Source organism: Manihot esculenta, chromosome 11 (genome assembly GCF_001659605.2).
Source record: "Manihot esculenta cultivar AM560-2 chromosome 11, M.esculenta_v8, whole genome shotgun sequence".
Taxonomy (NCBI): domain Eukaryota; kingdom Viridiplantae; phylum Streptophyta; class Magnoliopsida; order Malpighiales; family Euphorbiaceae; genus Manihot; species Manihot esculenta.
The window spans coordinates 1517137-1639032 of NC_035171.2; the positions used below are offsets into that span (position 1 = coordinate 1517137).

Genomic DNA, 121896 nt, shown 5'->3' on the forward strand with positions numbered 1-121896 from the left:
AAAATCTCACAACTTAATTAAATCTCAACTTGATTAACCTTCAACTGAAAAAAATATATTTAGCATCTAAGGTCCATAATAAAAATTGCAGAAAATAAAAGAAGAAGGGGAAGGAGTGTTCGCCGAAGAGAAACTGAAAGGTGAGTGTGGAGAAGAAGAGAGGAGACGAGAGGTGATTTCCTACTTCTGAGGCAGTATTTATATAGGCATTTCCTAAATAAAAAGATAATTATTCACATATTAAAAGAATAAATAAAATAAATCTACTACTCCGACTCTTATCCTAATCCTGATTTGATTGTATTTGCATTTATATCAAACAATTTTAAACTCTGTATCGCTGGCAAAACAAAAATTTTGCAATCTGTCAATCGAGCTTGAATCACAGCCTTAGATAAGGTTATACCTTCCAGTTAGAAAAAACTTTAAAACAGTCTCTTTCAGTTTCTTTTCTCATGTTTAGCTCAAAACCTGTCCAAAATAAAAACCAATTGTTTATATCAAAATTATGAAATTTAATGTGAAAAAAGTGATAAGTTTTGCAACTCATCACTTGAGCATTGAAGTGACTGCTTATAGGTGCCAACCACCTTACAATTTCTTTTTTTTTTTTTATAGATCGACCAATTGCAATTTTTTTTCTAATTAAGTTATTAATCTTTTTATATAAATTTAACATTATTAATCTTTTTATACTTCAATTTTTTTATAATTAAGTTTATCTTTTATTATATTTTAATTAAAATAAAAAAATAACTTTCACCTTATAAAACTGAAAAATTAAAATAAATGATTTTAATATGTAATGTATCTTTAAGTATTTTTTTTTAAACAAACAAATTTCCTTTTAAATTGATTTGGTGCAAAAATTGACTAATAAAATTAAGAAAATAAAGCTAATAACATTTTCGTCGCTAAAAATATTTTATTTCATCATAAAAACTTTGATAATAAATTTGCGATGAGTTTAATTTAATATTTGATATTCATCACAAAATTTCTGCAACTAAAATTTACATCACTAAATTAGAGCGATGGATTTTATGATAGTAAATATCAATCGTTAAATCAACAACGGAATTTTTTTAATCGCTAAATAACTTGCATAAATATTTTAACACAATATTATTTTTAAGTATCTCTTTGGCTTCCATTAAACTTGAAAGTCTATCAATATTAGTGCTTGATTAAGACTTTCTTTAAAAATAATAAAAAAAGAGAAAAAAGAAAAGCTAGTAATTATTTTATTGACAAAATGACGATGTTTACACATATCCATAAAATAATCCTTTGTATCTAACAACTAGCGGTAAGCAATAATTACTTTTTGCTTTTATATTTTTCTTACTTAGACTCTACTTCAATTTAATATCACATGTTATTATGGATTATCTCATGCAAGTTAAATCAAGTTTATCTTTTATTATATTTTAATTAAAATATAATAAAAAAGTTATCTTTTATTATATTTTAATTAAAATAAAAAAAAGTAACTAATCAAGTTTATCTTTTATTATATTTTAATTAAAAAATAATAAAAAAGTTATCTTTTATTATATTTTAATTAAAATAAAAAAAAAGTAACTTTCACCTTATAAAACTGAAAAATTAAAATAAATGATTTTTATATGTAATGTAACTTTAAGTATTTTTTGAAATAAACAAATTTCCTTTTAAATTGATTTGGTACAAAAATTGATTAAAAAATTAAGAAAATAAAGCTAATAAAATTTTAACTCTATTTAATTTATTGAGAATTATAATATATTAAATTTAAAAAAAATAAAATATATTTCTATAATCTCTTCACAATTTTGAAATATATAGTTTTTTATAAATTTATAATTCACGTAGTTCAACATTATAATAAATTATAATTATAATTGAAAAATAATAACTATATACAATCAAAGCTAACACTAAAAATAAAGCTTATAAGTTCTTCGACTCATGAAAATGATTAAATGAAATAAAAGTTTAATATCATGACCTACCGACTATAACAAAATTATAGAAAAATAAGAGACGAAAAGGAAGAGAATTGAAAGAAGAGAGATGAAACCCTACTTCTAAAACAACTTTTATATATACATTTTCTAAAAAATATATATATTTAAAATTCAAAAGAAGTAAAATAAATTGACTAATACTTCTATCGTTGTTATCCTAATTAATTTTTAATATGATTGTATTTGAAACTATTTGAAATAATTTGAATTCTATATAGCTGTCCAAATAAAAATCTTACGATCTGTATGTCGAGTTTGAGTTATAGCATTGGTTAAGGCAGTACCTTCTCGTCTAAAACAATTCTAAAACTGTCTCTACTGTTTTTTTTATACTTTCAACTTCAAATATGTCCAAAATCAAAATCTAAGTAAAAAATTTAATTATTTACCATCAAATTCATATGTCAATAAAGTTATTTATTAGCAACTTTAAATTTTTATATTAAATTTTAAATTTTTTATTTTCTACAAAGATATTTAATTTTTTATTTATTAAACCTAATTCACTTAATAATTACTTAGTTTTTTTTTCAATTTCATCCTACCCAATATCTTATATATAATAATAATTTTCATTTAATTAAAATCAATGACTTTTTGATGATATAAAAATTTAATGTTTATCTTGGAAAATAATAATAAATTTTAATTTTTGAAAAGATTTTGTATAAATAAAATTTCAGTGAGAAAAAAAGTTAAATGAAACATTTTCCTTGCTAAGGGTTTGTTCGCAAAAGTTTTCACAATAAATTTGCACCAGTCTGTGTATTTGGACTTTTGGGACGGAAAATTTTCATCGCTAAAAAATTGTGATCGGTCGCAAAAGGGTTTTACGACAAATTTGTATTTTTATCATATTTTTTAGAAATTTGGGTTCTATGAAAATTTTTCAACGCTAGAGAATTTTATTTCGCAAGAAGTTTTCACTTTGTATTTATTTAACAATTTAATAGAAATATAGGCTTCTACAACAAAAAATTTTCGTGACTAAAACATTTTATTTCATCGTAAAAGCTTTGATAATAAATTTACGATGAGTTTAATCCAATATTTGATATCCGTCACAAATTTTTTGTGAATAAAATTTACATCGCTAAATTAGAGTGACAAACTTTATGATAGTAAATATCAGTAGCTAAATCAACAACGAAATTTTTCGATCACTAAATAACTTACATAAATATTTTAACGCAATATTATTTTTAAGTATCTCTTTGGCTCCCATTAAGTATGAAAATCTATCAATATTAGTGTTTGATAAAGACTTTTTTAAAAATAATAAAAAAAGAGAAAAAAAAGAAAAACTACTAATTATTTTATTGCCAAAATGGCGATGTTTACACATATCAATAAAATAATTCTATATGTCCAACATCCAGCAGTAAGCAATAATTACTTTTTTCTTTTATATTTGTCTTACTTAGACTCTACATCAACTTAATATTACGTGTTATTATGGGTCATCACATGCAAGTTATATTTTTATAATGTTATATCATAATTCCTAATAAGTACTAAGAAATTTCACAAAAATATTTTGCATGAGAATTAACTTTACATATGAGCTTTAAAAAGTTATGTCACCTATAAAAGAGGACCAACTCTATAGTGATAATACATTTCCCGAAACAAAAGTTTTATGCTCACTCTCAAATGGATTTCAAAATCAAAGCAACTTATTGCCAGAATCTTACAAGCCGACAAGTTCATCAAGAAAAAAAGAATCTCACAAGGTAACAAATTTGACAAGAGAAAAAGAATCCCACGATGCGATAAGTTCTTCAAGAGAAGACAAGTTCGTCAAGAGAAAAGAATCTCACAAAACGACAAGTTCATCCAGAAAAGAAGAATACCACAAAATGACAAGTTCGTCAAGGAAAAAAGAAACCCACAATGCAACAATTTTTTCAAGAGAAGAAGAATCTCACAAGGCAACAAATTTGTCAAGGGAAAAAGAATTGCACAAGGCCAAATGTTTATCAATGGAAAAAGAATCTCACAAGGCGACAAGTTTGTCAAGGAAAAAACCAATGCACATTATTGCCAAAATCCCACAAGACGATAGATTCGTTAAGGAAAAAATCAAGGCAACTCATTACTAAAATCCCACAAGGTGATAGGTTCGTCAAAGAAAAAATCAAGGCAACTCATTGCCAAAATCTCACAATACGACAAGTTCATCAAAAGAAAAATTAAGACAAATTATTGTCAGAATCCCATAAGACGATAAATTCGTTAAGAAAACAATCAAGGTACGCGACAAATCCGTCAAAGAGAACCATAAAAAAGATCCTGCAAGGTGATAAATTCATCAAAAAGAACCACCAAAGCAATTCATCGCTAAAATTTCACAACACAATAAGTTTGTTAAAGGAAACCATTGAGGCATTTCATTGCCAGAATTCAGCGAAATGACCAGTTCATCAAAGTGAACCATTGAGGTATTTCATCGCTAGAATCCTACAAGACAACAAGTTCGTCAAAGGGAACCATCCAATATCTAACCTAAAGATTCAAAAACTAGAGGGGGACTACTGATGTAATCAATATTAAAATAATATTAAAATCGGATCTCAATAATCCAAATCACATCAAACTTCTAATAAAGTGGTAGAATCCTAATTACAATAGGATATTATTCATATCAGAATATTATTCTTATCTGATAGAATTCTATATCCTATTTCATATAGAATTTCTTATTCTATCTTATATAGGATTCTGTATTTTATACTAAATATAACTCTATCATCTTATACACTTTTAACAATATCCAAACTCTATCCAATACGAGCTCACAACCTCTATAATCTGATATGTTATTATCTCAATAGTCAATTCAATTATTCAATACCCATACTGAAGTAAATATCATAAAGGTTGTCAAGCCAATCCACCCACTGTCCTCTCTTATTTTTGAGGTTCATACCCAAAGAAATATGATGCGTACAACATCAATAAGACATTACACGCCCGTGTGTCGAAGTTTATGTCATCTGCTGACCTGAAGTTCTGTTGAGGCATGATGCAATATAAGCTATGACTTAAACCCGTGTTGCTCCTCATATCGCGCGAAATTCCTACTATTCTCAACTTGGTAATTTTTCAGCTGGGATTTGATAATCTAGGCAAAAATTCAATTTGTATCCTACTATATTTTAAAACTTTTTTAGTTCCATTGTTTAGATGGTAATTAAATAAGTTTTTTTTTGTTTTGTAATTAATTAATTAGTGAAAATTAAAATACTAAGATAAAAAATTTATATAAAATTACATTAAAAAAAAATTAATTTATATAAAATGATTTCAATATTATTAAATTAAAACTTATTAATATAATTAAATATTTAATTAACATTATAAGACATATATGATATGTTTTGTTAAATAAATAAATAAATAAAAATATTATTAAATTTTAATTTATTGAAATTAATTTTTTTTTATAATTAAGAGATCTCAAATTTAAACTGTATATAAAAAAAAATTTACATATATACAACCTAAACAACTAAACATTATCATTTGATTGCAATTTCCTCCTTTAGTTTCTGACAATACAACCTCAGGGCTGTCTTCTCTTGTCTCCTTTAGAACAGGGTGTTTTAACAGTTTGTGTCCCTTAACGTCTACTTGAAATTAAGCTAGCTTCCTTACTTAGATCAATCTTGAAGTTGTTCAGCAAAATGCTACTTTTGCGTATTATGTTTCGACAAAAAAAGAAACTGTGCATCTTTATCTTCATTCTCAGATATTGGTAGCCCTATTGAACTTATTAAAATTAATTTGTAAAAATTTTCCAAAGATGTTAGAAAAATAATTAAAGACGTATATGTGCAGGTGACTTTCTTTGATGTAGAAGCTGTCTGCTTACTTTTAGTTGTATTAATTTATAATTCTAGTAAAAGCTGTAAATATATATATTTAAAGTTAATTTAAATGGTATATTTAAATAAATTTAATAAGTAGATCCAAATAAATCTGATTAATTTAATATTCTAAATTTTTTATTTTCATTTAAAAAAGTAAAGAAAGTTTATTTGTACTCCCATGCCTGAAAAAATAAGTGCGGACAGTAGCTCGTCACTACGTGGAACGTGTGTAATATGTGAATAAAACTTATATAAAATTAATAATTTTATTAAAATTATTATGATTTTAATAATAATTTTATTTTATTTCTGAGTTTAGCGTGTATTTATTTTGAATAAAAACATATATAATATGATAACTTTCAGATCTTTTTTAGCCCAGGAATAAGGTTGGGTCCAAAAGAAGGCCACAGGTCCAAAGCCCATCAGATCATACGCTCAAGAGGCGGCTCGACTTCACGAGCCTGGGCCGGCAACCCAGGGTGATCTGGATCAGATATGAGCACAAGCCCCATAAGAGAGTAGGCCCAATCACTCACCAGCCCTACCCGCATGCGCTCTGGAGAGCATTAAATGGTCGTTACGCATGGAGCAGGTGCCTGATACAACCGTACGTACGGGCCTTAGTGAAAAGGACAGGAAGCACTATATACTGGAGGGTCTTCTCCTTCAAGGGGAACGCTCTCTCTCCTGCTCCTTCTTCCTTAACTCCATTTTTCTTATTCTCTCTTTGCAACTCTTGCTTATCCACACTACTCTAGCTCGTAAATCTGACTTAAACGTCGGAGGGTCTCCGCCGGGGCATCCCCGGTGGACCCCTGACCCCCTTTTCCCTTATTTTGCAGGTCCTTTCCTCAAAGAGAATATGGAGAGACCCATTTGACAGACCCATCAGAGAGCCCAAAAAGGAATCAGATCCATATAATAGGGGACGAGGGAGAACCAGATCTATCGGATATGGAGCCCAGGGAGATTGAGAGTTATCAAATGGCGCCGTCTGTGGGAAAACGAAAGAGATTTTACTATCTCAAAGTTTTCAGATCCACCCATTGAGATCCACATAAGGTATAAAAGTTTGAGCGGATAACTCAGCTGAAAAGAAAGGTTTATTGTGCTAAAGAATATTTTGATGGTTTTTCAGATAATTTATTTTAATATTTATTAGATTTTATTACGGCTGATTTTTTCTTTGAAGCCTGATGAATATTTTCTGTAAAAGGAAAAAAGGACGAGTAATATATGTATTTGTTGAAATTCTGAGGTCGGCTATATATATATATATATATATATATATATATATATATAAAGACGAGAGAAAGAGAAGAGGAGTCTGTGAGAAAAAAGGAGGTCGGAGCCATGTTTAGCAAGATAGAAAGGAACTCGACAAATCCGACGACCACAGCGATAGATTGCTCGTTGAGGTCGGATCCATGTTCGAAATTAGATTCGTGGTCAAGGTCGAAGCCGTGTTGGAGGTTGGACTCACATTTCAGGACGGATGGAAAGCATCGGGATGACAAGGAGACAATACAAAATTATCAGAGGCCCAAACTAATCGAAGAAGAGATTCGGGTTATACGTGTTGGCCAGCTTGAAGACGGAAAAATGCATGAGGTCAGCGCGACGCAGAAATGGACCGGATAGACAGACGTGATGGTGCCACAGACACGTCGATCTGAGGAGGAAGTCGCTGGTCTGGTCGAGCTCCAACAAGTGAGGTCGGCGCAACGAGTCCTCCCAGATCTACTCTTCGTCTCCGTCAAAAGCTTCCACAGAGAAGGAAGGAAACAAAGCTCAGTTATATACAGAGGAAGGAAGTAGGCAGGATTTCGCTCTGCTTCATGGAGGAGAAGCTAATTGAAAGGCTCGAATCGGCGGTGGTGCGGCTAGAGGCGCTGTCTACGTCGGCGTTCAGGGACCACAGAGTTTCGAACTTTAGTGGAGCTGATGTGACCATCGATCCATCAATTGTGGCATTTGACGATCTATTGGGACAATTCTTTGGTAGGGTTTTGGCTGCGGATGAGAAGATTGGTGGACAAGTGTTGGAGGTTACAAAGATTGCGCAAGAAGCTTTTAGTGTTCAGAAGGAGCTTCTCATTAAGGCTAAGCAAACTTAGAAACTTGATTTTGCGGGATTGGCTGAATTTCTCAAGCCATTTGAAGTCTGCTGCGGACGGTCTAACAGCTTTAGCATGGATTGCTTGTATAGGGAAAGATTTGGTATGAGCATGCCTAGCGCACATGTTGAAGAAAGTTGACAAATGGCTGGATTTTACAACAATAAGGGTACTCTTGAATTCCAATAATGCACGCTTTCCAAGGATGAAGAAATCAAGCACATCACTTTCTTCCGCATTTTCTTTGCTCTATCCGCAAAATTGTTGTGAATTCCAATAAGAATCATGATTTAACATTTCGTCCGTATGTAAATGTGGAGGTCAATCGGCCAGTCGGAGTAGCAAGACCGAAAGGAGCTCGGACTGCAGCAGGTCGGCCAAATCTCGAAATTATTAATTTTTCAAGATTGAGTTTGAGGGAATTGCAGTAAAGTGACACGTCAACGCAACTCATACAAAAGTGGTCGACATGGCTCTTAATTACTGGGAGGTAAGTATCTAAATCCTTTATAAATATTACAACAATGCCATTATAAATGATTTTCTAAAATTAGCTTACCCATAATTCACTCCTATTACAAGCAATTAATTACTATCAATCATTACAGCTGGACCAACCTCAAAATCAATAGTCTTTTATGCTACTTTCATTTATCGTTTTGCAGTTATTATTGATCACAGAATTATAAAGTGCAAATAATACTTACACTGTTCACAATATTTTACATGATCGAGCATAGTATTTTATAAATTGAAAACGGAAATATAAAGTTAAAGTGTCTTGGGCGACATACTATTTATTGATGAATATTATTGAATTAACAATGAGTCTTCTCGTTATATACGCTCTGTGCAAACTTTTATTTTGCAGAAAAATTCAGAAAAAAGAGTAAGGCCAATGAGCCTGAATCTTGCGCAAGACCTCAGTGAGGTAGGTGGCCGGGCTCCAAAAAGGCCCCCGGCACCACAAAACCGGCCGAGATGACGAAGCGACAGTAAGGCCCAAGAGCCTGAATCCCATGCAAGGCTAAAGAGCCTGGAAGCGACAGTAAGGCCAAAGAGCCTGAATCCCATGCAAGGCTAAAGAGCCTGGAAGCGACAGTAAGGCCTAAGAGCCTGAATCCCATGCAAGGCTAAAGAGCCTGGAAGTGACAGTAAGGCCAAGAGCTTGAATCCCATGCAAGGCTAAAGAGCCTGGAAGCGACAGTAAGGCCAATGAGCCTGAATCCCATGCAAGGCTAAAGAGCCTGGAAGCGACAGTAAGGCCAAAGAGCCTGAATCCCATGCAAGGCTAAAGAGCCTGGAAGCGACAGTAAGGCCAAAGAGCCTGAATCCCATGCAAGGCTAAAGAGCCTGGAAGCGACAGTAAGGCCAAAGAGCCTGAATCTTGTGCAGGACCTCAAAGAGAAAAACGGCCGATGAGGATCTCAAAAAGACCTCCCGGAACAAAAACGGCCGGTGAGGATCTTAAAGACCTCTCGGAGCACGAAGACCGGGATCCCCTAGAACTCCCGGGAAAACAAAACAAAAACGGCCGGTGAGGATCTTAAAGACCTCCCGGAGCACGAAGACCGGGATCCCCTAGAACTCCCGGGTAAACAAAGAAAACCGGGATCCCCAGAATTCCCAGAAAAACAAAGAAGACCGGGATCCCCAGAACTCCAGGAAAAACAAAACAAAGTTCACAGCGGATTCAATAGAAGACCTCAATGAGGTCCTGGCAAAAGAAGACCTCAATGAGAAGACCTCAATGAGGTCCTGGCAAAAGAAGACCTCAATGAGGTCCAGGCAAAAGAAGACCTCACTGAGAAGACCTCAATGAGGTCCTGGCAAAGAAGACCTCAATGAGGTCCTGGCAAAAGAAGACCTCACTGAGGTCCTGGCATGAGAAGACCTCAATGAGGTCCTGGCAAAAGAAGACTTCACTGAGACATAAAGACCTCAGTGAGGTAGAAGACCAGGATCCCCAAGATCTCCTGGAGTGAGAAGACCTCTCTGAGATATAGAGATCTCAGGGAGGTAAAAGACCAGGATCCCCAAGATCTCCCGGAGCAAAAACGGCCGGGATCCCCAAGATCGTCCAGTGCCACAAGCAAAAACAACTCATAAGAACATAGTTCCGATCTCACATAAAAGATTGGGGCACGGGACCATAAATGAAAAGCTAAACTCCGACCTTCCAAAGGACCTCGAGTCATCAGGTAGAGAGACTTTGATCTCACACAACAGCCAAAAGTACCAAAGCATCATGCCGATCTCAAGAAAACGAGCGCAGTACTGGTAAACCCAATAAGACAGACCGAATTAAGGCAAGGCGATTCCTAAGCAAAATGTATACCAAAATACAAAGCCAAACAGAGAATCAGGGGCAATCATAAGAGGCACCGAACTCGAGAATTGACCGCTCACACTAAACCAACTCAGCTGACCTAGAGAGAGGTCCAGGCAACAAAGAGCCCGCAAAACGCTCGAGAGCAGACAACCCATAAATACTCGGGGGCAAAAAACATACACGAGAGTCCAACGCTCAGATAAAGAATCAAGAAGGCAAGACGGTCAAATCCAAAACAGATAGTCCGACCTCTGCAATCCAAGGTCGACCTTCCCAGAAGCTTGGAGGGGCCTCACATCTGGATCGGCAAGGCTATAAGCCTATAAAAGAAAAGTTAAAACCGAACAAATGAACAGTCAGACTGAAACACAGCCCGAATAAGGCTCGACAAGAAAGCAAGAAATTAAGTCCGACTTCACAAAAGAGCTCGGGGCACCAAAGTGAAGAAAGTGAAATTCTGAACTTCGGAGCTCGCGATATAGGCAGCATCACAGGCTATAGGCACAAAAGCCTAAGCAAAAAGCAAAGAACCGAGCTCCCAGCTCGGATGAACTCGCAACAGGAAAACACTCAAGTAGAATAAAGCTAAATACAGAAGAAATAACAGAGAATCAAGCTCCCTCTATGAAAAGGCCCACAAATGCAGGAACGCATAAAAGGATAAACGAAGGCGAAGGACTATGCTCACAGCTCGGATTAATTCACAATAAACAAACATTCAGCAAGAATAACCCAGGAAGAGGAAAACAACAAAAGAACGAGTACTCTATCCTAGTGGAGCTCACAGCTCAAACCGCACCGACTACCAGAAGGTTATCTCAAGAGGAACAAGATATTATATTCCTAAGCTCGCAACAATGACGAGATTGTGAGTCAAAAACAGAAAGACCCTCATGAGAATAAGAAAAACTCGCAATTCAGAAGCTTAACCAGACTCCGAGCTCTTAGCCCGGGTCAGTTCAACCAGCAGAGTCCCAGTAGAGCTGGCCTGGTCCATCAAATAAGTAAAGTTGACAAAACTAGAAGACAGCGTGAGTAGAAAATAATGATGAGGCACAGGCCGAGGTGAAATATCATTCATCATCAAATACACATCTCCAGATCGCCATACATTTAAACACGAAGGTAAAGGGATAAAGAAATAAGGCAAGTAAAGGACGTTTTGACAAGAGCCGTTCTCGAGCTGCACGGTCATTAGTGGAGCCTAAGTATTTACCCCCTCACCAGTCATGGAATAACTGCTGAGGAGGTAAAGGGGCAATTGATAACCTCCAGATCTTTCCTAGCCCAGGAATAAGGTTGGGTCCAAAAGAAGGCCACAGGTCCAAAGCCCATCAGATCATACGCTCGAGAGGCGGCTCTACTTCACGAGCCTGGGCCGGCAACCCAGGGTGATCTGGATCAGATATGAGCACAAGCCCCATAAGGGAGTAGGCCCAATCACTCACCAGCCCTACCCGCATGCGCTCTGGAGAGCATTAAATGGTCGTTATGCATGGAGCAGGTGCCTGACACAACCGTACGTACGGGCTTGAGTGAAAAGGACAGGAAGCACTATATACTGGAGGGTCTTCTCCTTCAAGGGGGACGCTCTCTCTCCTGCTCCTTCTTCCTTAACTCCATTTTTCTTATTCTCTCTCTGCAACTCTTGCTTATCCACACTACTCTAGCTCGTAAATCTGACTTGAGCGTCGGAGGGTCTCCGCCGGGGCATCCCCGGTGGACCCCTGACCCCCTTTTCCCTTATTTTGCAGGTCCTTTCCTCAAAGAGAACATGGAGAGACCCATTTGACAGACCCATCAAAGAGCCCAAAAAGGAATCAGATCCATATAATAGGGGGCGAGGGAGAACCAGATCTATCGGATATGGAGCCCAGAGAGATTGAGAGTTATCATAATAAATAATCATCTAATTAATTATAAATTAAAATATTATATTAATTTGTAGATTTAATATATTTTAAATATTTTTTTAATTTTGTATAATGTGTCAATTTTAAGGTAAATGAGTTTATGTGTATTATTATTATCTTTATAAATGATTAGTATTATTGTTGTATGCGAATATATCTTCTAAATTCTGTTGTATTATTGTTTAAAAAAAAAAAAATCCTGTTGTATTAATTCACAAAGCAATTTTATACCAATTTTGTTTTTGTTTTTGTTTTGTAACGCTTATAAGAATCATGATGAGCTGTCTTTGATGATGAATTATTCTCATTTTCTAAAAATAAAAAAAGATATATAAATTAAATTTGTTAAGAATAAAAAAGATAAATATGAAGGGGGTGTTCTAAAAATGAAATAATTATATTAATTAATTGGTAAATTAAGAAAATGATTCATCAATTTAAGAACACTAATTAACCATTATCCACCAATAGAAGACATTACATCTATAATGGCTTGTCTGTGTTCTTAGACAAGGGAAAAATGCTTACTTGGACTTAGATTGTCATTATTTGTATTTAGCTAAACTTTTATTTAAATAACAATTTACTTTAATCTACCTAATTACAATGTTTATAAAAAAAGACAAAATTAATCCACTCAAATTATTAACTTTCAATCCAGAGTTTTTTTTTTTTTTTTAAAAAAAATCATACTAACATAACAAACTATGATGAACATGTTAAGAAAATTATTAATAATATATTTTTTTTAAATAAACTAAATATATATATATATGCTTTAAATGTGAAATATATACTTGCTCTCTCTTCATTGGTATCGATCTCAGTAAAAAGTGTAACTTACAATAACTACTTCATATACCCTTAGCCAATCACATTGCAGCCGCCACAACAGCTTGCCAACAACTTAACAACAGCTCTCCCTCCCCCTCTCTCCTTTCTTAAGCTACTGAATAAATATATTTTTACTTTATAGTGTAAAATGTGGAGAGAGTTAAATTAGATCACCTGTATTTCATTTTAGAAAATTATTAAAAATTTTAGTTTATTAATACTTTCTAAAATTGAGAGATGATATTCAAATAAATTAAATAAAATCATGAAATTTATTTTTGTTCATAAAATATTATTTTTAATAATAAATATTATTTTCTTAATGTTAAATATTGAAATTATTTACTATTTTTATGCTTATATTCTTCTAGAGTTTTTAAGTGATGTCATATATAATAAAATCTCAAGTATTCCAAAAGCATGACGTATTGAAGTAATCCCTTCCCTTGTGTCGTATATGCACAAGGAACCCATTATAATAACTGCAAGTAAGTAAATAGAAACAAGAGCATTCTACGTATAATGCCATGGCTAATTTAACTTCAAGGTCCTATTTTCAATTGTGGGTTATCGCTGCATTTCTTCTCTTCCAAAATACCAGCACAAGTCATCTACCCTCTCCAGAGAATCATGCTCCTTTATTCATTTTTGGAGACTCTCTATTTGATACTGGAAATAATAACAATCCCACAAGTTCAGCTTGCTACTGGCCCTACGGTGAAACATTCTTCAAGCATCCTACTGGGAGAGCTTCTGATGGTCGATTGATTCCAGATTTTATCGGTATGGAACTTATATTTTTCTCTAATTGTAGGTTTATATATACATTGTATATGATTCCCGACCAAAAAAAATATTATATATTGCAGCTGAATATGCCAAGTTACCGTTCCCTCTACCATATCGTCAGACCAGAAATCGTCAACTGAGGTATGGAGTGAACTTTGCATCAGGAGGAGCTGAAGTTCTGGGTGTAAATCCTGATAAAATTGTATGTGATCTTCCTCTTGTCATTCATACTTTGCATCTTTTTGTGGTTTGGTCGTCGGAGAGGATTGAGTTGATTTAATATCTTTACTTTCAAAAATAGATAATACACCTTAAAGGTCAGCTTAGTAATTTCAAGAATGTGAAGAAACGGCTAAGGCATAAATTAGGTGATTCAGAGACCGAGGCATTGTTGTCCAAAGCCATTTACTTATTCAGCTTTGGAACCAATGACTATGCGAAAGTCACCGACGATTTCAGTGTACTGCATTACTACTCTAGCGAAGAGTACGTAGGGATGGTCGTCGGCAACTTCACGACTGGGCTCAAAGTACGTACACATATGATCACTTGCTAGTATATATATATCCCATGTTCATCTACAGTGTGGTGTTTCAGGAAATATATAAGAATGGAGGAAGGAAATTCGCATTTGTAAGCTTGGGGGCTGTGGGTTGTCTACCCAACATGAGAGCAAAGAATTCATCAGGTGGCTGCATGGAACAGGTTACTGTTCTGGTGAAACTGCACAATAAGGAATTTTCCTATGTGCTTATGAAGCTACAGAAACAGCTACAAGGATTTAAATATTCAAACTTTGATTTTTACAACTCTTTAAGTAGAAGGATAAAGCACCCTTCAAAATATGGTATATATTATCAGAATGCAGTTTTTTATTTTTTCTTTTTCTCTCTTTATCTGAGGCCAGAATTGTGAGATCTCTTCTCTGATTTGCATTGTGAAGGTTTCAAGGAAGCGAAAACAGCATGTTGTGGCACAGGGCCGTTCAGAGGAATCACAAGCTGTGGAGGTGTAGGAACGCCGATCAAAGAGTTTGAAGTGTGTGATGATCCGAGTGAATATTTGTTCTTTGATTCCCATCCATCGGAGAAGGCCAATCATCAGTTTTCGAAGCTCATGTGGAGAGGAAGTGTTGATGTGACAAGGCCTTACAATCTTAAACAACTCTTTCAACTCTAGCCCAAGTATCAATCCTTAAGAGCCAAGTGTTTTCATAAGTATAAATTATAATAAAAGAGGATGAAAAATGCAAGGGAAAAATAGATGCCGTTGCTTAATTCCTCAATTTCAATATCTATTTGGTGTTACAATGTGAAATAGATATCCAATGCTTCTGTTTTATTAATGATATTATTTGTGAAAAATTTAGTATAAAGACCTCCAACTAAGACCAAGCCAATAGGCCTCTCTCATTCACCTGACTAAGAGGTCTTGTGCTTAGAGAAAAAACCTAGATCAGTCCAAAACAGATAAGAAGCAGCAGCAAGAATGGCAGAGCTGAAAACAGAACAACCAACTAATAAACATAACATATTAGCAAAGATGGATTACAGGTGTTTTTTAATAAAATTTAAGATATTTCAAAAAATTTATATCTCATACAAATTAGATAAATGAGTTCTAATTATTGAACTTATAAAAAAAATGGAGAAAATGCGCGCTTACGCCCATAAATTAGATCAAAAATTTAATTTCAGTTTAAAATCATTGGTTTGTCAAGGTGAAAATAATTTAACTAATTTATATGATTTTCTAAAATATATAGTTGTTGCAACTATTATTTTCATTAAATTTTTCTCAATACTTTCAATAACTCTATTTTGTAATTATAAATAGGTCTTATTTTCACAAATTTATACACATTCATCTTTTTTATTGCTCTTTGCTCCTCTTTCTCTACTCTTTCTATTGGGTTACACTTATTACCCTGCTGTTCTACTCCTAAAAATTATATTCTATAAGAACTTGTTCAATCTTGAAAGTTATCAAATATAAAGGTGTTTCATCAGAAATGTGTTAACTTTTATTTATCTAAAGAGTCTAATATGATGAAATGTTAAAGTGCTTTGTCAGAGAGGTATTGACTTTTATTTATTTGAAGAGTTTAATCGGATGAAAATTAAAAAGGAGATTAATTAATTATAAATACATTCAAAGGAACCAACTAATTTCTGTAGGAAAATTGACTGCCTAGCCAATGAGTTTCATAAGTATCAAAAGCACTTGCTCCTTTAAAGCAAAATTTGACGCCGTAAGTGGATTCTGCACTCTCGTTGAGGGCTGGCTTCACCTCTTCAGCTGTGCTGTCTTCTTCTTCATTTTTATTTATTTATATTAATTTTATGATGTGATAACAATTAAACTACCCAATTTTTTTTTATTAGCTTATTAACTAATTTGACTTCTTTTGGTAGAAAACAAAGAACCTTAATTAACACTACTATAATTGCTGAGGAAAATATTGTATTTAATTAATAAAACTAATTATACAGACTAATTTAGCCCTTCATAATACAGTACAAGCAAATCTAGTATGATGAAGGCAATTTTAAATTTACAAAAATAAAATAAAATAGAAGTTTTTGCTTTTTTTGAAAATCCAGGCAGTTTTACAGTTGCAAAAAAAAAAAAAAAAAAAAAAACATTTTGATAAATTGGAGAGTATGCATCCATGAAAATGGCAGAAAATGAGGGAAGTCTGAAGAAAAACAAAACAGGACAAATACCCAGCTCTCTCCAAACAGGCCCAAGGTTTCTTATAGGATTCTTGTTGTTAATTGGAAAAAAAGATCTTTACTTTATTGGGCCTATATATTTTTTAATTATTTTTTAAAAAAGAAAATATTAAAGGAAAATATGATTTTGAGTTCTAATTAAACTTTATGAGGCCGGCCCATGCAAGAACCACTGATTGTGCAGTATTTGTTTGCATATATACTAGCAAATAAACAGAGAAAAATCTTAAAAATATAAAAACAACCCTCGAGTGTTTGGATTTGAAATATGAACCTCTGTGCTCAAGTGTTTACAACATGTCTTCCTTAACTGTGGCTTTGGAGCCTACTGAGGACGGCATTGGAGGAATACTTTGTAGATTACTAAAAACATTATCTGGATCAATAATTGTCTTAGCTCTTACCAGCCTATCAAAATTTTTCAAGAAGTATTTTTCACCCCAAACCCTAGCTGCCTCCACAGCATCCCGAGATGGGACCCTCATTTTAAGCATCTTCATTACTCCAAGGTCAAAGTCCATGTAGTTGATGTAAGCAGCCCTTGGACCCCATGACGCAAATGGTGTCATTGAATTATAAAATTCTCTTACCCAATCTATGTACTCTTTGCTTTTGTTGTTATCCTTCTCTTTCCATTCAACCATGTACTGAATTGCGAAGAGGTTACCTTTTCTGTGAGGAAAGGCTATGGCTTCACCGCTTATTTTGTCCATCATCCCACCATATGGGTCTAATATAACATACCCTTTTGGCTCCTTTTCAAGAATATCAAGGGCACCATTTATACCAGCTAGAGAAATTTCCCTCTTCACATAATCTGATTTTGCCTTGAAGTATTGCTTCCCCTGCAAATATCGGTTTTTCAAGTCGGAGACTGAGCTTCCTTTGCTTAGGCCTGAGAAGAATAGAATGGATTCAATCCAGCTCATTTCTTTGCAATCTTCCTCCAGGATACCCAGTTCAGGGAAGATCTTGTTCAGGATAGCCATGGCTTCATTTCTTGGACCTAAGAAGAATCCTTTAAATGTAGCTGATATTCCTGGAGTTTTAGTTTCTGGCAAACCGGCACCCACAAAACATGACACGTAAAAGTCACCATCCAATCTCGGCGCAACGTATTGCCATTTGTTTATTAACTTAGCAACATGAGTTTTAGTGCCAGGTCTAGAGACTGTAAAACAAGTCACTACTTGCGGCACCTTCAGCAACTTTATTTTCCAAGCGTAAACGATCCCCCAGACGCCTCCTCCACCACCTCTTATGGCCCAAAACACGTCCTCTCCCATGGCTTTTCGGTCCAACAACCGCCCTCTGGCATCAACAAGAAGTGCGTCAACCACGTTATCAGCTGCAAGTCCATATTTTCTTGACAATAATCCAAACCCACCTCCCCCAATGTGACCGCCAACTCCAACGGTTGGGCATGAACCTGCTGAGAACCCATGAACGCTGCTTGCCTCAGCAATCGCTGAATATGTCTCACCAAGCGTTGCACCACCTTCCACAAATGCTACTTCACCTTCCAATTCCACTGAAACCTTGTTCAAATTCATCATGTCTATAATTATAAAAGGAGCTCCATCGCTGGCTACAGATGAAGTCCCTTCGTAGCTGTGGCCACCACATCTTACCCTAATTTCCAACAACCCTTCCCTACAACACGTCACAGTCTTCACTAGCTGGTCCACACTTTCTGGCTGGACGATGGCCAATGGCTTAGGAATCGTGGGTTCTGCAAAGCGAAGATTTTGAATTGAAAATTCAAGGAGATTAAAGTAAGCTGTGGAGTCATTTTCTGTACTAGGAAAGAAGGTGAAGTTGGTTATGTGATTATAAGATAAGCAAGAAGTTAACTGGTCATGAAGAGCACATAGAGGAGGGGCAAGAAGAAAAAAAATGAAGATGAATAGAAAAGAAGGAATTGCAGGAAGGAAGTTAACCATGGTTGAAGACGAAGGCTTTGAGAAGATTGGAGAGGAGAACAAAAGGGTTATATTGAAGAAAGGGGAATCGTGTGAATCGTAGAAGACAAAAAGATGGAGAAATCAAGGTTGGAGGAGAGAACATAAAAATTGGCCGGCCATTTTTAATATTTGCTAGCTTAGGTAAGTGGAACTTCTCTTTCCTGTTTCCAAAAAAGACGTTGTCCAAAAACTAAACTACACAACAAGTGACTAGTAAACCTTAGTGTTATGAAAACGCCATGTGAGAACACCAATTGAAAGAACCTGCAAGACGTAACTATATATACAAAGATAACATGATTGCCGATGCCAAATTCGTGAGAAATTATATAATTCCTCACAGTACCATGTAGATTTTTTAGTTGGCACGACAATTCATTTGTTTTTTTTTTATTTTTTAAATCTTTTTATTTTTTATTTTTTTATTTTTATGATATTCAACAATTAATTGGAATCTAAAATCAGCCCCAAATTGATGGGGCTGTGAAGGGATTGGTGGCGACCATTGGCCCCTAAAATTTCTCATATTCAATTCCTTTCCTTTTATGTACTTATTAAGTAATTATAGAAATATTCGGATAAGTTTATTTAGTTGCTTCCAATATCCATAATTTCCTTATAATTTTTATTTCATAGCTTTAATATTAGTTTCCTATTATTATAATTTTTCCTATTAAATCAAAATATTACTATAACTACTTCTAATAAATCTAGAATCATCTAGTGTAGCTCTATCAAAATAATTATTCAATTATTTAAATTAATACTAATTATTTACTAAACATGCTTATTTTAAATTTCTACTTATCTCCACTGTCATGAAAACTATTTTGTTTTTCAGGGAAGAAAATCTTGCTATTGGTTTCTAAAATATTTTTCAAATACTTGTCATCATCCTATTGGAAAATCTAAATATTTATTAAATTATTTTTTAAATCATTATCTTGATTCTAATATTTAAACTATCATATTATATTATTTTTAGCAAAATACACTTGTTTATATTTCTGTTTATAATTGTCCCAAATATTATCGACTTTCTTTTCTATTTTAATTGTACTAAAAATTATTATATATTGAATTATATAATTGATATATTTATAAATTATATATTGTAATATTATAGATGAATTATAGAATATATTTTATTATTTTTATTTTAAATGTGATAGATTATAATTTTCTAAAAATTAAATAGAACATAAAATTTATTAGTAGTAATTATTTTATTTTTAATCAATTTTTATAAAAAAATCATTTAAAATGAAAAAGAATTTTATTTTATTTTTAAAAAATATGTAATGTTACATAACATATTAAAATTATTATTTTAATGTTCAGTTTTATAAGGTGAAAGGAATTTTTTTTAATTAAGTTAACATAAATCAATCGAAAAGGAAAAAACATTTTTTTTGTTTATTTTGAAAAATATGTTTAATATTACTTCTCATATTAAAATTATTATTTTAATTTTTCAGTTTTATAAAGTGAAAAGAATTTTTTATAATTTACTTGATTTTTAAATTAATTTGAATACATATCAATTTAAAATGAAAAAAACATTTTTTTAGTTTATTTTGAAAAATATATTTAATATTACATCACATATTAAAAATTATTATTTTAATTTTTCTATTTTATAAGGTGAAACTACCTCTTTTTTATTTTAATTGAATTATAATGAACTAAAAAATTAATTTTAAGAATTTAAGTACAAAAAGGTTAAAAGATTTTAGATTTATATAAATTTTATAAATAATTTAAATAATAAATATTTAAAATCAATTAATTAAATTTAGTTTTTATTTTAATAATATAAAAATATAATGGGTATTTTAAATAGCACCTTATTGCCTTTCATATGCAAATTATAAACTATAAAAAATAGGTCAAATCAAAGGTTAAAAAATATAATTGAAAATATATTAAGTTTGATTATTATTTTTTTAGAATTTTATCATTTTTTTATTGAAAAAATAAGAATTTGTCACTATTAATTAATTTAATTTCAAAATGAATTGATCAATTCTTGTATAGACGTCAACTTTTTAATAAATTTCACAATCTTTTAATTTTTGTATAGAAGTCAATTTTTTTAATAAATCTTTTGTATGGAAGTTTAATTTAAATATCACTAAAAAATTTTAATTTATATAATCACTAAAATTAAAAATTTTAAAGTTATATATTTTAAAATTAATATAATAAAAATTATAATTATAAATGACTTAAATAATTAAAGACACCTTTTAGCAGTCCCATCATTTCTTTCCTTTTATAATATATTAATTATAAATGATAATTATTTTTATAAATTGTAAAATAACATTGCAAATCAAGCAATGAAATAATTATATTAATTAAAAATATAAATTTATAGTTAATTTATTAATTTTATAAATAAAAAATAGAATTATATTGTTCAATTTATCCAATAACTATGACAAATGACTTTAAAAATATTTTTTTTTATTTTTTTTAGTTAAATTTCTCAGAAAAATATATCAAAACTTTTAAATATATGGTGTCTTGTTTTCAATATTTTTTTATATTTTTATTAATAAAATAAAATAACAAATTTTAAAAAATAATTTATAATTTTAAAATTTTTTTATAGAATTACATTTTGTTATTGTAATAATGCTAAATTATCAAAGATTTATATCAAAATAAATCATAAGTTAATGAGTAATTAAATCATAAGTTATCATTAAGTTAAAGATGTAATAAGTTAATATGCAGTTCTACTCATAAAAAGAAAAATTTAAATAGTATAACGCTTGATTTTTTATTAAAATTCGTCATCTTTTAAATAGATCGAGTATTTATGAAAAATTACTATTAATGGATATAATCTAATCAATCTCCACTATACTTATAAATATGAGATTTTCTATTTATTAACCAATACTAATAGAATTTATAAATATTTAATAATTAATTTTATTTTTTTATAATATAAAAATAAATGTGCACCAATATCAAAATACACATTCTTATATATATTTTTAAATTTAAAATAATATATTATATTCGTATATTTTACTAATTTATTGATTTAAATGATGGAGTGATTGTTTATAAATATCGACCACCTCATATGTTTTTAATTGATTCAGCATAGTATAAAAAGTTTTAATATTTTCTCTCTCCTTTTCACTTTTTTAAATATTATAGATATAAAATTAAAATTATAAATAGATAGATCATTTATTTCTTTAATACTTTTATAAATGTGTTATTAATCTTACAAAAATTTATAACTCTACACAATTTATTAAAAACTCAAGTAAACAATTTTTTATTTTGCATAACATTATACTAAATATAAATTTTTTGAAGATAAAAAATCAATACTAACTAAATGTGAAATAATTTAAATATTATTGCGTAATTTTATATTCAACTTAACACAGGAATCAGCTTCTTAGGATTTCAACTTGATCCATTACAAATTAGCTCTCCAACGTCTGTCCAAAATGCTATTCAACGACCCACAATTAATATTGACACTGAAAGGTGACATGACAACACTCTATCACAGCTTACATTTATGATATCAAAATCATTAACGCCACAGATAGAATAGAAAAATCTTGTCTGAATGTGAAAGACAAATTAATAACAACTCGAGAATCACTGCTTCTGTTTTTATTATCAAGTATAAGGTAATCATTTGTTTTTTTATAATAATTTTATTAAAATATATTATTATATATAATAAAAAATAAATTTTAAATTAATTTAATAATTTTATAACTACTATTAAAATATTATCCCTCAAACTTTAAAATATATCCGACGGTTGGATCAGCATGCAAAGAGCTTCATGAGGAAGATGTACAGTAGAGATATATAGAACCGGCTGAACACTAAAATCCAAGGCCTGCCTATGAACATTTATTAATTGCTTTGTTTTTTTTGTCTTCATGCCAATACAAGACTTTTACTATTTCTTATAGTATATATATATTTTATGGGAAAGTCTAATTTAAATTCGGCAATATTGGAATTAAAAGAACGATACATTTAATAGAAAAATTAAATAATTTAATTTTATAAAATGTAGATATCGAAACTAGAGATGACTAATTTGAAATTGTTCCCTGTTTTTTTTTTTTTTTTCTTTTGTAGGAATTTAGAGCTTAGAAGCAAGAAAATTGCATTTCAAAATGCTGCAGGGGCTTTGGGTTGCCGACCAGTAATGGAAGCAATGAATCCTGAACTGGGCAGTGCTGCGTTAAAGGATCATTGGCTTAGAAAGGTTTCAGCCTCATACTACTGAACAGGCCCACAGCCAATTAGCTGAGCTCAGCCTTTCAATATGAACCAGCTATTTGAACATTATAACAAACAGCCTTTCAAAGGACCATTAGATATACCATCTACCCCTTTTTCTTAAATTAATTATTTACTTGAAATAATAAAAGCAATTTAAAATAGTAGTTTTCCTATTTAATTATATCGTTTACATAATTAAATGATCAAATTTTAAATTAAATATTTCTTTTTTTGTATCAATCTTAAAATCTCATAATAAATCTAAAGATCAATTGGTGTTATTAATTTCGTAACCTCCTAAAACAGAAACAGCAAAAGAATCCCTAATTGTATGAATATCCAATATCTATTTGATGATAAAGACAAGAAGGAAGGTAGTTGAAATTTTTCCATTAACATTTTATGTAGAAAAAATAAAAAATAAAAAATAAAGTTCACATGCATATATATTTAGAGTTAATTAATTATATTTAATATAATTTGTAGTCCGGAGCATAATTTAATTTTAATATAGTGGACTAAAAGTACTTGGGATTAAAATTAAAATTATATATTTTATATACATATATAAATTTAATTATAACTTATAGTTTCAACTTATAATCTAATTCCATCACTAACCCATATGAGCATGTGAGCTTGAATTGCAAAAAGAAAAACAAAACTCTTAACTATAATCTAAATTTGAGAGTTCCCGTTGATAGTATAAATTTTTTATTATTATTTAAATAAAAAAAAAAAGGATAAAGTCATGAGATAGGAAGAGTGAAAACAACTAGATAACTGAAAGTAGCTTTTGGGCAAACAAATATTGAAATTGGTTGGCAAGTATTGAAAGCAAAATGTAAACCACAAAAAAAAGAAGAAAAAGGTTGAAAGTAGATAAACAATGAAGTGAAGGTGTTATTGATAAGGGCTATAATTTGAAGTGATGCAAAATTCCAGAATTGAAAGATGAAGTTAGTTTGGCATGTGTGCACATGAAACATCAAAATGATATGGAAAGGGTATAAATAATAAGATCTCTAGAAGAGAAAGAAGAATAAATAAGATCTTAATATATTCTTTCTTCAATAAAGTTTAAAAAGAAGCAAAAGAATCTCATTAAATAGAAGAGAAAATGGCAGTGAAGAATCCAAGATTTTGGTCCTTTTTCTTAAGAAAAAAAAAAGTGGCTTTCAAAAAACTTGAATTATTAAAACAATATTTGAAAATTTTTTATGATTTAATTTCTAAATTTATTTTATAAATTAAATGTCATTATTCTAATTACTATGTTTAAAAATATTTGACCACAATATTGGAATTTAGAATTGAATCCAAACTATTTATTCTAGTTTGAAATTAAAACTATGTTGAGAAGAGGATACGGAAAATGATAATTTAATAATTTTATATTATTTAAGTTAATCATATCTTCAATCCATTAATTTTAGAGTGTTAAAAACATAAAGATTATAATATTTTAAATAAAAATAATTTAAAAACCGTAACTTTATTAAAATATTTTAAATGATTTATCCGAATAAGATTCATTTATTCAATATTTGAACTTTAAAAATTTATTAATTCATCTTTATTTTAAAATTATTCAATTAAAATATTTATTATTTTATAAAATTAAATTATTTTATTATTTTATTAAAATAAAATATAAATTTATTTATTTTGTATTATTTAGAAATTAAATAGTATAAATATTTAAATTATATAAATTAAATAATATATAATTAAAATAATATTAATTAAATAATATAAATATTTATAATAATTAACAATTTATTTAACATAAAATTTAAAAAATTAATTTTATAAAATATAGAGATATTTTAATTAAATATTTTTAAAATAAAAATAAATTAGTTAATTTCTTAAAAATTTAAAATCCTTATAATAATTTCTTAAAAAAAAACATGTTTTTCTTAAACAAAGTATAAATTCTAAAATAAAAGCTATATTTCGAAATCAATTTAACTGATCATATTCACCCATAAATTTACATATAGCTAGAAAGGATTATTACAATTAGACCTTTATATATAGAAAAATATATATAAAATATATAAGCCACTACAATTTTTTTTATTCAAACAAAACTTTATAAGCCATCAAAATGATTTTATTAATAATTTAACTATGATTTAATTTTATTTAATTTTAATTATTTCATGAGTAGAGACTAATAGGCAATATAAACACGGGAAATGATACTAATCATATAGAGACGGGCTAAAATACTAAAAAAAATTTTAAATTTAAAGATAATAGATTATTTGAATTTATAAAAAATAAATACATATAATAAGTTTAAGGGAGGTTTACTTTATGAGTTTTATATTATTAATAATTTAGTTGTTTTAATTTTAAAATATTTATTAAAATATTTTTATATTTTCTCTATATTAACGAAATAATCATTCAATTAGATTCTGTAATTAAAAATATAATAAAAAAATTAAATTACTTTTCTTCTATTTAATTTTTTTAATTTTTTTTATTAAAGAGAAAATAAAAAATAAAGGATATAAATATTTTAATAAAATTTAAAAATATAAAGACTGATTTATTAATAATAATAATATTTATAGACTAAATTAATAAGAGAATTTATTGTGAATAAAATTATATTTTAAAATTTTTACTTTTGTTTTTTTATTTATTTTAAAAAAAAGTTAAAATAATTATTTTCTTAATAAAAAAAATAATATTTTAATAAATTTTAAAATATTGTAGTAGCTGATTTATAAATTACATAATAAATCGCCCTTATTTTAAAAGCCCCTTTTCATGACTTCTTTACAATCCCACGTTCTTGCTTCTCTCACCCAATTCAACGTTTTCAATTTATTATTTTTAATTTTTAAAATATCACGAGACATTATAGGAATAATATAACACTTATAATCAAAATTAAAATATTTATTATTTTATTATTAATATATATTAAAAATAAAAATAATTATCAATTTACTTATTATTTTTATTCACATATTGTAATATAATTAATATAAAATATCACTTCACTATGCTATTAAATATTCTGATTGTATCATATAATTTTTCTCTAATCTTCATGCATTTTTTTTGAAATTAATACTTGTGAGCAAAATAAATAAAAAAATTGTTATAAAAGAAAAATTACTTATAAAGAAGTACAGCCCAACTATCTGTTGAAAGAAGAAAATCAACATATTATGTTTATAATTAAAACTTGCTTAACTGAAGTAATTTTTAAAAATGTATGTTTTATTTTAAATTTTGATCAAAATGAAATAATAATTTCAGAATTACAATAACTAATATTCAGATTTATTGTTTTTTTAAATAAAACCCTCAGTTCGCAAGATTGGCAAAAGTAAAAAGTTTTTGCTGAATCAATATTCATAATATCTTTTAAATTGAAATTGAAATTTAAATAATATAAATTAAATATATTTTAAAAAGTATGGGAAACTCGTGATGTCTTATTCGAAAAAATGGACAACCCGTAGTCCTCTCCCCCTTGTTACCCCTCTCCCCCTTGTTTTGGTAACGAGACAAAAAGTTTTAAGATAAGAAAACGACACATCGTTGGAAGGCGAGAGGCAGCCCACCCTATAGAAACAGGGAGCAGAAGTGCCGCATACACAAACATGAGTAAGAAATTATTTATTCGGTTTGATTTAAAATTAAATTAAATTAATAAATAAAAAATTAAAATTTTAATATTTATAAAAATTAAATTAATTTTAATTAAAAATTAAATTAAATTTATTTAATTTAGTTGATTTAATTCTATTTAATTAGTTTAAATTTTTAATAATTTTTTTATATTTTATTTTTAATATTTTAAAAATTTAATTAAAATATTTTAATTTTAATATAATTTAATTTCTTTATAATATATTATTTTTATTAATCAGTTCAATTTAATTTTTTTATTAAAATTAAATTAAATTAAATTAATTAAAATTTTTAAAATTAAATAATTAAATTAAATTAAAATAAATAAAAATTTAAATTAATTTAATTCTTTCAATTTTTTTTATCGAGTAAAATACTCATAGCTCCTAAACGTAAGTACAGTAATGGTGGCCCCCACATAGCTCCTTGGATAACCTCATGCGGTCCTTTTTGTTCTTTTGACCTATTGGAGTTGAGGAAGGAAGTGCTCCTTTTTCACGTTACACGTGGTTGTGGTTCTGGAGATGATATGTCTATATTGCCACGTCGTAGAGCTTAGCTTGCTCCAGCTAACCGGAGATGATATGTCTATATAAGACGATTTGTTGTATGCATGTTCTATTGAAAGCAAATCAATATTTGTCCTTGAAAAATAATTTCCATTTTAATGATATGTGGCATTAATTGGCCACATAATTTAAATTATATTATATATTATAATTATAATTTTTAAATATTTAATTTTTTTAATTTTTATTTTATAATCCGCCATTATTAAATTTTAATACACTAACTCATAATAAATTAATAGTAAAACAATCTATTGTATATAGATTATCAATATTATTAATGTTTTAAAATATTTGAATTCTAAAATATTTGTCACATTATAAAATAAATATTTAATTAATATAAAATTTTTATCATGCATTCTTATTTGAAGGGAAATAACATTGGTGGGGAAATTATTTTTCTTCAAAGTAACATTTAATAAATATTTGAGCAAACATTTTTCTTTGGTTCAGAAACAAAAAAATAACATAAGGACACATGATATATATATATATATATATAATAGAAGGCACCTAGCTAGCTGGCTTGCATGCCTTTCACAATCAAGCTAGCATTTGTTTGTTTAATTATTTACAGAAGTTGTTTAATCCTATGTGGATTTGGGATGGGATGCCTTTTAGAACCAAATTTAATATAGTATTGAATTTTTTTTTATCAAAATTCTTTTTCAGGTAAATATGTCATATTCCAATATAATTTTTAATATAGAAGTGTATTAAATTTAATATCAATTTTAAATATAAATGGTATGTTTTTATAAAAATTTTAAACATTTATATTCTTAAATTAGTTTTTGAATAAATTATACCCGACTTAAATTTAATATAAATTTTTTTCATATAATTTTAAACCTTTATATATATCCACCAATTAAAGATTTACATTGCATTAATTTAATTTTAATAAATGTCCACACATCATGAATATTTTGTTCCATCGGCATATATAGTTTAGGAGTCTGACTTCTAATTTTATATATATTAATCCATTTGAATAAAGTTATTCATGTTGAATTTCTAGAATTATACTAGAAAATACTTTTTTATATAAATTTAAATTTAATTACAACTTAGTAAAAGAGTAAAAACTATATAATATATTGATAATTCACATTGTCATTTTCGTTTTATAGTCTTTGTTCATACAGAGGCATGAAAATTATAAATCAAAGGAGAGTAATATGTACAAGTGTGATTATGGTATATGTTGGGCTGAATACATAGAGATGTGTAGTGATGTGTACATTTATTAATTTTGCCTCTTGATTTTTGATTAGCCACAAATACAATTGTTTTTATAATAATCATGATGATCATGAGATGTATGAACCACAACTTGTCTAATATATATTTGCAAGAAATAGCTACCACAACAAATATTTTTTTATTTTAACTTTTTAATAATAAATTAACAAGAGGGTAGATATAATTGAAAGTGAAATTGATGCTTTTATATCTTTTAGCTGAAATTATTAACAAATTGTCAACCAACACCCATTACAACAATTTTAATTTAATTTAATTTAATTTGGATATAAAACCTCTCTTTACACATAATCATTGGCTGAATTATTTTACATATGAATATTCACACAAATTCATTATAACAAAAAATATTAATTCATTTTTTTAATACTATAGAGGCCAAATGATATAAAACCCACCCATTCCTTTACAATTTAATGTATTAGGGGAGTAAAATTGTGTGAATAATTTGGAAAATACTAAATAATCACCAAATATATATATATATATATATTAAAAAAAAAAGAGATGTTAACGTTAAATATATATTTGGGGATTAGAATTCCAACGTGGATATAAGCTGTAATTCCACCATTGAATGGTATATTTTGTATATGATATTATTACGTGCTCATATGCTAGTTGAGAAAGAGAAAGGCATATTAGCATATTCTTATTCACCATGACATCTCCAATTATGGGAGATGCTTTTCCATTTGAAAATTACTTAAAAAAAAAGAAGAAAACGGTAAAGAATCTTGGAAATAAAAAATTGAAAAAATTTAATATTTAAAAAATCATTAAATTTTAAAAATATAATAATGAGTTATTTCATTAATTTTAATCATTCAATATTATAAAAAGGTGTAAATTTTATTCAATATAGTCAATTAATTAATAGATATTTTATCTTAATAATTAATAAATTTTAAAATATCATAAAAATTAAATAATAAATTATTTAATAGTTAAAATTAATAAATTAATTAATTAATAAAAAATTTAAAATATTAAAAATATTTAAATATTTTTTTAAATTAAAGAATGAATTAATAAATTTATTATTTTAAATAAATATTTTATGTTTTGAAACTCCATCTCCATTATTCGAAATATACCATTCAAATAATAAATAAATAAATTATTGGTAAAATGTATTTTCAAATCACGAGCCGTTAAATTATTTTTAAATTTGTTAATAAATACCAACATGGCTACAATAAACGTGATTAATGTATGATTTTAGATAAAATTTAAATCAATGTAACTCAAAATTAAAATTGATTTGAATTTTTTAAAATTTGAATTGACAAAAATTATCTTTAACTAAATCAAATTAAAATCAGAAGCGATTTTGTTGAATCTATTATTTCCGTTTCAATCTTTTCAGCTTCAAAATGGAAATGAGATCTTAATCTCAAATTAAAATATTTTTAAAAATTTAATTGATTTTTTATTAAAATATTTTTTTTTATTTAAAAGGAAAGAATTTAATTTTTTTAATGCAAAAAATTTTCATTTTGAAAAAATGAAAAATCTTGTATAAGGGAAAAAATAATTCCAAGCAATAATTTAGAAACAAAACAAAAATATGAAATAATCCATTGTTACATCAAATATTCTATTTATAAATGAATTTATAGAAAACATAATTAAGCGAAAGTACATAATACTATTTTTATTGAAATTGAAAAGTGTATTCTAAATAATAAACCTTAAATTTTTGAAAAATAGAAAATATTTTAAATGGGTGATCAATGACCGTGAAAAGAGATAGATAATTTAAACCATAAAATTTCACTTTAATTAATAGTTAGATTTATTTTTAATTAGTCTAACAAAATGAATTTTATGCCTGTAAAAGCTAATTCGGAAGTTATATAATGAAAGAGGAAGTGTACTTTTAAAATATCATTCAACCTGAAATTAGAATCATAACTTTAATTTAATTATTTTTTTATAATTAACTTTTTATTTAAAATAAAAAAATTAATTTTTTTAACTTAAAAAAAATTCATTTTAAAAAAATTTAAAATTTTCAGAATTTAGTTGAATTTTTTATTTAATAATATGCTAAACAAAGAAAATGAGATTATAAATAAAATTAAATGGATTAATTTATAAAAAATTATAGGCGTTAATCATTACATTTTAAATTATAAACAAAAACAATAAAAAACTTTTATTCTGATAATATTTATTCTAAAATAATTATGTAAGAAAAGAAAAGAAAAAAATTTTTTTTTTTAAGGATATAAAATAAAGTCAGAATTTTATTTTTCTCTTTTTATAGAATAATTTAGGAACTTGCAAAACGAAGACTTAACCAACTAAAGTCGTTATTTACAGCAAATTTCTCTTCTCAATTTTTTTTCCTGCGCTTGCAGTTGCTCTATCTACTGGCTACAGCGCCTCTCTCTCTCTCTCTTCCCCTCTGGCCGCTGCTCCTCTCGTCGTCTATCTGAACGCGCCGTTTCTGTTCGTAGTGGTTTGCTGCGCTCTCCACGAACCTCTTCCTTCTCCAAGATCACAACTCTCAGTTTTTCTGTAGTTTTTCTCTTCTTTTAAGCTCTTTCTGTGTATTTATCATTTTGTGTTTATTTTTGTCTATGTACTTGAATATGAAATCTAGAGAGTTGTATAGAGATATGCGTGTGTTGTGGCGTGTGTATAGATTTGAGAAGTAGAGGTTTTGTTACAGCGGAGTTGACCCGAGCCAACGACTGCTCGGGGAGGAAGGTTCTTAGATCAGTATGGACATGGAAACTAATTGGACTTTCGGGAAATCCGACCCTAATTCAAGCTACTTGCAGAAATTCCGACTATATGAGACTCGCTCGGTACAATCCTATTGTTTCAGTGTTTTTAATTTTGGATTTTGCATTTGCTAGTTATGATTGCTGGGCCAAGTCGTTTTGGAAAATTCATTTTTCTTTTTGAGCTTGTGTAAATTTTCTTTTGAATTGTGTGCGAGTTTGCTTGCATAAGGTACGCAACTTGTGGTTTTAGCTATGATAGAGTGATAATTTGGATTGGCTGCATTTTGACGTGGTTTATATTATTGCAGACTTATCTTTTTAACTTGATCAGGTAAAAAAATGGACCTGATAAGAAATCTGGAATGAAGGTTTTTTTTTTTATTCAAGTACTCTCTGTTTATTTGCGTGTAATTGATAGTAGTGGACTCATTAGAGTTTGAGTTCTTGTTTGATTTTTGTCTTTCTTAATTCATTTGCTAAATCTACTCTGTAAAATTTATGATAGGAGATGAATTTTCAGATGGTGGTTTTGGAATCTCCACTATTGGTTTGCCTTTCCACGGAACTTTTTTTTTTTAAATTGATTAAGTAATGAAGAACAGTAAGATCCTTCCTCTGTTGCCACCGTTCATTTATTTCTAGGTGGTTCAGTGAGTTGTTTACGTGTTCAACTTCTTGAAAATATTTCTTTTTTCTCCTCAATTAAATTTTTGTTAGAAAGTAGTTAACAAATTTGACCTACGTTGTTTGTGTTTCTCTTTTATTGTATTAATTTCATTTTACTTGCTCTTTTGCCTACACCGATGTTGCTGTCTTGATCATATGTTGAGATTTATTACCAATTATTGCAAATTTTTTTTAGGACACCTTCCACGTGTTTATTGTCTACTTTTGCTCCTCTCAAATAGTGAGATGTAAAAAGCCTTTGTCTTTGCATTTGATTCACCAAATACTATGTATTTTCTGTTTTTATCAATATAAAATGACTAATTTATGTTGATTATGAAATCAGAATCATATATTGTGACACAATTTGTCCACTACTCATTTCATTTCATTTCCTTTGCTACAGAATTTTTATATAATAGGAAGAGATAAGAACAGAACTTTTTGGAGGATTTTAAAGATTGACCGGTTAGAACCATCTGAACTATTTATTCTTGAAGATTCTACAACCTACTCAGAAAGTGAATGCTGTGACTTGCTAAGGCGAATACATGAAGGGAATAAATCAACTGGTGGACTTAAATTTGTAACTACTTGCTATGGAATAGTTGGTATGTATGCTATATTGCTCTGTCTAATCTTTGCATCCATTTTATTATAGAGCTCATGATTCTTTTTTTTTTGTTGTTGTTGAAACTAGGTTTCATTAAGTTTTTGGGACCTTATTACATGTTGCTGATAACCAAAAGAAGGAAAATTGGTGCAATATGTGGCCATACAATATATGCCATCAGCAAAAGCGAGATGATTCCTATTCCAAATTCTTCTATGCGGTCCAATATGACTAATTCTAAGAATGAGAACAGGTCTTTTGTCCATTCTGCATGTAAATGTAATATGTACTTGGTACTTCTAAGGGGACCTATGAGATTAGTTATCAAAATTGCGCACTATTCATTTGTAATTATTAGGATTTTGTCATGGTTATTATTTTATTTTCTTTCATTAATTTTTGGGACAAATAGTCTGAGTTGGGAATCGTCTATTAGAAGTAGACAAGTTCAACCCTGTGGAGGTAATATCTGTACTATTTTTGTTAATACACCCTTCGGTGTTAATATACGGTGTGGACTTCTCTTACTCAAACTTATTTTGAGTTATTCTGGTGGTATAGCTTTATTCTTTTTTCTTTCCTTCCTTTTTTAGACGAAACTAGTACATTATATAATTTTGAATTATGCAATGTTAAACATTACTGTCGCATCCTCTTAGTTGATAATGTTCTGTAGTGGCTATTGCCAGTTGGTTTCTTGCATGTGTACAGGGGCAATCTTCATTGCTGTTGTGATGATGTTAATATAACATATTGAATGAGGCAAGGTATCATCGGGTTTCAGGGGGAGAAGTCACTTCCTTTCCTTTTTTCCCCTTTTATTTTCTCTTTCTTTTCTTTTTCCGTCCTTTAGCTTTGGTTTTTTTCCCTCAGCATTCAATATTATTCTTTCTCCTTAAACATGCACTAAATTTGCTTGCCTTTTTTTTATGTGGCGTAGATACAAGAAGCTCCTATGCACAATGGATCTTACAAGGGACTTCTTTTTCAGCTATTCATATCATGTCATGCATTGTCTTCAAAAGAATTTATGTAGCAATGAGACAGGGCAAGCTCACTATGAAACAATGTTTGTTTGGAATGAATTTTTAACACGAGGAATCCGGAATAACCTCAAGAATACTCTATGGACAGTGGCATTAGTATATGGCTTCTTTAAACAGGTGCATTTTATTTTCTAACCTTGCCTGTATATGCTCATAATTATTTTACTCACATAAAAAGAGCAGTGCCTTTGTATCTTTTTCTTTTTTGGTCGGAATTGGAAAGAGTAATTATTATCAATATCTATTGCATATGGTGGCAAATATGATGTTTTTCTTTTGCATCTTCTATGTTCCATCTTTTCACTTCCCATGTTTTTTACATTTTGAGTTGGGAGCCAGCCAGTGGAATTTAGCAAGGATAACTAAATTAAGTACATGGTCATTTGTAAGCCAAGTCAGTGTACAAGGCTGTTAACTGCATCTTCACAATAATTTATCTGGCCATTCTCTTGTTCCTCATTCTGGGTAAAATTTAAGCAAAATTTTGTGCAAGCTTTGAATATTTTGGTTTCCTGATTTGGTATCCAGGTCAAACTTTCAGTAGCTGGTAGGGAATTTAAGTTGACTCTAATTGCTAGGCGATCACGACATTATGCCGGCACAAGGTACTTTTGACCTTCTGAGCAACTTGCCCACTAGATTACTTCAAGAGTTTAAACTGCATTTTTTGCCATCTCAGCTTTTATTTTACGCCCCTGAACTTGATAAATTTCCAAAATATTGTGTGATTAATATTTTATCTTCTTTTCTTTTCCCAAGCATTTTCTGCTGCTCTTAAAAAGAAATTTATTCTTGCTTCCTATATTTTTTTGTGTAGATATTTAAAACGCGGTGTGAATGAGAAGGGTAGGGTGGCTAATGATGTTGAGACAGAACAAATTGTGTTTGAAGATGTTCCTGAGGGACATCCAGTGCAAATAAGTTCTATTGTGCAAGATCGGGGTTCAATTCCACTTTTCTGGTCCCAGGAAACTTCACGATTGAATATTAAACCTGATATTATATGTATGATTTCGGCAGACTTAAATTGTGATAATCTCAGTGGTAATTTTTCATAAAATATGCTGATTTCCTGTTCTGTTCACAGTATTGAAGAAAGACCAAAATTATGAGGCTACGAAGCTTCATTTTGAAAATCTTGTAAAGAGATATGGAAATCCAATAATCATTTTGAATTTAATAAAGGTAGGCCCCAGCAATGTTTAAGAGAAAAATTGTTACGTATGTGCATGACCATGCATGTAAATGGATCATAATCTTTTGGCAACTGTGTTCATGACTGACAGACACATGAAAAGAAGCCTCGAGAAAGTATACTCCGCACCGAGTTTGCTAATGCTATCAGATACATAAATAAAGGCTTATCAGAGGATAAGCGCCTTAGGTTCCTCCACTGGGATTTGCATAGACATTCCAGAAAGTATTAAGCTCACATTAGTCCTCCTTTTTTTCCCTTCTCCAATTACTTTTGGTGTTATTGATGTGAATATTATTTGATTGTTTTTGAACAGAGCTACCAATGTATTGTCACTTCTAGGGAAAGTGGCAGCATATGCATTGAACTTGACTGGCATCTTTTATTGTCAAGTCACACCAAGTTTAAGGCCCATTGGGTTTTTGTATTCATCTGAGTAAGTAATGCTGCTGACTTCTTTACAGCATTTTTCATCTCTTATGACAAGGTTTTCTGTGCATTGATTGTCCATTTAAACAATCTTTTGGCATTGCTTTTGAACCTATTTATAATTCACAGCATTTGATTTATGATTTGTTGAATTGTAACGGCAAAGATTCATAATGCTCATTTATTATTCGAGGTTGGTGCTTGACCAGCTTGGGGAATGCTTTTAGACATTTATATTTGGTGGCTTATGCCGTGTGGAATATTGTACTCCATTAGCAACTTCTCATTTTAGCCAAATTACTATCATTTCTGCTCAATTATTGCTAGCTATTTATGCTGTTGGCAATGTAAATATTCTCCAGGAAAAATGATGATGAATGCTCTCTCAAAATTACTTCCAATGAAAATGACTTGAGAAGGAATTTGGACTCAGGAATTACCAATGCTTGTTCTGAAGATGACATAAATCAGAGTATCAAGACCCCTATGTTTCAAAATGGGGTGCTAAGGACCAATTGCATAGACTGTTTAGATCGCACAAATGTTGCCCAATATGCCTGTGGTCTGGTGGCTCTTGGTCATCAACTGCGTGCTCTTGGATTTGTAGAATCAGAAAATATTGATTTAGATAATCCGTTAGCAGAGGATTTAATGGGGATCTATGAGACAATGGGTGACACACTTGCATTACAGTATGGTGGCTCTGCTGCACACAACAAGGTAATTCTTTCTGAATAAGGTTGAATTTAAAATTTTTAGATATTACACAATGCAACTGGGATTAGAGATATTTGCTTGTAGTATGTTTGCCAGTAGGTCTATTGCCTTTGTTCTGTTTGATGAATTTGATGTATTTGATTTCTCCAAGATTATAAACTTGTGGCTGTGGCTGTTGCTCTTTAGTGAATAACATAGAAGTGTAGAATTTTAGAAACAGCAAAGAAATTGTGCGTGGTAGTTTTTAATAAGTATATTTTAAAGTGATGCAAAAGCTCAATTAGGCGTAAAGATGTATATTAACAAGCGATTGTTGTAGGGTTATTCAAGTCTTCAGCATGTTCATACTGTGTGAAACAAATGAGTATGATCTATCAACCATGCCAACTGGTGGTGTTATTAGGTTTGAAATTTAATTTAACAAAAGTAACTTCGCATGCAGTCATCTATTTGGTTGTGCCGAGGAAAGAACAAAGAGTTTAATTTTGATGTCTGAACCTGTCCATCAGTGATGAAGTAAGCAAGCTGAGTGAGTTAAGACAAATTATTTAGTATAGGAAACAATTTAGATACTAATATTATTAGTTAATCATTTTAAAAGTAGAAAAATTATATGCTTTTCCTATCTTTATTCTTAAAATAATTTATTTACCACTCCTTGGGACAGCTGTAGTTTGGAACTTTACTTCTAACATTTGAACCCCTTCTTATAGGCTTAAATAAACTACTTTTTCATTAGAGTGAAATCCAGTTGATATTGGGTTACAATTTGCCCTTTGGCATATCGGAGGAGACTCATTTGTTCTTTTCCCGTCTAGATGCTTTGATTTCTCTAGACTAGAATTCGTTGGTTCCCGTTTGTCACTGTTTTGAAGTGATGTTAACAGATATTTTCAGAAAGGAGAGGCCAGTGGAAAGCTGCAACTCAGTCCCAAGAGTTTTTTAGAACTTTACAGCGTTATTACAGTAATGCATACATGGATGCTGAAAAACAAGACGCTATTAACGTGTAAGTTAAATCTGCTTTCTTTTCAAAAGCATCAGAGTTTTTCCTGGAATAGAAGCTACAAGGCATTCTCAAATTTTGATATGAGGTGCACTGGCATGGGAAAGTTACTTGTTTAACATGACAGTAATTTTTAAGCAGATTCTTGGGTCACTTCCAACCACAACAGGGAAAGCCAGCATTATGGGAATTGGATTCAGATCAGCATCACAATGTTAGAGGACATGGTCCTGATTTGGTTGATGAGGGTGCTAGGTACTATATTCCTCATGATTGCAAATATTCTCCGCATGAAAATTTTGTTCAACAGCAAACAATTCGTTAGTGCAATACTGTGGTTTCCTTAGAAACTACAAAACATTTCAGAAAATCATGTCAGAAATTTGCACATTTTGCTTTTATCAGATAATAGAAATAAGTAATCAGACAAAAAGAGGATGGAGCTTTTGAATGCAGGAGAGACTTTCGTCACAATCAAGTCTTGATTTTCATTCAAAAGTTGATTCTCTCTTTGATATTTTATTAAACAAAGTGTAGTTAAGAGGAATGCATATAGACCCATGTTAGTAAATTTGCACATATTGTTTTTATCAGTTAACGGAAAAAAAATAATCAGACAACAAAAAGAGATGTCTGGGCTTTTTCTAAAAGTTTTGTTCAACGAAGTGTAGTTAAGAGGGAAGCATATAAAGCTCCATCTAGGAATAATAGAACCCATTTAACACATAGATCACAGACCTCTTCAGTTGAAAATCTCTCTCAATTGTATGGATCCTGTTCTACTGTTATTGTACAGATAAATTTCTCAGCTTAAAGCTAATTGTTTTTTTTTTTTTTTTTTTCATGATTCTCTCTCTTTTTTTTTATAAAGTTATTGTTCTCGCATCTTATGAAATCATTCAGTATTTTTATCTTGAAAATTGCAGATGACCATTTCATATTCATGTCTCAGTAGAATTTGTGTGCTTTTGGGCCAGGATATACAATGCAAACTGATCCAGGACCAAGAGTTCCTTTTTTGAATTTCTAACATTGATTTCGGCTATCTTCAGGTCATTCATTAAAAGGTCACTATCAGATGGCAATCTTCTTTGTGAAAGTGACTCGCTTGTAACAGCTACCAAGGTTGTACATAATAAGGCTTTTTCCGAGGAGCAAGGAGTTTGCAAGGGTCTTTCAGATTCAACTCCAGAGATCTCCACCTGTGAAAGTGATATGTCATACTCTAGGTCTGTATTAAATCACATCTCCATACTTGTTACTTCACCACATCACTTTTTGGTACAATACACCCATGTTAAAACATATTGTAAAGTAGCATATGTAAATGCTAATGCCCAAGAAAGCCAGGCTTGTAAGTGTTAACCAGCTTTTCAAATTTAGCATGTAATAATTACATTCAACAGTCGGTAAATTTAATGTTCATGAACTCTGATGAGAGAGCATTCAACTGCATTGCTGCTGATAGAATGTTGGTTGTCAATTTAGGTATACTCCCTCAATGCCTCGCATGCAACTTTTTAAAGATATAGGGGAAGAATACTATGAAAGTGATCCTATTTGCTATGATGAACATGGGGATGCATGTAGTTGCTCAAATTTTCTTGACTTGGACTGGCTTTCTTCATCAGGGAATTCTTGTGAAGGAGATCCTTTTGATAGGTAAGTTTATGGTTCCACCGAGTTCTTGAACGCAGTGGCTTACAAATAATAGTTAACGCCCATTGATGTTTTAATGGTTGCAGGTCAATTGCTGGCCTATCACATGATTGTCTTGTGAATGAACTGAAACGCGAAATATCTGCCAGTGAGTCTGGATCTAGCTCGAAGGTTAGTGTTGAATATCTGACACTTATGACATAGGGGTTCACACGGGAGGATGTCTATAGATGATAAATTAATTTCAATACATGCTTCTAGGCAGATAATAATCATTTTACGTTTCGTTGAGAAAATTTTCTTAATTATATTAGAAATATTCAATATTAAATTAAAAAAATTACTATTTAGTCCATACTATATTTAGTATGGAGAAACTCATTAGTTGGTTTTTCGATTTTAAAAAATGTATTAAAATGTCCCTAACATTTTAAAAAGTTTATTAATTAGTCATTCTGTTAATTTTAACCGTTAAGTATTATAAAAATTTTAAAATACTTAAAGGGATTAATTAGTAAACTTTTTAAAAATTTGAGAGACCAACTAATAAGTTATAAGAACTAAATAGTAAAATATTTAATAGCAAAATTAACGTTGGGATTAAGTTTTAAACTTTTTAAAACATTAAAAACGTTTTAATATATTTTTCAAAATCGAAAAAATAATTAATGAGTTTTATCATATTATAAGAATAAGTCTTCCATAAGAATATTAATATAATAAAATAACATTTTCCCTACAGTATCTAAAATGATGTTTTTCAAAAAAACTATTCTGTAATGCATCAACCTCAATGTAAAATGGAAACGTTCGCTGGTTTTGCACATCATGTTATAATCTTATAATTTGCGGGGCTGCATTAGTTTCAAATATTATTTCACCATATTCCTTTTACCTTCAGGGAAAATATCAAACAGGGGCTGACATCTCTTCTGAAGACGCGACGGGTGGATTTTCAGAGCGGTTTCTGCAGTGGGTAACACATGGGGAGGCACTTTTCCAAATAAGTTAGTTACCTTGGATTTGAGATGATAGTAATTTATCCGATCTCTTGATCCCATCCGAAGGATGTGGATTACATAATAGAGAATAAAGAGCAGGACACCTCCCTAAAGATAAGAAAGGCACTGGCATCTCCTGAAGCTATGTACTGAATTACTGTAATGTTAGCGGCATTTTGTCTGATTTTTGTTCAGAAGAGTGTGATCGAGACAACACAACACGAATATGCTAATTCATTTGGAGCTCCCAGCTCAGGGTTCTCCAATTCCTCTAGGATCAGGATCAGAAATAATCTTATATGTAAATTTCAAATCTAGATCTCTAGTTTGCAAGGTTAAATTTGTAGTCAGTCTTTAACTCTTTGTTTATAAAATGAACTCATTATTGACAGCTGCCTCAATAGTAGATCTCGTTAATAAGGCAATACTCGGAGTGATAACTTTGCAATCGATTAATTCATAGACATTTTGTTTCATATATTCATCGCATCTTCCACTCCGGGAAAGCAAGCTGATTTCTGGAAACCCATGCCCACGTTGCATCATCAGGGTGAAGCAATTTTTCAGGTATTCTTTTTTCTAATGAATAGGCAAAGCAGCGGAAAATTTAATAGTTTCAAAGACTGATTTTGGTGAGTTTGAAAACATTCACCGGAGTAACGCCTTGAACTTGTCATGTATAACAGGTTAAACTGATAGTTCAAGTTTTTCCATAATCAGTCAAAATTTCAATCGGTACGGTTTTTTTTTATTCAAAAGACCCATCTTATATATCGGCCACTGCATTAACTTTTTCTTTTTTGAACTTTTCAACATTAAAAAAGCAAGAAAACTTGACTGTTGAAAAATAAGAAAACAACATCACTAGGTCAATGAAGATCAACTTTCAAAAACTTTGATGTTCATAATCCCTTGAAAAAAAAAAAACTAATAAAATTTTAATATGCATAGAAACTCCTCATGCTTTACTCATCCCAGCCAGTAGGAGCAAGCGCAGGGGTGGGGGCTGCTGCACCTGCAAATTGCGGGGTGGCGGCTGCGGCTGCGGCTGCACCGGCAAATTGCGGTGGTGGAGCTGCAGCATCCCATTCTGTGGTGAATCCACCTAAAGTTGAACCCAAAAAGAAGTGTTATCAGAAAGAAAAGAAATTGAGAAAGAAAAAAAAAAAAGGGAGTTGGATCAAAAGCAGCATCTGACAACTTCATGAAATGTAAATTTAAAATGATTAAGGGAGCTAAACTGGTGTTGGAATAACTCAATACCTTGTTCTGGATAGAAATTGGCAGCAGGAACAGCAGCAATAGGTGGTGGAGCTGCTTCAGCAGTCCATTGGCCATCAGCAATTTGGGCACCCCAATCAGCTGCAGGAAGCCCATAATCAGCAGGAGGTAGTGCATAATCAGCAACGGGCACTGCTTCCTCCTCTTCCTGTTCCTTGGTTTCCTCAGGTTCTCTATAGAAAAACAAGTCCACCTGCTCATGGAAAGATAAATGGATATATAATAAACTAAAGTAGAAAAAACACTGATGGCCACTTATACAAGCATTTTGACACAAACTGTCTGTAACAAATGTTTAAACTTTTGTGCACCTTTCAACGAGACAGGAATATAATATGCCTTATTCATATAAATAGCTGTTATAAATGCCTACATTTTCTACAGGTGACTACATGAGTCAGAGGATGTGTGTTCAAGCAATGAAATTGTATATACTGGGAATTGAAAGAGCAAACAATAGATTGGAACCATTGAATGCAAAAAGCCATCAGCTACTATGAGTGTACCATAACATCCCACTTGTGCCCTTGAGGAATAGTGCCACGCATCTGTAGAACCATTCTTGCCAAGAGCCAAAATAGGCACCCAATACTGTGCTTTCCTTTGTTATTTGCAGGGATGCCAATATCCACATATCGCATAGGAGAATCAGTATCACAGAAAGCGATGGTGGGAATGTTTCCTAGAGAAGATTCCTTAATAGGCTGCATGTGTAAGAAAAGTTAGAATTCGGTCAAGGTTCATATAGGAAATAAAACATTCATAAAAAAGGCATCCACACTAAGCTTAAGGCCATGAATAGGGGAGGATTCACCTGGTGATCAGTTCTTGGATCAGTGAGGATCAAGAGACGAGGCTCACTGAAAGATGTTTGGAGCTGGTTAGTGAATGTACCGGGAGTGTGCCTTCCAGCAATAGCATGAGCACCGGTGTATTGAGCAAACTTGAGGACTGCTCTTTGACCATAAGGCCTTGCAGACTGAACAATAATGTCCTGAGGGTTCTCAATGCCAACAATAACCCTAGCAGCCAGTTGAAGTTTTTCCCAAGTCTTACCAAGATTGATAATATAAATTCCTGGGAAGGAACAAGGAGTAATTCATACCAACATCATTAACATCTTGACAGCACATCAAACTTCAGGATTTAGATAAGCAACAGTAAAGACAAGCAAGACTAGGAAATAGATTCTGGAATGCAAAATCATGATGCATACAACTAATACATGTATATGAATCTCTAGAACTGCTAAAATACAACTTGTATATGCACAAGTGTCTCCAAGAAAAAAGCAGTATTTCCGTAAAGATCAATTCGAATTAAAAAGTAACTACTTCAAACAAGACAGATTCTTAAGCAATTCAAGTAATCCAATTCCATAATATATCTTCCTTCTACTCTGATTCATTCACAAGGCAGCTTAAGAGGCTAAGACTATTGAATCAGTGATTCGCTTTATTCCTAATTCTACACAAAATTCACATCATCAAAATAAAAAGAAAAAAAAGGGGATTATATCAGAACTAGTCCCGGATGATCGAGTGGAAACATAATCATCTGCAGCCATTGAATATACCGCTTATCGGAGATCTTCCTAATAAGATAATCAAACTTACATATGTATCCAAGAGAGAGTAAATACCATCATTTCGGCGCTTGAACACGTAGCGTTCCATCTGGAAATCGCAGTTCTTAGTGCCGAGGTGAACTTCGGCAGCCAACATCATCTGTATATCCAACTCCTTCTGGGACAAAGTCCGGGTGGGAGCTGCTGCCATCGCCATGGCTTCTATGAAACAGCTTGAGAGGAAGAGAACTGTAACCGTCTGTGTCAGATAGAGAGCGAGGGATGAGCTAGGTTTTTCCGAGGGAGACTGAGAGAGTATATGATTTTAATTTATATTAAAATAATATATAATATTGTAATTATCAATTAAAAAAATATAAAAAATATTTTATAAATTTATTTATTTTTATTTTAGAGTAGAAATTAATTTATATTAAATTATTTTTTATATTAATATTTTTAATGTTATTTAAAAATTATCTCCATTTGTTAATCGTCCAATATTATAAATATTCGATTTGAATTAAAAAATTAATAAAATTATGAATTTTTTTTCTTTTCCCTAAAATTTATTTCAATAAAAAATATTGAAATTAAAAGTATCTTAAGATCTCATTTCTAACTCTTTAATTTTTTCAAGAAACAAAATGAAATCCGCTAGAATAGATGTCTTTTTTATTTCTTTCTTTGGTTTTTTTTTTTTTTTTTCTGTATACTATTTTTAATTTTTTATTAGTTTTTTTAATTCTTCTTTATTAATAGTCTTTTAAATAATTGTTAATAACTTATAATTTAAACAATGCAAATTAAATTAAGGCATCAAATTTTTTTTTTTTGAAATAGGAATTAAGAGAGTAGAACATGGGATCTTTTAGATTTACTCAAATATATTTACTATGAGACTATATCTGTGAGTGCAAAGTATTAAAATTATTTGATGATTATAAAATTATGATTTACATATTTTTTTTAAAAATACATGTCAGAATGTATATATATATACTTAATAATAAAGTTTTGATGCATTTTAGGATATTATTAAAATTAATTGTCCGTCTAAGATCATTGATAGAACTTATTTTTTGTTTAAAAATACTATTGAGAACACCAATTTATTGCAACTCTCTTACTGACTTTCAATTATAACACTAAATTTTAAAATCTTTATTAACAAACAACTTTTTAACAAGTTTTTTAACACGTCTTTAAATTGGTTTAGCAGTATTCAAATTAACAGCATATTTTGATGCACATCTTAACCCCAAAAAAAAAAATTCCTTAAATGTACCAACCAAGACGTTCTAGCATATGTTGCCTATTTAGCCTAATCCTTGCAAGCTTTTCAAAACGGGATTGAACTAAGCAAACTTACCATTAATACATTCTAACTTCCAATTTCTATCTATTCACTTCTTCAACATGGCAAATTAAGAAGTGATCTCAACGGTTGCAAATAAAAAAATATAGCATCAATACATCAAGGTTCATGAAACAAATAAAATTACTGAGCGAGTAATTCAAAAAATGCAGTTAGCAACTGTCAACTCCATTTCACTCCATATCTTATGGATACCAGTAGTAACTGAAATCGATTGAACCATTAAGAGCATGACTTATGGCACTTATATTTCGCACTGAAAGCAAGACTTACAACAACTATCAAAAAGTTGAAGCCATAACCTATAAATTCACGTAATATCACGTATATAGACAATGGTCAAAATTTGTATTCGCATTACAGTGGAAGGTGATTTGAGTGGAAACACCATGACCTATAGACATTACAGATACCATAGATTTAAGATCTCCGACTAAGCTATTCCAACATCATTCATATGAAACATTGTAACGACCCGGAAATCGGACCGCTACCGGAGCTAGGATCCAGATCGGCTTAAGGCCGCCGGGACCCGTAGCAAGCCCATCCTGAACTCTGTGTACCTGATAAATCCCATACATGATCAAACATAAACATAAAAAAACTGAAAACTTTCCTCCCACTTACCAAGCTTGACCTGCATGCACTATGTCTGGAAACATAGAACCCACTCTCATAGGGTCAGCATATCATAAGTCAGCCTTGGTTCCACACATTTCTCAACAAGAAACATAAAACAGGATCATGCATAACAAGGGATTAACCATACACTAGGGCCAAGCACAATACTCTATCCATTACATTACATATTAATCCTTTAAATTACATCATGTCCGCTACTCTATTACATAGCCAAAACCTTTACCCTTGACGCCTTCCTGGACTACCTCTGACCTGCAAAACTAGGGTGAGGGGAGAGGGATGAGCTAAAAAGCCCAGTGAGGAGAAACAATGAAAACTGTTCATTAATTACATGCTTTCATGGAATGCGTCACAGCACAAACATTTCACATCTCGGATTGGACATGACCTCAAAACTCCCTCTGTCAGCGCCCGGCCCCCCCTAGGGAGCTCACACAGGTCTTTCCTTACTTAACAGATCGTGGGCTATTGAGGTCGCCTTGGTCCATCCACATCAACAATAAAGAATGCAATGCATCATAGTCGTGACTACTAATGCAATCATCCTATTACATATACTCATGATGCATGATACATGCTCAAAACATTCAATTTCTCATATTGAAAACATTAAGTTTAGTTCTACTCACCTCTGGCAGACGCTGGACTGACTCTGCAACAGCTAACACTGATGGCCTTCTCGGTCCCTCGGGTCCGATCCTACACAGGTGGACTCGAATAAGGTGCCAAACACACTCTAAGCAACTTATAAACAACTCCCTAAAAACCCCCCTAAAACATCCTCAAGCAAGCCTGGAAAACAAGCAAAAAAAAGCTGGACAGGGCATCTTTGGCGGCACCTTCGGCGGCCGAACCCCCTCTTCAGAGACGAAACTCGGGCACTTTCGGCGGCACCTTCGGCAACCGAAAGTCCCTTCCAGATTCGAAAGTCTAAACTTTCGGGGGCAAGGTTCGGGGGCTGAAAGACCTTCCAGAGCCGAAAGTCATCCACCTTCGGCGGCATGTTCGGCGGCCGAACCTTCCCTCCAGAGACGAAAGTCTCAACCTTCGGGGGCAAGGTTAGGCGGCCAAAACAGCCATCCTAAGGGGTTCGGCGGCCGAACCTTGCTTCGGCAGCCGAACCTGAGTTCATCCAGAACTCAGCTTCATGCACAAACAAGCCTCCCAAACCTTCCAAACACCCAAAACATGCAAACCACAATTTCACAACCTGCATATACTCAAGTATAGGCACAAAGGGGTTCAAAACTAACTTAAAACCCCAACAAACAACACAACCAAACACATATACATGCTTTGACCACAAATCAACCAAAACCTCAACTTACCCTAAACATGCATCTCTACTCAAAAACTCCATAAACCCTTCATAAAACATGAAAAGAAGTTCAGGATCTACACTTACCTCTTACAAACAAGAAGATAAACGATCCTAACGTGGAGATATGGAGAAACTCTCCCTCAAAGTCTCCAACTTCAAAACTTTTGGGTGATTTGCTCAAAAGCTTCAAAACAACATAAAACCCATCAAAACTTTGCAAGATTTGAAGAAAACATGAAGATCACCCAAGGAAGAACATGATCTCACCTCTGTCTGTGAATGGAAAGAAAAATCTTATCCATTCATCGACCTAGGGCCTTTTATAGGTGGCTGGTCAGACCACCTTCGGCGGCCAAACGTGAAACCAAAACCATGCAACGTTCGGCGGCCGAACCTCACTTTCAGCGGCCGAACCTTGCATTTCTTCTTTGGCTCTTTTCTTTCAAAAAACTCATTTCCTTTTGTACTCAAAACCTTAAACCACTTAAAAACATTTGAGAAAACCTTTCTTTTACCCTTCTAGGAACCTTCGACACCCTCGGATTCCATATTCCAACGGAGCTCCCGCCGAAAAATAAGAATTCTGATACCGGCGTCTAGCCGGGTATTACAAACATCAAATCAAAAATTGAAATTCCTAAAAAATTATAATGAAACAGAATAAAAGCACTTCAAGTAAGAAAATTTGCACAAAAACGTATGCAAATGCAAATGAAGGAAGGAGATAGTATATACCATCATTGCGGCGCTTGAAAACATAATGTTCCATCTAGAAGTCGCAGTTCTTTGTGCAGAGGTGGACTTCAGCAGCCAACATCATCTGTATATCCAACTCTTTCTGGGACAGAGCCCGTGCTGGTTCTGGTGTTGTGCCGGTGGCCATGGCTGCGCAAAGCAAAAGCTCGATTGCTTGAGGGAGACGGAGCGAGAGTATGACCAACAGATGAGGTAAGAGTTCTTTAACCTAGAGGGAAGAAACTAGGGTTTTAAGGGCCCGTTGAAATATTAGCGCGTCTTAGGCAGACAATTTTTAGGAAATCCTAGACTCCATTGAAGTTTAAATATTAAAGCCCCTTCAAAATCCATGTTGATTTTTTTTAAATGTCATTCAAATATTTAATTATTTTATAAATTTATAATTGAATTATACTAAATTCGATATCAAATTAGTTTTCAAACATTTTATATTTAATGTATTAATATTATGTTATCTAATATGTATGAATATATTTTCATGAAATTAGACAATGTCCTAAAGTGTGAGGTATGGTTTCTTTTAAAATAATTATTTTATAAGAAATTTACAATTTAATTCTTGAGTATTACCATTATTAACAAGTTAGTCCCTATATTTTCAGAAACATATTAAAATGTTCCTATCTTTTATCTTCGTCAACAAAATGATCATTCCGTCTACTTCTGCCGTTAAAAATATAGCAAAAGACCAAATTACCCCCTTTTTCCCTCCTCCTCCTCCTCCTCCTCCTTCTTCTTTTTTATCAATTCTTCCTCCTCTTCTTATTATTCTTCTTTGATTTTTCTTCGAATTTTCTTTTTATTCTTCTTCCTTAAGGAGGAGAAGGAGGAGGGGACTATTCTTCTTTTTCTTCTTCTTTTTCTTCATCATCATCTTCTTCTTCTCCTCCTTCTTCTTCTTTTTCTTCTTCTTTTTTTTTTTTTCCTTTTTGAAATAGGGATTGGGGAGTAGAACTGAGACCTCTCAGATTTACTCATATGCACTTACCACTAGACTATGCCTGTGAGTGCAAGGTATCAAAATTATTTGATGATTATAAAATTATGATTTACATATTTTTTTTAAAGATACATGTCAGAATATATATATATATATATACATTTAATAATAAAGTTTAGATGCCTTTTAGGATACTATTAAAACTAATTGCCCGTCTAAGATCATTGATAGAACTTATTTTTTGTTTGATAATGCCATTGAGAACACCAATTTAACACAACTCTCTTACTGACTTTAAATTGTAACACTAAATTTTAAAATCTTGATTAACAAACAACTTTCTAACAAGTTTTTTAACACGTCTTTAAATTGGTTTAGCACTATTTAAATTAACAGCATATTTTGATGCATGCCTTAACCAAAAAAAAAAATTCCGTAAATATACTAACCAAAACGTCCTAGCAAATGTTTCCTATTTAGCCTAATCCTTGCAAGCTTTTCAAAACGGGATTAAACTAAGCAAACTTACCATAAATACATTCTAACTTCCAATTTCTATGTATTCACTTCTTCAACATGGCAAATTAAGAAGTGATCTCAACGATTGCGAATAAGAAAATATAGCATTACTATATCAAGGTTTATGTTAAAATTTTAAAATCCAAACGTCTACAACTTAGCTATACTCTAGGTAAATATAAAATAAAAAAAAGGGAAATTTGATGTTGCTTAATCCCTCAAGCAAGTAATAATCACGAATAATAACAATAAACATGGTATTGACGTTATCTTGTTTCACTCATCCTAGCCAGTAACAGAAGGTGCAGGTGCTACTGCAGTAGCAAATTGGGGTGGAGCTGGTGCAACATCCCATTCACCTGAAGTAGGAACACATAAAGATATTGTGTTAGGGGCCAAAAACACTACCACCAGCATGGTGAAACGCATGTAACATTGCAATGGTACAACAAAAAATTGTAAATATATAAACAGGATCACAAGGTAGATTAAATGAAGTTTACTAGTGTTTGAAAAACTTATACCTTGATCTGGATATACGGCAGCAGGAACAGTTGAAATAGGTGGTGGAACTGCTTCAGCATTCTACTGGCCATAAGTAATTTGGGCACCCCAATCAGCAGAAGCAAGTCCAAAATTAGCAGCAGGGAGTGCATAATCAGCAACTGCTACCGCTTCCTCCTCTTCCTGTTTCTTAGTCTCCTCAGGTTCTCTGTAGAAGAATAAGTCCACCTGCACATGGAAAACAAATAAATGAAAATGTAATAAACCTAAAAGCTTGAAATTGTAGCCAATTATGCAAACAAAGTGAAAAAAATATAACCAAAGAATATACTTTCATGAGAAAGAAGCATCATATAACTTGTCCATATGCACACATAGCTATGAAATGTCGACATAGATTACAGGCCAATAAACACATAAGGTAACAGGATGAGTGTTCACATTATCAATTTGTAAATATCACAAATCAGCAGAGATGTTTGTAAAACGAGCAGCCATTGCCAAAAAAACAGTTATATGATAATGTGCATGTACCATAACATCTCACTTGTGCCCTTAAGGAATAGTGCCACGCATCTACAGAACCATTCTTGCCAAGAGCCAATATAGGCATTCAATACTCTGCCTCCCTTTCATATTTCGCACTGAAAGCAAGACTTACGACAGCTATCAAACGGTTGAAGCCACAACCTACAAATTCACGTAGTATCACATATTTAGACAATGGTCAAAATTTGTATCTGAGTTAGAGTCGAAGGTGATTTGAGTGGAAACACAATGACCTACAGACATTACGGATACCACAGATCTGAGATCTCCTACTAAGCTATTCCAACATCATTCATATGATAAAAAAAACATCAAATAAAAAATTGAAGTTCCTAAAAAATTACAATGAAACAGAATAAAAGCACTTCAAGTAAGAAAATTTGCACAAAAACATATGTAAATGCAAATGAAGGAGGGAGATAGTATATACCATCATTGCGGCGCTTGAAAACATAATGTTCCATCTGGAAGTCACAGTTCTTTGTACAGAGGTGGACTTCGGCAGCCAACATCATCGGTATATCCAACTCTTTCTAGGACAGAGGCCGTGCTGGTGCTACTGTTGTTCAGGTCGCCATGGCTGTGCAAAGCCAGAGCTCGATTGCTTGAGGGAGACGAAGCGAGAGTAAAACCAAAATGAGGTAAGGGTTCTTTAACATAGTGAGGTGAGGGAAGAAACTAGGGTTTTAAGGGCCTGTTGCAATATTAGCACATCTTGGGCTGGTAATTTTTAAAAAAGCCTAAACTCCATGGAAGTTTAAAGATTAAAGCCCCTTCAAAATCCACGTTGAATGTTTTTTCCAAATGTCATTCAAATATTTAATTATTTTATAAATTTATAATTGAATATACTAAATTTGATATCAAATTAGTTTTCAAACATTTTATACTTTATGTATTTAATATAATATTATGGTATCTATGAATATATTTTCATGAAATTAGACAATGTCCTAAAGTCAGGTATGGTTTCTTTTAAAATAATTATTTTATTTGAGGAAGATTAATCAATAAAATTAAGATTTTCACGAGTTTCCTGTAGTGATATTTCTATGAAGGTTTAAAATCCCCTACTTTCTAACTTAGTTAATGGATTGGAAATATTTTAGAATCTTACTTCTCATTATATTTATCTTAATTTTATAAAATCTTACTTTTCTCTATTAAAACATAATGCAAGGTTAACAAGCATTTTAATCATGTAAAAAAATATTATACATAAAGTAAAATAATCTCATATCGTATGCAATTCTACTTTTATTTGAACTCTTAAAGATTCAACAAAAAAAAGAAAATTTAAAGTATTTTTTTAAAATAATCAAATCACGATAACAAATGTAAAATTTTAACAGCATAATTTATATATTTTTAAGAACTTGAAATTTCAGAAAAGGAAAAAGAGAACATTATACATTACTTGATATGCATACATATAAATATAAATTACTTCAAGTTGAAACCTTAATTTCTCAAGACTCCCACTCATGAAGGCCTTCTTACATGCCATTAAATATTTATTAGTGTTGTAAAGCTCATATACTTCTGAAGGTGTAGAGTTTGAGGCTCAAAACCTATTAGATATGGAAGTAGGAAAACGTAGTTTGAGTCATACGTTGTAGCGAATCAACGTATTTGAACTGAAATTGATTTTTTGGTTCAAGTCCGTGAGCGCGAGCTTTACTCCTCTTACTTGCCATTTACAAACCCAATAACAAAAAGTCATTTATAAACCAAGAGAAAAGTTTGTGGCTTTCCGATGTGGGATAAAAGTTTTTTAAATATAGAATTTTATAACAATTCCCCACAAATTTCAAAAAATTTTCTTTGCTGGGTTTAAGTTTTGAGTGAAAATGTTTGGAATCTAGTATATTCTAGACTATGAATCAGTCTTAGACTGATAAGATATAACATACAGAGTAATTGGTGAAGTTTTTGCTTCTATGAATTAAGTACTCTTTTTGTAGGCTGAAATCTCATCAATCACATTATACTCCACAATTCTTGCTATTAACATTGTATTGCGTTAAATAGGTCGTGCGCGCGCCTAGTAACTCATAAGTGCTCTAAAGATTATGTCACAATCTCATAGGAGCGGCCCCACTCCACACTTACATAGGTGATACTATCAAGTATATACTGCAATTTATACACCACCCATAAAGGATATGAATATCATTAAGAGATTCCATCTCATCCTCTTAATTATTAATGCAGTCTAGCATTTCTCACACCATAGGAAGGGACAACGACAAATAGTGCTAGCAGAACTAACAAGTGACTTGTTATTATCCATATGAACCTTTTTCATGGGATCTCTAATCACAAAGGTTGGGTTCCTATTACTGTTAATTTCAAATTGGCTCAAGTTTCATTCCACTTGATGGTTTATCTATTAGTTTTCTCCCTAAAGGTTTAGTTCGCAGATCGGCCAAATTCACTTCTGACTTCACATAATCAATGAAAATAGTTTCATCTTTCAGCAGCTGCTTAATAACATTATGTTTTAAACAAATATGTTTATTCTTAACATTGAAAGTTTTAGTCTTTGTAATGGCTATTGCTCATTGGCAATCACAACGTATTGATATAAATGGTGTTGCTTTTATTCCTAACGGAATATTTGCTAAGAAGTTTCTTAGCCAATCAGCTTTAGTTCCAGCTAATTTCAGAGTAATAAACTACGACTCTATAGTGAATTTAGCAATAATATTTTGTTTTGTTGATTTCCATGCAATTGTACCACCTCCTAGAGTTAGTGGATTTTATTTCATCTGAATCTAAAATCCAATTAGTATCACTATATCATTCTAATACAGCGAAAAATCCACTATATAAGATTTCATAGTTCATGGTACCTCTCAAATCTTTCATTAGTCTAACTAATGCAGCCCAATGATCGTCATTGGGATTATGTGTAAACCTACTCAATCTACATACAATATAAGCTATATCAGATCGTGAAAAATTCATTAAATGCAACAGATTTCCAATGATTTGTACATATTTAAATTGAGCATCAGAGTCACCTCTATTTTTCTTTAATTGAGAGTTAGGATCATAAGGGGTGCTCACTGATTTGACATCGAAATGTCCAAACTTTCTTAGAAGCTTCTCAATATAATGCTCTTATGATAGCATTATACTAGCATAATTCTTTACGATTTTAACTCCCAAAATCACATTTGCCTCTCCCATATCTTTCATATCAAATTTAGAGGTAAGAAAAATTTTTATTTTACAAACTATACCATAACTCGTACAAAAAATAAGTATATTATCCACATATAAATAAATAATCACAGATTCACCATTTATACGTTTTGTATATGCGCACTTATAAACTTCAACAGAGAAAAAACCATCATTTAATAAAACTTGATCAAATTTCTCATGCCACTATTCGGGTGCTTGTTTTAAACCACATAAGGATTTGAGAAGTTTATAAACTTTATTTTCTTGACCAAAAATAATATAACCATCAGGATATACAATATAAATTTCTTCTTCCAACTCTCCATTTAAAAAAATTATTTTAACATCCATTTGATGAATAACAAATTTATGTATAGAAACTAAAACAATTAATACTCTAATAAAAGAAATTCATGCTATAGGGACAAAGGTGTCAAGATAATCTATACTGAGATGCATGATGACCCGACTTACCACATACAAAACAATGTCCTTTCTTTTTAAATGTGTGATTATTAAACTTAGTCTTGTAATCAGGTTTTTTATTTTCGTATTTGTTATTTGACTTGTTCACTTTCCTTGTACAATATTTATTCTTGTAGTTAGCTCTTTGCCTTTTGTAGTTTTGAGTTTCCTCCCGTCTATATCTTCAATGATTATATGGGTGATGAGATCTGACGGTATCAACTACTTATGCTTGTGTTTCAATTGTTACTAACAAATTTATGTATAGAAACTAAAACAATTAATACTCTAATAAAAGAAATTCATGCTACAGGGACAAAGGTGTCAAGATAATCTATACTGAGATGCATGATGACCCGACTTACCACATACAAAACAATGTCCTTTCTTTTTAAATGTGTGATTATTAAATTTAGCCTTGTAATCAGGTTTTTTATTTTCGTATTTGTTATTTGACTTGTTCACTTTCCTTGTACAATATTTATTCTTGTAGTTAACTCTTTACCTTTTGTAGTTTTTAGTTTCCTCCTGTCTATATCTTCAATGATTATATGGGTGATGAGATCTGACGGTATCAACTACTTATGCTTGTGTTTCAATTGTTACTTGTAGTCACTCCAAGAATTTGGTAATTTTTCTATCAGGAATTCAGCTACAAATTCATCTTGTAGAGTGATGTTTTCAACTTTAAGATCTTTTAGAAGTTTATGGTACTCATTGATTTGCATTTTGATATCTTTTCTTCAATTATTTTCCATTTATAAAAATTACCAATTACAAATTTTTATTTTTCAGCATCCTTGGCAGTATATTTTAGGTTCATCAAATCCTATATTTCTTTTGCTTACTTGTAGGAATAGTAGACATCAAAGAGATCGTTAGAAAGAATACTAACTATTATATGCCTATACACCTTATTAGAATATATCTAGATTTTACACAATTTTGGATCAATAAAAGGTGCAGATCTTGATTCTGTGAGTGTTGAAGCTACGCTATGCATGTCAAGCATTGAAAAAATTATCTCTTGCCATCTCTTGAAATTCTAACTCGAAAAGACTTCAATTTTCGTTTGACATATGGAACCGTAGGTAGAAGAGACCCACTATTTGCAGCAGTAGAAAACGTGGCGGCAGGAAGCACAGCAGAAGCAGAGGCAGTGACAATGTTATTGGAAGCAGGTAGTGCAGAAACAAAAAAAGTAACAACATTTGGTTCTATTTGTTTAAAGTTTTAAATAATCCTTAAGATTGTTAGATATGGAAATAGAAAAACGTAGTCTGAGTCATGTGTTGCACTCTCTTTAATATAACCCAACAGGTAAAGCAAGATAGAAAAGTAAAGAGTGCATAGAAAAACAATTATCTATGAACTGTAAAAGTAAAATCTATTTATAATCGTAGAAAAAGAAATATGAAAATTGTTTAGAAAAATAAGAAAAGACATTAAAATTATTAGAAAAATCTACTCAAAGATTAAATTTGTTTAAAAAAATCAGCAAAAACGTTCAAATAAAAATCTCACAAGAGTTATAAACGATTTGAATTTAATAAAAATAATTATTTATCGATAAAATTCAAAAAAACAAATAAATAAAAAATAAAAATTTTATAATTTTATTTATCTGCATATAAAAAAAAATAAATTGACAAATTCAAATTAAAATTAACTTTTTAATCCAAATTCATGCGCGTGAATTTTACTTCTCCTATTTTTTTTTTACCATTCTAATAATAAAAAAACCATTTATGAAAAAAAAAAAATTATCTTTTCAATGTGGAAAAAAAAAGCTTATGAAATATAAAATTTTACAATAAAACCTTAAATTCCCACAAATTAATCTAGGAAAGTTAATTTCTTGCTTTTTGCAGTCCTATATAAGCCCAAAAGAAAAGCCTGAATTCTTGAACAATGACCGTTCGCTAAATACAGAACAGGTAGCAAAATTAAAACGCGCATGCACAGAACAGAAGTACATTTCAAATACCAACATCCACATATTGCAAACAAATTTTGACATTAACATCGGTCCTTCAATTTCAAGCACATTAAACTCCACTTAACAACAAAGAGCTACAGGCCCTAAGATCCTAAACCCATCTACCGAACAAAATGCACAAACAGAGCCCTCTGTCTCTCCATTTAAGACACAGTAACCTCAACTTTTTTGGCCTTGGGTGGTGGAGGATGCTTCTCAACAACAACTGTTAGAACCCCATTTTCGCATTTGGCAGTAATGGCAGATACATAGGCATTTTAATGGGAGAGAATGCGGTACCAAATATAATGGGAGACGAAGGAAAGTTCGAGAGGAGATATAGGAAGAGTCGGGAAGAATCGCAAGCATTATGGAGTGATCCCGTGTGTGCACGTGTACTTGTTAGGGACATTGTGGAATCTTGTTGAGTAGATATTTAAAACGTGGTGTGAATGAGAAGGGTAGGGTGGCTAATGATGTTGAGACAGAACAAATTGTTTTTGAAGATGTTCCTGAGGGACATCCAGTGCAAATAAGTTCTATTGTACAAGATCGGGGTTCAATTCCACTTTTCTGGTCCCAGGAAACTTCACGATTGCATATTAAACCTGATATTATATGTGTGATTTCGGCAGACTTAAATTGTGATAATCTCAGTGGTAATTTTTCATAAAATATGCTGATTTCTTGTTCTGTTCACAGTATTGAAGAAAGACCAAAATTATGAGGCTACGAAGCTTCATTTTGAAAATCTTGTAAAGAGATATTGAAATCCGATAATCATTTTGAATTTAATAAAGGTAGGCCCCAGCAATGTTTAAGAGAAAAATTGTTACGTATGTGCATGACCATGCATGTAAATGGATCATAATCTTTTGGCAACTGTGTTCATGACTGACAGACACATGAAAAGAAGCCTCGAGAAAGTATACTCCGCACTGAGTTTGCTAATGCTATCAGATACATAAATAAAGGCTTATCGGAGGATAAGCGCCTTAGGTTCCTCCACTGGGATTTGCATAGACATTCCAGAAAGTATTAAGCTCGCATTAGTCCTCCTTGTTTTTCCCTTCTCCAATTACTTTTGGTGTTATTGATGTGAATATTATTTGGTTGTTTTTGAACAGAGCTACCAATGTATTGTCACTTCTAGGGAAAGTGGCAGCATATGCGTTGAACTTGACTGGCATCTTTTATTGTCAAGTCACACCAAGTTTAAGGCCCATTGGGTTTTTGTATTCATCTGAGTAAGTAATGCTGCTGACTTCTTTACAGCATTTTTCATCTCTTATGACAAGGTTTTCTGTGCTTTGATTGTCCATTTAAACAATCTTTTGGCATTGCTTTTGAACCTATTTATAATTCACAGCATTTGATTTATGATTTGTTGAATTGTAACGGCAAAGATTCATAATGCTCATTTATTATTCGAGGTTGGTGCTTGACCAGCTTGGGGAATGCTTTTAGACATTTATATTTGCTGGCTTATGCCTTGAGGAATATTGTACTCCATTAGCAACTTCTCATTTTAGCCAAATTACTATCATTTCTGCTTAATTATTGCTAGCTATTTATGCTGTTGGCAATGTAAATATTCTCCAGAAAAAATGATGATGAATGCTCTCTCAAAATTACTTCCAATGAAAATGACTTGAGAAGGAATTTGGACTCAGGAATTACCAATGCTTGTTCTGAAGATGACATAAATCAGAGTATCAAGACCCCTATGTTTCAAAATGGGGTGCTAAGGACCAATTGCATAGACTGTTTAGATCGCACAAATGTTGCCCAACATGCCTGTGGTCTGGTGGCTCTTGGTCATCAACTGCGTGCTCTTGGATTAATAGAATCAGAAAATATTGATTTAGATAATCCGTTAGCAGAGGATTTATTGGGGATCTTTGAGACAATGGGTGACACACTTGCATTACAGTATGGTGGCTCTGCTGCACACAACAAGGTAATTCTTTCTGAATAAGGTTGAATTTAAAATTTTTAGATATTACACAATGCAACTGGGATTAGAGATATTTGCTTGTAATATGTTTGCCAGTAGGTCTATTGCCTTTGTTCTGTTTGATGAATTTGATGTATTTGATTTCTCCAAGATTATAAACTTGTGGCTGTGGCTGTTGCTCTTTAGTGAATAACATAGAAGTGTAGAATTTTAGAAACAGCAAAGAAATTGTGCGTGGTAGTTTTTAATAAGTATATTTTAAAGTGTGAAACAAATGAGTATGATCTATCAACCATGCCAACTGGTGGTGTTATTAGGTTTGAAATTTAATTTAACTTAAGTAACTTCGCATGCAGTCATCTATTTGGTTGTGCCGAGGAAAGAACAAAGAGTTTAATTTTGATGTCTGAACCTGTCCATCAGTGATGAAGTAAGCAAGCTGAGTGAGTTAAGACAAATTATTTAGTATAGGAAGCAATTTAGATACTAATATTATTAGTTAATCATTTTAAAAGTAGAAGAATTATATGCTTTTCCTATCTTTATTCTTAAAATAATTTATTTACCACTCCTTGGGACAGCTGTAGTTTGGAACTTTACTTCTAACATTTGAACCCCTTCTTGTAGGCTCAAATAAACTACTTTTTCATTAGAGTGAAATCCAGTTGATATTGGGTTACAATTTGCCCTTTGGCATATCGGATGAGACTCATTTGTTCTTTTCCCGTCTAGATGCTTTGATTTCTCTAGACTAGAATTCGTTGGTTCCCGTTTGTCACTGTTTTGAAATGATGTTAACAGATATTTTAAGAAAGGAGAGGCCAGAGGAAAGCTGCAACTCAGTCCCAAGAGTTTTTTAGAACTTTACAGCGTTATTACAGCAATGCATACATGGATGCTGAAAAACAAGACGCTATTAACGTGTAAGTTAAATCTGCTTTCTTTTCAAAAGCATCAGAGTTTTTCCTGGAATAGAAGCTACAAGGCATTCTCAAATTTTGATATGAGGTGCACTGGCATGGGAAAGTTACTTGTTTAACATGACAGTAATTTTTAAGCAGATTCTTGGGTCACTTCCAGCCACAACAGGGAAAGCCAGCATTATGGGAATTGGATTCAGATCAGCAGCACAATGTTAGAGGACATGGTCCTGATTTGGTTGATGAGCGTGCTAGGTACTATATTCCTCATGATTGCAAATATTCTCCGCATGAAAATTTTGTTCATCAGCAAACAATGCGTTAGTGCTACTGTGGTTTCCTTAGAAACTACAAAACATTTCAGAAAATCATGTCAGAAATTCGCACATTTTGCTTTTATCAGATAATAGAAATAAGTAATCATACAAAAAGAGGATGGAGCTTCTGAATGCAGGAGAACCCATTTAACACATAGATCACAGACCTCTTCAGTTGAAAATCTCTCTCAATTGTATGGATCCTGTTCTACTGTTATTGTACAGATAAATTTCTCAGCTTAAAGCTAATTTTTTTTTTTTTTCATGATTCTCTTTTTTTTTTTTTATAAAATTATTGTTCTCGCATCTTATGAAATCATTCAGTATTTTTATCTTGAAAATTGCAGATGACCATTTCATATTTGTGTCTCAGTAGAATTTGTGTGCTTTTGGGCCAGGATATACAATGCAAACTGATCCAGGACCAAGAGTTCCTTTTTTGAATTTCTAACATTGATTTCTGCTATCTTCAGGTCATTCATTAAAAGGTCACTATCAGATTGGGAGCTTTTTTTCAATTCATGTATAATAAAAAAAATATTTATTAAACCACGCAGAATCCGAAAATATTTTCGAATTCTTTGTGTCAAACAAATATGTTCGACACTATGATTGTCGAACACGCTTGTTCGACACTCATAGTGTCAAACAAAGTACGGAAGCATGTTGTTCGACACTATTAGTGTCGAACAACATGCACAGCTCATTCACGTCCAAGCCGTCAAGCCGTCAAGGTGTCCATCAAATTGCTGGACATGTTCGGGTCCTTCCTCTAACAGTTTTATATAAAAATAATATTTTATTAATTTTTTAATTTTTTATAAATTTAAAAATTAATTAATAAATTTTTTAAAATTATAAAATTTAAATTAAAAAAATTTAAAAATATTTTTTAATTTCAAATGCTTTTCATTTTTATTTATTAAAATTTAGCCTTTAAATAATTAAATTCTTTTAAAAATATAAAAAATAAATTAAAAATATTTTAAAAATATTTTTTGACGGCTTAAATTTTCTGCAATCCATTGCTTCATAAAAATATTTTTTGACGGCTTAATAAAAATATTAACTTTTAAATTTTTTATAAATTTAAAAATTAAATTAAAAAAATTAAATTTTTTTTTTGGAAATGCCTTTCATTTTTATTTATTAAAATTTAGCCTTTAAACAATTAAATTTTAGAATAAAAAATATTATGCTTAAATTTTCAATATATATAATACTAAAAATTATAAACACATGCAAAATTAAAATTTATAATTTTATTTTTATATATTAATTTAAAAATATATAATATATAATTTATAATTTTATTTTTATATGCCAATTTATAATTTTTATTATTATATATATTGAAAATTTAAGCAGATTAAAAAATATATTTAAAATTTTTTTAATTTAATTTTATAATTTTAAAAAATTTATTAATTAATTTTTAAATTTATAAAAAATTAAAAAAAATAATATTTTTATTAGAAAATATGAAGCAGTGGATTGCAGAAAATTTAAGCAGATCAAAAAATATTTTTAAAATATTTTTAATTTATTTTTTATATTTTTAAAAAAATTTAATTGTTTAAAGGCTAAATTTTAATAAATAAAAATAAAAGCATTTGAAATTAAAAAATATTTTTAAATTTTTTTAATTTAATTTTTATAATTTTAAAAAATTTATTAATTAATTTTTAAATTTATAAAAAATTAAAAAATTAATAAAATATTATTTTTATATAAAACTGTTAGAGGAAGAACATATTAGTGCCGAACATGTCCAGCAATTTGACGGACAGCTTGACGGCTTGGACGTGAATGGGCTGTGCATGGCTTGTGCATGTCGTTCAACATTAATAGTGTCGAACAACATGATTCCGTACCTTGTTTGACACTATGAGTGTCGAATAAGCGTGTTCGACAGTCATAGTGTCGAACATGCTCGTTTGACACACAGAATCCGAAAATATTTTCGGATTCTGCGTGATTTAATAAATATTTTTTTTATTATACATGAATTGAAAAAAAGCTCATCAGATGGCAATCTTCTTTGTGAAAGTGACTCGCTTGTAACAGCTACCAAGGTTGCACATAATAAGGCTTTTTCCGAGGAGCAAGGAGTTTGCAAGGGTCTTTCAGATTCAACTCCAGAGATCTCCACCTGTGAAAGTGATATGTCATACTCTAGGTCTGTATTAAATCACATCTCCATACTTGTTACTTCACCACATCACTTTTTGATACAATACACCCATGTTAAAACACATTGTAAAGTAGCATATGTAAATGCTAATGCCCAAGAAAGCCAGGCTTGTAAGTGTTAACCAGCTTTTCAAATTTAGCATGTAATAATTACATTCAACAGTCGGTAAATTTAATGTTCATGAACTCTGATGAGAGAGCATTCAACTGCATTGCTGCTGACAGAATGTTGGTTGTCAATTTAGGTATACTCCCTCAATGCCTCGCATGCAACTTTTTAAAGATATAGGGGAAGAATACTATGAAAGTGATCCTATTTGCTATGATGAACATGGGGATGCATGTAGTTGCTCAAATTTTCTTGACTTGGACTGGCTTTCTTCATCAGGGAATTCTTGTGAAGGAGATCCTTTCGATAGGTAAGTTTATGGTTCCACCGAGTTCTTGAACGCAGTGGCTTACAAATAATAGTTAACGCCCATTGATGTTTTAATGGTTGCAGGTCAATTGCTGGCCTATCACATGATTGTCTTGTGAATGAACTGAAACGCGAAATATCTGCCAGTGAGTCTGGATCTAGCTCGAAGGTTAGTGTTGAATATCTGACACTTACGACATAGCGGTTCCACGGGAGGATGTCTATAGATGATAAATTAATTTCAATACATGCTTCTAGGCAGATAATAATCATTTTACGTTTCGTTGAGAAAATTTTCTTAATTATATTAGAAATATTAAATATTAAATTGAAAAAATTACTATTTAGTCCATACTATATTTAGTATGGAAAAACTCATTAGTTAGACTTTTGATTTTAAAAAATGCATTAAAATGTCCCTAACATTTTAAAAAGTTTATTAGGTATTTCTTCCATTAATTTTAATCGTTAAGAATTATAAAAAAATTAAAATATTTAAGGAATTAATTAGTAAACTTTTTAAAAATTTGAGAGATCAACTAATAAGTTTTTCAAAATTATAAGAACTAAATAGTAAAATATTTAATAGCAAAATTAACATTTGAAAAATTATAAGAACTAAATAGTAAAATATTTAATAGCAAACCTAGCATTTGAACTAAGTAGTAGACTTTTTAAAATATTAAAAACGGTTTAATATATTTTTTAAAATTAAAAAAATAATTAATGAATTTTATCATATTATAGGAATAAATTTTCCGTAAGAATATCAATATAATAAAACAACATTTTCCCTATGGTATCTAAAATGATGTTTTTCTAAAAAACAATTCTGGTTTTGCACATCAGTTATAATCTTATAATTTGCGTGGCTGCGTTAGTTTCAAATATTAATTTAGCATATTCCTTTTACCTCTAGGGAAGAAATCAAACCGGGACTGACATCTCTTCCGAAGACGAGACAGTCAGAGAGGTGGATTTTCAGAGCGGTTTCTATGGTGGGTAACACATGGGGAGACACTTTTTCAAATAAGTTAGTTATTTTGGATTTGAGATGATAGTAATTTATCCGATTTCTTTGGTCCCATCCGAAAGATGTGAATTACATAATAGAGAATAAAGAGTAGGAGACCTTCCTAAAGATAAGAAAGGCACCGGCATCTCCTGAAACTATGTACTGAATTACTGTAATGGTAGTGTCTGATTTTTGTTCAGAAGGGTGTGATCGAGGCAACACAACACGAACATGCTAATTCATTTGGAGCTCTCAGCTCAGGTTCTCCAACTCCTCTAAGATAAAAAATAATCTTACATTTAAATTTCAAATCTAGATTCCTAGTTTGCAATTTAGGTTAAATTTGTAGTCAGTCTTTAACTCTTGTTTATAAAATGAACTCATTATTGACAGCTGCTTCAATAGTAGATCTCGTTAATAAGGCAATACTCGAGTGATAACTTTGCGATCGATTAATTCATATAGACATTTTGTTTTATATATTCATCGCATCATCCACTCCGAGGGCAAGCTAATTTCTGGAAACCCATGCCCACGCTGCATCATCAGGGTGAAGCAATTTTTCAGGTATTCTTTTTTCTAATGAACAGGCAAAGCAGCGGAAAATTTAATAGTTTCAAAGACTGATTTTGGGGAGGTTGAAAACATTCACCGAAGTAACGGCTTGAATTTTAACGGCTTGAATTTGTTACGTATAACAGGTTAAACTGATAGTTCAAGTTTTTCCATAATCAGTCAAAATTTCAATCGGTATGGTTTTTTTTTTTCAAAAGACCCATCTTATATATCGGCCACTCCATTAACTTTTTCTTTTTTGAACTTTTCAACATTAAAAAAGCAAGAAAACTTGTCTGTTGAAAAATAAGAAAACAACATCACTAGGTCAATGAAGATCAACTTTCAAAAACTTTGATGTTCGTAATCCCTTAAAAAAAAAAAACTAATAAAATTTTAATATGTATAGAAAATCCTCATGCTTTACTCATCCCAGCCAGTAGGAGCAAGCGCAGGGGTGGGGGCTGCTGCACCTGCAAATTGCGGGGTGGGGGCTGCCGCTGCACCTGCAATATGCGGGGTGGGGGCTGCCGCTGCACCAGCAAATTGCGGTGGTGGAGCTGCAGCATCCCATTCTGTGGTGAATCCACCTAAAGTTGAACCCAAAAAGAAGTGTTGTCAGAAAGAAAAGAAATCGGAAAAAAAAAAAGGGAGTTGGATCAAAAGCAGCATCTGACAACTTCATGAAATGTAAATTTAAAATGATTAAGGGAGCTAAACTGGTGTTGGAGTAACTCAATACCTTGTTCTGGATAGAAATTGGCAGCAGGAACAGCAGCAATAGGTGGTGGAGCTGCTTCAGCAGTCCATTGGCCATCAGCAATTTGGGCACCCCAATCAGCTGCAGGAAGCCCATAATCAGCAGGAGGTAGTGCATAATCAGCAACGGGCACTGCTTCCTCCTCTTCCTGTTCCTTGGTTTCCTCAGGTTCTCTATAGAAAAACAAGTCCACCTGCTCATGGAAAGATAAAAGGATATGTAATAAACTAAAGTAGAAAAAACACTGATGGCCACTTATGCAAGCATCAATGAGACAGGAATATAATATGCCTTATTCATATAAATAGCAGTTATAAATGCCTACATTTTCTACAGGTGACTACATGAGTCGGAGGATGTGTGTTCAAGCAATGAAATTGTATATACTAGGAATTGAAAGAGCAAACAATAGATTGGAACCATTGAATGCAAAAAGCCATCAGCTACTATGAGTGTACCATAACATCCCACTTGTGCCCTTGAGGAATAGTGCCACGCATCTGTAGAACCATTCTTGCCAAGAGCCAAAATAGGCACCCAATACTGTGCTTTCCTTTGTTATTTGCAGGGATGCCAATATCCACATAACGCATAGGAGAATCAGTATCACAGAAAGCGATGGTGGGAATGTTTCCTAGAGAAGATTCCTTAATAGGCTGCATCCGTAAGAAAAGTTAGAATTCAGTCAAGGTTCATATAGGAAATAAAGCATTCATAAAAAAGGCATCCACACTAAGCTTAAGGCCATGAATAGGGGAGGATTCACCTGGTGATCAGTTCTTGGATCAGTGAGTATCAAGAGACGAGGCTCACTGAAAGATGTTTGGAGCTGGTTAGTGAATGTACCGGGAGTGTGCCTTCCAGCAATAGCATGAGCACCGGTGTATTGAGCAAACTTGAGGACTGCTCTTTGACCATAAGGCCTTGCAGACTGGACAATAATGTCCTGAGGGTTCTCAATGCCAACAATAACCCTAGCAGCCAGTTGAAGTTTTTCCCAAGTCTTACCAAGATTGATAATATAAATTCCTGGGAAGGAACAAGGAGAAATTCATACCAACAGCATTAACATCTTGACAGCACATCAAACTTCAGGATTTAGATAAGCAACATTAAAGACAAGCAAGACTAGGAAATAGATTCTGGAATGCAAAATCACGATGCATACAACTAATACATGTATATGAATCTCTAGAACTGCTAAAATACAACTTGTATATGCACCAGTGTCTCCAAGAAAAAAGCAGTATTTCCGTAAAGATCAATTCGAATTAAAAAGTAACTACTTCAAACAAGACAGATTCTTAAGCAATTCAAGTAATCCAATTCCATAATATATCTTCCTTGTACTCTGATTCATTCACAAAGCAGCTTAAGAGGCTAAGACTATTGAATCAGTGATTCGCTTTCTTCCTAATTCTACACAAAATTCACATCATCAAAATAAAAAGAAAAAAAAAGGGGATTATATCAGAACTAGTCCCGGATGATCGAGTGGAAACATAATCATCTGCAGCCATTGAATATACCGCTTAACGGAGATCTTCCTAATAAGATAATCAAACTTACATATGTATCCAAGAGAGAGTAAAATACCATCATTTCGGCGCTTGAACACGTAGCGTTCCATCTGGAAGTCGCAGTTCTTAGTGCCGAGGTGAACTTCGGCAGCCAACATCATCTGTATATCCAACTCCTTCTGGGACAAAGTCCGGGTGGGAGCTGCTGCCGTCGCCATGGCTTCTATGAAACAGCTTGAGAGGAAGAGAACTGTAACCGTCTGTGTCAGATAGAGAGCGAGGGATGTGCTAGGTTTTTCCGAGGGAGACTGAGAGAGTATAACTAGGGTTTTTAAGGACCGTCGAAATTATGCGCCTTTTAGGGCTCGCTCACATCTGAAATTGCCTAAATTTAGAAATCAACACGTTTCATATTAGAAATTTCGTAAATTTAGATTAATTTTTTATTTTTAAAATAAAATAAAATAAGTATGTCTATTGAAAAATAAATTATATTAAAATTTTAAAAAAAATATAACAAAATACTATATGATTTTAATTTATATTAAAATAATATATATAATATTGTAATTATCAATTAAAAAAATATAAAAAATATTTTATAAATTTATTTATTTTTATTTTAGAGTAGAAATTAATTTATATTAAATTAATTTTTATATTAATATTTTTAATGTTATTTAAAAATTATCTCCACTTATTAATGGTACAATATTATGAGTATTTGATTTGAATTAAAAAATTAATAAAATTATAAATTTTTTTTCTTTTCCCTAAAATTTATTTCAATAAAAAATATTGAAATTAAAAGTGTATTAAGATCTCATTTCAAACTCTTAGATTTTTCAAGAAGCAAAATGAAATCCACTAGAATAGACATCCTTTTTATTTCTTATTTTGGTTTTTTTCAGTATACTATTTTTAATTAATTTATTTTTTTAAATGGGGATTGAAAGAGTAGAACATGAGATCTCTTAGATTTACTTAAATGCATTTACAACCAGACCATGTCTGTGAGTGTAAGGCATCAAAATTATTTAATGATTATAAAATTATAATTTACATACATTTTTTTAAAGATACATGTGAGAAGATATATATATATATACTTAATAATAAAATTTTGATGCATTTTAGGATATTATTAAAACTAATTGTCCGTCTAAGATCATTGATAGAACTTATTTTTTATTTAAAAATACTATTGAGAACACCAATTTAACACAACTCTCTTATTGACTTTCAATTATAACACTAAATTTTAAATTCTTTATTAACAAACAACTTTCTAACAAGTTTTTTAACACGTCTTTAAATTGGTTTAGCACTATTCAAATTAATAGCATATTTTGATGCATGCCTTAACCCAAAAAAAAAAAATTCCGTAAATATACCAACCAAGAAGTCCTATCAAATGTTTCCTATTTAGCCTAATCCTTGCAAGCTTTTCAAAATGGGATTGAACTAAGCAAACTTACCATTAATACATTCTAACTTCCAATTTCTATGTATTCACTTCTTTAACATGGCAAATTAAGAAGTGATCTCAACGGTTGCAAATAAGAAAATATAGCATCACTACATCAAGGTTTATGTCAAAATTTTAAACTCCAAATGTCTACAACTTAGCTATGCTCTAGGTAATTATAAAATAAAAGAAAAGGGAAATTTGATGTTGCTTAATCCCTCAAGCAAGTAATAATCACGAATAATAACAATAAATATGGTATTGATGTTATCTTGTTTCACTCATCCCAGCGAGTAGCAGAAGGTGCAGGTGCTACTGCAGCAACAAATTGGAGTGGAGCTGGAGCTGGAGCTGGCGCAGCATCCCATTCACTTGAAGTAGGAACACATAAAGATATTATGTCAGGGGCCAAAATCACCACCACTAGCATGGTGAAACGCATGTAACATTGCAATGGTATAGCAAAAAATTGTAAATATATAAACAGGATCACAAGGTAGATTAAATGAAGTTTACTAGTGTTTGAATAACTTATACCTTGATCTGGATATACGGCAGCGGGAACAGTTGAAATAGGTGGTGGAACTGCTTCAACATTCCACTGGCCATCAATAATTTGGGCACCCCAATCAGCAGAAGCAAGTCCAAAATCAGCAGCAGGGAGTGCATAACCAGCAATTGCTACCGCTTCCTCCTCTTCCTGTTCCTTGGTCTCCTCAGGTTCTCTGTAGAAGAATAAGTCCACCTGCACATGGAAAACAAATAAATGGAAATGTAATAAACCTAAAAGCTTGAAATTGTAGCCAATTATGCAAACAAAGTGAAAAAAAAAAATATAACCAAAGAATATACTTTTATGAGAAAGGAGCATCATATAACTTGTCCATATGCACACATAGCTATGAAATGTCGACATAGTTTATAGGCCAATAAACACATAAGGTAATAAGATGAGTGTTCACATTATCAATTTGTAAATATCACAAATCAGCAGAGATGTTTGTAAAATGAGCAGCCATTGCCAAAAAAATAATTATCTGATAATGTGCATGTACCATAACATTCCACTTGTGCCCTTGAGGAATAGTGCCACGCATCTGCAGAACCACTCTTGCCAAGAGCCAAAATAGGCATCCAATACTGTGCTTCCCTTTGTTATTAGCAGGAATGCCAATATCCACATACCGCATAGGAGAATCAGTGTCACAGAAGGTAATGGTTGGAACGTTTCCAAGAGAAGATTCCTTGATAGGCTGCACATATAAGACAAGTTAGAATTTGGTCAAGGTTCATAACTTCATATAGGAAACAAACTATTCATAAAAATGGCATCCACACTAAGATTAAAGTCATGAATAAGGGAGGATTCACCTGGTGATCAGTTCTTAGATCAGTGAGGATCAAGAGACGAGGCTCGCTCAAAGATGTTTGGAGCTGGTTAGTGAATGTAACAGGAGTGTGCCTTCCAGCAATAGCATGGGCACCAGTGTATTGGGAAAACTTGAGGACTGCTCTTTGACCATAAGGCCTTACAGACTGGACAATAATATCTTATGGGTTCTCGATGGCCACAATAACCCGGGCAGCCAATTGAAGTTTTTCCCATGTCTTTCCAAGATTAATAATATAAATTCCTACAGAATGAACTCCAAGTAAATATCAACATCCAAAAGATCTTGGCACATTAAAGTTAAGCAGTAGGATAAAGAAGGCCAAAGATGACATGGACAGTAAAAAACTTGTGTATGAGAGTTACATGTGCACATAAGGATATCAAGTAATCCAACTTTTTAAAGAAAAGCAACTATATAATCATCAATTTAACAGTCATGAAACAAATAAAATTATTGAGCGAGTAATTCAAAAAATCCAATTAGCAACTGTCAACTCCATTTTACTCCATATCTTAGGGATTCCGGTAGTAACTGAAATCGATTGAACCATTAAGAGCGTGACTTATGGCACTCATATTTCGCACTGAAAGTAAGACTTACGACAACTATCAAACGGTTGAAGCCATAACTTACAAATTCACGTAATATCACGTATTTAGACAATGGTCAAATTTTGTATCCAAGTTACAGTCGAAGGTGATTTGAGTGGAAACACAATAACCTATAGATATTACGGATACCACAGATATGAGATCTCCCACTAAGCTATTCAATTATCATTCATATGATAAAAAAACATCCAATCAAAAATTGAAGGTCCTAAAAAATTACAATGAAACAGAATAAAAGCACTTCAAGTAAGAAAATTTGCACACATATGTATGTAAATGCAAATGAAGGAGGGAGATAGTATATACCATCATTGTGGCGCTTGAAAACGTAATGTTCCATCAGGAAGTCGCAGTTCTTTGTGCAGAGGTGGACTTCGGCAGCCAACATCATCTGTATATCCAACTCTTTCTGGGATAGAAGTCGTGCTAGTGCTGCTTGTAACGACCCGAAAACTGGACCGCTACCGGCGCTAAGATTTAGGTCGACTTAAGGTCGTCGGAACCCGTAGCAAGCCTACTATACATCCTGTGAACCTGATAAAATCCCATACATGATCATACATTTTCATAAAACTTAAACATTTCACGAACCAATGCCTGACCTGTGCATGCATCATAAACTGTAAATATAAAACCCACACTAGATCCCTCTCTAGTATGGTAAACATCACATGTCTCAAGCTTGGTTCAACATAACTCATCATTTAAAACTTTTACATAAAGATCATAAACAACGGGGATTTACAAAAACATATACTAGGGCCAAGCACAATTCTAATCCATTAATTAATACATGTCCACAACTATTCTATTACATTAAACTATACCAGCCATTAGCCGACTCTCCCGAGCTATCTTTGACCCCGCAAACCTGGGGTTAGGGGAAAGGAATAAGCTACAAGAGCCTAGTGAGCAGAACATAAAAACAGTTTAATAAATATATGCTCATATGGAATGCATCACAACACAAACAATTCACATCAAGATGGACTTGTCACCAGTAACTCTCTACATAATCCAATGTGCCCGGCCCATTACGAGTGCTCCTCAGGACTTTCGCTTAAACATAACATAACATATCCAATATGCCAAGGGCGTAGAATGGGCCTCACCTAGACTTTCCCTTACATAATGCCAGGGGCGTAGAATGGGCCTCACCTGAACTTCCGTATCCGTCATAACATAACCTGCTCGAGGGCTAGTGTGTCATCCAATATCCATCCACAACAACAGTAAATTATGCAATGCATCATATTCGTGAATTCTAATGCAAACAACCTATTACATAACATGGCATTCATGATGCATGAACATGCTCAAAAGTTTGATTACTTTAAAATAATAAATTTGTTTAGTTCTACTCACCTCTGGCTGACGCTTGCCTAACACTATAACAGCTGACTCACTGCTGGCCTCTACGGTCTCCCAGGTCCGATCTTACACAAATGGACTCCAATGAGGGACCAAACATAGCTATTACAAGACTCTAAACACTCCTCAAAAAATCCCCTAAAACATAACAAAACATGCATAGGAAACAAGCAAAGGAAGGCTGGGTAGAGGACTTTCGGCGGCAGGTTCGATAGCCGAAGATCCCCATAGATCCGAAAGTCACTAACCTTCGGGGGCAGATTCGGCGGCCTAACCCCTTCATAGATCCGAAAGTCCATCCTTTCGGGGGCAGGTTAGGCGGCCAAAGGCTGCCTCCACAGGCAGGTTCGACGGCCGAATCTTGCTTCAGCGGCCGAACCTGGGTTCTCCAGAATGGCAGAACCCGATTCTGTCTTATGCACTCAGACACCAAAACTTCTCAAATCCTCACATCCAACCCCTCAAAACAAGCATATTCACTCAAACATGCACAAGGGGCATAACAACTAGCCTAAACCCCAATAAACAACTATAAAACATCACAAGAGCAAGCATTTATCATCAAAACTAACACAACCCTAAAACTTTAGATCTAATTATTTCATGCATTTTTAACCCTTAACCTTTTCTTAAAACTTGATTAAAACATAAGAAAAAATAAAGATCTAGACTTACCTCTTAGAGATCTAGGAGTGACAGCAACCCCGACGTGGAAATGAGTCCAAACGGTCTCTAGATTTCTCCAAGGTTTCAAAACTTGGATTTAAGCTCAAATCTTCAAAACGAAGGAAAACTCATGAATATTTTGAAGCATTTGAAGGAAAAACAACAAAATCAACAATGGGGGGGCAAGAACTCACCTTTGCCCAAAAATGGAGAGAAAAACTCTCCCATTTTCGGACTGGAGGCCCTTTATAGATGGTTGGCCAGAACACCTTCGGGGGCCGAAAGGAGAGCTCCCGCGGCAGCACCATGTTCGGCGGCCAAACATAAGGTTCGGTGGCCGAACCTAGTTTTTCCCCCCAAAGCATTTTTCTTTCTTTTAAAATATTCTTTAACATAAAACCAACCGTAAAACCATAAAATTCATTTTGTGAAAAACTTATTTTACCCTTCTAAGATGTTCCGACATCCAAGATTCCAGATTCCAATGAGAATTCCATCGAAAGGTTGGAATTCTGACGCCGGAGTCTAGCCGAGTATTACACTGCTGCTATGCCGATCGCCATGGCTGCGCAAAGCGAGAGCTCGATTGCTTGAGGGAGACGGAGCGAGAGTAAGACCGACAGATGAGGTAAGGGTTCTTTAACATAGTGAGGTGAGGGAAGAAACTAGGGTTTTAAGGGCCTGTTGAAATATTAGCGCGTCTTGGGTTGGCAATTTTTAGGAAAGCCTAAACTCCATGGAAGTTTAAAGATTAAAGCCCCTTCAAAATCCACGTTGAATTTTTTTTTTAAATGTCATTCAAATATTTAATTATTTTATAAATTTATAATTGAATATACTAAATTTGATATCAAATTAGTTTTCAAATATTTTATACTTTATGTATTTAATGTAATATTATGTTATCTATGAATATATTTTCATGAAATTAAACAATGTTCTAAAGTCAGGTATGGTTTCTTCTAAAATAGGTATTTTATTTGTGGAAAATTAATCAATAAAATTAAGATTTTTTACGAGTTTGCCGTAGTGATATTTCTATCAAAGTTTAAAATCCCCTACTTTCTAACTTAGTTAATGGATTGGAAATATTTTAGAATCTTACTTCTCATTATATTTATCTTAATTTTATAAAATCGTACTTTTCTCTATTAAAACATAATGCAAGGTTGACAAGTATTTTAACCATGTAAAAAAATATTATATAGAAAGTAAAATAATCTCATATCCTATGCAATTCTTAAAGATTCAACAAAAAAAGAAAATTTAAAATATTTTTTTAAATTAATCAAATCACGATAACAAATTTAAAATTTTAACAGCATAATTTATATGTTTTTAAGAACTTGAAATTTCAGAAAAGGAAAAAGAGAACATTATACATTACTTGATATGCATACATATAAATTATAAATTACTTCAAGTTCAAACCTTAATTTCTCAAGACTCCCACTAATGAATGCCTTCTTACATGCCATTAAATATTTATTAGTGTTGTAAAGCTCATATACTTCTGAAGGTGTAGAGTTTGAGGCTCAAAACCTATTAGATATGGAAGTAGGAAAACATAGTTTGAGTCATACGTTGTATTGTCCTTAAGGATTATTTGGTAATCCCTCAAGATTAGACAAACTTCTCTTATAGAATTCAAGATCAGAACAATAAGTTCTCTTTAATGTAATCCGGCAGGTAAAGAAAAGTAGAAGAGCAGAAAGAGCACAGAAAAGCAATCATCTTTCAACTGTGAAAGTCTATTTATAACTGTAGAAAGAGACGCTGGAGTTTTTTAGAAAAATCTACTCATAGACGTTAAAGTTGTTTAGAAAAATCAATAGAGACATTCAAATAAAAATCTCACAACACCTATAAATGGTTTGACTTAGTAAAAATAGTCGTTTGCAGATAAGGTCCAAAAAATTAAATAAACAAAAAATAAAAATTCTACAACGCAGGGGAGCGAATCAATGTATTTGAACTGAAATTGATTTTTTGGTTCAAGTCTGTGCGCGCGAGCCTTACTCCTCTTACTTGCCCTTTACAAACCCAATTACAAAAAACCATTTATAAACCAAGAGAAAAGTATGTGTCTTTCCGATGTGAGACAAAAGTTTTTTAAATACAGAATTTTATAACAATCCCCAACATATTTCAAAAAATTTTCTTTGTTGGGTTTAAGTTTTGAGTGAAAATGTTTAGAATCTAGTGTCTTCTAGACTATGAATCAGTCCTAGACTGATAAGATATAACATACAGATTAATTGGTGAAGTTCTTGCTTCTATGAATTAAGTACTCTTTTTGTAGGCTAAAATCTCATCAATCACATTATACTCCACAATTCTTGCTGTTAACATTGTTTTGCGCTAAATAGGTCGTGCGCGCGCCTAGTAATTAATAAGTGCTCTAAAGATTATGCCACAATCTCATAGGAGCGGCCCCACTCCACACTTACATAGGTGATACCATCAAGTGTATACTGCAATTTATATATCACCCATAAGGGATGTAAATATCATTAAGAGATTCCATCTCATGCTCTCATTAATGCAATCTAGCACTTCTCACACCATAGGAAGGGACAACGACAAATAATGCTAGCAGAACTAACAAGTGACTTGTTATTACCCATATGAACCTTTTTCATAGAATCTCTAATCACAAAGGTTGTGTTACTATCACTGTTAGTTTCAAATTGGCTCAAGTCTCATTCTCTTTGATGTTTTATCTATTAGTTTTCTCCCTAAAGGTTTAGTTAGCAGATCGGCCAAATTCACTTCTGACTTCACATAATCAATAAAAATAGTTCCATCTTTCAACAGCTGCTTAATAACATTATGTCTTAAACGAATATGATTATTCTTAACATTGAAAGTTTTATTCTTTGTAATGGCTATTGCAGCTTGGCAATCATAACGCATTGATACAGATGGTATTGCTTTTATTACTAACGGAATATTTGCAAAGAAGTTTCTTAGCCACTCAGCTTTAGTTCCAACTAATTTCAGAGTAATAAACTACGACTCTATAGTGAATTTAGTAATGATATTTTGTTTTGTTGATTTCCATGCAATTGTACCACCTCCTAGAGTTAGTGGATTTTATTTCATCTGAACCTAAAATCCAGTTAGTATCACTATATCATTCTAATACAGCGAAAAATCCACTATATAAGATACCATAGTTCATGGTACCTCTCAAATCTTTCATTAGTCTAACTAATGCAGCCCAATGATCGTCATTGAGATTATGTGTAAACCTACTCAATCTACATACAACATAAGCTATATCAGATCGTGAAAAATTCATTAAATGCAACAGATTTCCAATGATCTGTGCATATTCAAATTGAGCAATAGAGTCACCTCTATTTTTCTTTAATTGAGAGTTAGGATCATAAGGGGTACTCACTGATTTAACATCGAAATGTCTAAACTTTCTTAGAAGTTTCTCAATATAATGCTCTTATGATAGCATTATACTGGCATTATTCTTTATGATTCTAACTCTTAAAATCGCATTTGCCTCTCCCATATCTTTCATATCAAATTTAGAGGTAAGAAAAATTTTTATTTTACAAACTATATCATAACTCGTATAAAAAATAAGTATATCATCCACATATAAATAAATAATCACAGATTCACCATTTATACATTTTGTATATGTGCACTTATCAACTTCAACAGAGGAAAAACCATCATTCAATAAAACTTGATCAAATTTCTCATGCCACTATTTGGGTGCTTATTTTAAACCACATAAGGATTTGAAAAGTTTATAAATTTTATTTTCTTGACCAGAAATAATACAACCATCAGGATATACAATATAAATTTCTTCTTCCAAGTCTCCATTTAAAAAATTTATTTTAACATCCATTTGATGAATAACAAGTTTATGTATAGAAACTAAAACAATTAATACTCTAATAGAAGAAATTCATGCTACAGGGGAAAGGTATCAAGATAATCTATACTGAGATGCATGATGGTCCGACTTACCACATACAAAACAATGTCATTTCTTTTTAAAGGTGGGATTATTAAACTTAGCCTTGTAATCAGTTTTTTATTTTCGTATATATTATTTGACTTATGCACTTTTCCTTGTACAATATTTATTCTTGTTGTAACGACCCGGAAACCGGACCGACCGGCGCTAGAATCCAGATCGGCATAAGGCCGCCGGGACCCATAGCAAGCCTAACATACATCCTGTATACCTGTTAAATCCCATACATGATCAAACATATACATAAAACTTTAAACTTTCTCTTTCATTTACCAAGTTTAACATGTGCATGCACAAACTCATAAACATAAAACCCCACACTGGAGCCCTCATCAAATATTCCAATGGGGCAACATATCATACATTAAGCTTGGCTTACATAAACATCAATAAAACATTTCATTAAAAGATCATGTACCAAAAAGGGATTAACATACACTAGGGCCAAGCACAATTCTATCTTCAATACAATTCTTTACATTACATCACATTATAACCTTTTACAATACATGTCCACATCTAACTATTACATAAAACATGACTCCTTTACTCTTGTTGACTTCCTGATCTATCCCGTACCTGCAAACCTGGGGGTTAAGGGAATGGGGTGAGCTACTAGAGCCCAGTGAGCAGAATAGTAAAAACATTATATTAAAATTCATGCTTTCATGAAATGCATCACATCACAAACAAATCACATCAAGGATGGACTTGTCACCAATAGCCCTCTACACATTCTAATAGTGCCAGGGGCGTAGCATGGGCCTCAATGGTCTTTCTCTTACATAACATAACATTCCAATGTGTCAGAGGCGTAGAATGGGCCTCACTGGTCTTTCTCTTACATCGTACCAGGGGCATAGCATGGGCCTCACTGGTCCTACATACCATACCATATCATATCATATCATGTCATCATACGAGGGCTAATGGATCATTCAACACCCATCCACATCAACATTATATTATGCAATACAACATATTCGTGAATTCTAGTGCAAACAACCTAATATATCACATGGCATTTGTGATGCATGAACATGCTCGAAATTTATTTGCTTTGAAACGTAAAGATCCATTCTACTCACCTCAGGCTAGCTCTGAAAAGACACTGAAGCAGCTATCTCACTGCTGGGGTCCTCGGTTCCTCGGGTCCGAACCTACACAGGTGGACTCAAATGAGGGACCAAACATACATGAACATGACTCTAAACTATTCCCCAAAAACCCCCTCAAACACCTTAAAACCATCATAGAAAACATACAAAGGAAGGCTGAACAGGGAACTTTCGGCGGCAGGTTCGGCGGCCGAAAGTCCCTCCAGAGCCGAAACTCAGCCACTTTCGGCGGCACCTTCGATGGCCGAAAGTGGTTCCAGAGCCAAAACTCGTGCATGTTCGGCGGCACCTTCGGCGGCCGAAACTCCCCTCCAGAGCCGAAAGTCCAACTTTCGGGGGCAGGGTTCGGCAGCCGAAGGCTTGCCTCCACAGGCAGGTTCGGCGGCCGAAAGTCCTTCGGCTGCCGAACCTGAGTTCTCCCAAAGTGGCAGAACTCAGCCTCCTCATGCACATTTTTCCTCCCAAACCATTCAAACATGCATTTAGCTATTCTACAACATGCATACACAAGCAAATAAGCATATAGGGATCTCAAACTAACCTAAACCCCAACACAAACACATATAGCAACTCATACAACACACATTATCCATAAACTCAACATTACCCTAAACATGCATTTCTACCCCATAACCCCTCAAAACTTGTTTAAAACATACAAGAAAGGTAGGATATAAGCTTACTTCTTGAAGATCGAGAGGAGAGACGATCCTAACTTGGAGATGGGAGAAATCTAGCTCCTTGGGTCTCCAAGCTCCAAAACTTGATTTTAGCTTCAAAAATTTTCAAAACCAAGTTAAAACTTGTTAAAACTTGAAAGATTTGAGGAAAATCATTAAAACCAACCATGGGAGGACATGGACTCACCGTTGGCCGAGAATAGGAGAGAAAACTCGCCCATTTTCGGCCATGGGGCCTTTTATAGGTGGCTGGCCAGGCCACCTTCGGAAGCCGAAGGTGACTCCAAAACTCATGCATGTTCGGCGGCCGAACCTGGATTTCCCTCTATGGTCTTTTTCATTCAAAACTCAATTTTTTTTCTTACTTAAAACCATAAAATACATGAAAACATTTTATAAAAACATGTTTTTTACTCTTCTAGAGGTTTCCGACATCCGAGATTCTACCGGACGGTAGAAATTCCGATACTGGAGTCTAGCTGGATATTACACTTGTAGTTAGCTCTTTATCTTTTGTAGTTTTGAGTTTCCTCTTGTCTGTATCTTCAATGATGATATGAGAGATGAAATCTGATGGTATCAAAAGCTTATATTTGTGTTTCAATTGTTACTTGTAGTCACTCTAAGAATTTGATAATTTTTCTATCAGCAGTCTAACTACAAATTCATCTTCTAGAATAATGTTTTCAGCTCTAAAATCTTCTAGAAGTTTATGGTACTCATTAATTTGCATTTTGATATCTTTTCTTTAATTATTTTCCATTTATAAAAATTACCAATTGCAAATTTTTGTTTTTCAGTATCCTCAGCAGTATATTTTAAGTTTATCAAATCCTATATTTCTTTTACTTCCTTGTAGGAATAGTATACATCAAAGAGATCGTTAGAAAGAATACTAACTATTATATGCCTACACACCTTATTAGAATATATCCAGATTTTACACAATTTCATATCAATAAAAGGTGCAGATCTTGATTCTGTGAGTGTTGAAGCTACGCTATGCATGTCAAGCATTGAAAAAATTATCTCTTGCCATCTCTTGAAATTCTAATCCGAAAAAACTTCAATTTTCGTTTGACATATGAAACCGTAGGTAGAAGAGACCCACTATTTGCAGCAGTAGAAAACGTGGCGGTAAAAAGCACAGTAAAAGCAGAAACAGTGATAATGTTATTGGAAGCAGACAGTGCAGAAACAAAGAAAATAACAACATTTAGTTCCATTTGTTTAAAGTTTTAAATAATTCTTAAGATTGTTAGATATGAAAATAGGAAAACGTATAAAAGCAGAAACAGTGATAATGTTATTAGAAGCAGACAGTGCAAAAACAAAGAAAATAACAACATTTGGTTCCATTTGTTTAAAGTTTTAAATAATTCTTAAGATTGTTAGATATGAAAATAGGAAAACGTAGTTTGAGTCATGTGTTGCACTCTCTTTAATATAATCCAACAGGTAAAGCAAGGTAAGAAAGTAGAGAGCGCATAAAAAAATAATTATCTATGAACTGTAAAAGTAAAATCTATTTATAGCCATAGAAAAAGAAATATGAAAATTATTTAGAAAAAATTAGAAAAAACATTAAAACTATTAGAAAAATCTACTCAAAGACGTTAAATCTATTTAAAAAAATCAGGAGAAACGTTTAAATAAAAATCTCACAACAGCTATAAACGATTTGAATTTAATAAAAATAGTTATTTATCGATAAAATTCAAAAAATTAAATAAATAAAAAATAAAAATTCTATAATTTTATTTATCCGCATATGCAAAATAATAAATTGATAAATTTAAACTAAAATTAATTTTTTAATCCAAATTCATGTGCGGAAATTTTACTCCTATTTTTTTTCTTTACTATTCTAATAATAAAAAGACCATTTATGAAAAAAAAAATTTACCTTTCCAATGTGGAAACAAAACTTATGAAATATAAAATTTTACAATAAAACCTTAAATTCTCACAAATTAATCCAGGAAAGTTAATTTCTTGCTTTTTCAGTCCTATATAAGCCCAAAAGAAAAGCCGGAATTCTTGAACAATGACCGTTCCCTAAATACAGAACAGGTAGCAAAATTAAAACGCGCATGCACAGAACAGAAGTACATTTCAAATACCAACATCCACATATTGCAAACAAATTTTGACATTAACATCGGTCCTTCAATTTCAAGCATATTAAACTCCACTTAACAACAAAGAGCTACAGGCCCTAAGATCCTAAACCCATCTACCGAACAAAATGCACAAACAGAGCCCTCTGTCTCTCCATTTAAGACACAGTTACCTCAACTTTTTTGGCCTTGGGTGGTGGAGGATGCTTCTCAACAACAACTGTTAGAACCCCATTTTCGCATTTGGCAGTAATGGCAGATACATTGGCATTTTCAGGTAACCGGAACTTCCTTATCAGCCTCTGAGGTGTCCTCCTCTCAAGTCTTATGTACTTGCAGCCTTCTTCCTCACCATCTTCGCGTTTCCTCTTCCCTCCACTCCTAATCACAAGTGTGTTCTCATCTTCAACAGTCACCTATAGCATCCAAATGAACCAAAAATTAGTAACAAAGGATCACATTCACATTTTCAGATGAATCAACAATCCCAATTCCAACAACGGAGTACGGGGGAATTGTGATTGTACCTGAATATCAGACTTGGACAAGCCAGGCACATCCATGTAGAAGATGTACTCTTTAGGCGTGTCCAATATGTCCGCAGGAATGTTACCTATACTCTTGTTCTCATTCGTGTCATTTGAGCGCGAATTAATAATGAATTTCTCGATGCTCTCAGGGATGTTGAACAAATGGCTCACTGCATCAAACACATTCGTGTCTGCTACTCGGCTCATATTCTTAAATTATCAACTAGCTCAACGACTCTGTCACAACCAAATGATCGTAAACAGATGCATTTAATACCTGAGTCATTTACTAGATGAATAATATTGAAATCTTACAAAAGCTCTGGCAAAAGTAAAAACTTAAAAAAAAAAAAACAAAAGACAAAAAAGCTAAAGAACTAGCAAGAATTTCGTTCGCTTGCAACTAGAAAGGCCCATTTTCTGTTTGTTTCGAGAGAAAATTTGTTCATTCTCATAATTAAACTACTGTGCTTGCTTCGCAGGAAAACTGAAAGGAAATTTTGTAAATTCAAATTAACTTCCACAAGAAGAAAGTTGAATGCAAATCATACCTATAAAAAGAAGCCAGTTCCTTGGGAAAATTGATGAGAAAAAGAGAGAAATAGAAAGAAAATGCGGGCGCAAGAAGACAACACAGAAACTAGAGCTGGTGTTAGTTGTTTAGTTAGCTAGAGAACGCGGTACCAAATATAATGGGAGACGAAGGAAAGTTCGAGAGGAGATATAGGAAGAGTCGGGAAGAATCGCAAGCATTATGGAGTGATCCAATGTGTGCACGTGTACTTGTTAGGGACATTGTGGAATCTTCCGAGCCTTCGATAGAAATTGACGTGGCAGCATAAGAGAGGGCCACGAATGCCATCCTCCTTACGGCTTCTAAAACTGGGCTCTGTTTGCAGCCCACAAAGCAAAATCAAGCTTATTCTCTGGACTGGACCTCCTCCCTTCATGGGCTCCTACTAGTCCGTACCCATTTCAATTTTCAATTAAAATTAATTATATAACCATGACTAGTGTGCATTATATGCATGTAACTAAACCCAAGCTCTAAAAAAAATTTGAAAAAAAAAAAAATCATGCAAGCTTGTGCTTGATATTGTGTCTGCTTTGAAGCACACAAGCAGCATAAATGCACTTAATTTTATAAAACTTGTGTTATATATGTAATTTAATTAATGGTTAAGCATGAAAACTGAAAAATGATTAATTAGCTGATAAAATCTTGGACTGCACATGACACATATCTCCAAAATCTCTGCTCTGATCTTATATGTTTCCTCTGGTTTCTAAAGCACATGGCAATAATCTGCACCAAATTTGTTGTTTAATTCCCTAAACTACAGAAAATCTTATAATCTAACTGTTCTATGTCTAATAGATTAATCAAAATAAAATTTCCTTGTAACTATAATTATAAAATAGAATAAATTAACAAAAATTTCATTCATGAATCTTATTATGATTAACTGTGTTTTTTAAACTAAAAATTTATTATATTGATGTAGTTCACTCTAATTAATAGTAATTTTTAAATCATAATTTCATGCTTTCAAGCTAATTCTAGACTAATATTTTAATCTTATTAAAAATGAGATTTAATTTATTAATATTGAAGTTATTTTTAAGGTTAGGATGTATTAAGTACTATCTGGTCATAATCGACTATACTAAAAAATAGATGAAAATAATATAATTAAAAAAAAAACTAGTTGCAATAGATTCCTAGCCAAACATGACACCAGTTGTACTGGACCACTAGCAATTGCAACTACTGGACTGCTTTTGTCCGTAGCCTTGGAGCCAACAGGTTCGAGCCACAAACAATATTATTTGACCTCTCCAACCTTTTTTTTTTTTTTTTGTTATTTTTTTTCCTTATTTTTTCTGACAGTTAAAGACACAACACCATCCACATAATTAAAGTTTGAATTTAAAAAAAAAAAAAAAAAAAACCACTTTCATAAAGTATAAACTCATACTCCTTATTTTCAGCTTCATCATTAGCTCTGCTTATGTTATTAAATGCAAGAAGATGATGCTCAGGCTTTGTTTGTTGGGTTGCTGCTGTATCTGTTTAGAAACCGCACCCCTAGTTGGTGTTCCAGATGGGAGCCACTGGCTGCTTACCCTCCAACAATCCCTGTTGCTGCTAATCATGCAACAACAAGAACCCAGCACATCCTCAACTAATTAATTACCCTATCCTTTTTCAACTTTTAATTATTTTTAATTTTAAGAAGACTTTCGAAGCATAATAATTTTAAAAAAATATAAAATAAACTTCATTTTATTTGATGTAAAATAGGCCTATGTCTAGGCTCTAGCATACATATTGTGAGAAAATGACAATCTTATAGATGATTTTGAGCCACTAGATGAGATTTATTCACGTGTCTGCATCAGCCATGTTGAAAATTATTCACTGCATGCACTAAATTTTTTAATTTAAGACATTTTCAGATTCGAGCTTTCAATGTGTAGTGAGGTCGTTTTCGGTCCGAGTCTGAAACTAAAGAAATAAAAGATAAAATATATATATATATATATATATATATATATATTACTACTTAATCATTATATTATTAAAAAATTTATTAGTTAATTTTTTTTAATTTTAAAAAATATATTAAATTTTTTAAATATTTTTAAAAAATATATTAATTAATCCATTTATATAATTTTATTTATTATATATTTTATTATTTAATTTCTATAATTTAAAAAAAAATTATTAATTAATTTATCAATTTTATATAACGTCTATTATCAATTTCTCCATATTAATAGCATTTTAAATTTTTTTATAATATTTAATTATTAAAATTAATATAATAAAATCAATTAATTAATTTCCATAGTATAGGAAATAAATTATAAATTTCGATAAAAAAAAGAAGAAAGGTCCAAAATAGCACCCCACCTAAAGCCAAAGGCCAAACAAAGTAGCAACTGGTTTTGCATTTTAAGTCTCTCTCTTAGCTGGTATGTATCAAACAGTGGGCCATGCACGTACATGCCTCTCCTTGTCTCTCTCAATCCTCTCATCTCTCTCCTTCCTCCACCTCCATGCTCTTATATAGGAACTTTCCTTCCCCTTTCTTTCCCCAACCAAACTTTTTCTTTCTCTCCAAACACTCTTTTTTTACTTTACTCTCAAAACTCCCTCGTATACCACATGGCAAAGATTGGAAAACTAACGAAGCTCAAGTCAGCTATAAAGAGATGGCCATCTTTCACAAAACTAGCTCGCACAAACAGCTCTATTGCTGCTAGCAATGATCAGTCAGAAGACAAGATTGCAAATGAACTTCAAGCAGTTTATGTGGGGAAGTCTCGCCGGCGATATCTTTTGAGCTCAGATACTATTTGTCACCCTCTCTTTCAAGAACTGATAGAGAGGTCAGGCGGGTTCGACGATGGAGAAGTAGTGATTGCTTGTGAAGTTGTGTTGTTTGAGCACTTGTTATGGATGCTTGAGAATGGTGGCTCTCAGTTGGAGTCCATGGAGGAGCTTGCTGAATTCTACTACACTTGCTAATAACGGTGATGAAGATAAAAGGTTAGATCAAGATTAGCGGCCAGAAAAAAATTAGGGAAAATAAATAAGTGTGGACTAATTGTATGGCGATCGAGGTTCCATAATATTAGGTTGGATATGGGTTTGCTGTTTAGGATTGTTTTTTTTTTTTTTCCCCTTATTTTCTTTTCAAATTTTGTTTTTAGGATTGTGATTATCAACTGCTAAATGAAAATATTTTTCTTAATTTATTTGAGTTTCATTGAATAAATTGGAATTAAAATAAAATTAATTTAAAATTAAAAGAAATACTAAATTTTATTTCTATCGAGTGAAAAATCTAACTAATAATTTTAATGTTATAATGATTTATGAAAGGAAAAAGAGTGCTGGTATAACTATTAACATGTAACATTTCATTTAATGTCAGTCTTGAGTAAAAAGATGAAGTATTTTTCTAAAGTATTATATCAAAAGTTGTTGAAATTTTAATTTGATATTCTAGAGTTATTATGATTAAAATATAAAAAAAATGAATTTCGATTATATATTAATGAATATATTTAAAAATGTTAAAATTTAACTCTTATTTTAAAAAGAAAAAACAACACCACATGGATTTGAGTTTTTTTTTCTGATGTTGAGATCATGAGGCCATTCTATGGCTTTTCTTTTTCCTTTTCATCCCTACATGACATATGGAGTTTTCTGTTCGTCCTACTCATTTTGGTCTTACTCTAAAAATAAAAAGGAAAAATAGAAAATTTGAATTGATAATAATTTTAAGGAAAATTTTTAGGTGAATCTAATAATATATATATATATATATATATATATTATCTATTTATATGTGCATTGAATTCATAATAAATCTAAGTTCAACCAAATTTTTTTAATTTTAATTTCTATTTATAATATTCCTTCCCCTAAAAAAAATCAATGTCTACCCATGATAAATTATAATCGCTTATTTAAGCAATTTAATTAATTAATAAAAAAGCAATTATAAATTATAATTTAATTTAATTTTTATTATAAAAAAAACACTCAAATTTTTTCTTTTAAATATGGAGCTTATAAGTAATTTAACGATAAATTTTAATATTTATATGACATATAATCTTCGTTAAACTTTATCAGACTATCAATTCTCATATTAATTGGATAATCATAATATACATCTTATAATATTAGGTTTATTAACAATTAATATGAGTTTATGAGTCACACAAAAAATAAAATTATTAATATGCTATATCATATTAATTGGCAGACTTCATAAAACAACTATTGAAAATCAAATATAATATTCAGATAATTAAGAATTGTTGTATATTTTATTATGTAAATTAGTGATTTGCAAAAGGAGGTAGGGGAAATGCATAATTTAAGTGTAAATGATTGGGTAGTTAGAGATGCTTCTGTAGCATTAAAGCTTTGACAAACATTATTTTATGCTTTAGTTGATGATGCTATTGTATGTGGTTGGTAATGCATATTTTACAAAGTAGATTTGGCTTGCAGACAAAGACTAACCAAAACCCCTTAATTAAAATCACAATGTACAATAGCATTCTGGTGCTATGTTTTGTCTCCAGTTTATCTCCAGCTTCCCGTTGCTCACTGCTTATCTCCAGCTTCCCGTTGCCAGGCTTTTGCATTCTATTGGCTTGATTTTGCATACCCAATTAGAGTTCTTCCATGCTTTGACATGATGACTTTGGATTAATCTAAAGCAACAAAAATAAAGAAGATGGATCCAAGATATGCATAAATCCTAGTGCAAAGGTTGTTATGATAAAAATGACTATATATTGTAAGGTACATGAATACAACTTGAATAGAGATGGGGCTATGTTTTGTCTCAGTAGATGATTTGGGTATTAGAAGTCAAGGGCTCAAAGCACCATGAACTTGGCAGCCAATAATTAATGTGCTGATGCTGCTCTAAGTCTGTAGAGTAACTATGGGCCTTTGCCCACAGGGTCACTTTTTGCCTCCTGGTTGGCAACAAGAAAAAAGACAAATTTGTGAAAACTCGAGAATTGGGCAATTTGCTCTAATGATGGTGAGTGCTGGATTGGATTTTTGTACACAAGATCTTATGTTCATGAACTTCTTGCTATTCTTCAAGTTGACAGCTAATGGTCTGCCAGCTGCTAATATTGGGTAAGTTGTCATAGTTTCTTGTTTGTTTCTGCCCAAATTCCCTAATGGATCCTTCTCTGTCTCCCATACTCCTTTTCTTGCATTAATTACATTCATGGGAAATTAGAATTCGGACACGTTAAGAACAAAACATATGAGATCTAACAACGAATTTGAGCACAACGCAAATTCTTTCTTCTGTTTTATAGTTTAAGCCCATGTTCGTTTAGAAAATATTAAAAAAAAAAAAAGAAAAAGAAAATCGCAAATTTTGGTATTTATGCCATTTGGTTAAAGGAAAAAAAATCAAATATCTTTTTTAAAAAAATTACTTTTTTCAAAATAGAACGTGATTTTTTAAATTTTGATAATATTATTAACATTATTGGATTTTCTATACATGAATGTTATTAACACTAAATAATTTTTTTTTCTAAAATAAAATTTTAAAAAAATATAATTCAGAAAATAAATTTAATTAAGTCTGCACTTTTATTAAGATTCAAATAAACTCAATTTAAAATTTTGAACCAATTAAGTTCTAATAATTTTATTAAGGATCAAATAGATCATAACTTAATATAATATTATTTTTTTTATAATTTAAAACATCAAAAATTCAATACTTTAGTTATTATAAAAATTTTAAAGAATATATAAATATAATAAATAATTTGTAAAATTATAAAAATAAAGTTTTAATATATAAAAATATTTTTATTATTAAAAAATAATATTATATTAGATGAGAATTTATTGAATTCTAAACTAACAGGAACTTAATTCATCCAAAATTTTGAATAAAACTTATTTGACTATTGAATAAAAATATATAAGTTTAATTGGATTTATATTCTATAAATTATATTTTTACAAAACAAATGAAAATTGAAATCGCCATCTCATGCCCATACAAGCCAATGAACATGTTTGATATTCAGTTTAGAGATAAACAAATTTTTTTAGAAAAAAAAAAACACCATCTTAGATTTTATTAAAAAAATTATTTAAAAAAATGTTTTATTATTTTAGTGTTTTTTAATTAAATTATGTTAAAAATAATCTTAAATTATTTTTTAAATAATATTTTAAAAAAAATATTTTTCTTAATATTAGCTCTAATTGTAATATCAAACAGATCCTATATGCACAACTATATTTCCCAATATAACTAGGATAACAATATACAATATTTATCTACATCAATCAAGCAAAGGGAAGCTTATAATTCAAAGATTAATTACACTGGATTAACGCGAGCAACCCTCAGCTTGGATTTTCTGATCATCCACTCCTCAAAATCCTTTGCCTCATGTAGAATCCTCAAAACTCCTTGATTAGAGAAACCATATTCTTCAGCTGATTTACAGAGAAGCTCCGTGAACTCTGCGTCACCGAGTGCCGTTCTGTGAACTATAAATCTCCTGGTATCATCATTAACTCCTACGCAAATGGGCACATAACCTCTAGGAGCCAATGGAGGGCCACCTCGTCTCTTAACAACTCTAGCTCCGATCAGTTTCCCTGGCTTACTGGCTCTCACTCCCATTATCTAAGATATCTGGCTCTCTTCTGGTTCTCATTTTTATGGTGATATGTATTATCAATTAAGCCGTACATATATTCATTAATTAATTAATTAATTAAATGTTGATAATTGATTTTTTTTCCCATGAGGTGATGGTGATTTATTAATTGAAATTTCAACTATGAGTTGCTAAATTGTCTTGGATATGGACTACTTGCCGTAACAAAAAGATTGATTGGTTTTATTCCCAATATACAAATATAATTTTGAAAAAATTACTCTTTAATTCTTGAATTTTAACGTAATTAACACTTTTATCCCTTTATTTTGGCGACTCAACACTTAAATTAATTTTTTCAAAAAATACCCTCCTCTCAACGTGAAATTCCTATTTTTCTTCTCTTTCATATCTTCTCCATTTCCTTTTATTTATTGTTAATTCTCTTCTTTTTTTTTTCTCTTTCTCTTTTTCATCTTTTTTCTCCCTCATATTTTCTCTATTTCCTTTTGAGGTTGTTGATTTTTTTTTTCTCTTTTTCATCTTTTTTCTCCCTTATATTTTCTTTTTTTTTTTTGACATTGTTCATTTTTCTTTTTTTTTTCTCTTTTTTATTTTTGTTCTCCCTCATATTTTTTCTATTTCCTTTTGACATTGTTGATTTTTCTTTTTTTTTTTTTTCTCTTTTCCATCTTTCTTCTCCCTGAAACATTACTTGAGAGTTGCAGAAATGATAGGAGTTGTGGTGGAGAAGAAGAAGAAAAAGAAGAAGAGAGTGAAGAGGCGTTAGGTTTGGGTTTCGTGATTTTCAAATAGCGGAACTTTTATTTGGTTATTTTGGACGGAAAGACTACGAATTTGGACAGAAGAGAAAGTGAGAAACTTAAGTATTGGATCATCAAAATAGAGGGACAAAAATATTAATTACGTTAAATCTCAGAGATTAAAAAATAATTTTTACTATAATTTTTAACTGCAATAATTCTACTCAATTAATACTAAATTCAATTAATACTAAATTTTATTTGTGGCGGATCATTCTACTAAAAAAAATATTTATAAAAAAAAATCTAAAAATTTATCAGCTTCAACATTATACTAAATTTTACATTTACTACTAAATTTTACATTTACCTCAATATTAATCATTAGGCTCAATCAATTTTGATTATATATTTTTTAATTCACATGATATACTATGTGAATTATTTCTTAAAAAGCTAAAATTAAAGTAAATAAATAAAAAAAATTATTATTCAAAATTTTAAATTTATAATATAAATGTAAAAATTCATTCGATAAGCTTATAATCTTCGTACTTATCATGTTTTTCCACAGTGGTATGTAGTACTATTTATCATGAGATTGAGTGCACGCTGTAAAGTAAAACTACCAATCCCCAACATGCGTGTGTAGAAATTTCAAAAGGGTTTTTTATAAAATTGTTGATGTCTGCGTTTAAGGTTTTATGTTTAATAAGAGACGGGTTGGATTTTTGCTTTTGTTTCCACTTAAGAGCATGAGATCCTCGATGCTCCCATGTTGGCGTACGAATTTGTACCATTCCTCAAGAGGATAGTTGAAAGAAGATTACGTGATTCTTTCATCAAGAAACAATGCGCTGAGTTTCAAATTTTTAAAATTTTTATATAAAATATTTAAATTTAAAATTATTCAGACACTCACAAATTTAATTTAATAATAAATACATATAAATAAATTTAAAAATTTTAAAAATCTATTTCTCCGGTCTTCAATCTCCATTTAAAAAAAAAAATTATTCGTATCATTCCATTTCACATTTTAAAAGTTAAAAAATATAAATTCGTACAAATTGAAAATATTCAATAAATTAGGATATATTAATTTATGAGAAAATTATAGGCAATTTATAATTAATTCAAATTTAATTATAAAAATTTTATGCAGTTCAAAATGATATGATCCAAATTCAAATCTTAAAAAATATAATGCTGATATTACAATACAAAATGAAATAATTTAGTTTTCAGGAAAAAAATGAAATAGATTTAAATTTAAATGACTTAAAATTAGGGTAAAGATGGTTCCCGAGGGTAGGCTAGGCTCATCAATTGGATGGGCTTTTATTCTTACTGCAAATATGAGAGTTTGGGCTTTCTATTAATGATAGGTTCACTTACGCGGTATTAAACGATGTCGTATAAGTATCTAAGTTAATTAACACATATACAGTACTGCGACTCTGCAAGCAATGCTTGAAGCCGATGCGTCTCCTTGAGCCTCCCGTTGTTCCGAACGGTGATCGGTGACTGACGCTGATACGTGGCCTACGGCTAATTAGCAGTGAAGTAATCTCTTTTTTTTTTTGGGTTCTTAGTGTGCTTTAATCAACTGAAGACTTGATGGTTTTGGTTTTAATTATTCAAAAATGAAAGTTTTCTCAGTTACTAATTGTAAAAATATGATGGAACTGTTTTTCTTTTCATATCGGTAAATTGAATGCTACCCTGATCTTTAATTAGCATTTTAAAAGGCACAAACTTTCTTTGTCAAATTTGTATATTTGAGTTTGGTCTGCATCACCTATTGAACTAATTGTAGTAAGATCGAATTGTCAGAATTTGTCTCAATGTTTTGCTTTTAAGTTGAGATGCTGGGTGCCCGTTTTCCATGTTGTCTCTTTTTCCACATAATGATATGTGAAAGGTCCTCCCTCTTACCATTTATTTTTTCCTCTTCTAATGTTTACCTATAATATAAGTGGTCTGAAACATCGCTTGACCTTTTGTGCAGGAAGTTTGAGGTGGAATAATAAATGTCTAGGTTTCGAGCACTTTGGCAAGCTTCTTTGAATGCAACAAAGAAAGGTATTTAATGATACTTCTGTGAATATGTCGCCGTATCTTATAGAAAAGTATTGAAGCTTTTAGTTAATCTAGCGTGTGTAAGAATGTTGGAATTGCAATTTAAAAACTTGACTTTGAGTCCTTGATGGGTTTGTCCTAGTGCTGTTTCAATTTCATGAGAGATGCTCCTAGAACAGCATTGAATCTAGAGAACTCAAGTTACTAGGTTAAGACTTTTTATGAGAATTCTTATTTTTTGGAAGGGATAACTCTGATGTTAGATGTGTTAGCAAGGAAAAGAATTCAATGGAAGAAGTATGAGAAAGGAATTTACAAGGGTGTAATGTTGTGTTTGAAGAATTTTGGAGTGTCACGAGTTTGGGAAGGATATGTAGTTGGGGATGGCCAATGTGCTCTTTCCATTTACATCCGTTGTCAACAATTAGTGATTCATGTTCCTCTGGTAGTCAACTTGCAGTTGGAACTAGTTGAACAAACCCATCATGGTTATCACTGTTTTGAACTCCATTGTGGTTTTATTCCATAATTATCATTATTTCCACGGGGTTGAGATCCTTTTGGTGCAGAGAAGTAGAGGAAAGTGGGGTTGCATTAGTCCAATGCACCAAATAGTATTGACAGTTACTTGATGATGAGATACATTTTAATGTGGAACAAAGCTTGCAGATTGTTGTTGATGGAAGAAGCTGGAGTGCTGCTTCAACTCATGATATATGTATATATATTGATTTGGGAAAATTAATCGATAGGATTCATGTTTTTAATCCATGTTTTCCCCTTTCAATTTATTAAAAGAAATGCATCATTTATACATGAAGTTAGGTTATTAAACCCAACACACCAGCTTATACAGTACCTCCTTTTCTCATGAGAGATTTCTTCTTTTTCTATATCAAATTATTTTCAGTCCAATGTATTAGATTCTTATCATGCATGGTTCTTTTGTTGTTGTTCTATATTTCTTTTCTTCTTTATTTATTTCCTTTTCTTCAGATGCATTTTATGTGTTTAATTCTAAACATGCCACTCTGACACTTTTTCCCTTTAATAATGCCACTGTAGCCCTCACATGGAATCTTGAAGATTTGATGCCTCCAAGCGAGAAGCTCATATTCAATTTCAATTCGAAGGAAGAGCTAAAAAACTGGCATTTATATTCAGATTCTGAGTATGGAGGTTTGTATATTTTCAATTTAAGTGTCTCTTTTGCTTGACTATTCATCATTTAAGAAATAAATTAGAAAAAGCAAGAAAATTTTCCATTTGATTTTCTCTAGCCCCTTATTTAAGTATATTTGTTTTCAGTTACTATGGTCAGTACGATGCTATTTAAGCAGTAAATTCCCAAGGGAATGACAAATTCAAGGAGTAAATTGTTAAGCTTATTTTATCCAAGAAAAGAAAATAAGTATCTTACATGCAATAAAATTTTCCCAGAGACTAATATACTGTTCAATGTTTAGTAATTTCTTTATTCATTTAGGTTTATCCTCAGCTTCCTTGGAGATCACAGATGCTGGAAATGGACTAAAGGGTATTGATCTATTCACTTTCTAACAATATACTTCTATAATTGTTATAGAGTGAGACTCTTTTTTCCCCTTATTTGATGTCAGCTTTTGAATTCATATGAATGCTTACAAGTAAATTTCTTCATGCAACAAAAAATGAAAAAGTTGAAATGGAAAAGGAAGTTGTCTTCTCAATACTGTTGATGGTACGTGTGAAAGTTGACCTTTGAACTAAAATTGTTGACTAAAAATTAAATTCAAGTAGTAGTAGCATTCATAATATTTACAAAGTTATGCATATCATATTTATATTCTTTTGTAAAATGATCTCATTCTCTACATATTATATTTTTTCTTAAAATGCATCCCTCTTCCTTTTCTGTTATCGTTCAACTCCTTTTTGGCTTTGTTTTGTTTATGTCTTGTATGCTTGCATCACTTACTAAAAACTGATGCTTTCTCCCAAAATATCAATATAATAGTTAATTTCAACTCTTCCAAATGAGAACTTCATGAATCCTTTATATTTTTGTTTATTTATTAAATCTACTCTTTATTCGTATCTGTTATTATTAAATTTTCGGTATCTCAATTCAAAATCTTGATCACTTTTTATTTATTTCAGGGGTTTTCTCAGGGAATCTATCATTGGAGGTTTCTCAGGACTCAAAGTGGAATATAAGTAGAAGCGGTTTCTGCGGAATGCGATCCAAGAAGGTGAACAGTATTTTTACAAACTAATAGGGCATACAAAACAAGAGTCTGAATGTGGAAGTAGCATTTAGTAGTTCATTGGATATCACTTTTTGGTATTGGGGATCAAATTAGATGTAGAACAAATTTGTCTTGGCATTGGCTTCTATGAGACCCCCATCTTTCACTACTCTCCTATCTCATTAGTGGTTATTGTTATAAAGCAGTATAAAGCTTATCAATCTGTGTCTTCTGCAGTTTGATGGCTTTATTGATCTAGATGCATATGATACAATAGCTCTAAAGCTTAAAGGTGACGGAAGATGCTACATATCCACTGTGAGTTCTTCTTTTCTTCCTTCATGTAATGAAAAAGAGGGTATAAAGTGGAGCTCATATTGCCATTGTTATGGCCCTTATTTTTAAATGTCTTTAACGGTTGCTGCGGGTAATACAAAACTTCATCAAATTCTGATGATGCAGATTTATACGGAGAATTGGGTAAATTCACCAGGACAAATGGAAGACAATTCCTGGCAAGCTTTTGTTTCTGTACCCAAAGACAACTGGTATATTGCAAAGGTAAGATTATTTCAATTCAGGATCTTATGTGAAGACATGATGTTAAATATTGGTCCCATCACATGGAACCCTGCATTAGCTGCACTTATGAAGCTTCCACTCGTTAAATGTGAAAATTCATTGTTATTAGCTGCACAAGGCATGATGCAATGAAATTAGTGCTTACAAACTCTTCTCATGCACTAATCTATATTTGGCTGGCTTTGGCAATTTGTTTCCAAATAAACAGTGATGTGTAAGGGTAAATCATTGCCATCAGTCGCATGATGTGGCATTGATATTGTTGATAAAATAGAATAGGTCCACCTGCCTCTATTCAAAAAGGCATTTTGTGAGAGGAGGATTGCTCAAGTCGTATGTGAATTATTTAACCAATACCCTGCATTGTGGGACTTACAAACACCTCTCGTGCCCAAGACTGTACACCTGGAGCATGCAGTTGGCAAGATTGGACTTTTGTGGGTAACCCAACATCAAAACTAAGTTGATATTCTGTCAATAAAATAGATTGGACCTAATAACCTTCTCAAAAGGGACCTCGTGGGAGAAGGATTGCGCAAGGTATATTGAAACATTTTCGCCCAATACCCAATCAATGTGAGACTTAACAGATATTGTGAAGTAAATGCCTTAACTCTGCATGAAAATGAAGGATTATTTATGCATTGATGTAATGGACAAGGGTGTCTGTTAATGTACAAAATTTAATGTGAAAAAAAATATGCTAGAGCTAAAATTTCTACCATTGGCAGAATTAAAAGTGAGAGGCTAGTTGGCTGGATTTTGTTTTCAAATGATTTTTAGTTCATTAATTTGTTCATAAAATGGATTTTGTGTATAAATTAAAGATGCTCTGCTTAAGTTGCCTATGCTTTACTTTGTAGTATTGTGGATTGAGAATAGAGAGCTACTGTCGCTTTGATAATAAAAAAACATGTTTCTCGAGCATCTATATGTGGTTTTTCTTCAAAAGAGAGTAACATTTTTGTTAGTAACTGATACCAATAATCTTTCAGATTCCTCTTGCTCGATATTTGCCAACGTGGAGAGGAAATGTGATAGATGCAAAGTTGGAAATGAATCAATCGCGCATTCTGGGCATGTCCCTATCTGTTAATGCAGGTGGTGGCATCCCTGGTACCAGATCAGGACCAGGTGATTTCAATGTTGAAATCGATTGGATCAAAGCCTTGAGAACCCAGTGAGTCTCTGTGAAACTTTATCCTTGTACTGCCTCTCCCAAAGCTACAGTTAAGCTCTTTTTGGGCTATCGACATTGTTGTCATGAAATGCCTCCCAAAATGTTGTGTTGGGGCCCGGGAGGATTGAGGAGCAGTCGTCATGAATGTGTTCTTGAATCTGTCTCCAACAACAAAGGTTATAGTACTTTAATTGGGTCAAGTACTTGTCCTTACATCAGGAAATTTTGATTCATTATTATAATATCTTGGAGCTAAATGGCATTTTATGCTAGTGTTGTTCAGGCACCCTCATCTTTCAGATACGGTTATGTTTGGCTGTTTGCCTTTGATGATCAAAACTTCCAAGGACTTCCAGTTTCTTACATTCTGTTGCCCCTTTGGTTTAAATTCTAGTTCTGCCTTTAGTCCTACAGCCATTTTGCAGCTTGGCCAAGGTTTAAAGTTCCCAATGATGGCCATGGTTGAAAAGATCTAATCAAGTGGGGTTCATGATTTAATTCTTGATACGGAAAATTTGGGAGATATATTTGTAGGGAGACATGAAAAGGACCTTTCATATTGTGCACTTAATCAATCAGAACCCTTTCGTTATCAACTGTCATTATTCTTTACAACAAGAAATACAGTTAATGTCCATCTCTCTTCGCAATCTAACTATTTGCAAGTGGGCAGTTGTTAAAAGAGTCAAAGCTACTGCTAAATAGCTGGATGCTGCAAAGCCCACTAGCATAACCATAGGCAATGGTAAAAAATGAGATCATGCTCTAGAATTAACAATGCAAATGAAGTGCAACTTGTGTTCATTCAAAGCCAAGTGGGGAGAAATTAAAAGAAAAGAACATTCAGGTTTTGAATAAAAAGACAATGAGTCTGGATGCTGGAGCCACTTGCAGCAAGTTCCCCAGTTGCTGCTAGTTGCAAAACTGGAATCTATTATTAGCATATTTATTGCATAATAGATATTTTTGACGTTTGCAGAGAAGAGTACCTAAGGCAGGAGACTTTACAGCTTGAATCCATCAAACGCAGCAGTACATAGCTTCATTCATGGAAAGGTCAAAAATGAAAAATAAAAAATAAAAAATAATTATTTAATTCTTATGTAAAATACTAAATTTAAAGAATACACTAAAATATTATTAACGATTTAAAAAATTTACTCGTTAGCTTTTTATTTCTTTTAATTAAATATTTTATTATTTAATTTATATAATTTAAAAAAATTTATTAGTTAATTTTTATATTTATAAAAATTATATTAATAAAATATTTAAAAAAATTTTAATAGATAAATTAATTATGAATTTTAGGATGTTAAAAATATTTTAATATATTTTTTAAAATAAAATGATATGAGTTTTTTATAATATACAGTTAAATAATAATTTTTTTAAAAGAAGAATGGAAAAAAAGGGAGAGAGAGAGAGAGAGAGAGAGAGAGAGAGAGAGAGAGAGAGAGAGAGAGAGAGAGAGAGAGAGAGAGAGAGAGAGAGAGAGAGAGAGAGAGCAGCAGCTACTTTTGTTGCTGGGTTGTTAAATTCCTACTTGGATGGATTTGGTTTTTGATGGTCATGTCACAGCCACTAGAATGAAAAGAAGGCCCACACATTTTTGGGTTTGGGAAATTGATGGCTGACGTGGACAAATAGTTTCTAAAATATCTATCTGCGTCATCTCTCTCTCTTGAAGTTGAAGTTGAGCCAGCTACTGGCCTGCAATTGCTGACCAGATGACTCCAACAACTAGCCAAATTGTGTGGCTGCCTTGTCGGTTCTAAGCTGATCTTTATCTTTGGCTTTCCACTTTCTCCTCTATTTGCAGATTGTTTCAAAGCCATTTGCTGCTCAAGCAGAATGCAAAATCCAAATTCAATTTAATATAATAAAAATAATAATGGGAATTTAAAGTTCCATTATCTTTTACAGAGAGGAGAAATTGGGAGATTATGGTCCTAAAGTGTACAAAAGCCACGTGATTTGGAGCTCATTGTAATAAACTGTGGCTCAAGTTCACATCACTTGAACCAGTCTGTGTTTGCCTGTCACAGATACTAATAAATAATTTATTTATTTATTTTAAATTACAAATTTAAATAATTTTTTAAAACATTCTAAGAATTAATGTATATATTTATTAAATTATCTATATTAAATATAATTCAATATTGTTTTTTGCGTTGTCTAAAAAGATCAATCACAACACGTTTCAAACAAGTTTTGTATTTTTGATTTGGTATAAATATTTGATTTGCAATATTAAATTAATAATAAATATATAATTATTTTATAAAATTATTAATTTCGTCATTATTTTTACATATTTTTCCTTTTGTAAAAGTAGAAAAAATTACTATTTAATTCTTGAAATTTAATATAATTAATACTTTTATTTCTCTATTTTGGCGACCCGATACTTAAATTTCTCACTTTCTCTTTCATCTAAATTCGGAGTCCTTTCGTCCATTTAAATCGTTTAGTCAAATAGTTAAAAGTGAGATATGATAATTTTTTTCAAAAATATCCTTCTTTCAATGTGAAATTTCAGAAGAAAAAAAAGAAATTGCAGAAAGAGTAGAAAGAAGAAAAAAAAAGAAGACGATGGTTAATTTTGTCAATTCACGTGTTCCAAACGGCTATTTTGAACGAAAAGACTATGAATTTAGATAAAAAAAAAAGTGATGACTTAAGTATTAAATTATCAAAATAGAGAGATAGTAGTGTTAATTATATTAAATCTTGTTGACTAAAAAATAATTTTTTCTAAAAGTAATTTATATGGAATCACAATAATAGACAAATAATATATAATATTCTCTCTAGTCACCTCTTCTTCCTCCTTTAAATCTGTACCGTCCACGAAAAACTTGACCTCATCTTTCAGATATTTTTTTAACACGTTCTTACAATTTATAAACATTATTTTCTAAGAAACTATATAAATGCACCCGTTTCTGGAGAGTTCTTGAGCCTTAGCGTTTTGGGAAGCAAAGGCCAGAGGAGAGCAAGCAACCTACGCTTTCTTTTCTTATTCTCTCTCTCTTCAACAGTTGCCGTCAGGGAAACTGCTGCTAAGGCTCCATGCAGTATCTTTGATTTTTCTTTCATATTTGGTGATTCGTGTACATGGGTTCTGTGTTTTAGCTTCTGGGTTGGTGTAATTTGTCGACAAGAAAGAATTTTTTTTTGCGAGGAAGAATGGCAGATGGAGAAGATAAAAGCAAAAGCAAAGATTTCTATCAAGTTTTGGGATTGGATAAGGAATGCACAGCAACAGAGCTTAGAAATGCTTATAAGAAACTTGCTCTGGTTAGACCTTAACTGCCCTTCCTTGTTTATTTATCCCCTGTTTCTTCACATCACACTTAAATCATCTGGGTCTTTCTCCAATTTTTTTTTTTTTTAAAAAAAGCTTGTAAGTTACCTTTTTTTAACAAATAATTAAAATAATTTATGGGGTTTGATATTGTATTTTAGAAACCGAAAAAGCAAGTTAATTTTGTTTAGGAGTTGGTTGGTTGGTGTGCTAAGGAAATATACTTTCTGGGAAGAAGTAAAAATTTTCTTGGAAAATTTAACGTTATAGTAAAAGAGATTTGTGTTTGTTTGGGATAGAGATGGCACCCAGATCGCTGTTCACCTTCGGGGAATTCAGAGTTTGTAGAAGAAGCGAAACAGAACTTTCAGGCAATACAACAAGCCTACTCTGGTAATTTCTCTGAAAATCCCTTTTCTTGTCTTTTTTTTTTTTTTTGCAAAATAGATATGTTCTTCCATTAGACGGCATTTCTCCAAGTTGCCAACTTGCATTATTGAAGGGAAAAATAGAAATTAGTTTCCTTTTAATATTTGCATGTGATTATTGGGCTATTGCAAGAGATTCTGCTCTGGCTTTTTATGAAAAAAAAAACTTTAATGACTCTGTTCTGTTCTTATGTACAGTTCTCTCTGACACCAACAAGAGGTTTCTGTACGATGTTGGTGCTTATGACAGTGATGATGACGAAAATGTATGCTTCTTTTTCTTTTCTTGGATTTTTCAAAAGATTCTCTTTTTCTTTCCTTTTCTCTCTTTAATTTTAATTACAGGAAAATATTATATATACACACACAAAAAATATCTTCTTTCCCTTCAATAAATTCCTTGAGGCTTGTGTGATTTATTCAAGCTATATTGGCTGACATCCAATTGTTTTTCTTTTTTCCTTTCCTTCTTATTTCTTAATATCTATTCCAATCAATTTTGGATGTGTATCCAATTCTCCTTCCAGTTCCCAATATTCCAAGGTGGGTTTTATTTATTATTTATGGGTATTGGGTATTTTTTTTGTGTGTTAATATTGCTATTTTTGCCCAAGAGGGTGCTTTTCTTTTTCAAGTAATCACTAGTTTGGCAATGAAATTTGTATAGTCATTAGTTTTTGTTTTAATTAAGGTTAAGTCTAATAACTTGGAAAGTAAAAAAATTATAATGTGTTATTATGATTTTGCGCAGGGGATGGGTGATTTTCTGAGTGAACTGGCAACCATGATGAACCAAACAAAGCCTGATGTGAGTTCAGCTGCTCTGCGCATCTTTATTTATATACTGTGTTGCATCTGCTGCTTTCTCTGGAATATTTCTTTTTTAAAGCTGGCCAATCTATGCCTTGCTCAAATGGTGGTCTTCAGAATAGTTTGATTGCCTAGAATTTGCAGTAATTCAATAATTGAATGTGAATTTGACAGGAAAATGGGAAGGAGAGTTTTGAGGATTTACAAGAGTTATTTGAAGAAATGTTTCAAGAAGATATCGACTCATTTGGAGGGGGAGGAGGCTTTCAAGCAGCTGCTGCTAGTACTACGTCTTCTTCCTACGCATCATCTTACAATGAAAGTTCCAGCACCAACGACAAGATCAGTAATTCCTGTGAGATGAATTTTGAGGAGTTTAAGGTGGAGGATTCTCATGGATTTGGGTCTCGCTTTCAGACATTTTGTCTAGGGGTAAGTACATGTACATGAACATTAACTCTTGAGGTCTCTGTGATGTAGATGTTTGATGGATCATTGTTTGGATTTGACGGTACAAAGACAGGTGGAACACCAACAAAACTTCAAGAAGACGAAGGGAACAAGAGGAGGAATTCAAGGAGCCGCCGCCGGTGGTAGTAGTAGACGGAGAAATACAAGGAAAAACAAGGTTTCTTCAGGCCTGGATGTGTCCTCCCAAGACATACCTCATGGTATTTCAGCTTCATGAACCCCAATTCACTCCTCTCCTGGAGCAGATTCAAATCGGCCGACGATGGAGATCAAAATTTTGAAGGCATTTTCTGGCCAATGCAACTTGGAAGCTGTGGAAGCAAAGCAACCAAGAAAGACTGGTAGCCAAAACCACAGCAAGTTTCTAGGCGGAGTGTTTGCCTGTAGCTGGCTCTTCGATTAATTTCTACGCATTGAAAATTTTCTTTAATCCTTTTACTTATTTGTATCAGCCTTTGACCTAAATAAGTCTGCCGATTGGTTGGAGACTTTCTGAAAGTTTTCTCGAAATGGTTAGAGATTTATTCAATCCTAAAATCCTTCACATTTCCAGAAGATGAGGGCTTTAATTTTAATTAATTATTAGATTAAACTTAATTGATAATCATTTTCGAAGTACGACATTTTTTTAATATTTTGCAAAAAAAACATATTGACGGAGTAATTTGTTATTGCAACGAGAAAAACAAAAACGTCGGATAATGATGATACAATCTGGGGCATGTGGGATCCACAACACGTGGGTAAGTGGAGCCCACAACCGCAAGTGATATTTGTTGAGTGTCCCCGCATGGGTAAAATATTCTGTTCGACTGCTATAAGACGTACTATTATCTAAGCGTACAAACAAATTAATAAAAATTAAATAAATATATAATGCACTGTTTTTAGAAAAAATGAATATAAAAAACAATTATTTAAAAATATTATCATTTCATATAAATTAAATAATTTATTAAATTAAATTTCGAAAGCAAGATAAATTTATTTTTTATTAAAAATTAATAGAATTAATATCTACAAAAGAAAATAATATATAAAATAAGACAATAAAAAATCATTTTTCATGTGATAAAGGAAGGAAAGAGCCTTCTTATTATTTTATTTTAAAATATTTATTTTTATGATAATAAAATTAAAAATAATCTCTCGTTATAATTTTTAGTCCCACCTTATTTTTGTGTTTTTTGAATAAAAAAAATGTTTTGTGTGTTATTGATTATATATAAAAAATTAAGTTATTATTTCAAGTAAAATAATTTTTTGGGTAGTTTCAATGATGATATTGAATTTTATGGGTATATAATATTAAAATAATTAATTTTTAATTTGCAAGAAAAAATTTTCATGATCACTATTTCTTTTTTTTTTTTTCCAAAAGATGAAGGCTTGATTAGATAAAAGTTTATAAAGAGATGAGTTTATAGTACAATAATCAAATACAAAGCCTCAAGGCCCATCATAAAAAAAAACCCAACAGGCTTAAATTATAATATCTCGTATAAATTATGATAGAATATAAAATTTATTTTTATATAAATGTAACAATAGCTTGTTCGTCAATAATTTTTAAGAGAGCAATTGATGCTTTAATTTAAGTGGGTGAGCATTTTAATTGATTGGGTTTAAAATTAAATCAAATTGAATAAATTAAAATTAAAATTAAAATTATAGTATTATTGAAAATGAAATCGAATTGATTTTAAATAGAAATTGAACCGAATTAAATTGATTTGATTCGATTTGATTCAATTCAGTTTGATCGGTTAAATTTTTAATGAATTTTTTTTCATTTTTTACTATTTATTTTTTAATATTTTAAAATTTAATTGAAATATTTTAACTTCATGGGCTCTATATTATAAAAATAAAATACTATTTTATATAGAGCAATTAGCATTAAACTTTACGATAGACTTGAACCAGATCTAACTTTTGCGATTAACGTCTGATAGAGACCCACGATAGTTTTTCGAGACTTGAACTAGACCTAATTTTTGCAACTGACGTCTGATAGAGACTCATGATAATTTTTCAAAAATAAAATTTTGAAACGCACGACTTTCAAAAGTGTGACAATAATCATAGGCCTGTCATAAAATTCGATATGAAAATTCTATCGTTTAAGAATTAATTTTATATTTTAATTATTTTTTAAAATATTTTAGATATTTTCATAATTTTACATATTAAAATTTTATTTCTATTATAAATAAAATCTTTCGATCTATTTTTTCTCTTATATCGTTTTAACCAAACGATATTAGTTAAAACTCCTGACAATTTAATTTTTCTAATTAAAATTGAATTAAATTGAACTAACTATAATTTTTAAAATTAAAAACCAAATCAAACTGAAATGAATAAAAAATCGAATCGAATTTTTGAATTAATTTAATTCGATCAGTGTTTTTTATTTAAACAGAATATTACTCATTCCTATAAACAATCGCTATTTAGAAATTATTGAAAAAATAATTTAAAAAATAATGTAAATTTTGACTAATTAATACTATAATAATTAAATATTATTAAAATAATTAATATTAAAGAATGGAGGAATATATATCTAAATTAATCAGTATAATATTATTTTTAAAAAATATAATTATTTTTAGTGGTGAGTGTACATATGAATTCAACCTCCAAAAATAAAAAATTAAAATGTTATATCACAATCACAAACCTAACCATAATGAATTATTGGAATAAAGTTTCAACCATAAGCAAGTGTAAGGCCATAGCTCCTATATAAGTCCTTGTACATATATTACTCAAACGAAGTCTTTGTGGGGACATTTACCAAATACAACGGACATTTATGAGCAATTTTGAGGTTGATTGATTGATTGATTGATTGGCCCATTTTATTTCTCTCAAATATATGGTTTTTTTTTTAAAAAAAAATCATTTAATATCTCAAATTAATTGATTCAATTAATTCAAATTTTTTACTGGATAAATCTATTAATAAAGTAAATGCTATCTTTTAAATTTTAAAAATATTTTATATAAAGTTTAAATTCAAAAATTTTAGTTAAAAGAAAAATATTCAATTCTCAAATATTAATTTTATATAAAATAACTTAGATATTTTTTCAAAGGAAAGAGAGAGAATTGAAAGTCTACCATGCAAGACTACATTTTATTTTATATATTTTCTGCATTATAATTTTTTCCACTTTATTTTTTTACATATATTAAAAAATATATTTTTTAATTATATTCATATTAAATACATTAAATTTTATTAAATATTAAAAAATATTTTAATTTGAGAAATTAACCATCTCTAAATCAATTCATTTTTTATTAGACTCCATTACAATTTAATTAAATTAATTTCATAATTGGATAATTTTGTTATCATTAAATTAAAGTTAAATTACTACTTCATTCTTTTATTATACTGTAATTAACGACTGAATTCTTATATTTTAGAAAATAAGTAAAAGTATTTTTAAAATTTTAATTTGTCATGCACTTGTATCAATTCATACATCAATTTAATCATTAATTAAGGAATTAAAAGATAATTACGAAAAAAAAATCAATATAGAATTGTGAAATTATAATCATATTTGAAAATCTAAAAATGGATTTTCCCATAATTCAACGGCTCCAAACAAAGCCAAACTAGCCGGAGTCTTTGCATCATCATCGCCATCAATATCTACCAACTTTCAATCTTCTTCTTCATATGGACTCCCCTCTATAAAAAAAAAAACCCTATTCTTCCACTCCTTAACAGAATTCTAATTAATATTAAAATAGATAAACACCTCTTCAACCTCCATTCTTATTTTCTCTTGCGTTTCGCCCCCTTTCTCTCTTAGTAACAGTCGTTAAGGTCCAGAAGGATTGGAAGACGAAAGAAATTTTAAAGCAGCGATCGCCCAGATCCTGTTTTAAAGCCTGTTTTCGGTTGCTACTTTGAGATAAAATCATGGGGTTTCTCCATAAGCTCTGGGACGAAACGCTTGCAGGGCCGGCGCCTGATTCAGGGCTCGGCAAACTGCGCAAGTATGATTCTTTCTATGCTGCCACACAAAGATCTGCTCCGGCTGTCCTTCCTCATCAGGAGATGGCTATCACTCGAAGCATCACTATTCTTAGGACTAATTCCAATTTCAAGAACCTTTCTGTCGATCCTGGTTCGGCTCCTGACTCGCCTGCTACCCCTAGCACTCCTGGGACCCCTTTCACACGTAAGTCATCTTCTTGCTCTTTTTTTTTTTTCCCCTTGATTTTCCATGCAAAAAGGAGTTTTTCTTTCCGATGGTTCTTAGCAACCAAACACACTTCTAATATAAAACTTGATTATTGCATGCAGCTGGGACGCCACGCGGGGAATTCAGGAGACCGACGAGCTGGAGAAAATCGTCTGCAGATGGACTAGACCACACCGAGCCTAGAAGTCCGACAGTTCACGATTGGTTCCTTTTTATTTTCTTTCTTACAATAATATTAATTCACAATAAAAAGTTAAGACTTTTAATAGGATGAAAATTACGGCTAAACATATTAAATTCGCCAGCAGCACTAAAATTTTAGTGACATTTTTTATATTTAATAATTAAATATTTATTTTTAAATTTTAATATATTTTCAAATTAATTTTTTTAATTAAAATTTCGTTATAAAAAATTCAATTTGTTAGTAATGAAGTATATGTTCCTTATGGCTTGGATTAAGATTCTAATTATAACATGTGGTTCCTGGCAGGATTGTGATAAATGCTTTAGATCGTTGAGGGAGGAGATTAAATCGACGATTTCGGTCAAAGAATCGGCAACAGTTATATTATACTATACTATTACATTCTTGTACATAGATGATCGACTTGTCTGATCATATGCTTCTTCTTCATATGCATATATATATATATATGAAAAACAAACCGTAAATATTAATTAATAGCTAAAATAAGAGTGGTTCGATGGATTGAATAATCGCACAGAAGGAACCAGCCGCCGCTTCTACGAGTTTACGAGAGTGGAATGAAGTAGGAAAATTGAGATCTGCTTCAGCTTATGTACATATTTTTATATTGGGGTGTTTTTTATATTTTTTTTTCTTTTGTTCTTGTAAATATGGTATTTTCTTCTCTTTTGTATTTTGGTTTTATTGTTCTTGTACAGACGATTCTAGACAAATTAAATTCTGTCTTTATGAATCTAAAATATAAATATATGTATTTCACTTTTTTTTAATATGGATTTCATTTATAATTATAAACTTGATTTGAGATGTAGTTTATAGTTATATATATTATTTTAATTAAAATGTGTAGGACCTATTCTTGAAATATTGTATTACAACCATTATGAAGATATCTAGAAAAGTGGATCTTGCAAAAATTAAGGAATGCTTGTAAAACCAGCGAAAAAGATGGAATCTGAGGTTTTCATCTTATGCCAGCCAGAAACTTGTCAATTAAGAGAATTTCTCGTTTGCTAATAAAATGTCACATATTAGTTAAAATCATGATACAGTTTATAATTAAATTTAAATTAAAAATAGCTGGATTTACATACACACAAATGCTGTGTTAGAAGTTTTATTTTAATTAAAATTTATAAGTTTAACTAAATAGGTTTTACCATTTTATTATAAAAATAACAAAAAATATTAATATGATAAATAAAATATAAATATTAATTAATATTTTTAAAAGAAAAAATAAAAAATATATATATTATGATTTCAATTATTTTAATTTGAAATTCAATTTGTATGTATATTAATTTTTATATTAATATTTTTAATCGCATCTACGATGATAACCGCTGGATTTCACTATCCCGGTCTGAGACCTGTCCTATGACGACATTTCTTTACCCGAAGGCTTTTAAGCCCCTCGCATGAATCAGGTCCAGCCTATTTGGCTTTAAGATCAGACTCCTTCTTAAACCTCTCAAATCGGGCCGGCCCAGTCTTTTCGGCTATCAGCTCAGACCTCCCCTGGGTTTCAGTTCTAACCTCACCTCTCAGCCCAATTTGGAGGAGAAAAGGTGGCCAGCCCATTTACTCTGTGGGTCCATTCGTATGCGTACCAGAGAGAATTAAATGACCGTTACGCATGAAGCAAAAATCTGATATTCCCGTACGTCCGTATTCATATAGCAGAGACAGATGACCCAATGGTAGTGAGACCGTTACACGTCACTAACAGACGAAAGAAAAGAATAAAAGGGGGAAGCATTCTCCTCTCAGACTAAATTTACACAACCCTTGTAAAACCCTATTTTTTTGATATAAGATTATCATACAGTAATGAATATTTATTAACTGTTATATAATATTATTTTAATATAAATTTAATTAAAAATTTTTAAATAAAAAATCGATAAAATTATATGTTTTTTTTATATTTTTTATTAAAAATAATAATAATTTAATAAATTTAAAATCAAATCACATTTAAATAAAATAATCTTAATATTTACTTTGTGCATAAATAAGCATCATTCTTGTGTTGGCAATGGCATGCTCTATCATAATGTCATGACAAATGCATCCACCAACAAAATAAGCCTAAATTGACGCAATAAGCCAAAGAATCAGCACGATTCTGGATTACCGGCAATGAGACGTCACTCTTCAACCAATTTAATTTTTCCTTCTCTTTCTCAACACCCTTGCTTTCTCTAACACCCCCCCAACCCCCAACACTTCATTCTCACCCACACCTGTCGGTTGCCGTCGACGCCCTTTCATTATTCTCACCTGCTTGTGACTTTCGGTTTTCACTGTACACTCCTTCCCTTGACTCGTCACCAAACACTCCTTTTTAGCTCATCGGTTTCTCTCGTCTCCGGCCTTACCTTCTATAACTGATAAACCTATGACCCTCTCAAGTCATCGGTCACCCTCGTTGGTTCCCCAGTCCTCGGTCTTTCTCCCAGTTTACATTTTTTCTCATGACTATTTTACCCCCAGCCATTAAACCCTTATTTTAAAAAAAAAAATTCAAATAAAAATTGCAATCTCAAAATAATGTGGAACCTAATGTTAATTGATCACCTTGAAGCTAATTATTGCGCGAATTAACTATATATAGATAAAAATATATATTCTACGGCGCCTACGCGCTGCTTTATCACGAGAGGGTAATTTAGGCAATTACTATCACCGGAAACTGGCAGCATCTGCCAAAGGCGAGTCCGTTAATTCCCATTAAACACCATGGAGTTTTCCGTCAATTTTAATTCTCGGATAAAGTTAACGCTCTTCAACTACCAAGCCGGCAGCTCTCTTCTCCTTATCACGCCGGTGACGGAAATCCCTACGCACTGCCAATCATATTCCTCCACCTCATCCCTTCCCCCACTTCTCTTTTCTACACGTGCCCCCCTCCTCTCTCCCTTCCATACCCCACCTTCTCCTTCTCCGTCAATCCCCGATTTTGCCCGTCAACGTTTCTAATATACACACACATACACGCACACTCCTCTCTTAATTGCCTGTTTCTTTGTACATTTTTTACTTGTTTTCGGTAACATCAGATCTAAGCCGTTGATTTTTGTCGCTGCTTCACGATGGAAGATGATGAGGAGATCCAGTCACACGCGTCGGCGGCCACAGGGTCTCCGTCGCCGTCTCCACCAAATGGAAGAATTACAGTGACTGTCGCGGCTGCGCCTCCGTCTTCTCATCATCTGCAGCAGCAGAACGACAATAGTTTATCTCTAACTCTTCCGATCCAGCAACCAAAGACCAACGGCGGCGGAAGGGAGGATTGTTGGAGCGAGGGAGCGACGGCCGTGCTAATAGACGCGTGGGGGGAGAGATATTTGGAGTTGAGCAGAGGGAACCTGAAGCAGAAGCATTGGAAGGAAGTTGCTGATATTGTGAGCAGCAGGGAGGACTATATGAAGGCAGCGAAGACTGATATTCAGTGCAAGAACCGAATCGATACGGTGAAGAAGAAGTATAAATTGGAGAAAGCGAAGATTGCTGCGGGTGGTGGACCGAGCAAGTGGCCTTTTTTCGAACGGTTGGACCAGTTAATTGGTCCAGCCGCCAAGATCCCTGTGACTGCTACTGCTGCTGCCGCTTCTTTGTCTAGCAAAGTCCCAGTAGGAATCCCTGTTGGGATTCGTAGTGGTGGAGCGAGTGGGTCGAACCAATATCAGTTTCCTCAAGGGAAGGCACAAATGAAGAGCAATCCAGTAACAAAGAATCAGAATGTGAAAGCACAGCTTCGAAAACGCGCTCAGGTGGAGACTGAGTCATCTTCGGAGGAGGAGGAGAATTTTCCAGACTCTGATGATAGTTTGCCACAGGAGAAGAAGCCAAGGGGGGTGCAGAGAGGAGTGAATACAAAAGGAGTTAAGGAAAGGAAGGGGTGGGGGAATTCTATTAGAATGTTGACACAAGCCATACTCAAATTTGGGGAAGCATATGAGCAGGCAGAGAGCGCCAAGTTGCAGCAGGTGGTAGAAATGGAGAAAACGAGGATGAAGTTTGCCAAAGAGCTGGAATTGCAGAGAATGCAATTTTTCATGAAGACCCAGATGGAAATCTCGCAATTGAAGCGCGGTAGAAGGGCAGGCAATGGTAGTAATCATCACATCAGTGGTAACAGTATTATTCATAATAATGACAATAGTGATAGTGATAACTAAGAACTGAACTTAGATTCTATATCAATTTAGAAATAGGTTTTAGGTTTCCCTGTATTCCCAATTGATTGTGGAAAACTTGTACTGGGAATATTTCTAGTGTTGGGTGCATCCTGCTTAGTGCTTATGGAGCTTGATTTATGACATCCTTGGGCTCTTCTTTAACTTGTGTCTAATATAGCACATAGTGACTAGTAGAGTGCATTCTTAATGTAGCTTGTATCTGCAAGATAATTCCTTCTTTTCCAAAATGTTTGCTAGTGATCATTGGCATTTCTGTTGTCTTTTTGTGGTTTAATTTTTTTACATTGAATTGGTGTATATAAGCAAAGGAACAGCCTCTCTGCCGCTAATGTAGTGGCATATGCAGTTCCTCATAATGAGTTGAAGCAATTGCTTGCTTGCTGCTTCTAGTAGGGAATGAGGATATTGTCTTTTTATCTCTCGTGTTATTGCCAATTGAGTTCTTTGTACTTGGCTTCTATTTACCTGCTTCCTTACTCTTCATATATGGTTGGAAACTCGGAATTTGCTTCGAATTGGTTTGCAGTCTAGAATTTGGTAGCAGCAGAAGTGCTTAGTCCAGCAAAGCGATGGGCATCAAATGCGCCTAACTGGCGAGCTGTGTGTTTCAGATATAAGATGGTTTATACCAAAGAAAAATATTAGCTAATCATTGAGTTTAATCTTATTATGAGGAAATCCAGTTGCTCAATTGGCTTAATAGTTTAAGCTGTTATTTTGTACTAATTATAGATAAATTAATCTAAGCAGTTGCACAGAGTTTCCTTGTCACCAAAGCATGAAATCATGCTAGAATTTCATCTGATGTATGTAATCCAGAGATGATCAAGTGCAAGACACATGGAATGTCAGCTGTGAATAGATATTATTGTTCTTTGAATGCTTCTCAACGTGTTCCTTCACAAGCCATCCCCAATCCACAACCTTTTCCTGCCTTAAAAAGGCTCCCCATAATTTTTGAGTTGCCTCCAAGAGAAACCAAAAAATAAATAAAATAAAATTATATTTAATAATTGAATTCGATAAAAATAATTGATTAAAGTTATTTTTAATAATTAGATTTAATTATATAAATTCCTTATTTAGTTTCATATATGAAAGATACTCGACATCTTATGCTCCAATTGACTAAATCCTAAAATCTAAATTCAATATGTAGAAAATCAAAACCTAGTGATGATGCAATTGAGACCCTTGGATCTAAAATGATTTCAGATGGACCAACCAGCAACTAAAATTGATGGAAAGCGGGGCCCACAAAAAAATCGAAATTTGCGTGTGTCAACTGTCAAAGAAAAATCAACACTTGTGGATTAACCTCAAAATCATCCAAAAACATTATTATTTAATATCTTATGGATAATTAAGTCCTAATCAGATTATAATAATTGTTATTATATCATAAATCATAATCATGGTTTCGGTAAAAGTGTAAAATATGAGAATTTGATGGGCAAATCAGAGCTTAAGTGTTAGTGTAATACCCACGTGTCATCACCCACAAAATACAAAATTCTAATGATTTACTTTTACCGCTTTTTGAAGTTATTTGGTTAACTGCCACCTGGATTTTGGATTTAAAATGTCAAAAGTGAATAATAACAAATGATGCAGTATTTTTTTTATTAAACTCTCCATTTAACATAAATTAATTAAATAAATTTTTATGAAGTATGATTATTAAATCCAATTAATGGCTAATTTAATGTGGTTAGTGAGAATTTAAACTATTTCACTGACTATAAAATCAATATTAAATTGGAAAAAAAATACATATATGAAGTAAAAAAAAAAAAAAAAATCTCTAATGGCCCTACCATGTGAAGGAAGTGAAGAATTGTGGTAGAATGCCAATGTAGTTTCTTTTTGTCAACAAAGGAAAACTTGTGAAGAAAGAATTTTGGTCATATTTTTATCAAAATATATCCAAAATCTTGATGGGATTGAATGGTTGATGTTAATTTGGAATTAAAAATGTTTGTTTTTTTTTTCTTGCTTTTACATTTTTTCATGATGAGCTGAGATGGTGGAGGCTTTCCTATGGCAGGGATACTTCACTTTCAATTTCGTCAATCCCAAAAATACAAAAAAAAAAAAAGAAAATTTTCAATTCGTCAAAGCCTTTTGTTATGATGAAAAATAATATTGTAAACCATATTATATATAAATTCTAAAATTATATAAGATAAGAAATAAATAATAAATATTTTTTAAGAGAGGCGTCTTTAAATACTTGTTCATGGAGGATAGAGAAAATTCTTTAGGTTTTTTTTCCTCTCTTCTAAGTTCTAATATATAAAATATTTTTTGATAAAATAGTTTATTTTTTATTATTTTATTTTAATTAAAAAATAAATTTAATTATAATAAATATAGAAAATAATTTATTTTATATATTTAATTTTTTGGCGGCAGAAACTCAAATTGAAGATTGCATTTAACGAGGTGCTGATGCGAATGAGGTTGACAAGTGTAAGAGAATAAGTGGACAAGAACATATGACCACTTGGTGGGGCAGGGTAAGGGGTAATTTCGTAAAACGATATTTGCCAAAAAATTTATTTTAATTATTTTTAAAAATAAAATGAAATCCGTGCTTGAATTGCACGATATGCCCATCTCTCACTCTCACTTTCAAAACTTTATTCTGAAGAACCGTTAAATTTTTTTTTTTTTTACCAGAGCCTGTAGACAGTTGACCTCACCCTGATTTTGTTGTTAAATTACCAAAATAACCCCTAGTCCATTCAATCAAGCTGATGACTTCATAGTTATTGGACAACTATACCCTTTCAAAAATCAAGGCTAGCTTGCTTCAGTTATTGATTAAGAAATAAATGCATGAGAAATAAACTTGAGAAAATAAATAATTAATATTTTATTAAATTCTTAATAAAGTGGAAAAAATATTTCTAAAATAAAATTTGAAATGACAAATTTTTTTTTTTAGCATTCCGATACTTAGTTTGGTGGAAAGTGCATCCTGATTGACTTGAGAGGTCTGATGTTCGACTCTTCCAATCCTTTATTTCAAAAAAAAAAATTTTTTTATGAAAATAAAAGTATATTGCTTCATCTTATAAATCAAAATTTTCAAAATTAAATTAAAATCACACCAAAAACACAATAAAAGAAAAAAAAAAAGGAAAAAGGCTGAAGAATGGCGTGGACAGAATAGTAAATTCCCTTAAAGGTCACTCAAGCGGCTTTTGGTAATTTAGAGCAGTAGGAAAGAGTCTGCGTCTTTGAATTTTGTAGTTAAAATTACTCAAATTACCAACAAAAACTTGTTTTGTCTGAAAGAGAACACTGTCGCCCTCGCTTTCTCTCTCTACTGTATAGTGTAGAGAGAGAAAGCAAGCAAAGCCAAAGAGCAAGGAAAAAGAGAAAAGGAGGAAAGATTGGCATTTGAGAAATGAGTAAAGCAAAAACCATCTTGTCATCGTTCAGGTTTTCTTAGAGCTAAAAAAACCCCAAAACCCAAAAAAGTTAATCTCTTAAAGAACACAAAAATACAGTATAGAAAAGAGTAGATAAAACCCAAATGCTGGTACCCATTTGAACTACCCTAAACATAGGATCCTGTTCACCAATCCGAGATCTTACTGATTGGTCTCACAGGTATGATCTAACCTGCATTTTCTCTTTAATTACAGGTTTGAATAATTAGGGTTTTTGATCACACCAATTTCGCTACATGCTTCTGTAGGCAAGTACTACTGTGTGTCTATGTGAATGGGTTTGCTTGGTTTGACATTTGAATTTGGTTTTATATGTGTTTTGTTCGTGGGTTTAGTTTAGTTAAGCATTTGGGATTGGAATTTGATGGAATCAGATCTGGGGTTCTTTAGTTTTCTCCTTATAGAGTACTGGTTTCTGTTTTCGGGTTGCAGTTAATTTCAGGTGCATTTTGGATTCTAAGATTAAAATCCAAGGCTATATTTTGGAAAGTTTTTGGGTGGAAAAAGCGTCCATTATCTACTTATTCGCATAATTATGTATTTTCTGCTCGCCCTCACTTGGATTGCAATGTGGATGGGTAAAGTTGTCGTTTCCTCGTTGATCCCTATATGTAGGGTTTAACGGATATTATAATCAGCTTCATTCAATTGCCAAATTGGTAATTATTTTACTTTTCCTCAGAAAATTTGCCTTGCAGGAGTTTTTGTATTAAGTTCTGCTGATTGCGGGACTTGATCAATAAAAAAATAGGAAGATATTGGGTTCATGCATAGGGGAAACATCTAAGCTCATGAGGAGGATAGAGAACAAAGACATGGTGTAAATACTGCAGAAAAAAAAAATGAAATCTGATACGCCTCTTGACTATGCTGTGTTTCAACTGTCCCCAAGGCATTCACGGTGAGGATGTTTGTTCATTGAGTTTTGCGTTCTACATGCCTTTCTATTTGTTGCTTTTGATATTTGTTCCTTTTCCTTTTTGGCAGTTGTGAATTGTTTGTGTCAAGTAATGGAAATACAGAGAAGCTTGCTTCAGGATTGGTCAAGCCATTTGTGAGTCATTTGAAGGTTGCTGAAGAGCAAGTTGCACAGGCAGCTCATTTAATCAAGCTTGAAGTTGAAAGACATAGAAATGCTGAGACTTGGTTCACAAAAGGAACCCTTGAGAGGTAACTTATTGCTTACTGAGAAATTATGTTGCCATGGTAAAAAGAAATGGTTAATTTTGGTTCAGACTTTATATGGTTGTAACTTCCTGTTTTCAGATTTGTGCGATTTGTCAGTACACCTGAAATTTTGGATATGGTCAATACATTTGATGCGGAGATGTCTCAGTTGGAAGCAGCACGGAGAATCTACTCTCAGGTAATACTGCCATTTATCTAGAGCAGATCAGCTGTTTGATAATCTTAAAGATCATTACTAAATTTGGGAATTCTTTTATACAGGGGGGCAGGGACCAGCTCTCTGGTTCTTTAGGTGTGCAGCTCTTCCTTTATTCCCTCTCTCTTCTCCCCCTCCCCCACAAAACCAACACACTAACACATTAATTAATTATACTCTTTTATCTGGATGCAAAAAAGCTAAGTCCTAGGAATCTTCCATTTATAGCAAAATTGATAGACAAATTTTATTTGGCCAATTGGATAATCAAGACCCAATCTTTATGTTTTTTGGCATTTTAATCCACACATTTTAATGTTGGATAAGCAATGCCCAATCTTTTCATTTGAGTGCAATTGTAGCTAAATTGTAAAATTAACATGTGAAACTCAATTTTCATACCTATGGTATGTCATGTATAATAAGTAAATATTTTACATGACATGTTATGTTTACAAAAAAATGAATTTTAGATGTTGAATTCAGAATGTCGATTTTAGAATTTGGCTAAAATTATACTCAACTAAAAAGATCGGGCCTTTATTGTCTAATATTAAAATGCTTGGATTAAAATGCAAATACAAGTAAACATTGGCCTTTATTGTTCAATAGCCTTTTTTTTTTTATCAATATAGGGCAGTAGTTATATAAAGGAAGAAAATAACCCAAGTCCTGAAACCTGATGCATGCTTTTTGCTCCTATGAAAAGTTCATGAATTTTGAATTGTTTTAGAGTCTTTCATGGAAATACTTTTTCCACTGGAAATAAGATACACGAGGAACATTGCTGTTAGCAAATGCATTGCATGAAATCTGGACATTTATGGTTGTATGGATTCAAATTCATAACTGGTGGAAATAAACAGTATCTGCTATTTCCTCATCAACAATATGTGCTTATTTTCATTTTTCTTTGATGAACTTTTGCTTATTTATTATGTGGAAACTGATGCCAACATTTAAGTGAGAGTAGCTTATTTGGATATTTCCTGTATAGTTGTTAACCCTTAAACTCTTCTTAATGGGTTTGGCCATTTCAGAAGAGTTGTGTCAAAAGTGACCAAATTCCATATGCCTGTTTTGAAAATGCGAAAATTTTCTGAAAATCCCTCTCTTTGCATTCTCTAATTTACTTTGAAGTTATGTGTTTTAGAAATGTTTTGTGGCTTTAGACATTTCTAAAGGCATAGATCTGCATTCAGTGTGATAGAGGAAAAAGATGCATAAAAGTTGAGTTACTGTTAGGCAAATGACACATAAAACACATCAACATCACCCCCCCACCACACCAAAAAATGGGAAAATTAAAAAATAACTTTAAAATCAGCTTCATGACGTGGTTGATTGTCCTGTAACTGCTTTTGTGAACTTATTCTCCTTGTGCTAATAACTATCTGAAATTAATAAATTTTCCAAATTTGATTATCACTGTGAACCTAATAAAGTACATATTGCTCATATACTGACTCAGGATTTGGATAACTTGCTCCAGGTGAGGATGGATTGGAAGTGGTGGCAGGAGATGATGCAACAAAGTAATTTTCCTTTTATAATTTCTTGGGGAATTGGTGTATCCATGCTTGATTATGTTTTTCTGAAAGTTTTGACTAGTTTTGAAAGTCCTTGTAATTGTTTGAGTTGTTGATTTCAACTTCTGTTGGAAATTTGGAATTTAAGGTATATTATATCTTTGATTTAATTTCTGGTCATTGATTGAATATCTTTACTGTCAAATCCTGAAATTTATGAGAAATGGAGAGTTGCAAATTGCAATATGTTAGTGAATGAAATATCAAGTGATTAAGGTGCTTTTCCTTTACTATGTGATCTGGGATATTTCATGGATATGTCCTTTCATACTAGAATTAGTAGTTGAAATTGTGAATTAAAGAGGCTAAGGCATGAGTTTCTAAGGATAGGCTAGCAAGTGAAAAATTCAACTGTTATGGAATAGTATACATGCTATTATAATTACATATGCTTGAATAGATTTTTGTGTTATGCTTCATCACTCTCAAAGTTGCTTTTTTTTTTTCCCTTCTTTCTTTTTGGTTGGTTGTGCTTGCAGGAAGGAGCTTCTGCGGGCCATTGATGTACGGCTTATTGCAGTTAAGCAGGATTTAACTACAGCCATTGCTCGTGCTTCAGCTGCTGGTTTTAACACTGACACTGTGTCAGAGCTCCAGCTCTTTTCAGATCATTTTGGTGCCCATCGCTTGAAGTAAGCAGTCTGGAAAATCCTTCAAATCTAATTACTAACTATTTGTTGATTGCATTTGCTTGTGGGCATATTGTGGCTGTGGCCTCAATGTATCTGTATTTTGAAATGCCTTAGTGTCTTTAAGTAGAGCTGAGGGGAAGAATCTAGAGTGTTTCTTTGGTTTGGCTGAGAGTGGACTGGTGAGCCCATAAGAGATGTGAAGTGAAGGGAAAAAAAATTTTAGGAACTTAGTTGCTTTAGGCTCTTACTTTATCTCTAAAATTGCAGAAAGTCAGATAATGTGATATCAATTTAGGGTTGTGCTGGATTTCAATTTTAATATTTTTTCTGTACCTATGGCTTGTCTGTATGACCAGTTCCAACTGTGGATTCTATAACCCCACAAACCATTGGAGGTCAAAAGAAGGGTGAATATGATATGATAACAAGTAAAACTATTGGTTTTTCTTTTACATTTTAGATGTACCACTTAACTGTCCTTCGGTGGAGAAGTTTTAATCAGTCAATAATTCAGGTTAAGATTCTCAACCCTTGATCTTTTGCTATTCGTTTTCCAGCATACCAAATCTGCTCTTTCTACGTCAATTCCATCAAATATGCTGCTTATTTTGTTGTGATTAAGAGTGAGCATTTTTCGGTTACAATTGAAAGTCAAATTGAACCAACAATTTCGGTTCTGTTAATTGGTCAATTTGGTATGGTTAGTGATTTTCAATAATTTTGGTTTTCGGTTTGGTTTGATTGATTAACCAAACTAAGAGATAAAACTGAACTGCCTGATGCATTAACCCATAAAAATATATGTTGTTTATGACCATCATTTGTGGCCTTTATATTTCTGAGTTACTCCATTGTGACCATCGCCCATCACTTTCCTTCTCCATTTCTCTTCCCTCTCTCTCAAGTCTCAAGCTCTCACTTTCCCATTTGCTTAAGCGAGCCCATTGTGCTTCTTCTCCAATTCTTCTCCATCGCCCATCGTTCTCACCCTTACTATCATCTCAGGACGAGCCCTCATCCTTGCGAGCTGCTTCACCTCTCTCGTCGCCAGAGCAACTTTGATGATGTCCCTCACTGTCGACTTTGATGTTGTTTGGCTTGTTCCCTTAGTGTCCTATCACTGGCTCAATCACTTGTCACTGTGTGAGTTAGCTTCTCCTGCTCTACTTCTCAAGTTCTCAGATTCAAAAATCCTCGTGCTTAGATGAAGACAATTTTTTCCTCAACTTGTTGGGTTTTGTTTGATTTATGCATCATGGAATTTCTCGGGTATTGATCGTTGAGCGAAATTGTTGGATTCTCTGTGGATGGAGTTGTATGTATTGATTTTTTTATTAATTGGTTGAAGTTTTGAGAATTTGCTATCTGTTGTATTGTGATTGAGAACTGATGAAACTGCACTGAACCAAAAAATTCGGTTTGGTTTTGATTTGCATTTTAAATGAATTTGGTTTTTCGATTTCAGTTCGATTCAGAACTGAACCAACCGGACTGAGTTGTGACATCAAAACTGGGGCAAAATTCACTGATTGATCATATTTATCGTTCCTCTCAACTGTAAGATTGGAACACATTTTTCATACATCTTTTGAAGTTTTGTTAATAAATTATAGAGGTAACAGGGCAATATAAAAACAAGGTATTTCATCTTTTTTAGCTTCTCCAAAAAAAGGATTTTTTTTTCCCAGATGAAAGATATCTCCTACTATTTCTAGAGGTTCGTACAGAAACTGCTTTGATTTCGAGCTGTAGCAAATGCTGATAAGTTGCAGCCGTGGGTCCTGAATTTAACCTAAGATAGTACAGCATGGCACTTTGACGATTTAGCTCTTCAGAAAATGAAATATCACCAGGGTCATTTAAAAATTTGTAGCCTTTAAATGATTTTTGATGTGCTGGCCAGACAAAGATATGGTATCTAGCATTTGTTGTTTAAGACGTATGGTTGGGAAAATAAGGACACATCATGATTTCATATTTTATCTGGATGCTGTTGGGCAATGCTGTATTATAGTTTCCCTTGATATAGCACAGTTGATTGCATCTGAGCATATGAAATTGGTTTCTAGATTGCAGTAGATAATAGTGTTCCTTGTTTTTAGCTCTTTATTCATTGGAGTAGGTTTATTATTGAGCTTGAATATCTTGGGCTTCATAATGTCTTACTAGGATTTTAAGGGCTTGTTAGGAAAATGAACATGCAAGATAGAATCATCTGTATACCATAAGATCTCTCTTAAGCACAATTTTCAGTATTAAATGATGTTTGGCATTTGTTCATCTCCCACAGTATTTAAAATTTTTTTATTATTTGTTTCTTGTTATATTGTAATCCTAAAAAGTCTTGTTTGGAGCATTGGGATCCGTTCATGTAGGTCGCAATGGATAAGCAGAAAGCATCAAGGACAAATGGGGGAAATTCTTAATGATTGTGTTGAAGAGTCCTCCATGAAACATGGGACCAGTCATTATTAATATTTGCTTTGGGACATTACCTAAAATATCCCTGCCACAAATGTTCACATGCTGCCCAATTCAGTTTGTAGGCCATACATTTGTTTCTCTTTAACAAGCCTTGTTGACCCCACTATTTAGGCAAAGTAGGAATCTTTTGGAGCAACCTTCTACGTTGGAATCTTATAATAAACACAGAAGAAAAAATATTTGATTTCAGATGTTTGATCTCATTTTGATGTTAAAAAAGATAAAATTTCTTGTCTTCCCAGTTTGCCCTGTCACAGTATGGCAGGTTTAGTAGTTATAGGGTTTCTTTCTGTTTCTCCAGGTGCCAACTTTATTGTACTTCTCACCTTTTTTATGTTTTTGTTTACCTTTTTTCCCTAAATTACAAACTTTAACTGGAGCATTACACATTTTCTGCAGTGAAGCTTGTAACAAATTTATCTCATTGTGTGAGAGAAGACCAGACCTGATCAATCAATGGAAGATAGGTGTCGAGGAGCAAGTGGTCAGGGCCTCATGGGGATCTGACATGTCAATTGATGAGCCATCTGATGACCCACATGGTTCCCACAATGTTAGGGCCCACCAATCCATGTTCCAAAATGCACACCAACTCCAGCAAGCCGGCCAAGATCAGCAACAACCAGATTTAACGCAAAGCCAACACCACCTTAACCAATCCAAACCTGCTACCTTTCACCCAAATTCATCTGCACGTTCTCAACTTACTGTCCAGAACGAGAACAAGGAAGAAGATAAGAAAGGGGAGTCTACCATTGAGACATCACCTAGTTTACCAAATCAACCTTCAAGGCGACTCAGTGTGCAGGACAGAATCAACCTGTTTGAGAATAAGCAGAAGGAGAACTCGGGTGGAAAACCTGTAGCTGTAGGGAAATCTGTAGAACAGAGGAGACTCTCTTCTGATGTATCTTCTGTGCCTGCAGTTGAAAAGGCTGTATTGAGGAGATGGAGTGGCGCAAGTGATATGAGCATTGACCTGGGCAATGACAAGAAGGACAATAGCTTTACAGATAGCCCTCTGTGTACACCCTCTTCATCTTCTGTATCCCAGAGCAAAAATAATGTGTTCCCTCGCTTATCTGCCGATGCTAAGGAACAGAAGGGGGTGAATGATACAGCAAGTTCAGTTAAGTCTGAGGCTACAAGTGTTTCGGGGTTCAAAGATCAGGGTGAGTTGCAGACACATGATGGGGGATTTGTGGGGGCGGACAAGGAAGTGGGGTTGAATGGGAAGGTGAATTCAAATGATCGACCAGGGTCTCAGGCCCAATTGAGGTCATTTACGGGTAGAGGTGAGCAGGCTATTGTTGATCAGAGGGTTAGAGAGGAGAAGTTTAAGGGTACCGTGGGTGGAGATGAGAAGAGTAGTGGCGTAAAAGTTCAGGTGGGTGTTGAGGGATGGAGAGGTAATTCAGATAGAGGGGAGACTGTTGAAGTGAACAGCCAGGTTCGATTGCAGACTCAGATTGGAAGTTCTGTCGGCAGGGTGGGGGATGTTGAATCTGGGAACAGAGTTGAGGATGTTAAAACAAGGGACCAGCCACTGAATCAGTCACGGGTAAGGGGTTCTCAGACCCATACCCGATCTCTTTCAGGACAGCTTGTGAAGGAAGGATCTTATAAAGAGTTTGAGGGTGATCATTCAGCTTCTCAGTTGCAGTGGAGATCATCTACTGGTGAATTTGAGCGAGTGAGAAAGGAGGAATCAACAAAGGTGGAAGATCTTGAAGTTCCAAGAATGAAGGTTCAGAAACCTTTGTCTGCAGGTCCAGAACAGAATATGAAGCTGCAAGGTAGAAGAGATGAGACTGTCTCATCTCATAAAAATAACAAGTCAGTTTTTCCTAGTAAAAGAGTTTTTGAGAGTCAGGAGAGCTTTGGTGCTTTGTCAGCACCTTCAGTAGAGCAAGTTCAGAGGGCGAGGCAATCTAAGGGGAATCAGGAGCTCAATAATGAGCTAAAAATGAAGGCAAATGAGCTTGAAAAACTTTTTGCAGAACACAAGCTTCGGGTTCCTGGGGATCAATCTGGTTCTACAAGGAGAAGCAAGCATGCTGATTCTCCAGTTGAACAGGCAATAAATTCACAGTACAGAAAACTGACAGCAGAGGAAATATCTCCTGCAATGGTTCAAGATAAGATGGAGGTTGAACCAATTGTGAGTGCTAGAGATAATGCCAATTTTAGCACTCCACCAATCAAGATATTAGATCAGGACTATGGCAGTTCACTGAGACAGAATTTCTCTGAGCCGGGTTTGTCAGATGATTCTAGAGGAAAGTTCTATGATACATATATGCAGAAAAGAGATGCAAAATTGAGGGAAGAGTGGGGCACAAAAAGAGCAGAGAAGGAAGCCAAGCTGAAGGCAATGCAGGATAGCCTTGAGCAGAGTAGAGCTGAAATGAAGGCCAAATTTTCAGGGTCTATGGAGAGGCTAGATTCAGATTCGAGTTTTCGTCAACGTGCAGAGAAGCTCAAAATATACCATTCTCGTTCTGGCATCAAGAGAGAGCAGGTATTCAATCTTTCAGCTATATCTTTGAGAATTAAGTTCTGATGCTTGAATGTTGAATTTTTTTCCTTCATTTCTATTTATTGGAATTTCAGAGCTTCCTCATTTGGTAAGATTCTCCTTTTACAGCAACTGGTTGATTCCGTTCAGAATGAGGAGGATGAGGATTCTTCTGAATTTCTTGAACAGAAATATTATAGACAAGATAGATCATTAGGTGAGGTGTCTTTAACAGATGGTACTTCTAGAAGCTCCCAAAACAAGAAGCTGGTGCCAAACAGAAATTTGTCTTCAACCACCCCTCGCACAACAGCACCAGTTCCACGTTCATCAGTCAAAATTTCCAACCTCAGTTCTGGGAAGCGGAGAGTACAGTCAGAAAATCATCTTGCACAATCAGTTCCAAATTTCTCTGATTTCAGAAAAGAGAACACAAAGCCCTCTTCTGGAGTCGGCAAAACAGCAAATCGCACACAAGTGAGAAATTATGGCCGCAGCAAGAGTACAACTGAAGAGATACCTCTTGCAAAGGAAGAAAAGCCTCGACGTTCTCAGTCTTTAAGGAAAAGCTCTGCTAGTCCTGCTGAATTCAAGGATTTGCCAACTTTGAACTCTGATGACATTGTTTTGGCACCACTGAAGTTTGATAAAGAGCAGACTGAGCAGGGCCTGCATGAAAAGTTCTCGAAGAATGTGGAGTCAAAGCCTTTCCTTCGGAAAGGTAATGGCATAGGTCCTGGTGCCGGAACTAGCATTGCCAAACTGAAAGCTTCAGTGGCATCTGAGGCTATGAAAAATGAAGAAGAATTTGAAGAATCAACATATGAGGTAGAAGATTCAGTCAGTGTAGCAAAAGAAGAGGAGGAAGAAGAGGACGAGGAGGATTTAGAAACAACAGAGATGGTAGATTGTGCAAACGCTGAAAATGGCAAAATGGGACTGAGCCAGGAATCTGATAAGATTTCTGAATCTGAGAATGGTGATTCTTTGAGGTCTCTTTCTCAAATTGATCCTTCTTCAGTTGCTGAACTGCCAGCCTCTGTTCCTTCAACATTCAATGCTGTGGGGGGGTCTTTGCAGGACTCACCTGGCGAAAGCCCAGTGTCATGGAACTCTCGCATGCATAATCCATTTTCCTACCCACATGAGATCTCTGATATTGATGCTTCTGTGGACTCGCCAATTGGAAGCCCAGCATCCTGGAATTCTCATTCTCTTACCCAAACAGAGGCTGATGCAGCTCGAATGAGGAAGAAGTGGGGAAGTGCTCAGAAACCTATTCTAGTTGCTAATTCATCTCATAATCAGTCACGCAAAGATGTGACGAAAGGATTTAAACGGTTGTTAAAGTTTGGAAGGAAAAGTCGTGGGGCTGAGAGTTTGGTTGACTGGATTTCTGCAACTACTTCTGAAGGAGATGATGATACAGAAGATGGGCGGGATCTTGCCAATCGGTCATCAGAAGACTTGAGGAAGTCTAGAATGGGATTCTCGCAGAGTCATCCTTCTGATTATGGCTTCAATGAAAGCGAGTTGTTCAATGAGCAAGGTAACCTACATATTTCTTTTTCTTATTGTCAATACTTTTCTTCTTGTGCACTGAGAATCTTAATCAAATTGTTACCTGCTTGGATCAAATTAAATTCTATCAACCATTTCCTTTTCAGTGAAAAATTCCACCTGGTAATATGGTTGTAAACTTTGTTAGCAAGTTGGTTTGTGAAAATATTTTCCATCTCTCTCTCTCTCTCTCTCTATATATATATATATATATATATATATTTTGGGGTGGGGATAACCAAACAATTAGTTGATCGGATTTTTTTTAAATATTAATAAAATAGATAATAAAAATATAATATATGCATTTAGAAAAGGTATTAAGAATGTATTAAAAAAATAAGCAACATATCTGTTAAATATTATGAAAATTCTAGTTCGTTTTTGCCAAATAACTTTTATTGTAACTTTTAAGATTTGATGATGGAGGTTTATAATGATTTTAGATTTATATAGGCCTTTCTTTGCTGCCAAAATTTAGTAGAATTATTTTTCAATAGTAATATTTTATAGTATTCACTCATGTTTATGTACTTATGACTGGCTTTTATATACCACTATTATATTTATTAATTATTTTCTGTTTTACTTGTCATTAGCATATTTATCTTTCTTTTTATATCGTGCCCTTCTTGAATAGCTCAATTTTATAATATTTATATAGATATAGATATAGATTTATATTAATGCTATATTAAGAATTAGGAAATTGAATAGTTGTACTAATGGGTGATTAGTGATAAAAACATGATCATTTTGTAAGATGAATAACTTTTATTTCATACAAATGATAAAATATGGCTAAAAAATATACAACTAAGATGCATTAGAATTATGGCCAATCACTAGCTATATGATTCTATTTTAATTATTTATACTTATTGGTTCCAAATTTAAAAAATTTTTGCAATTATCATCATAAATATACTTATTTTTGCAGGGCTTTCAATAAAATATGTTTTGTTGAGTTTTTATTCTTTTTTACAATTTTGCTTTTTGGCCTGCACATCTTGGTTATGCAGTTGAAACTTGTATAGATGACGATGTTTCTCTTTTATTGTAGATCAAGCTATTCATAGCTCCATTCCAGCGCCTCCGGCAAACTTCAAACTGAGGGATGATCATATGTCTGGAAGCTCTATTAAAGGTGATTCTATTAAAATGCTAATATAGTTGTACATATGGTAGTTTTGTTGTAATAAATGCGTTAGGATGTAGAAATAGCCTCTTAAAGATAAATTTAAAGGACTTCCCATGTGTATCTAATAAGTTTCTGGAAGTCTTCTTAGCAACATTCCAGGTCAGACAAATTTGAATATGAAACTGTAAATTAGAACCTCTCTGCTGACAGAGCTGAGCATTGTAAGTGGGCACGCGAGGAATGATTTGAAGTTGTATTCTTATGTCTCAACTAGAATTCTTAAGACATGATTTTGAAAGTAGTTGAGGTTATTTGTTGTTTTGTTCTGGTTAGGATAACCTTGAGAAGGCATGAAGTAATGAAGGGGAGGTTTCTGTTTCTTCTGGAATTATTTGCTTTGTTTACGATGTTACATTTAGACTTACATCCATATTTTACAGCACCGCGATCATTTTTCTCTCTTTCATCATTCCGAAGCAAGGGAAACGAATCGAAGCTCAGATAATTACAGCGGAGAGAAGTATAGAGGTACTGGTGGGAATCATGTCAAAGTGATAGGGTGTAAAGGATTATAAAATAGGATACAAAATGCTTGTGTTGTATATTTGTATGGAACAAAAAATCGCCAATTGGCGTTCTTGTGATTTTGGTAGTGTAGGATCATTCTTTTCCAGGTTTTGCTGTAGCCTAGTCGTGTGATGCGTTATGAGCATTGAGAAGTAGAGTTGGTGACCATTTTAAGAAGAGATGTGATTATGGTGAGTTGTTAACACCTGATATCACCATGTAAACAACTCAACTTCTTTTTATTATCTTCTCCACTTTATTACTGCTGCTTTTGTGCTTTTTCCATTAATATCCATCTTCCTTGGATGTTTGCATGCTCAAATTGAATGCATCTTTAAGAATTTTACTATTTTTTTTTTCAATTACGAACTAAATAATAATTTTTTAAAATTTAAATGACTGATTTTGATTTGAGAAATCAGGTTTTTTCCTTTTAAAGAAAGAAAAAGGAATAGGCAGTTTTGGAGGCATTCATGTAAACTAGTTGTTGAATCGGAATCAATACCATTAAAATTGAAATGAAATGAACTTCAAGATTAACATTGAATTAGTTGTTTGTCCCCGTATTACGCGAGTATTAAATTATTTTATATTATTATTATATTAAATAATATAAAATTATTTTATAAAATAATATATATATATATATATATTTTATAAATTTACCATGTTTATCAAGATAAGCATAATATTTTTACTTTTATATTCAGATTTTAAATTTAAAAT

At 32.2% G+C, this 121896-nt stretch overlaps 14 protein-coding genes and 1 long non-coding RNA gene across 28 annotated transcripts; 10 read left to right on the forward strand and 5 right to left on the reverse strand.

The window, feature by feature from the left end:
• The first annotated feature begins 13566 nt into the window (after positions 1-13566).
• Positions 13567-15167, forward strand: LOC110626651 (GDSL esterase/lipase 2). Its single transcript, XM_021772689.2, has 5 exons — positions 13567-13863; positions 13950-14071; positions 14171-14398; positions 14467-14716; positions 14813-15167. The coding sequence occupies exons 1-5, from the start codon at positions 13608-13610 to the stop codon at positions 15046-15048; spliced, it is 1092 nt and encodes a 363-aa protein (XP_021628381.1). The 5' UTR covers positions 13567-13607; the 3' UTR covers positions 15049-15167.
• A 1439-nt stretch (positions 15168-16606) lies between these two features.
• On the reverse strand, positions 16607-18900 carry LOC110627137 (reticuline oxidase). Its single transcript, XM_021773384.2, has one exon. It carries the CDS (start codon positions 18545-18547, stop codon positions 16895-16897), a length of 1653 nt encoding a protein of 550 aa, XP_021629076.1. The 5' UTR covers positions 18548-18900; the 3' UTR covers positions 16607-16894.
• An 11760-nt stretch (positions 18901-30660) lies between these two features.
• Positions 30661-40334, forward strand: LOC110626445 (phosphoinositide phosphatase SAC2). Of its 3 annotated transcripts, none has more exons than XM_043961979.1 (17): positions 30661-31169; positions 31951-32002; positions 32161-32365; positions 32455-32620; positions 33308-33530; positions 33942-34018; positions 34231-34418; positions 34501-34598; positions 34700-34833; positions 34925-35044; positions 35400-35757; positions 36642-36763; positions 36902-37015; positions 37813-37989; positions 38249-38422; positions 38506-38590; positions 39321-40334. In XM_043961979.1, exons 4-17 carry the CDS (start codon positions 32484-32486, stop codon positions 39429-39431), a joined length of 2118 nt encoding a protein of 705 aa, XP_043817914.1. In that variant the 5' UTR covers positions 30661-31169; positions 31951-32002; positions 32161-32365; positions 32455-32483; the 3' UTR covers positions 39432-40334. The 3 variants fall into 3 exon arrangements, with proteins under 3 accessions (XP_043817914.1, XP_021628044.1, XP_021628043.1); XM_021772352.2 differs by lacking the exon at positions 31951-32002 and having other exon boundaries at positions 30661-30876; positions 31031-31169; XM_021772351.2 differs by lacking the exon at positions 31951-32002.
• On the reverse strand, positions 40286-64554 carry LOC110626447 (40S ribosomal protein SA). 2 transcript variants are annotated; one of them, XM_021772354.2, is made up of 6 exons: positions 64244-64554; positions 63414-63676; positions 63106-63303; positions 62630-62840; positions 62345-62477; positions 40286-40449 (listed from the first exon to the last, which is right to left on the reverse strand). In XM_021772354.2, the coding sequence occupies exons 1-6, from the start codon at positions 64383-64385 to the stop codon at positions 40386-40388; spliced, it is 1011 nt and encodes a 336-aa protein (XP_021628046.2). In that variant the 5' UTR covers positions 64386-64554; the 3' UTR covers positions 40286-40385. The 2 variants fall into 2 exon arrangements, with proteins under 2 accessions (XP_021628046.2, XP_021628048.1); XM_021772356.2 differs by lacking the exons at positions 62345-62477; positions 62630-62840; positions 63106-63303; positions 63414-63676; positions 64244-64554 and adding exons at positions 40684-40894; positions 41208-41405; positions 41516-41778; positions 42344-42587 and having other exon boundaries at positions 40286-40525.
• LOC122725143 lies at positions 55295-56321 on the forward strand. Its single transcript, XR_006352591.1, has 3 exons — positions 55295-55547; positions 55640-55759; positions 56115-56321. It is a non-coding gene; the product is annotated as an uncharacterized LOC122725143 (long non-coding RNA).
• On the forward strand, positions 56450-60534 carry LOC110626449 (phosphoinositide phosphatase SAC2-like). The gene is made up of 7 exons (XM_043961980.1): positions 56450-56472; positions 57271-57392; positions 57531-57644; positions 58180-58205; positions 59735-59885; positions 60145-60318; positions 60402-60534. Exons 2-7 carry the CDS (start codon positions 57361-57363, stop codon positions 60517-60519), a joined length of 615 nt encoding a protein of 204 aa, XP_043817915.1. The 5' UTR covers positions 56450-56472; positions 57271-57360; the 3' UTR covers positions 60520-60534.
• Positions 64555-65912: 1358 nt separating the features above from the next.
• LOC110626656 (40S ribosomal protein SA-like) lies at positions 65913-68031 on the reverse strand. The gene is made up of 6 exons (XM_043961857.1): positions 67947-68031; positions 67214-67269; positions 67007-67171; positions 66691-66888; positions 66173-66380; positions 65913-66058 (listed from the first exon to the last, which is right to left on the reverse strand). The coding sequence occupies exons 1-6, from the start codon at positions 68029-68031 to the stop codon at positions 65913-65915; spliced, it is 858 nt and encodes a 285-aa protein (XP_043817792.1).
• A 71-nt stretch (positions 68032-68102) lies between these two features.
• LOC110626448 (17.4 kDa class III heat shock protein) lies at positions 68103-78847 on the reverse strand. Of its 3 annotated transcripts, XM_043961981.1 has the most exons (4): positions 78686-78847; positions 78132-78371; positions 77778-78020; positions 68103-68174 (listed from the first exon to the last, which is right to left on the reverse strand). In XM_043961981.1, the coding sequence occupies exons 2-4, from the start codon at positions 78339-78341 to the stop codon at positions 68118-68120; spliced, it is 510 nt and encodes a 169-aa protein (XP_043817916.1). In that variant the 5' UTR covers positions 78342-78371; positions 78686-78847; the 3' UTR covers positions 68103-68117. The 3 variants fall into 3 exon arrangements, with proteins under 3 accessions (XP_043817916.1, XP_043817917.1, XP_021628049.1); XM_043961982.1 differs by lacking the exon at positions 78686-78847 and having other exon boundaries at positions 78132-78391; XM_021772357.2 differs by lacking the exon at positions 68103-68174 and having other exon boundaries at positions 77579-78020; positions 78686-78846.
• Positions 78848-81198: 2351 nt separating this feature from the next.
• Positions 81199-81898, forward strand: LOC110626961 (auxin-responsive protein SAUR78). The gene has a single exon (XM_021773161.2). The coding sequence runs from the start codon at positions 81310-81312 to the stop codon at positions 81670-81672; it is 363 nt and encodes a 120-aa protein (XP_021628853.1). The 5' UTR covers positions 81199-81309; the 3' UTR covers positions 81673-81898.
• A 1097-nt stretch (positions 81899-82995) lies between these two features.
• On the reverse strand, positions 82996-85371 carry LOC110625944. The gene is made up of 2 exons (XM_021771656.2): positions 85044-85371; positions 82996-83381 (listed from the first exon to the last, which is right to left on the reverse strand). The coding sequence occupies exons 1-2, from the start codon at positions 85346-85348 to the stop codon at positions 83279-83281; spliced, it is 408 nt and encodes a 135-aa protein (XP_021627348.2). The 5' UTR covers positions 85349-85371; the 3' UTR covers positions 82996-83278.
• Positions 85372-87519: 2148 nt separating this feature from the next.
• On the forward strand, positions 87520-92524 carry LOC110626551 (probable complex I intermediate-associated protein 30). 3 transcript variants are annotated; one of them, XM_021772522.2, is made up of 9 exons: positions 87542-87655; positions 87926-88013; positions 88101-88174; positions 89237-89350; positions 89658-89708; positions 90311-90402; positions 90637-90717; positions 90862-90960; positions 91977-92524. In XM_021772522.2, the coding sequence occupies exons 3-9, from the start codon at positions 88123-88125 to the stop codon at positions 92163-92165; spliced, it is 678 nt and encodes a 225-aa protein (XP_021628214.1). In that variant the 5' UTR covers positions 87542-87655; positions 87926-88013; positions 88101-88122; the 3' UTR covers positions 92166-92524. The 3 variants fall into 3 exon arrangements, with proteins under 3 accessions (XP_021628212.1, XP_021628216.1, XP_021628214.1); XM_021772520.2 differs by lacking the exon at positions 87926-88013 and having other exon boundaries at positions 87520-87655; XM_021772524.2 differs by lacking the exon at positions 87926-88013 and having other exon boundaries at positions 87533-87650.
• A 2582-nt stretch (positions 92525-95106) lies between these two features.
• On the forward strand, positions 95107-97738 carry LOC110626549 (dnaJ homolog subfamily B member 6). Of its 2 annotated transcripts, none has more exons than XM_021772519.2 (6): positions 95107-95467; positions 95774-95867; positions 96101-96168; positions 96654-96710; positions 96887-97144; positions 97232-97738. In XM_021772519.2, exons 1-6 carry the CDS (start codon positions 95357-95359, stop codon positions 97307-97309), a joined length of 666 nt encoding a protein of 221 aa, XP_021628211.1. In that variant the 5' UTR covers positions 95107-95356; the 3' UTR covers positions 97310-97738. The 2 variants fall into 2 exon arrangements, with proteins under 2 accessions (XP_021628211.1, XP_021628210.1); XM_021772518.2 differs by having other exon boundaries at positions 95108-95467; positions 97236-97738.
• Positions 97739-100874: 3136 nt separating this feature from the next.
• Positions 100875-102396, forward strand: LOC110626150 (dormancy-associated protein homolog 4). Of its 3 annotated transcripts, none has more exons than XM_021771917.2 (3): positions 100877-101391; positions 101517-101619; positions 101909-102396. In XM_021771917.2, exons 1-3 carry the CDS (start codon positions 101130-101132, stop codon positions 101934-101936), a joined length of 393 nt encoding a protein of 130 aa, XP_021627609.1. In that variant the 5' UTR covers positions 100877-101129; the 3' UTR covers positions 101937-102396. The 3 variants fall into 3 exon arrangements, with proteins under 3 accessions (XP_021627608.1, XP_021627609.1, XP_021627610.1); XM_021771918.2 differs by having other exon boundaries at positions 100881-101391; positions 101517-101600; XM_021771916.2 differs by having other exon boundaries at positions 100875-101391; positions 101517-102396.
• Positions 102397-103909: 1513 nt separating this feature from the next.
• LOC110626951 (trihelix transcription factor ASIL2) lies at positions 103910-106123 on the forward strand. The gene has a single exon (XM_021773149.2). The coding sequence runs from the start codon at positions 104725-104727 to the stop codon at positions 105811-105813; it is 1089 nt and encodes a 362-aa protein (XP_021628841.1). The 5' UTR covers positions 103910-104724; the 3' UTR covers positions 105814-106123.
• Positions 106124-109106: 2983 nt separating this feature from the next.
• LOC110626823 (COP1-interacting protein 7) lies at positions 109107-121437 on the forward strand. Of its 4 annotated transcripts, none has more exons than XM_021772941.2 (11): positions 109107-109455; positions 109728-110196; positions 110283-110465; positions 110562-110661; positions 110745-110775; positions 112172-112214; positions 112748-112900; positions 115784-117905; positions 118032-119451; positions 120526-120609; positions 121044-121437. In XM_021772941.2, the coding sequence occupies exons 2-11, from the start codon at positions 110138-110140 to the stop codon at positions 121106-121108; spliced, it is 4260 nt and encodes a 1419-aa protein (XP_021628633.1). In that variant the 5' UTR covers positions 109107-109455; positions 109728-110137; the 3' UTR covers positions 121109-121437. The 4 variants fall into 4 exon arrangements, with proteins under 4 accessions (XP_021628633.1, XP_021628631.1, XP_021628634.1 ...); XM_021772939.2 differs by having other exon boundaries at positions 109978-110196; XM_021772942.2 differs by having other exon boundaries at positions 109994-110196.
• Positions 121438-121896: the final 459 nt, after the last annotated feature.

Bases quoted from the DNA above. Each gene is read 5' to 3' on its own strand.
- LOC110625944 (XM_021771656.2), bottom strand. From the start codon at position 85,348: ATGGGAGTGAGAGCCAGTAAGCCAGGGAAACTGATCGGAGCTAGAGTT. The intron at 83,382-85,043 runs GTAATTAATCTT...TTGTTGCTTTAG, and splicing joins GTTGCTCGCGTTAATCCAGT to ATTAATCCAAAGTCATCATG.
- LOC110626551 (XM_021772520.2), top strand. From the start codon at position 88,123: ATGTCTAGGTTTCGAGCACTTTGGCAAGCTTCTTTGAATGCAACAAAG. The intron at 89,709-90,310 runs GTATTGATCTAT...TATTTATTTCAG, and splicing joins TGCTGGAAATGGACTAAAGG to GGGTTTTCTCAGGGAATCTA. The intron at 90,961-91,976 runs GTAAGATTATTT...ATAATCTTTCAG, and splicing joins ACAACTGGTATATTGCAAAG to ATTCCTCTTGCTCGATATTT.
- LOC110627137 (XM_021773384.2), bottom strand. From the start codon at position 18,547: ATGGTTAACTTCCTTCCTGCAATTCCTTCTTTTCTATTCATCTTCATT.
- LOC110626449 (XM_043961980.1), top strand. From the start codon at position 57,361: ATGGATGCTGAAAAACAAGACGCTATTAACGT. The intron at 57,645-58,179 runs GTACTATATTCC...TGCTATCTTCAG, and splicing joins TTGGTTGATGAGCGTGCTAG to GTCATTCATTAAAAGGTCAC. The intron at 58,206-59,734 runs ATTGGGAGCTTT...AAAGCTCATCAG, and splicing joins CATTAAAAGGTCACTATCAG to ATGGCAATCTTCTTTGTGAA.
- LOC110626961 (XM_021773161.2), top strand. From the start codon at position 81,310: ATGGCAAAGATTGGAAAACTAACGAAGCTCAAGTCAGCTATAAAGAGA.
- LOC110626951 (XM_021773149.2), top strand. From the start codon at position 104,725: ATGGAAGATGATGAGGAGATCCAGTCACACGCGTCGGCGGCCACAGGG.
- LOC110626448 (XM_043961981.1), bottom strand. From the start codon at position 78,341: ATGAGCCGAGTAGCAGACACGAATGTGTTTGATGCAGTGAGCCATTTG. The intron at 78,021-78,131 runs GTACAATCACAA...TGGATGCTATAG, and splicing joins TGTCCAAGTCTGATATTCAG to GTGACTGTTGAAGATGAGAA. The intron at 68,175-77,777 runs GTAACTGTGTCT...GGATTTTATCAG, and splicing joins CCAAGGCCAAAAAAGTTGAG to GTTCACAGGATGTATAGTAG.
- LOC110626823 (XM_043961372.1), top strand. From the start codon at position 110,138: ATGAAATCTGATACGCCTCTTGACTATGCTGTGTTTCAACTGTCCCCA. The intron at 110,466-110,561 runs GTAACTTATTGC...TCCTGTTTTCAG, and splicing joins ACAAAAGGAACCCTTGAGAG to ATTTGTGCGATTTGTCAGTA. The intron at 110,662-110,744 runs GTAATACTGCCA...TCTTTTATACAG, and splicing joins CACGGAGAATCTACTCTCAG to GGGGGCAGGGACCAGCTCTC.
- LOC110626549 (XM_021772518.2), top strand. From the start codon at position 95,357: ATGGCAGATGGAGAAGATAAAAGCAAAAGCAAAGATTTCTATCAAGTT. The intron at 95,868-96,100 runs GTAATTTCTCTG...TCTTATGTACAG, and splicing joins AATACAACAAGCCTACTCTG to TTCTCTCTGACACCAACAAG. The intron at 97,145-97,235 runs GTAAGTACATGT...GTACAAAGACAG, and splicing joins TTCAGACATTTTGTCTAGGG to GTGGAACACCAACAAAACTT.
- LOC110626150 (XM_021771916.2), top strand. From the start codon at position 101,130: ATGGGGTTTCTCCATAAGCTCTGGGACGAAACGCTTGCAGGGCCGGCG. The intron at 101,392-101,516 runs GTAAGTCATCTT...TATTGCATGCAG, and splicing joins TCCTGGGACCCCTTTCACAC to CTGGGACGCCACGCGGGGAA.
- LOC110626445 (XM_021772351.2), top strand. From the start codon at position 31,083: ATGGACATGGAAACTAATTGGACTTTCGGGAAATCCGACCCTAATTCA. The intron at 34,419-34,500 runs GTATGATTTCGG...TTCTGTTCACAG, and splicing joins TATTAAACCTGATATTATAT to TATTGAAGAAAGACCAAAAT. The intron at 38,423-38,505 runs GTAAGTTTATGG...TAATGGTTGCAG, and splicing joins GAAGGAGATCCTTTTGATAG to GTCAATTGCTGGCCTATCAC.
- LOC110626651 (XM_021772689.2), top strand. From the start codon at position 13,608: ATGGCTAATTTAACTTCAAGGTCCTATTTTCAATTGTGGGTTATCGCT. The intron at 13,864-13,949 runs GTATGGAACTTA...TATATATTGCAG, and splicing joins ATTGATTCCAGATTTTATCG to CTGAATATGCCAAGTTACCG. The intron at 14,399-14,466 runs GTACGTACACAT...GTGGTGTTTCAG, and splicing joins ACTTCACGACTGGGCTCAAA to GAAATATATAAGAATGGAGG.
- LOC110626447 (XM_021772354.2), bottom strand. From the start codon at position 64,385: ATGGCGACGGCAGCAGCTCCCACCCGGACTTTGTCCCAGAAGGAGTTG. The intron at 63,304-63,413 runs GTGAATCCTCCC...TTACGGATGCAG, and splicing joins ATCCAAGAACTGATCACCAG to CCTATTAAGGAATCTTCTCT. The intron at 40,450-62,344 runs CCCTGCGCTTGC...CGCAGCCGCCAC, and splicing joins GCAGGTGCAGCAGCCCCCAC to CCCGCAATTTGCAGGTGCAG.
- LOC110626656 (XM_043961857.1), bottom strand. From the start codon at position 68,031: ATGATGTTGGCTGCCGAAGTCCACCTCTGCACAAAGAACTGCGACTTC. The intron at 67,172-67,213 runs GTTATTGTGGCC...ATTATTGTCCAG, and splicing joins AACTTCAATTGGCTGCCCGG to TCTGTAAGGCCTTATGGTCA. The intron at 66,889-67,006 runs GTGAATCCTCCC...TTATATGTGCAG, and splicing joins ATCTAAGAACTGATCACCAG to CCTATCAAGGAATCTTCTCT.